This window comes from Ammospiza nelsoni, chromosome Z (assembly GCF_027579445.1).
Source record: "Ammospiza nelsoni isolate bAmmNel1 chromosome Z, bAmmNel1.pri, whole genome shotgun sequence".
In the NCBI taxonomy this organism is placed as follows: Eukaryota; Metazoa; Chordata; class Aves; order Passeriformes; family Passerellidae; genus Ammospiza; species Ammospiza nelsoni.
In genome coordinates this window covers 13,544,387-13,688,565 of record NC_080669.1, presented here as the reverse complement: position 1 = coordinate 13,688,565, position 144,179 = coordinate 13,544,387, and the positions used below count along the sequence as shown (strand labels likewise).

The following is a 144,179-nucleotide window of genomic DNA, read 5'->3' as shown; positions in this document are numbered from 1 at the left end:
AGAAAGGACTGATTTCCAGTTCTTCCTTAAAAATCCCTCACAAGCAAGATCCAGAATTTAATTACAGCCAAAAACAGTCAAGAACCACACTTAGATCAGTTTCTATCCTATACTTCTAAGCCAAGATGTCAATAAAACAACAGCAGCATATTGTAAATGGGACACAGATTTTAAAATCTCTCTGCACTCAACCAAAGAGTGAAGAAAGAGATTCTACAGTCTTCGGATGGGTCTGAAAATACTTGAAGGCCTCTTTGCAGTCTGTCTATGCATCAGGTGCCAAGCCTGTAAAATATCCACTGAGTCCTCTCCTGCAAACCTGGATTTATGTTCTGAAAGAGACCAAGCAAAGTCTCAGTGTGAGAAGCAGAGAGGCCACTTTGCAAGATCAGCAGACCCTTTGTATTAATAATAAATGAAAGAATCTATCACTGTCACATTGGTCACTATCTCCCTTTCTCCTGTCTTCTTCCTCCTTCCTTTCCCATATTGCAATCTTTCTTTGTATTTTACTTCTTTAAATTTTTGTACTCTTAGTCCTCCTAGTACTTGGCTTTGCTAATGTTTTGTTCTGTGGCAAACCTGCCAGTGCCAGCTTCCTTTTTCATCATCTTTCTTTTCCCCCCCCCCGTTTGCTTTCTCTCTCATTTCACTTTTCAGCATGCTCACCCTTTGTCTTCATTGTCCAGCTGCACTGTTAGGGCATTTTCTCTCTCCTTTCTAAGCCACTTACCTATTTCAGTCATATGTTCACAACCCCAACAGCTACACCTATTATCCATCTTTGTGATACTCTTTTAATTGCTTGTTTTATGCAGGCCCATATACAGATTTACCATTCAATACATGTGAATAACTTGTAACTGCAAGCACTGTGTTGTTCTCCTAATTTGCCTGTGTGAAAAACAATTCCAGTTCTCCTCCAGTATTTCTTCAACTTCCTCTGAATCATCATCTATATTTCTCTCAACCTCTCTAGATACCACCACAACCTTCACGTTCTCTGTGCTTTCCCATGTTTCTCATTATTTTGTACTCAGTTTTTGCTGCTGAAGAGAAGCAGAGGAGTTGACAACAAAGCATGGGAGCCATTTCCAATTGCTGTCACTTGTTAAAGTAATCTTTCCTGTTAGTGGGAAGCAGGAGCAGCAGCAACACCCCTCTTTGCAGCCTGGTCAGGAGAACAGGGCAATATGACAATTTGGCTAAGCAGGGGGAGGGGTACCTGCAAGGAGATGGGGGGGAGAGATATATGGCAAGTTTTATGAAGAGGTAAGGGCCAAGATTACTACAGGAGAAACCAGAAAGTGTGTGGGGGAAAAAAAGCATCCACAAAATGCTTCAGAAAATCAAAGAGCTGGGTGAAATGCAGGGGCGTATCCCTTTCCTGTAGGTGGGGACGCCCTATTAATCCTCTTGCTATTTACTGGATTTAACATGATTTTCTCCTCCGACATTGATCCCCACATACTGAACTCTTTTGGTACCTTCTTGAGTATTTTCTCTTTCTGTATCTCTTCAGCTGTCTGTCTGCATATCAAACTATGCAGCTCACCTCACATTCCTTAAGCTCAGAGGATTTCCTCGGCCCTTCCAAGTCCTGTGTGATGCAAGCATGCCAGACAAACATTTAGCCCTCAAATGTACTTATGTAGTCTCTTGTTTTCCCCTTGTGTGGCTCTGAAGGGTTATGAAAATAAGAGGCCAAACAAATTCATGCCAGCAGTAATTCCAGCCCCACCCTGCAGAATGGGCAGACACCACATGGCCTAAGGAACAGCCAAATTTCATGATTACATTTAAATAAATGTTGACAGTTGAAAAGACTGCTCTGTTTCCCCCAGTTTTCACTCTCCTCATGTTCTTTCACTGCAGGGGGCTATCAGCACCTTGACTAACTTGGCTGCAGCATGACATGAAGAGACTTCACTCTGTTAGGAACAAATGTTCCTTTGAAAACTTGAAAATAGCCACGTAACAAAGCAACACTGGTAAACAGGATTTCAGCAAAGACCACAATGCTTAATGATTTCGGGGGTTAAGAAGAGGCACAGATGAGGTGGGAAGAATGGACTGCTTTTCCAAATAGTTTAGGTTCAGTGTTTGCCAAGAGCTGCAGGAGGGAGACAAAAACAGAAACATTAATAACAAGAAAATAAAGGATTTAGAGCAGTATTTCACTTAATTTTGTAGGCAGTTTGGGTATTTTGTTTGTTTGCTCCGCTTTTTTTTTTTTTTGTACTTGGCTGAGGATACCTGTGGTATTATCTAGACTCACCAGACAGGAATTTACAGTTCCCTTTTATTGAATTGCTCACAAGCTGTATGGACAGTACTTTTCTTGTAGTTCGTCTCATCCTTTGTTCTACAGCAGACCTCTGTGCTCTGTTTCTGACTATACATTAACAGGACATTTGGTGTTACCAGAATTAGCAGGAGATTTCATGAGCCCTTAGAAGAGTGAAATTTTTATTACCTAAATCAGAAAAAAAAAGAAGGTATTGTATATACATGAAACCTATTTTTAAGGAAATAATTAGGAGAAAATTCAAGATTATTTTGAATCCTGTTTTCTGAAGACTGAGAATATGAGTTGTTTGCTGAGCTATTTCACTTTAATTTCACTGTGCTCTGTGATTTGAATGCTGTCAGTACAGATTAAAGAGGGCAAATGAAGTTATTTTTAATGAACATTGTGTGGCCAAATAATTTAGAAAAGTTTACTCTACAATGATTGGAAATGCAGCTGAAAATGTTGCAAATCCTGTCTCCATAGTTTTGTTTTTGTTTTTGTTTTAATGGCAAATGCTGAATTTGCTTTTTAAAACTGTGTTACAGAAGAAACTTGAAGTGTAGTTCAGACTTCACTGAGGACCTTTTTGAGGTTGCCTGTGTTACAAAGAGCAAAAATATTAACAACCACTTTGTAACAGGTATTTGCCAACTGTAAAAATGCTATGACACATTTGAATTTTCAACTTCAGTATTTTTAGAGGTCAGAATGGGGCTTATGTTGTTATTTACTTGGCATCAGTTATAATATAAGTACAATACCATGATTAAAAGTTTTGAGTCTATTAATAAAACATGAGATCTTTGCTAAAGACATTGTATACGTTTGGCAATTTTGGATATGGACTAAAGCTACATTACTTGTATCATCCTTTCATACTTGCTTTTTCCTTTTCACCTCCTCTAATTGTCTTTGCAGGTATTGCCAGTAGCTGACTCTTGCAGATTTGCCTTCAAGATACTTAAGGATGTTGTTGTAGGTAATAAGAGAGCAATAGCATTGTGTTTCATGGACAAACACAGTCAAACACAGTGTTGTTTGACTTTCATGTCCTCCTTACAGGTGGCAAGACACAAAACATCAAGAAATCAAGTGGCGCAAGCATAACATATTTCTCCATATATTTCCCACTTGTCTGTTGGTCAGTAATGGATCCGTACCACTAATTAATGGTGTCACAGAAGACAAGACAATGCTGGCTCTGCACGAACCTATCTAGTTTCCTTGGGTTATTATCTTTGGGGAAAATGCAGTTTATGCAGACTGTAGTATAGGCTTGGACTGGGTTTTATCCAGATTTGTTGTCTCTGTGCAACACACACAAAACTAGAACTGTGGAACCCTCTGAAACTGCATCCAATGGCCAGCAGATTTTATGCACTTGTGTTCATGCTGTATCAGGCATCATCCAGCTCCTACTGTGCTGCAGAGCACTCGGGATTCCTAGAAAGCTTATTAGCTCTGTTGAAATGTGGTGCACTTAGAGATCAGTTAAGGTCGGGTGTTGTGCATGAATGAGTGCACTCCTCCTCCAATTTGGAGTGTCAGGTGCGGTACAGTGAAGGGATATTCCTAGGTCTGGCTGGTCTTATGAGAACTGGTTCCATGACTGCTCCTGGTACTTGCATCATCCATGTTTTTCTGCTATGTTTGTATCTTTCCATCAGATAATGGAGAATTCGCCATAATTATTTTTGGCTGGACAACTGCTATTAAAAACTATTTCAAAATAGTGTAATGCAAAATAGGCTCTTGCCAGAGAATGGTTTCTTTGAGAGAAAATGGTGTTACTGACGGTCAGACTAAGAGGCTGGAAACCCCAGTAAAAATTAGCGTGATGCAGGAAAAGGATTGAACCTACTTGTCACATCAGTGTCTTAGCACAAGGACTTAACCTGCTGCTCTCAAAACAAATTTGACAGCTACTGGGAGAGAAGGACTCTGCAGTCTGGAGGTGAACATGCCCAGCTTCTGAGACAAGACAGCGTCAGGACAGGGGGGTTGAGAGCCCAGCCATCTCAATATTTCCTGGTTGGCTGAGCAGGTAGCGCTTCAGGATGTTAAAACCACAACTCCCACAACCCGAGGGAGGTATCAGATCTGCATCCTGCATATCACTGAGTGCTCTGGAGACTCCAATAATGATTAAAAGCACTGTCATTGGCATTCACCGTTAAAAAAACTTAACTGCAGAAAACTTTAAACTCTTAAAATTAATTCTTAAAAACATATGAACTACTTGCATGATTTGTTTTCTGGATGGAGAGTCTATATGCCTGTGGAAAGGGTGACAGAAAAAAAGAAACAAAAAAATCACTAAATGCAGTTGATCTAAAGAATGCATACATTTTTGCTTTTTTTGTTCAACAGAAGGTAAAAATACCTTTTTCACACAAGATAATGAATGTTTAATTGGTATAGTTTCCGTCACCTTGTTTCTCATGCGACTATCCCTCCCACTGTATTCTTAAGACTAAATGTAGTACCTTTTGCAATTGCTGCTCAGAGGCATATTAGGTCTCTCTAATATGCCACAGATAATGAAATTCACTTTTGCACATTTTGTGAACAAAGACCAAACCCCATCCTTTTTAAAGTTCAGTCACTGGACTCTAGCAAGGTGCTTTGGAAGAGTTCTATTTCAAAAGAATGTTACAAAAAATGTGAAAGCTTCTACACTGGCATAACATGAGAAGACCCTACAGAAATTGAAATGCCAGACTAGTGAGCTGGAATTTGCCTGCGTTGCTAGCTAGGAATGGAGCAGGGGGAAGAACAGCACACATTCCTACTCCAGAAGGAAAAACCTGGTTGTGACTCAGACGGGGGAATTTTTTCCAAGAACAGTTCATCCTAGTGAAACTAAGACACTCAGGTCATGTTGCCAAGGTCATTGACATTTTTATTTATCTGATTCTTAAAGGCAAATTACCAAGTTAAAAGTCAGGGGCTATGTCCTCCATAAGGCAAACTGTTGCACTCCACTGGAGGCACTTAATGAATGGCATGATGGGTTTCATGCTGTTTCTTAGGAGTTCCTTTCTCATGTTATTTCAGTTTTGTATTACGTCCAGCTTTCAAAATCTTTTCACAGTTGATTTCTGACTTTTCACAGTCTGGTTTCTCTATATGTAATCCTATAGCTGCATGGTCGTAAACAGAAGAGTGGAGTGAAAACTTGTTTGAAATCAAAAACAGTGTAACAAACATGCTGCCTTAGTGTCTAAAGCAACACAGGACTGTAACTCTCTGCCACTTGCTATCCCCTACCTCCCCCATTCCAAATCATCTCTCATTAACTGTCTGCTTTCTTCCTCCTTTTGTGTACCCTCTGATAAAAAGCAGCTGTCTAAGCCTCACAACTAAGCTAAATGTTGAGCCCATGATCTCCCTATAGAATAAGCTGCTCAAAACCCATCATCATTGCTTTTGCTGGAGGCAAGAATTTGAAAGTAACTTCTTGTGTTAGATAGTGCCATTTTTGTTATCTCAGTGTGATGAGTTCCATCCATAGTTTGAAATTGTGGGATTTAACTCTAGCACAGTATTAGTCTGAACTCGTCTTTCTTGTCTTCTGAGTGGACAAGCACTCCTTGCTGACCAGTAAGGGAGGTATAATAATAGTCCCAGATTCACTGTGCGTAAATTAAACCAAAGGTAAACATTTCTTTCTTGCTTTTGCTTCAACGTTTTGCAGGCATTCAGGGAGCTAACAGGCCAGATTCAGCAGAGTCCTGGGATCAGAACTTAGTTAACTTTTCAGTGAAAGCAGTGATTCTCACACACTTGGATAGGTGGGGCTTTAAGAGCAATATCTCTCTCTGACAAGAGTTCTTCACTTGTACCTTTTGTCTTTAGTCACACCCCAGCTGTGAACTTGAAAGGGCATGTCTTCTCTCTGCTATGACCAGGATGTGCAGGGACCTGTTTTTCCCTTGAAACTTGTGGATGGCAGTGATATGATGCCATTAGTAAAATATTGAATGGTTGTCAATAAGGAATAACCTATTGTGCAGTTGTCTGCCTGACCAGATCTGTGAAATCTGATGTCCATTTGATGAGGTTCCCTGGAGGTGTAATTATCCCAGGCATCATACGGGACCCTGGCATATGCAGTGACATGACAGAGAGTGTCAACAATACAAACATTTTTCCGCATTATAAAAGTATCAAAAGAGTGATTATTCTCCATGTCTTTGAGTCATTTATCCTACAGAGTGCAACATGATAGTTCCTAGCAATACTCCTCCTGGAAAAGTTTTGTGTAGGTTATCACTTCATCTTCTCATCAAGAATAGGGTCCAGATTCCCTCAACCACATAAAGCCAGTCAGTCAGAAGCCACTGTCATTTCATGTCTGACCTCAGCATTGCTTAACAAAACATTTTCCTGTTTTGGAAAACACTTGTCTATTCAAAATACAAGCTGAGTACTGTCCTTGTAGTCCCTTCAAGCAGTCTCACTGTGAAGAGTACTCAAGAGAAAAGTACTGAAGATTCAATAACAAACATATTTAGAAAACTGTAACTAATCAGATGGGAACCACATATTTCAACACATTACTCTATGCAAGATTTTTTTCTTACAGAAGAATTACTAAATCAAATTGTTGATTACTAAGAGAAAGACTACTTTTATGACTAAACATTCCCCTAAATAAAATTACATATTAATCTACATGAAATATAAACTTTATCAGACTTCTTTGTCTACAAACACCCTCTGCATATCCCGAAAAAATATTCAATAAATTCTTTTCTGAATTTATTAAAAGGCCATGTCCATTAAGCAGTCATTTTTTGTTGTTCCCCTGAGAGACTGCTTGCGGCAAATTTTACTGTATTTCCTTCCCTCCTGGTATTGACTTATAATAAAAGAAAAACATTTTTTCCCTGTTTAATGCATTTTCCAAAATTACATCAGTATCCATCCACTTCAAACAATTTCTAACAAAGGCCTGGTCCAGCTGGATAAACAAAACGATTTTACATATATTTCATTGTGCATTTTTTATCTTCTTTGTTTTGAAATATTAGAGCAAAACTTCTTGCCACTACTCAGACAAATAATGATTTGCATGTTGAAGCTGAGGTGTAGGTGTTTTAACTATCACAGTGAAAGTTAAGAAAAACATCCCAGTGTAATGAACTTGCAACTTCACATGAAAGTAGAGCATTCGTATGCAGCAAGGCTATCTCTGGAACAATAAATACTGACTGGGAAAAGAAAATAAACTTCTCATGCTGATACACCTGTCGTAAAGATGAGAAGCATACGATATCTGAGCTTGTTTTCTTCCTCAGCAGATTAAACACAGATCATTATCAAAGCTGATGGACAGATTTCCTGAGTGCAAAACTATTCCCAAACAAGTAGCAACACAAGCTGTCTACCCAGTGCCCCCTAAGATAAAACTGTTTTCATTCCCAGCTGCTGAGGGCACGCACCTGAATATGCTTAGAATGAAGCTTTAAGCATAAACTTTTGTGTTTTGTTGTCTTTTAATTAAAAACATTAAATCCAAGGAAACAAACCCAGTATGAGCCATTCTTCTTTTTCTGGTGCTTTGAGAAGGTTCTGTTAAAGCTGTGTTGAGTTCCATTTGATGTTAAGGAAAGGAAAGCCTGTTCCTGAGGACAAGCTGAGTGGCAGAATGAGCATGGGAAGAATGCCACTGTTTATGGTTAAGTTTCAGCACCTCTAGTTCTTTTTTTTTTCTTTTTTTTAAAGAACATAAAGATAGATGAAAATTAGTTGACAATACAGAGGAGTTTTGAGTTACTGCATAACCCTGAATTACTCTTCAAATCCAGCCTTCATTTCCATTATCATAATCTCAGTGGAGTCAAATTTTCTTGTGGTGTTCTGCTACTGACTATAGAAGATTTAAGAAAAGGGGTTTTTTCCAGTATTGGTTTTTAAACTGATGAGTGCTCATAGCTGCCAGAGTTATCCTGACTTCATTGTCTCACCACAGAAAGTCCACGGAGTCCACTTTTCTGAAAGCAGCAATGTACATCAGTAATTACGTGTTATATGAGGTACCAGTTAGGAGCATGCGTTTTCTTTATGTCAAGGTTTCATTTCCCCCAGTGACATGTATTTTAGAACATCAGAGAAACTGGTGACTGTGTAGCTGATTAATAAGCTTGTGGCGGGAATTCTGGGTCTTGCTCCAGGGTGGTCTTCCTGCATAATCTTTACAGTCAAGGGTCATTCCTTGTCTAATGACAACTGTGACCTTTGCATGCCACCACAACACAGTAATGCATTGTGGTGGGTTAGCTCTGGCTAGCAGCCCAACTCCCACCCAGATGCTCACCACCCCTCTCCAGGAGAATGGGAGTAAAAGTAAGTTGAGCAAGTTTATTGGTTGAGATAAAGATAGAAGATTGCTTATCAGTTGCTGCCATACGGAAAACATACTTGGGGAAAATAAATTTATTTTCAATTAAAATAGATTCAGATGGTGAGATAAAAAGACAGTCAGTGGAACAGCTCTCCTGCCCTCCATTCCGAGGCCCACACTGACTCCTTCACTCCTGACTCTATCCCCCGCAGAGTTGCACAGCAGGGGTTGCAGTAAACACACAGCAGTCTAACTCCCACCCAGCTGCTCCTTCCTCCTCACACTGTTCCCATGCTCCTGTGTGGGTACTCTTCATGGACTCCAATTCTTCAGGATAAACCTGTTCCAACATGGGTTTTCCATGGTCTTCAGAGAATTTCTGCTCTGCTGTGGAGGATCTCCTTCTCCTTGTCTGACCTTGGTTTTTCCCAGTGCTGCTTCTCACTCTTTTTGTCTCCCTTTCACATTTTGCCCTTTTTAAAATAAGTGTTCCCTGACACGCCAGCATCATGGCTGAAGGACTCACCTGTGTCCTGTGGTGGATCTAGTGGAGCTGGCTTGAGCAGCTGTGACCCATGGGGCAGCCCATATCTCCTCTTGCAGGGACTGCTCCCAAACCTTGCTTGGACACAGTGCCAATATTGTATTCCCTAATTGTACAAAGAAGTGCCTGCTATAATACTTGTTTTTGTCATATCACTCTGTGCTATGACATTATGCAAGGCAAAGTGACAAAAATTTGTGACTGGAATGTGGTATTAGTGTTGAAGGTTTGCATTCTTTTTTTCCCAGCAAATTTCATTTCTGTGCATCCTTCTCTCAGCTTCCAGAAAACATTTTGAAAACTCATAGGTTGAACCAGGTGGGAAGATTAAACAGAAAGGAAGTACTGTACTTACAGCAGTCTAATCATCTGAACAAATATTGTCTGCCATTTATCTGCTTGTGTGCCGTTGTAAAAGAAGAGAGGGATGATAAAAGGAAAATAGGGAATGAGAGTATGAAGAGAAAGAACTTGAACATTAAGAAGGGAAACTTAAAAACGTATATGCTCCAGACTTTATGAGGCATTTCAAACAGCCACAGATGCAGTTACCTATGGGAAAAAAGCCCAAAAACCCAAAAAACCCACCATGCATAGGTGCAGACTGAACTAGGCTCAAAGAATGCTCACTTGCCTGTAACTTAGCCAGTAAGTATGTATCATACAAGATCCCTCCATTTTTCTGCTAGAATACCAAAGCTGGGAGGAACATAGAGTTAAAATAAAAAGGATTAATGGAGTAATAACAGCATTTTAGGAATGGAAATTGATTTGGAAATGTGGTGTCAGATCTTAGCTGAAAAAAGCAACCTGTTGAGGACAGTGGTGGTTAAAGTGTATTTGCTACCACAAAGCTGCTACAACACATTACAGAAAAATTGGCATCTATTTAATATTACACCTCTAAGAAATACTTTAAAGAAAGGAATTCTGACGGTGACTACAGAAACTGCAGATTTTAAAACAAGTTCTGAACTTGTAGCGTCAGTAATCTTTCCTGTATCAGCCCTGTAATACTAAACAGTCTGATCTTTACCTGAATTATGACCAGTAAAATGCAGTTCATCATAAGGGTGAGAAAACAGAAAAATCTGCAATTGAGAAACTTCTGAAAGTTAAAAATGACATATTCAGTGTGAACACATTGTGGCTACACTGGATTCTCGAGTATGATGAAGTAAACAAGGAAATGCTTTCACATTTAATTGCCTTATTGAAGCACTTTTAATGTTTTCAGAAGAAGAGGTTTCCAATTCTCATGTATTTGATTCTAGGAGGTACTTATTTTTCCTAGTCTCATTTTTCTTGCCTTTCTGGAACTCAATATTTCTGAAAACAGGAGAAGAGCAAAAATACCAGCAGGAGGAAATGAGAAAAAGATATTTTTGAAAGAGAAAAAGAGGATATGTGTAGCCAGTATGGTTCAAGAATGATGCTGTCCTAAAGAAACTCGTCTGACGGTTTCCTGCTGACCCATGATTTGTATGGGGTCACTTAATGTATATATAAAATAAAGCCTCTCCCATTTTTAGTACTTATTGGCACAAAGGGGAGATGCAATGGATCAAGTGCAAACTATTTTAATTCAGTTTTATAGAGCACCTGCAGATCAGGACAGGGATAGATAGACCAAGCATTGAGAGAATGCTACTATGAATTCTTCTGGAGTAGGACAAGACAATTTATAAGGCTGTCAACCTTTTAAATTTCATAGCAATGGAGTTGTTATTTGCCTGTTTTTCCAGAATGCTTACAATCAAAATAATTTCTGTATTAAAATACAATGATGATTCTTTAGGTCAGGTTTATTGTGCCTTCACCTCTTGCTGAAAGCATAACATAGAAATAACATACATAAAAATAATTAATTTGTAACTTAAAAATTGAATTACTATCTATTGTATAGAATGATCATATAAGATTGGAAGGGGAGCTCAAGGATCATCCTGGGAAAAGCACAGTGTAGACAAGAATCCAGCACCATGTTCAGCCAAATTCCTGAGTCGTGCTGGGGAATTCATTACTTTTTCCTGGGGAGATTAACCCAAGGGCTTATTGCTCTTATTGTGAAAGACTTTCCTCTACTGTCTAAACAGACTATCCACAGGAGTCACTTGTACCGATTGCCCCTCATCTTTTCCATGAGACTCCTTGTGGAAAGGGAGTCTCAATTTTCTTTGTAGACAACCTTTAAATACTAGAACACACTGATTAGGTCTTCCCTAAATCTTTTCTTATCTGGCAGGCTTTTTTGTTCTTTGTGTCCCTTCTCTGGACTGTCTCCAGCCTTTCCATTTCTTTTGTTTTGTGTGGCAGGGGCCAAAACTGAACACATGATTCCAGTATTGTAGTTGACAAGCGCTGAGCAGAGTGAGACAATGACTCCTCTGTCTCTGCTGGTGGTGTCCTTGCTGATGCAGCCTGGCATCCCAGTGGCTTTCTCTGCCATAGCTGCACTGTCCACTGAGCTTGTTGCTCAAGGACATCCAGGTCCCTTTCCACAGAGCAGATCCTTATCCAGGTAGATCCCAGCCCTTGCTGCATTCATGGATTATGTTTTTCCAGGTGCCAAACCTTCCGCTAGTCTCTGTTGAGCTCCATAAGATTCTTGTTACCCCATTCTTCCAACCTGTACAGATCTTGAGTGCTGAGGACAGTTTGGGCACCACAATGTAAAAAAGACATTGAACTGTTAGAGAGTATGAAGACGGTGAAGGGCCCTGAGGGGAAGCCATGTGAGGAGTGGCTGAGGTCACACTGGAGAAGAGGAGACTGAGGGGAGACCTCACTGCAGGTGCAGCTTCCTCGTGAGGGGAAGAGGAGGGGCAGGCCCTGATCTCTTCTTTGTGGTGACAGTGACAGGTCCTGAGGGAATGGCCTAAAGTTGTGTTAGGGGAGGTTTAGATTCTTCACCCAAAGATCGGCTGGTTACTGGAACAGGCTCCCCAGGGAAGTGGTCACCAGCCTGACAGAGATCAAGAAGCATGTGGACAATGCTTTCAGGCACATGGTGTGACTCTTGGGGTGTCTTATGCAGGCCTAGGAATTAGACTTCTGTGATCCTGCTGGGGGCCTTCCAACCCAGTATGTTCTGCGATGCTATGGCTCCTGAGGGGTGGCTCTTTCTTCCAAAGTGTCCACATCCCCACGCAGGTTAGAGTCATCAGCAAACTTTTTCAGGTTATACCTGGTGCCATTTTATCAGTGACTTACAGAGCTATTAAATAGAGCATTAGGCCCAGTATTGATCCTTGGGGGACCCCACTTGTGCCAGGCTTCTGGTTTTAAAATGCCCGTGGTGCATTCAGGCAGTCCCTCAGCTCCCACATGAACCTCCTATCTAGGCATAACCTATCAGTCCTTCTCTAGGAGTAGGCTGGGGAAACTATGACTTATTCACTTTCTTTAGATGTAAAGTGACACCTACTTTAATAAAAACGGAGCATTTCATTTTTTCTGGTTTTCCTGTTTTTGTCTGGTTTACCTTTTTTCCCCTATTCAAGGAAATACACATACAGCATCATGTTCTGTCCTAAAATGAGGTTAAGAATGACAGCTATGTGCAAGACTGTGTGTTCCAACATTTCTTGTTTCATATTGCTTGCTGGAGAATTTCCCCATCTCATCCTTGAAGATCTATCAACTCATCCCTTACATCTAGCTGGAACAGTGTGTTTTGCTTCACAAATAATAGTTCAGCTTTACTTTCACTCTAAATTGCAATGATATTTGGAAATAATATTCTCTTCCTGTTAAATTAGGAAGTCAACTGAAGCAAATACTACTTATGTTTGTATTTTGGAAGTGGTTCATACTGACTAAAAGTATGACTCTGGAATGGCAGAGCCACCAGCTGTGTCACCCTTCATTGTCAAATTTTGGGAATCACAGTAGTACAAAAAAATGGAAGAATTACGTCCATTTAGCTGGGATGAAGTTGATAGATGCTGACAGAATGGCTTAACAGAGATACACACTTGGAGTGTGTCATTGTGAAGAGTACCCACAAGAAAAAGAAGTGATGGAAAAACATAAAATATGCAGTACATTATGCCCCCCCAAAAGATTAACAGTTCAGAGCGAATTTGTATTTTGAGGCAGGAGCATAGAATCATTGAGCCAGGAGCACAGAATCATCTTAATGTGAAATCACAGACTATCAGATTGATTGCAGCTCCAGAAAAATCTTAGTACCATTAAAGGTATAATTAAAGCTTTATATAGAGTTTTGTCTGGTTTCAACTCTATAAAAATTCTTGAATTTTGTTTGGACTGGGGATATTTCAAGATGTAACTGAGAGTTAAATTATACCATTATTCTAACTTATTCATTTGAATTAAATAATTTAGGTGACAATTGAGGCATATTTGTTTGAATTGAATAATTTAGGTGAAGACTAAGTGAAATATAAATACTACCATCACATCAGCCTTGCAAAACTCTCTTTGTCTGCTTATACATGATAAGTAATTTATTATTATATACACGTTATTCTGATGGGAAAATAAGTTACAAATAGTTTTTTGCATCAATGAGTATGATCCAAGTATAAAGGGGAATTTATGTGGGTGTAGTTACTCATTCACATTATCACTTGGCTTTTATGCCAAGGCTAACATCCTTTCTTTCTTGAACACTTCTCTACATATAATGGTTGCAAGTTATTTAAGCCCTAATTCTCCCCTCAACTCACATAACATTCTGTACCTTGAACAACACAGCACTTCCTACCTTTGTGCTGGACAGCAAGGTTTGTTAGCAATGACCGAAAAGAAGGCTGTTACCACCGTGTACTGCAGCACTTTCCAGCAGTACACTTCCATAGAGACAGAGAGGGCTGACCAGGTGTAGTCTGCCTTCTTCTGGACTACATTTAAGATATTGCTTCTCAACTATTCTCTTGTATTGTTTTAGCTAATCAACAGCTCTATTTAAAATTGCTTTGCATTTATGGTTTCTTAAATACCTTTTAAACACTTTTAAACAGAAAAGCATTTGCACTCTTCAATCTCTAGTGGGCTTCCTGATCTTTATTAAATAAACCATAACACTTAGAAATATGCCTAGAGTACAAAATTCTTTTAAAAATATATTTAAAAAATATGTTGAAAATCTGTGCCTGAATATTAATTTGGTGCTACTGTTTGAAAAATCAAATTTGTTGGTCTTACACACACATGTGTGATAGCCCTGGAGCTATCAGGAGAGTAGCAAAAATGAGTACTGAAGGATGAAGGAGTCCAGAAAGGCTGGGTGTGCTTTCAAAAAACTGTTAAATACTCAGGAGCAAACTGTCCAAATGTGTGGAAAGGCAAGTTATCAGGGGAAAAAGACTGACCTAGTTAAACAAAGAAGTTAGGCTAGAACTTAGGGGAAAAGCAGACTCTACTATGTCTGTAAGGGGAGTCAGATAGCTTGGGAGAACTATAAGGATGTCCTGAGGTCATATAAGGAGAAGATTAGAAGGGCCAAAACTCAGCTAGAATTTTATTTGGCAGCTATAGTTAAAGATAACAAAAAAGTTTCTATAAATACATTAGCAGCAAAAGGAGGCTCAAGGAGTCTCCATCATCTGTGAATAGCAGAGCACTGTAATGACACGGGATGAGGAAAAGGCAAAAGGAGTTTAATGCTTTCTTTGCCTCAGTCTTTAATATCAAAACCAGTTGTCTTCTAGATACCCCTCTCCCTGAGATGGAAATTGGTGATGGGGAGATTAGTGAAGCCTGCACAGTCTGGGAGGAGATGGTAGGTGACCTGCTGTGCCTCCTGGAAGGGGGTTGTGGTGAGGTGGGGATCAGTCTCCTGTACGGTGCCTGCAGTGAGAGGATAAGGAGAAATGGCCTTAAACTGAGACACGGGAGATTCAGATTAGATACCAGAAAAAAATCTTTCCCTGTTAAGTGGTCAGACATTGGAATAGTTGCCCAGGGAGCAACTGTTGGATTCTCCATCCCCGGAGCTGTTTAAGAAGGCTCTGGATCTGGTGCTGGGTATACTCCTGAAGATTTACTAAAGGAAAGACAAAATAAGACATACCGATTTTCATGCATTTGATCTCCTTAAGAGTCATGTAGTTTGTCATGGATTTGGATTGGTCAGAAGTAGGTAGTCACATAACAAATAATCTACATGTAACCACTGCTGGAATAGCTCTTTATTTTCAATGCCATCTTATCTTGAACCCAAAGACATGGATGTGCCTTAGATAACCACTCCCTGTATGTGGCACAGGGATTTGGCTTTAGATCTACCTAGAACAACATAGGATATGATGCCTTGTGGATAGTATGCTAATAGTCACTGTATATTCTACCTGCAGAACCACCAAAAGTTCTAACCCATGTTAGTATTACCACGTTATGTAAAAGCCAGATTATTCCAGGATGTGGACATTTCCACTAAAACCTAGCAGAATGTCTGTTAAATCTGGCAGACAGATTATTCTGGGAGCACTATGAAGTTATTTTAGACAAATTCTTTAGTCTAAACAGTCAGTTTAAAGTCTCATCCCATCAGAAGTTAAAGACTTTTCTTACTCCTGAGAGGTCTTTAAACCACCAACATACCTCCTGGACAATTTGGGATCTGAATGGAATTATCTTCAAATGTAGATTAATACATAACATAGCTAAAGGAAAAGTGAAATTTCAGGAATATCCCAATATTTTGGCTTTCACAACAACACTGCATCTGCAAGTTTGTGAGAGTATACAAATTTGTGATTTCCAAAATTTTGCTTAAATAATTGTAGATGCCCATGCAGGTTTTCTAATAGGGCAAATGACTGGGGATTTGATAAATTTAAAATGCTGATTTTGCATTATAAAACACACGGTCTTGCCATTCAAAAGGAGGAAAATCAGGGATGATTCACTACTATGTCTCAGTTACAAACCCTAGGCTTATTGCTGATGTGACCCTAATGAAGCTGCTCTTGAAGACACCTGGTTTGCTCACTGTCACACTTCCACGCCTGGGAGAGTCTTCCCTCAGGTGTGGGCCTTCCAAGTCTCTTTTACTAGTTCAGCATTCTCATGTCAGAGGAGCAGGACAGCAGGTCAGAGAACAACTTTCTAAGTTAAATGTACTGATTGTATTTACATTTTGTATATGCACACTTGTTTTCATAACATACACACACACACACACAAAAGAAATGTGTGTAGAAATAAGACAGCATTGTGCCTCTACATTAATCAGAAGTAGCAAGTTTACAAGGTAATTATATGATAGTGAAAAAAAATATTACATTTTAAGATAAACTTGGCAATGGTCATAGTTTTTAGTACTAAAAAAAATCTCTTTATTCCCCTTCTCTGCATCAGTCAAAACTTTTAGTTTGTATTGTTCCTTTGAAAACATCAGTTTTCTCATCTATGAAATGAAAAGTCCTATTATAAGGAACAACCTCATCAAATTAAAATGTAGGAAACTTTAATATTAAGAAAAAATATCTACTACAAGGGTTGTGAAACACTTGAACAGGCCCAGAAAGCAAGTGGAGATACCCTGGAGATACCCAGAACCAGCCTGGGCACTGACCTGAGCAAGCTGCTGAGGCTTTGCTTCATATGCTTCATGAAGAAACAGACACCTCTGCCCTCTGAGGAACCTCTACTATAACGTAGGGATTATGTGAGCTGTTATCTCATAACAGCTTCTTTTTGTTGCAAATATGTAAGGCAGGATGTTACCGAAAAATTTTCTGAAACAAAAGTCAAGAATTGCCTGCATGCCCCAAAGTAGGTGTTGCAGACAGGTGCTGCAGCAGCACAGGGAGCAGAGAGCTCTCAGGTGCGACTCCAGTGAAGCCTTTTAGCCTGGTATCTGCACCCTGATGAAAGGAGTTGTTTGTGTTATCTGAAAAAAGATGTTCACGAGTGATACCTTCGACTGACAAGGGCAAAAATCTGTCCAAGGAGTGCTCAGTGTTCTTAGGAAACCCATTTTGGATATATTAAACCTGAAAACTTACCAGAGGAAACCAGGAGAGGGCAATGAGCACACGGAATATTGCTGATAACTAGGAGGCCCAAGTTACTGAATGGTATGCCATTTTTTTCTTTTTTATCAAGGGATAAATATATATTTGCAGCATCACTGGCCCTGAAGAAGCTGCAGTTCTGGGGTTAAATATTACCACATTGCACACAATAAGTCTCAGGTTCTCTCAAAATAAACCAAAGGTTTCCTCATCCATCTTGCTAAAATAAAAAACAGTTCAGAATTGCTGCTGAGAATGTCCTCTTGCACTAAATGGAAGAATGTGTTTAACTGGAAAAATTCCCAGAATTAATGCCACAGAAATTTGCATTAGAAAACAACAACAAAAAAACCCCACCCCAACAACCAGCATTTAGAAGTGGAAAACCCATTGAAAAATATCTGTTCTAAGAAATTGCTTTCACAACAGTCTTCACATGAACGCAATCTTAAGTTGCTGCTTTCCCAGCACATATTCTTTTTAAGAAACCAATTTAGCTCATTTTAGTCACTTTTAGGAAGCTTAACTTTGAGTGAACTCTGAAAAATCTGTGTGTTCATTAACAAAAGGAGGACCGCATTTGTTTGGTTTCCCCAGGAAAAAAAATGCTTGCTGCTCTGTGTGTTGCTGTTAAGTCCACTGCAGACATAAACAACAATAAATTGTACTGCTGTATTGAGGCATATAATCTTCTTCATTTAAGAAGACAGGGTAACTGTTAACTTCAAAGATGCTGTAATAAAAAAAAAAATTAAAAAAAAAAAAAAGTTGCTTTAGCAGAAACAAAAATAACCTTCTCCAAAAGCAAATGAATAAGGTACATCATTATTCTCAGGTATAAACAAGTGCAGGGGTTTAAATGGGAGCCTTTTTATAGCTGAAGTGGAAATATGTTCCACCAAAAAAATATTCTTCTGAAGCTCAAGTCCTGATTTTTTATTTTTCAGCCTTAGTAATTTAGGTGGCATGTGTTGGATTCTTGTTTTGTCCTAAAGTTATTGGTTTAATATTTTATAACATAATATTTAAAGTCCTGAGGAATTCAGAATACTTTTAGTATCCACCGGAGCAAACAAACACATTTTGCCTGCATACCTAATAGTCTAGTGGTTTACTGCAGTGAGAAACTGCCCACCACTTTTTATGGTTTAACCTCAGTGCTTAGTTTTTTATGGGTTCAGATGAGTTGAGTTCATGTTTCTCCAGGATATTGTTTTCTCACACTTAACCCGCACAGTTTGCTCACTGCTTGGAACATTCTTCTGACATAATGCATTTAAAATACCTGTTTATAAAAACATGATTTCATGGGATATGAAGAACAACATGACCATTTTTTTTTGATCACAGAAAATGACTTAATGAAATCTTATGTTATTCAAGAGGATAAACTTTATTGTTTATGAGAGCATTACTTTTACAATTGGGGTGCTGCCACAGGGAGCAAAGTAAAAATGAAGGCAACTTTTTCTCAACAGTATTTTAAAACCTAGAGATAAGAGATGCTGTCCAGATGCTATACAGCCACCAACGATTCAGAACAGGAAGGAATGTTCCAGCAAACTCTATTTTGATTGGCAGCTTTTTTTGGAAAAGTACTTTTCAGTAAGAGTTTTATCACACAGAGGTGGAGGTGCAACAGACAGGTGCACAGGACTCAGTTGGACTGCACAGGCAAGACAGGACTGCCTGGGTCACGCTAATTGCAGTGGAAATCTGTACCTTGTTTCTGGCCTCTGATTGATATATTTTGACCCCAGAGAAAGAAACCGGGTCGGTTTCTTCAGGTATGTGCAGATATAATTTGTGTGACACCTGTTAAGCCCAGCCAATAGCTGCAAATCATGATGTAAGACTAAGGAGCTCTGTGTTGCCCCAGTACCAGGCTTTCTTTTGAGAAGTCCCTCCACCGACTATGCCTTTTTACTACAGTATGGATCCTAAATGTAGTTCTATAAACTACATTTATAAATGCATTCTGAATATAAATTTTGAATGGTGAAGGAATTTGAATTTTTTCAAGGGATGCATCACTGATTCTGATCGCCATGTTCAAGCTTTATGGCAAGCAGAAGCCATGTAACAAAAGAGAAGAATTAGCAATTTCTCCTAATTAATGTGTTTGATGACTCCTTGAGATAAAGACATTAGACTGTCTTTAGGTGCATGTGTATGAAAACTTTCTAAAATGCTTCTGGAGGATAAGTGGATCTCTTCCTCCCAGCTGACAGTTACTAGTGGTTTTGTCAGCCCAGTAGTACTCCATCATTTGGTAGGAAGAATGTAAAGTAAGATAAATATATTTTCAGCACACCAGAGTCTGAATCGCAAATCTCCTTTACAGCAACGTGTCTCTTTCTCAGTTAGAAACCCAGGGAAAGACAGTCACTCTGAAGCCCAGATAATGGCAGGGGTATTTCAAAACTGCTGCAGCTCATTGTCAAAAATCTGATCCTCCCTCATGAAGCAAGCAGCCAGGAGGGAAAAGTGAGGGACCTTATAAAAACGAGGCAATAAGAACAGTAAACAAAACTTTGCTTTCTTTTTCTTAATTCTCTAGTCAACATTTGCCATGCTTAAAACATTTTTATTCATGCTTGTGTTAACAGATGTTTTTTTAGTACAGGTGCTGTCCTGCATGAAAACTTCAGTGAAGGTGTTCAATTCAAATTATAAACAAGGCACATTTGTTATGTTTTGTAGGGAAGGGAAGAAAGTATTGCATCAGCTGACTTTGGGATGTGGTGTGCTCTCTATCATTTGACCTCTTTAATCCAAGACTGTCTTTCTAAAAAAGATATCTTAGCTCAGATAATTATGATCTTTATGCAGAAATTGCTGGGTGAAATTCCATTGCCTGTGTTATGCAGAAGTTTAGACTGTACAGGTCCTTCTTGGCTTTAAAATTTTGTAAATCCAAATTTTAACACATATAATCTTACTTACAGATTTTCCCAGGGATTTCTATAAAAGGATATTTAATTTTCTTTCTGTCCAACACTGCTCATTTACATTACTTCAATGGAGTTAACATTCTCTTCCTTGGTGTTGTGCAAAGATCAGTCATAGGAGAAATTTCTGTAATATACTTTTGAATCTTTCATGACATGACACAAACCAAAGTTTCTTCTTGCTGGTTTTCAGTCCTTGGCAAATACTAACCTGCAAAGAGAGTGCAGTAATGATGGAAAGACAAGTAGTAGTTTGAGAAATACAGTACCTTGCCCTTAACTCAGGACTTTTAGATTGTGCTCTGGATCCACTTCCTATACATTTAGACTTAAATTAACCAAAGTTTTACACCACAATTGTGCTATTAACCATTATAGTTTTAATGAGAAAAAAAATCCAAAGTCAGACCTATGATAAATAGTTTTATAGGAAAGACATTGAGCCATTAGGGCCCAAAGGAGGGCCACAAGGATGCTGAAGGGCCTTGAGGCCCTTGGGGTGAAGCCGTGTGAGGAGTGGCTGAGGTCCCTTGGTCTGTTCAGCCTGGAGAAGAGGAGACTGAGGGGAGACCCCACAATGGTTACAGCTCTTGGGAAGGGAAGAGGAGGGGCAGGCACTGATCTCTTCTCTGTGGTGGCAGTGACAGGACACAAGGGAATGGCCTGAAGTAGTGTCAGGAAGGGTTTAGGTTGGTGATCAGGAAAAGTTCTTTACCCAGAGGGTGTTGGGCACTGGAACAGCTCTCCAGGAAATTGGTCACAGCACCAGCCTGAGAGAGCTCAGTAAGTGTTTGGGCAATGCTCTCAGGCACACAGTGTGACTCTTGGGGTGTCCTGTGCATGGCCAGGAGCTGGACTTGATGATCTTTGTGGGTCTCTGCCAACTCACCATATTCTCTGATTTCATAATTCTGTGAAATAAGTGGAAAATACAATACCTGAAGCAATTTACATTATTTTAAAAGTTCATCACAGGACATATAAAAACATTAAATGCTCCACTCTCAGCTGCAAAGTTTCACGCTGGTGAAATTGGTAACTCAATTAATTTCCATGGGAGTTTTTCACTAGAACTCAGTATTATCCACAAAACTTTTAAAGGGAATCCAGACATACTGTATTCCTTTCTTGTCTGTGGGGGAAACATCCAGTTCTGGAACCTGACATTCATTCTCCTCAAGCAGCATCTTTGCTTCTTAAACCTGCCAGTGCTTAATCAGGTTCTGTCTTTCTACATGGTCTCTTCTGCTGATATGACTCCTACAGCAGCCCTATAGCAGCTTCTGTAGTTTCTGCTCTTCTTTCCTCAAGAGGTCCATGAGAGTGAGTAAAACAATGCCACGAAGTTAAGGGTTTCTTATTCATTATTGATTTCTCGTTACTCTTTGGAAAAACTCTTTCTGGCTTACCCAAAAACAACTTCACTGGAGCAGGCACAGAGACTTCCACTTGAAAAAGCAGAAAACCTTGGAGCAGGCACACCTCCCTAAAGCCCTTTCACACTGTTGTGCTGCAAGGTGTAGTCTGTCATACTATGACTGCTAATGTATCCCATGCTGCAGAACAGCTGCCACCCTCCTGAGTTCTCCATAATAAAGGACAGAGGGATCAGAGGTATAAAATCTCCTGAAGGTTAGGATATTATGTGGGGTTTTTGATGGTTTATGTAGATCCAAGCATTTGATTTTGTTCAAGCTATGCCAGGAAATTGTACCTAGATACAGTGTTATATATCAGATGCATAGAGAAAATTGTGTTAAACAAGAGCAAGTACAGAAATAAATTACCATGGTAAAACTAGACCAAAAGAAAAAGCATGGTGGGTTTAACTGTAGATTTATTGCGAAGGATAAGTAAGGGGTTTAATTTTTCCTGGTCTTTCCCATCTCATGTCCTCACATCATGCTTCCATGTCACCACACAGATAAGTCATACAAACCCAGCCACTTTGTGAAACCACAGCTTTCCCCCAGAGCTTTGAATGCCGCAGAGAAGTCAGTGTTGCGCCAGTCAAGGCTGCTGTGTGTGCACTCCCTCAGCCCATTGCCTGTCCTTTCACGGGGCCCAGCAGCAGCACCAGCCCAGCCCAGGGCCTGACCTGCTGCTGTCACACCACCCTGAGCCAGCACAGGGAGATGACACAAGTCAGCTGCAGAGATGGAGAAGGGGCTTCCCTTTCCCAGTTAAAGGCAGCAGCCACCTCTGTCACACAGGGCACAGCGGAATGTGCACACTTTTGAGTGAACCACCTCTTTTCACAGAAACTTCTGTTTGACTACATGACATTGAATGTTGAGTTAATCCTGAATTCTCGGAAATGATGCACATAAGAGCAGTTTAAACCAATTGCTGTGTGAGACTTCCACTTGGAATAAACAAAGTGAAATCAGCTTGGCCTACCCTACAGGTTCTGAGCTTGCCCTCAAAGAATGGTTGATCTTCCATTAGGAGCTGCTTGAGTCTGTTTGCTGTGAGGGAAAAAATTGTTAAACATCAACCTTACTTCAGCTCATTAAAGTCAAACAAGTTCTTTCTAAGTATACACTTTTCTTCTACTCTTAGTTGGTAAAGCAAATATTCCAGTCATTGCCCTGATATACCTTCAGCATATTTTTATAAACATTCCTTTCAATCTAACTGCATGATTTAATATTTTACTTCAAAAACATTCCCCAATCACTGAGAATATCTAAAGCTAAATCTGATAATTATGTGTGGATGAAAATAGGGATTAGATTAGGAATGTATTTCAAAAAGGATCTACTATAAAGCAGAATAGTAAAAGAGTTCATAATATTGGTATGTAAGACAAAATATTATGATGAAATTTAGACCAAAGGGAAAACCACCATGAGTGTTTTATTTGAATCAGAATTGCTGAGTGTCAACTCTGTTCAATAACACACACAGCTGCATGAGGGTTTTCACATGTTCTAAATGTCGCATTTGTTCAATGCAGCATTCTGTATTCAGGACTGCTCTTCATATTGTAGCAGAGGCCAAAAGTAATAATCAGACTCAGTGCCCTACTGGGAGCATCACTGAGTTGACAAATAGGAAGCCGTAGTCCCTGCCCTGGGGAAAAAGGGACATAACAATTGGAAAGAAAACAGGAGTAGCAAAGAGGAAAGATAACAGAACCAAGATCATGTTGTTCAGATTCTCATCCTATCCTACTTGATAGGATGAGAATCTGAACAACAAACAATTTCTCAATAGTTTTAGTGCTCTCTTCATCTTTTAAGGAAGATAAATAAATAAAGTCAGTTTTTCCCAAGACTTATTCAATTAGATACTACTTATTTCAATCTTCCTGAAATAGTTGAATTAGTTATGCGTAGACAAAGAAATGCTCAGAAGCCAAGAAATGCTCACCAGTCCAGACCATCACTTTAGGCAAACTGTCATATTTCTACTCTTGAATGAATGCTGATTTGTTTCAGGATTGGAAATATGTCTGTTTTCACAGACTTATATAATGGTTTGGATTGGAGGGGACCTTCAAAGATCATCGAGTTTCAACTGTCCTGATATGGCAGGGACACCTTCAGTAGACCAGGTTGCTCCAAGCCCATCCAATCTGGCCTTGAGTGCTTCCAGCAATGGAGCATCCACAGCTTCTCTGGGCAGCCTGTCTCACCACCAGCATTGTAAAAAAAATTTCTTCCTTGTATCTAACCTATGCCTACCTGCTTTCAGTTTAAAAATATTCCTCCTTTTTCTGTCAGTACAGGCCTCAGTAATAAGCCTCCCTCCATCTTCATTACAAGCCACGTCTATAGACTAAAAGGTTGCTAGATTATCTCCCTGGAGCCTTCTCAAAAGCAAGTCCTCCAGCCCTCTGATCATTTTTGTGTCCCTCCTCTGGACCTGCTCCAACAGGTCCATGTCTTTCTTGTGCCCCAGAACTGGACACAGTACTCCAGATGGGATCTGAGTACAACAGAGGAGCAGAATTGCCCAGGATCCTGTTGGCTTTCTGGGCTGGAAGTGCATGCTGTACCCCTTCTCTCCAGCAGAGAAAACTACACCACTCAAAAAACTTTTTCAGGATGCCTTCAATCCCACTGCCTTTGTCATTAATACAGATATTGAGCACTACTGGTCTAAACATGGACCCTTGAGGGACGCCCTTTGTTACCAATCACCATTTGGACACTGAGCTGTTGATGGCAGCTCTTTGGATTTTGCCCTTGGTGAAGCCATGCTGGCTGCCTCTAATAAACACCCTGTCATCCACATGCCTTGACAGGTTATCCAGGAGGATATGTTTATGTCATCTACACAAAACCCCTTTTTCAGGGTTTACACATAAAACTTTCTGAACATGGCTGTCTGATAAGCAAAATAGAAACCATAGGTATTAATAATATCAAACATTTGCTTGCCAATACCATGCTAGGCACCAAGACTGAGTTGCAAATGTGTTATTTTAGAAGTATCCTTCCCCTGATCAGGTATTTCCATTTTGAGATCATGTACAGCAAAGCACTGCTGTAGACATTCAGGAGGTATAGATGCCTAAACAATACTGTTTTTCTGTAGGAGCTTGGCTAATACAACTCACAAGTTGGAACCTGCCTCCCTTAGCAGAAGACTTTTGTCAGGTTGCTATGTCCTGCAAGAAGCAGATCTCACTGTGGAGAAGTTGGACCATTCAGCTGTTTCTATTCTACCCTCATTTATTTTTGAATGCAAACTGCAGGCTCTATTTCTACTGTCCTTGATGCCTCTAAACATTCTTTCTAATGCAAAGGCTCAGGGTCGTTGCCTGTTTTTATTGTGTACATATTCTCCAGTGAAAACAAAGTAGACAATTAAAAGCCTAGACATAAGAGTTCCTCTACCACTTCTTTATTTACCATCAATCAGTGTCCCACTTTTTATGCATTCACATCCACATTATGAAGGGCAATACTGATCAGTGTTTTAATTGAGCCTTTTAAGTATAACACCAATTTTTTTCTAATGTCAATTATGAAAATTCACCTTGGGATTTGAAACAGACATTTTCTCTGGCATTTTTTTGATCAGGCATTGAAGTTCCACAAATAAAGTCACCTGTGTCTGTGATGGCCATGCAAATTTGAGGATGGTTATGAAGACAAAGATGTTACTTAAAAAAAAAAAATCACATCCAGGTATTTAGGAGAGTTTTTGATGAGAGGCATGGTAAAATCATGTTCCAGAATTTCTACTGACATGTTCTGTTCTTACAGTATGTTGGGCAGTGTTCCTCTTTGTTAATGATTTACAGGCACTCATTCCCTGCTGAAGATGGAAGGAAAATGACAGATTTGGAAAGCTGTCCATTTCTCTCCCTTCATACATAATCTCAACCTGGTGAATGTTTCCATTCAAAACTAATTATTCTCTCAAGCATTCTTTAGGCTTACTCGACGGGTTTTCTTGCTTTTGTGCAAAATATACATAAGGAAAGACTAATTTTGGAGCATTGCCACAACAAAGATGTGTATAGAACTGTTCAGCCAGTTTGTGTTTTTCACAGTAATCTCTCCTCAGTGTCCATGAATTTCAATAAAGTTAGGCATTTGTGCCTGAAGGGTGGCAGTCCTTTAGCACCTGCTCAGCTTGTGGAGACAATACAGGACTGAACTACCCAAGCAGTAAGGCACTGTTTACCCATGCACTGTGTAATCTAATCTGAATTTTACTGACCTGGTTAAATGAAGCTAACTCTAGTTCTGATCACAGGTGTTAATGCACAGATCTTTACTTTGAGTGTCTTGGATTTCTCTTCCTTTATATATGTCATCAGACAACTTACATACCATTGCCATGAATACTGCATAAATAATAGGTAGGGAAGGTTTCATTACAGATGCTGATATATAAGAAAAGAAAAGGCTTTGGTGGATTTTCAAGTCTCTAAATAAATTTGCAGCAACTGCATATTTATCCATTTATTTCACATTTTTCAGAATCTCGCTTTTATAGAAATCTTGGAAGACAGAAAGCAAATAGGAAAATTAGAAAAATATACCAAGATGAAATGCATTATAAATTCAAGAAGTGAAAGGCTTTTTGTTAAATATTCACTATGCTCTTTAAAAATGTACATTTAAGCAAGAAACCATGTAACTTCATCCTGTGAAACCACTCATGTTCAACTTTAGCAACACTTTAATACTCTAGGCTTAATAATACTGCTAATAAAGCCTCATTGTAAAGCAGTGATTTGACAAATTCACTGATATCAGAAGGCTTTGTCTTCAACCCTCACCATGCAAGAAGAGAGCAAGACCTGTCTCAGGCCCTGTAGCTGCTTTTCCTGATCAAGCTGTCAGATTCTGAAGGGACAGAAAGATGGATTAACTTACTTCACCTGGTGCAGGTATTTGCAATTCAGCAGTTCTACCCATGGTGCATAAAACAAAGCAACCACAAACTGGTGTTGTACTGCAGATGGATAAACCCAAAATATTAGATAAGGGACAGGTGGCATTTTGGCTGTTAATTTTGAATCGAGGACCTCACCTGCTGATAAAATTATAGGAATTTTATTCTTTCAACAAATTGACAAGTTCATTGACGAACAAAAATCTGTTTCTTCCTTTATAAGTTCCGAGCAATAAAAAAAAGTCTGAAAGTTTATGTTTGCATTTTACTTATGGTAGTGGAAAGTTGCCTGATTAGAGACTTCAAAATCAGACATACAAAGGGTAGCTAAATTTAACTGGAAGACTAGCTTTTGTAAAAATAATAACTGTCTGCTCCAAAGACTACTGATGTCAGAAAAAGTCTATAACCCTTGTCTCTAATTAAGTTGGTTTGTAAAAAAAATCTTATTACAGACATGAATATGAAAGTGCTCAGTGTTCTTAGTTTCTAGTAAAATTCACATACTGTAAAACATCTTAATCCCAATTATGAAGGGGAATTCATTAAAATTAGGAACTTTTTAATCCAAGACTTACAAGTGACTTCCTAAATAAAGATACCTGGATCTTCTGCAAAACATGCTTCAGAAAAATCCAGTGTTCTGGTGTGCAACAAAATCACACAACTTTTAATATTTGAAGTAATTTTAAATTACTTTAAAAACCTTTAATATTGAAGGAATAAAAAGTATTCTACAAAATAAGATAAATTTGAATAATCTACTTGCAACTCAGTGTTTATGCAAACTGAAGAATCAGAGTAAGTTCTTTGTCTATTCAAACATAAATCAGCTTAGTACACTGAATATTTACCAGGTAGAAAAAGCTGAAACCAACCCCTACTTTTCAAGATTTTTCATTGCAGTGACTCCTCAACAAACAACACTTCGATCCTAAGGGAAAAAATAACAGTTTATAATTATACTTAACACATACTAAGTTTGTCTAGTTTCCTGTTAGAATTTTATAAAATTATTTATATTTCTTGGTTTATGCATGTGACCCTAGCTAAGCACACCAGTTTTTGACTAAACAAGAACACGAATTATCCAACCCATTCCTACAGAGCTGATATTTAAAAAATAATATTAAATGCAACAAATAATGTGATTGATGTAAACTGACATTTAAAATTGCTTCCACTTTTTTACATTATCATAATTTTTTCATACATGTATCAATATTAAAGAACATTAAAATGTGTGTCTTAGGAGATGTATTAAGACATGCCAAATTCAAATAGCTTTTGTTCTGTTTGGAGTATTTTTGTTGATTTTTGTGGTGAACAGGTTAATATTTTTCAATTTTCAAGATTTACAACTGAATTAGCAGTTTAGCAGTAGTGTACTCATTAACGTAACTCCAAATGCTACTAATGCCATTGGAGACTTTGTAATATCTGAATGAGGACTGCTAAAACCTTACAATTAAATGTAAATTTAAATATAAGTTACCACCTGATACCAGGTTCTGAGACATTGCTGCAATTGCTTACTGACATCTGCTTTAATTATTTGTCTTTTTTTAGTGAAGGAAGGTTCTATTTTTCAGTTGATATACACTGTATTTATTTCTGTAGGTGGCAGAAATCAAAATCAGTGCAAGAAATACCCAGGCATACCAGTCATTCCAGACAAAAAAGAAAGGGGTAAGCAAATGCTTAAGTAACTAAATTAACTGTGATCAGTATCAGAACTGGACTTTACAAAGCAGCTGTATCAGCCTCATGGGAAAGTTTAATATCAGAGTGCTTGACAGGTTTTGGGGCAGTCGCAATACCTGACTTGCTTATGAGCCTTTTTGAAGTATTGCAGAAATTTTCACCTCCACACCTCAGGTCACAGAGCTTTTTGATGGTCTTTTCAGACCTAAGATGTAAAAACCTGGTGCAATTGGGCAACCTGTGGGGAGAGGAAAGTAGTTAAATGGACATGGGCACTGAACGCTAAGGGAAGGACATGACTCTCTAGTGATGCTAATAATGCTTTTCAGGGATTATGAACACTAAATTAATTAATAGATGAAACTCGTGCTATGGAGAAAACGGCAAACAGTGTGAATAGTTCATTGATGGGTGAGAATACCACTCTCAAATACGCTTTCTCCAGTTTCATGAAAAATAGTAACTTAATCAGGCATAAGAAAAAATGGCTGGAATCCCACTGTGTGGAAACATTGTCTAATATCACACATTGGGCAACAACCTGCTGTTTGTAACATTAGTAAGATTTAGAGGAAGATTAAAAAGACAGAAATCTCATTCCTTCAGTGTTGCATTTTCCCTATCTTCAACCTTTCCATTTTACTCAGCTTTAGTCACCGATTGTTCCAGGCAAACCCTTAAATGGAGAATAATATTTTCAAAGCCACAATGAGGAAGATCATAGGGGATGAGCAGCCTGCAAATACGATGAATAAGAGAGCCCAAACCAAACCACCTCTGCAGCAGACTGCCCAAAGCAGCACAGCACACGTGTGGAAAGACACCAGTTCCTGTTCTGGTTGGGGGCCCAGTGCAGCAGATGCTCCCCACCGTCCTGGTGCTGGCTGGCAATGGTAGCAAGCACCCACCTGGCTACTGGATGTGTTCTCAGGTAAGAAGACTTTGCAGTCTTTGGAGCACGAGTGCCCTGCGCTCCCCAGCGTTCTGCAGACTGACCATTTGTGTGGCCAGAGCCACAGCAGCTGGTGCCAGTGACACTCAGAGCCAATGAGTCCCCGTCCGCGGGGGCACCTCTGACACACAGCTGGCACCGCTGGATCCAGGGCGGTGAAGGCACTTTAAAGATGAGCACTGCAACTAATAATTCTACGGCAGTGTAAATCAGCATTCACCATCCATCACAGCCACAACGTGGGACCACATTTTGCTGTTTTTCTGTTATTGTGTACCATTAAAAGTAATGTGCAATTAAAATAAACTACGACACAACAAATGACAGGAGAACTCTACAAAACCATCAAAATCTAGTCGCAATATCCACCTGGCCAGTAACATGTGACCTGTTAACCTGACCTGGGGAAGCCAGCAGTGGTTCTAGGGTGCCTTGAATCTACCTGAGTAAGGTGAAAACCTCCAGCGCACAGTGATCATCATTGGCAGGATTCACTTAAATATTCTCACCACAAAACTTTCGGTGAAGGAGAACTTTTGTGTATTCTCCTCAATTCCTTTGCAAGGATTCATAAGCAAACAGCCTTTGGAAAAATACACCCAAAAGAAGTTTTGGCTGAAATCCATGGACCTTAATTCATTTGCCTTACTGGGTGATTGTACTTATCAAAACACAGCCTTGATGAACTCTTGTAAAAGCAGGAAGGAAGGGAGAGGCTTTTGGGCCACAGCGTGCTCCTCTCTTCCCCAGCCCGATTTTGGGGAGACACTACCCAAACTAGGTTTATTTGTTCTGGTGATGGGGCTAAGCCTCTCCCATGTGAAATTTCACTTTTCAATGAAAACTTACTCCGGGAGGAGCATCGCCAATATATTTCTCGTGTGACTCATATGCACAAAACCCAAAAGTCAATAGTCAAGAGTTTATTTGATGAAGCTTTTCTCCTAATTAAGGGGTCATCAAGGAGATCCGACTGTTACTCAGCGCTGAGACGAAGGTCACCAGCAGCTGCTCCAGCCCGGGAGATGTACCGGCCAGCACATTTTCCAGAAACATGTTTCCTCTCTCGCCAGCGGCCCCTTCCCCCTCCCCGCCACCCCGTTTCTAGTCTCTCCAGCGCTGATGAGCTAATAGCATTTTTCCTTTGCATACTTTGGCGCTGCCCCACGGCATACTCTGGCAGCCTACGTGTGTCTGAGCGCGCCCGCCCGCCCGCCGCAGGCTCGGCACGGCTCGGCGCGGCTCGGGGCGCGGGGGGAGGCAGCGAGGCAGGGCAGGGCAGGGCAGGCAAGGGGGGAGGATGGGGAGCCCCCGCCGCCGCGCCGGCCCGAGCCGCCCCGTTCCCCTCGGGCCGCCCCGTCCCCCCCGTTCCCGTTCCCGTTCCCCCCGAGCCGCCCCGTTCCCGTTCCCCCCGTTCCCGTTCCCCCCGTTCCCCCCGAGCCGCCCCCGCGCGGGTCGGGCGGGGGGCGGCCGTGGGGGGAACTGTCAGGGCCGCACGTTTCCAGCCGCATTACGTGAACAAATGGCGGGGGTGCAGCCAGCCCAGCCAGCGGGGCTTGTGTAACTTTGCGAGCGTGCCAGCAAGTTTAAAGTCCCTGGTCTCTCCTCCTCCTTCCCTCGCTCCAGACACCAGCGCGGGCCGGAGGACGATGAGAGGCTGATTGTTTGCTCCGGCTCCCATTCGCATCCCCTCGCCTATAAATACCGGGGAGAAGAAAAGCCGCTCTCGCCGCCTCCCCCGGGCCGGGTTTCCTTTCCGACGACCCGACCTGCCCGATGGCACCTCCCGGGTGCTGCAGCGCCTGAGACCCCGCTGCCCGCCCGACCCTTCCAGAAGCGCAGCCCGCACCCCTCGGCCTCCCGCACCGCCCCCCGCTCCCGCTCCGTCCCGAGGAGCAGGAAAGGCGCCCCTCGCTCTCCTCTCGCCATCCCCCTCCCTCCCCTCTCGGTTTCGCCCGTATCTCTCTACCCGCCGGCGCCCACGAAAGAGGAGAAGATGCGTTTCGCGCCGCCGGGGCTCCTGCTCGCCCAGCTTCACGCGTGCATCTACTGGAGCTGCCTCTGGCCCGCCGGCTGCCAGCAGCAGCAGCCGCCGCGCCGGGACGCCCCGCCGCCCCCCGCCGCCTGGAGGCAGCGGATCCAGTGGGAGAACAACGGGCAGGTGTACAGCCTGCTCAGCCTGGGCTCCCAGTACCAGCCCCCGCGGCGCAGGCAGGCGGCCGAGGCGGCGGGCAGCCCCATCCTGCTGCTGCGGAACAACGGCACGGTGCTGCCGCGGAGAGCCGCCGCCCGCAGCAACACCGCCAGCGCCGCCGCGCAGCCCCAGCCGCAGCCCCAGCCCGCCGCCGGCAGCCGCGGGGGCTCCGGGGCTCGGCACTGGTTCCAGGCCGGCTACCAGGCTCCCTCCGGGGGCCGCGCCGCCGCCGCCGCGCAGCGGAGCCCAGGGGCCCGGGGCGCCTCCGCGGGGGCGCCGCGACCCAGCCCCGCCGGCGGCACCGGCACCGACGGCAACGGGAGCAGCGCCGGGGCCGGCAGCCTGCCGCCCCTGGGCAGCTTCAGGCCCGGCCGGGAAGATGTCATGGTAGGAGACGACCCCTACAACCCCTACAAGTACACGGACGATAACCCCTACTACAACTATTACGACACCTACGAGAGGCCCCGCCAGGGCAGCAGGTACAGACCCGGCTACGGCACCGGCTACTTCCAGTACGGTAAGAGCCCTCCTTCCCGCCCTGCCTGCCCTGCCCTGCCCTGCCCGCCCTGCCGGGGCAGAACCCGGGCGGTTCTGCCCAGTCCCTGCTGCCGGGACAGGGGCGGGCTGCCGACGAACCCACCGCGGGCTCCGGGCGCCGTGTTTGCCGGGGGGGGTTTGGGATAAGCCTGGGCAAAGGGGAATGCGAGGATAACGGAGAGCAGGGGTCCGTAGCAAAACGACGGCTCCTAACGACTGGGATGGTAGCCAAATATTTGCAAACGTGTCCTGGGTTGATCTTACTGTTATGTGGTTGGTTTGATGAACTGCAGGTCTCCCTGACTTAGTCCCGGATCCCTATTACATCCAGGCGTCCACATATGTCCAGAGGATGTCCATGTATAACTTGAGATGTGCTGCCGAGGAGAACTGCTTGGCAAGGTAGGCATTGTCCCAAGGCTTTGCCCGTTTTCTGCGGGTTGCTGTGCTACTGTTTCCACCTGTGAACGCGGTGAGGAAGGAGAAGAGTGAGGCTGGAGGGCTCACGGACACACAGCCCTTTGTAACCTTCCGAGTTTGTGGCAGGTGGTAGAGAGAGCAGTCCTGCCACATTAGAGAGACAAGCTGCAGATCTCATGAAGAACCTACACGCTGTGGAAAGTTGTATTACATTTTTTTTATTGTCAGGCTCACTTGAATATTTCTGAATTTTGTGAAATGGAGGCACCTAGAAAACAACTTCATTCTGTTAATCTCCCTCCTCTACTCCCACAAGATCATATGTTACTTCATTAAAAAAAAAAAAACCAAAAACTGAAGAACAAAAACCCTATTCTTAACCAGCACAATTTACCCTTAAGATTATAATAAGCTAATTGTTTCTGGGCCTATGCCTTTAAATGTCTCCTAAAACTAAAATCCCTCTGAAAAGTGTTTCAGAGTCTCTTAAGGGGTTGAAATAACAGCTTTGTTATGAAGTTAAGTCTTGTCCAGTTGGCAAAGAAGGATTTTTCCTGTTTTCTTTGGAAAGAAATCAACATGGCTGGTTTTAACCACTTTAACTTGTTTGATACCTTATCATGCAAAACAAATTTATTTATTTACCAGCATCATAAATTTCTGTTTCAGGGTCATGCCTACTCTTCACTTGCAAAAAAAAGAAAAAAAAAGATATAGCAGTTGGTTTGTTTTTTTTTTTTTTTTTTGCTAGCTTCACAGTGAAGACTCATTGAAGTGTTCTTGCTGCCATTAGTCGATTAAAATATTCCAGTATTTAAAAGAGTGTAGGTAATAACTATGTAGAATGGGAAAACACAGCCTCATTTATATTCATAGTAGTTTTTTGGGGTTTTTAACAGAATCAGACATCTGTTTTGTGATCTTGCATACACAGGGAGTTATTTTGGTTAACAGCAACTAATAAAATTATGTTTTTTGGTACCAGAGTAATTTTACAGCTCAGCAGTGATCTTCTTCATAGAGTCAGTCAGTGGTCAAACTTCCATTTATAAAATTAAAACCAGTTCTGAATTTTACTCAGGTATTGGTCTGACACCAGGCATTTCCACACCATATGGAATTCCTCTGTGAATCTCCAATGCATGAGGCTTATGGAGCCTGAAAAGATTTCTGCTATCAGTTACTTCTGAGACAATATAAAGCATTTTTTTAAGTATTTCTCGCATATACTTATGGCTTTTTCCTTTGTTTTCTTTGGTTTGCACCATTGCAGCTCAGCTTATCGAGCAGATGTTAGAGACTATGACAATCGGGTGCTCCTGAGATTCCCCCAAAGAGTGAAAAACCAAGGCACGTCGGATTTTCTGCCCAGCAGACCCCGTTACTCATGGGAGTGGCACAGCTGTCACCAGTGAGTGAAGTGCTCAGTGTGGCATCTTCTAATTATGCTTTTCACTAACAATTGTCACTTACAAGGACACATTTTCTAAAACTAAAGTGAAGTAGAGAGAAACCATAGGGAAATTTTAGCCTTTTACTATCTGATTAATTTTTATGTTGAGGTAATTACTCTTTGTAGGTAGTGATAATTACACTTTGTACAGACACATGAAATGAAGATGGATACAAAGCTTATCCATACGTGGGAAACTCTTACAATGTGTAGATTAAATACAAATACAAGTCTGAAATGAGATTTTACAGTAGCACTTTCTCCTTTTATTTTACATATAGTCCACTTACATTTAAGTGTACATTTAAGTAAATAAAAGTCACAACTACATAAAAATAAATAGAAACCCTAAAATGTACATTTACTGGCATATTCCCTATAACACCTCATTTTAAACAGTGACCCATACGTCTTGAGCTGAAGTTAATAATCTAGTTCTTCACAAGGAATAGTCCAATCAATTTGGAAAAGGAAAGCTACTGAGTTGACTGGTCCCCTTATCAATAATATTCTATTTATATATGATGATATTTTGACATAGCAGCATTGCTCTAGAAATAGTATATTTGCTGGAAACACAGCAAGGGGAATAGCAGAACAAGCTATTGTTGTAGCAGAACAAGCAGGTAATACTGCAAATCTGTACCTTTTTGGAAAACTCATATGCAGAAGTTTGCGGGTTTGTTCCAGTTTTTGCTACTTCTCAGCAGGAGCAGTAATAAAATACTGGAACTAATTACTCAGAATACTTACTTCCACCTTATTTAAAGTACAACTGTGCTGCTACAGGCACGTAAGTGATAATCTTTTTTAAAAATGGTATGCAATGTGGGGTTGGTCTGAAGGCCTCTGAGCCAATGGAATATTTCTCTCTAGGTTTAGAGGCTTTAGGTATTGAATGAAAAATCAGTATCATTAGAACAAATTCTTTCAAAAAAGACTCATATCATCAATTTATAAATCTTTCATGCATCAAAAAAGCTAAAACTAAATCAAACCGAACAAAAAAAACTCCGCAAATGTTTTAGTTAACCTCTATCCCCGAAAAAGAAATCTCCACCAATAACAAAAATCCCCCAACCCTCATGCTTACAAACTGGATAAACGGATGAAATGAGTAGAGAGCAGTTGAAGTTTTCCATTTGTAGAACAGTTTCTTACTGTGCCACAATAGCCCAGCTATCACTGTCCAGATGCAAAGTGTCTCTGATGTTGATTCAGTTCTTGGACAGAAAATACATTGCCTACAAAAGAATGCAGCTCTCGTGATCATTTCCATAACAGTGAAGCAAACTCTTTTGGAAATGAACCCAAACTGCCAGTTGCTTTGGCTAGCCATCAGACCTCAGTGTTAGTCATCATCATCTGTGGACTGGTTTTAGTGTTCTGGATGTGCTTTGAGGCTCCTGTGCTGCTTTGTTTTACCAATACATTTGAGTTTTGTTGATTAGGTCTTTCTCATATCCCTCTTGAGCTGAAATCATCCAAAAGTAATGGCAGCCAAAAGATATGGTGCAGGTAGAGAAGACAAGTTTATTTTCGCACACTTTTGGAAAGGGTGAAATTACAAGAATAAGAGGTGCTAAAACGCCACAGTAAGAGCTAGAAGTCACTTTGTGTGAAAGCAAGAAAAATGCATCACTTTGCCCAAATAAAAAGAATAAACGCTTCTGAAATAGAGACAGTACTAAGTACAGACTGTAAAAACAGCTGATAATGAATGAAATCTGCATTGCCAGTACACAGAAGCTGATTTCTTTATGCAGATTTTGTCTTCACCAATGTTACAAATATGTTACATTGTCTGAGGGTCATGGAAATGTGAAACCAAATTGTTGGGGTTTTGCTAGCAAGTAGCAAACTTCCATGGAATTTATGGTATGTAAGGTAAGCATTCCTAGTAAACCTCTGGTTAAAGGCACTTATAAGATGTTCAATTCAAATATGAACTATTTAATACTTGCTTTTGTTGTTGGAAAAGAGGTGAAACAAAATTTTGGAAAAACAGTGCTGCTATGGAATCTTTCCCATAACAAATTAAAACCCATTATTTATTTATAGGATGATATGTGGTACTTGAAAATTAGAGTAATGAAAATAATTGAGTGGTCAGTAGTAGGAAAGTGTACTAACACACAAGTTTTGGGAAGTAATTAAATTTGTCCAGATTTAATGGGATGTAGATCAAATATGTGAAAAAGTTATTGATGAGATCTGATCCATCTCTAATGATGTACCTGTGGTTTAACAGACATTACCACAGCATGGATGAATTCAGCCACTATGACTTGTTGGATGCAAGCTCACACAGAAAAGTTGCTGAGGGTCACAAAGCAAGTTTCTGCCTTGAAGACACTTCCTGTGATTATGGATATTACAGGCGGTATGCATGTACAGCACACACACAGGTAGGAGCTGCTGTGGAGACAGCCACGGGTTTGTGTTTGGATAACTTTTCTGTCATCAATCACCTGATGCCCTGAATTAGCTGATGTCCTAACTAGCTTCTGGAATTCCCCATTACACAGACCAGGATGTTAACCTGGAGACTCGCAATTCACCCATGTGCTGTGACCTGTGGGTTTCTTGTTAAAGGGCAGTGACACTCACTAGCACCACTCAGTAGCACCACTGCTCACTGAATTGTATTAAAACACACCCCAAGTGCCCGTGGCAGTAGCACTGGTCAGGCTTGCTAAGAGCACACAAGACAGCCCACAAAGAAGCTGTTCCCACTGTTCATCTCCCCAAACTGACATTGTAGGGTGGTGCTGGGGTTCACGGCCAGTATTTTCTCCCTTGTGGAGTCTGCAGCTGTAAGGAGCTGGATTTCTGCAGCACCTGCAGCTGCTGGCTGGCAGCCTGGCACAGGAACCTCGGGGTGCTGTTCTGTGCCGACAGGGCAGGAGGCTGTTTAGGAGAGTGGCACCTGTGTGGATGTTATGGGGGCACGTACCAACGTAAAGCCAGGTGCCAGGGCTTAGTAGGGGAACATGGAAAAGGGAACACACCATTATGACAGACAAATCCATGCAAGAATCCTGCCTTGAACATTGCATCACCACCTCTCAGAACTGCTAAAGAAAAGCTTAAAAAATCCTAAGTAGCCAACCCCAGCAGAACAAGGTTGATCAGCAGTGTAGTATGGCTAAGAAATTTCATAGACTATTCCATTTGGAAAACCAGATGTAAGAACAAAACTTGAATGGTTGTGGATTTAAATAGGAAATTTTTGATATTTACTGACAATAGTTGATGTTTCTGTCAATATATGAACTGAAGACCTGTCAGGCAACAGCTTTAAAACAGAGAGGAGTGCTCTTTGGACACATGAATGAAGTATTAAATTCCTAGCCATTGGATGTTGCAGAGATCAAAAATCTCCATGGGCTCAAGAAGAATTTAGACAAAGTAACAGATGCTATTAAACACAAAGATCTAATGGTACCCCGTGCCTTAAATACAGTTAAATGCCTGGTGGAAGGAATTTGCGTGACATCACACATCCCATTCCTTATGCTCTTTTCTCATTAAGCATCTGCTGCTGACCACTGCCAGAGACATGACACTGAGCTTTGCTGGATCTGTGGTTTAACTCAGTGTGGCCATACGTACACACGAACCTGTATCCCTTATTCTGCAGCTTTTAATCTAGAAGGTAGTTATTCTGTCACAGAGAAATGACAGCTATGTTTCCCTTGCTGACGTGTCCACATTTGAATTTTAACTATAATGAATGATCTGCAATACATAGAGGCTTTGAAGAGGTTTTATAAATACCTTTTCGACTTCTGTAGACTATGACATCTAACTAAGCAACATACATATTTTACAGCTGAGTATTTGTGTCACTAGACTCACGGCTGTGTCAGCATTTCCACTGGAAGCCCATATTTCAGGGGTTTGTAATTGGACTGTAAAACTTTCCTCCAGCCTCAGACTTGGCACAAACATGCAAGAGTCTGAGCTGATCACCAGCTGGGTCAAGAGGGAATTCCTGCAGGACTTGGGTTTTCTGCACTCTGTGTGTTGCCAGAACAGATCAGCTCTGCCTAGAGCAATCTGTATTAGCCACAGCTAAAGACACTAGCTTTGAAACACCAACACATTCATATGTGGTGATTCTTACTCATGTTCCTAACAAGGAAGAATTTTTCGGAAAGATGCATCTGGAATAAAGACTACATTTTCGGTTCCCTCAGATTCTTGTGTCACTATTTGTCTGAAGAGAGACCATTTCCATGCAAAGCTCAATGTGAAAAGGGCTCTTAGCCCTACTATTCAAAGATGGCACATCCATAGCAAAATGTTACATCATTCCTAAGGGTGGAGAGAGGATCCAACATGGTGATCAAGTCTGTCTGTACTCATGACCTCAGAAGATATTCACTCAACAATTACAGATAGTTACCTCCAGTCTTTGGTCAATTTTTATTGTCTTCTGATCTTATGTGAAGAACAGGAAATAATATCATCAGCGGTTTTGACGTAAAAGGAGTATCGTAACAAGTGATTATAAGAAAATACAGATACCTCACAGATGAACAACTGTGAGGTAACTATCAATATTATAGGTGTTTTTTATCCAGTAGCAATAAAGGGCATAAAAAGTGGTACATTAGACTTAGGTGTTCTAGTTTAGACACACAAATAAAATGCCAGCTAAAAATAAGATTCCTTTTCTAAGTTAATTTTCTAAGTGGACTGTGATAGCTAAGTGAACTTCAGTCTGAGTGTCCCTAATGTTTAGAATGTCACTGTTTTTAAAGACTCATGTTTTTTCACATCCATCTTATCTTCATTCTTAAGGGTCTGAGCCCTGGCTGCTATGACACTTACAATGCTGACATAGACTGCCAGTGGATTGATATTACTGATGTAAAACCTGGAAATTACATTCTGAAGGTAAGCCTGTTGGGAATGGGGAGGTTTGGGGTTTTTTGGGAGTGGGTTTGTTTTTTTTTTCCTGTTTAAAGAAAGAGGCAAATCCTTTGCATACATGCTTTGGCATGTGAGTTACCCGCTGGCGTGGCAGCAGACAGCAGCGTGCTCTCTCCCATGCAGGTGAGTGTGAACCCCAGCTACCTGGTGCCCGAGTCCGACTACTCCAACAACATCGTGCGCTGCGACATCCGCTACACGGGCCACCACGCCTACGCCTCTGGCTGCACCATCTCCCCGTGAGTGCCTCCCCGCCCTGCCCTCGCTGGCACCGCGCCCCACTGACAGCGTTTGGTTTTGTGGGAATTTTAAAATTTGCGGGAATTTTGCTCTCGCACTCACGCCGTTGGAATATGTAACGCTTCCCAAAACTGCTGCTCCTGTCTGGTCTGCCAGATGACAACCTCTGGCTCGCACACCTTCCTTTGTGCTGGCATTAGGGCCTCTCTATGGTCATTCAGTGCCCTTTTACAGCACCCACACACAACTGAGCAGGGCTCTTTAAGACGCTGTGCAAAATCACACAAGTGTGTGTTACCTCACTTGCAGAGCATCACTCTCCCTGAAACAGTTCTTTCACACATCCTTCATTTACAGTTTTGCTCTTTAAAAGTTTAAGCAATGCCAAAAAAGTGCCTTTTTTACATTTTTTTTCCTCCAAAAAGGCAAACTCATTTAATAAATGTCCTCATGGTAGATCTACTGTACCTTAGTATCTGTGAAAGACACACAGAGAAAGCAGTCTTCTGTAACACGGAGGTAAGCAGTTCTCAGAAAACTGTGTAAGTTGCTCATATGAAATATTTATCAAGAGACTTCATTTGGTTTGTATAAGGAGCATTAACATTGTGTAGAGTTCATATGAAACAAATTACAGAGCAGTGAAGGAAAAGTAAAACATATGACCCGTGCAGTCTTCTATAACAATATCAGTGAAACAGACTGAATTAATGTGACTTGCTTAGTTAGCCTGTGAAATATTCATTCCTTACTTTGCATTAGGAACTCAGTAGTTAAATGAGCCAAACTTACATTTCACGCTTTTAACATCTAATCTCCCCATCTTACCTCTGAAAATGTTACTGAGTACATAAAATAATAGAACAGTTAATGTCAGAAAGACCTTTTAGATCATGAAGTCCAGCCATCAACCTCAGATGGCTCCACGCTCACCATTAAAGCATATTCTCAAGTGCCATATTCATATGGCTTATGAACACTTCCAGGCATAGCGACCTCACTACTTCCCTGGATATTCTGCTCTAATGCTTTACAACCTTTACATGAAGAAGTTTCCCCTGATTCCCATCTAAACCTCCTCCTGAGGCCATTTCCTCTCATCCTGTCTCATTGGTGACGTGGGAGAAGAGACCAACACACACCTCACCACTGCCTCCTTCCCTCAGGGATTCATGGAGTGTGATGAGATCTCCCCTCAGCCTCCTCCAGGCTAACACCTCATATACATACATATATATATATATATATATATATATATATATACACACACATATATATACACACACATATATATATATGTGTGTATGTATATATACATATACATATATATACATATATATATATACACACATACACATATATATGTGTGTATGTATATATACATATATATACATATACATACATATATACATATATATATATATACACACACATACACACACACACACATACACACACACACACACACACACACACACACACACACATACACACACACACATGTATATATGTACACCATACATTATATCATTATATCTCTCCTCTCAGGGACATATTCAGGCCGGGCTAGGAAACCAAATGTCTGTCACTGTTGGCTGACTTGTGCTTTCCAGCTGACAAGTGGGTATTCAGCAGTTCCTCTTTCTGTGCGTGCCTGCTCACCTGCATAAAATTATTTCTCCTCTCTCAACAGATACTGAGAAATTTGCAAGAAGTGGACGAGATGGTGACAGATGTTTTGAACTGAAGTATCATTATACAAACTTCACTAGGATGCAAACACTATAGAAACAAAACTACAGAACATACACAGATATGCCCACACACCTTATGTGACTTTGAAGCACTTCTGCTGCTTCTCAAGCAAAACTTAACTGGATTTTGAGAATCTAAATTGGCATTACTTGTATTGCTATTGAAATGCGTGAAACTGGTGCTTCATGTAGAGATATTTTAAATTTTGATAATCTGACTCATTCATAAAAACATGGGACCATTTCTTAGCTCCTTCAAATCTGGAGTTTACATGACAGTAGACTGCAGTGGGAATATTACTGGTGAATGAGTTGAACATATTTAAAAACGTAGAAAAAATGTACACAAAATGAATTAAATAAAACTCAAGAGAAAGTACTAATGTCAGCTATCTCAGAAAAGACAATGATGAAAAACAGAATAAGAGTGATGATACAGTACTATTGAAAATTGTTGCTAGGACACATTGATATGAAAGAGAGAAGTATGTTCAGTTTTCAAGGAATATTAACATATAGCAGAGAAATACATATATATTATATATATCAGTTATACCCCCGCAAGAAAAGTTATGTTTACATTTTTAATACATTAGAAGTTTTTCCATTTTCTTAAGTGAAAAACAGATGGGGTTTTGAAATACAACTTTCATCTGTGAAAATTAATTAAAAAGCTTGCCCACCTTTATATGTTCAAGAAATTTTTCAAGGTGGGACTTTAAAAAAAGTTCTGCAAACTTAATGTGGATAAAAAAATACATGTCAAGAAGTGGGCTCTTGGAAATGATGAAGAGACCCTGATGTGGTCATCTGTGAAAAACATCCAACTTGAACAGGTTAACCATCAAAATAATACAGGCAATTAACTCAGGTGGCACCACAAACAGAAGTAGGTCAGAATCTCTTACAAAGTATTTTTAGTGTGAAGAAAACCTACTACCTGCTTCCCCCTTAAGTACTGTAGTTGACTTTAAAATGTATATCTCAATATTCAAAATAACAAAGTTGAAAATATACTATGTAGAGAGGAAAAGCAAAAGTCAGTGTATTTGACATCCTACTTCAGGAACCAAATGCAACATTGTTAAGGGGAAAAACTTCCAGCCCAAATTAATGTTTTTGCTGAACTGCTTAACTGGTGCTGGGTGTACTACTCCTCCTCCCATCCCCAAATTATTTTGCTTTTGCAGTGCACCCTGCTGTAAGCTACAGTAGCTGTGATTTTTGTTTTAAACTGTGAAATGACATATCACAAGGGGATCTGGCTTTTTTTTTTTTTTTTTTTTCCAGAAGATTTCTGATCATGTAAAATGAAGAATCTACTTTGGAGCAATGGGACCTAGAAATATTGATTGGTGTTCATTAATTTCATCAGCAGTTCAAAACACCTAATGAAATATTGGAAGCTCAGTAAATTTAAAAAAACAAAAAAAGGAAAAAAAGTGCTATTCAATATGGTTAAAAAATTAAAAATCTGAGGAGTATGGAGAGGTTTTATTATCACTATTGGGAATACTTCAGGTAGTATTTGGAAATATTTTGTGCTTTAGAACCCTATGGATTTAATTTGGAAGTTTGATGAGTTACCATAACATCCTTCACGGATCAGCTGTTCTTTAGTACATTTTTTTAAGTTTATTTCCACCTTAATCATGACTTGGTTACAAATTTGCACAATCAGAATTTAAAAGAAACCTGAGAATCTGCAGCCTGGTGATTCCTACCCACCAGTGGGAGAGGGTGCAGAATAATATAATTTATACCTGCAGCTCCCTTTCTGTTTGCTGTGAGATCCATTATAGCAATCTGTAACCAGTACGGGCAATGAACAGAAGCAAAATTTGTAAACTTGATTTGTGAGAAGACCATTTGTAACATATGTCTGCAAAAACGAGGGCCTGTTTAAAGTCTAGTCTTCTGAAATCTCAGCCCAAAGAGTTCTTAGGTTTAAGAGGCGTTAAGGGATGCAAGCGCATTCACCTTTCTACAGACTTAGGCCAAAATTGGGGTCAGAGTCCTGAGAGCAGCTTGGGCGATGGACACAAAAGCTGCTGAACGGAATTGCAGGCTGTGGGCACGGCTGCTCCCTGGGCAGAGGTGGGGTGCTCGTACCCCACGGTGCCTGGCACTGCAAGTGGGATACGAGAGCACCAAGGGAGATGGAGCAGGGCGGGCAGGGGATGCGCCTCACCTGCCCTCACGTCTGTGCCCAAACCACCTGCACGACTCCGCTGGAGTCAGCAAGGAGCCAGAGGGCCTTGAGCATCTGTGCGGGTGGAACAAGTGGGAATGGCCTCATTGGGAAAGGTGTTCAATGCTGTAACTTTGAATATTGGGGATACTGGAGCTACGAAAATGTAGCTTTTTTTTCCGTAGCAAAATATTGTATTTGTTTTGAAATATGTGTTAAGCGACATGACATTGATGTACAATAGCACAAAAATTGCCTAAGACATGAACAGAAAAACAAGGGATTTTAGGATTAAAAAAAATGAAGGAATGTGACTTCAACCCTGTCTTAACTATAGTAAATCACAACGCAGTAGAAGAGTTTATTATATAGCATGTGTAGAAGTAGTTCTAATTAGGGGAGTGCCAACCAATATTTTCAGTATCTTGGCTCTGCAAATTTGACACCTTATTTTTTGCATACTGGAATATGTTTTTGGGATTATTAATATCTTTAAAAACTGTTTTAGAAAAAGTTTTTATTTTTACTGCACATTATATTTGGATTCCATTTTACCAGACATCGGGCTTGTTCCCTTATCTTTGAATTGACATTGGTCTCAGTGGGAGCAAAACCAGATTTAAATTTTGTGGGATTTCTACTATGAATTTGCTGTCTTGCAGTCTCAAATTTCTTCTGAAAAGCCAGAATGTATAAATGTGTGTGAAACAATAACCTCCCACACTTCAAATCTTTACTTAAGAATTGCACATAAGGAACATAATGTATGTCAGGCTCATTAGAGGAAGGGTTTGCTATATATTTTTTTTAATCCTGAAATACATTTGGTATTTGTGTATTTCTAGACAAGTGTTACAAAAATGACAGACTGGTCACCAATGGAACCAAAACATTGTGTAGATGATGTTTTTGTGTTAGGAAAAAGTCTACTTGTTTTTTTTTCTGCTCCAGAATGAATGCACATATCAAATGTACCTTCCTATTGTCATTCATGCATTGTTTGCAGTCTGCTCATTCAAAACCAGCAGGGTGGTTTTCATAAATGAGACATTGAAAGGTGGTTTTATCCTGTGTCTCACATTTATGCCAAAAAGGCATTTTCATTTTCTCCAAATCCTAAAAGGTGCTGAAAGATTTTTAACTTGAATTAAAACCAAAGAGTATGTAATTGGGAGGTTTTTATTATGCAACTAAATGCTACAGATACAGTGAAATGCCACTTATTTTTGCAACTTTCTTGAAGACTTTTCATTATTTTCTTCACTTTTCTTCAAAGAGTCTTAATTTCAATAACTTTGCATCTTTATCTGAAGAGCTCTAATTTATAATATTCATGCACTAGCTTTGTATTCTTCACTGCACTTTCATATTCTTGTGTTACCTGCCCGTATTATGGTTGCAAGTTTATGTGAAAATGACTTGAATAAAATGTTTCAAGCGTTCTGCTTGTCGAAATATTGCACTTACTGTACAGGCCAGATCCATCCCTCAGTGAGAAGGCTTCAGTTAAGGTTGTTATGTCTACATGAAAATGAAGAAAATTCTGTCTTGCTGACATGGTCTCAGAAAAAATACGACAAGAAAGCAGAAACAAAAAAATAAAAAATTCAAGGCATGATAAACTACCCCCCACACTACAAAAAGGATTAATGTGTCAAAGTCTAACAGGAGGAGGCATATGGTTCATCCGGACACACGATTTCCTTACCGTATCTGTCTTGGTAAAAACAGGAACTTAAAAAGCACTTTCTGAATTTCTGCTCCAAAAACTAAGCTTTCACAGAAAGAACACTTGAGCAGTACATGGTGGGAAGTCTGTGTACTCTGGAAAACTGACTAACAGATTAAACATGCAGTTACTCCAAACACATTTATCCTGTTATTTACACCCTCTGAGTACAAGGCAGAGTCCTGCTGCCTCTTCAATCTGTATGCTGAACTGGTGAAACAGTCTGAGTTGTGAAGCATCTCTTGTCCCTTCACTGAGGGACAACTACAGAAGAGAATAGTTGAAAAGAAACTTGGAGTCTAAATAGTTTAATAGTTAAAAAGAGACTCTTTTTATATAGTTATTGGAGACTCTTTCCTACTGGAAGTCATCAAACACACAAATATCAACTAATTGGCACTCTTGGCATCATGTAAATGGAGACAAAACCAGTGTAATATCTTTTCAAATTCATAAAAGTAGAATTATTTCAGATAAAACCCTCTTTGTGTAATGTTTCTCTATTTAAAAAGTATTTCCTATCCTACTATAATTAGAGCTAAGAACTTCAAACTGAGAATTTCTCCAAGTGCTATTCCTAGAGTACAGAACCTGGAGTGGATCAACTTCTGTGCAAATACAAAAATGCAATAAAAATGGCATGTGATAATTGCAGAAAGCACATTCAAATCTATTGAAAATAAAGCAACTCCTAGTTCCCACATACCTTCTACCCCCATTCTGCTATCTCATTTTCACATTGCATTACAAAATGATCTACCACCAGCAGATCTACCACCATTCACAAAGCAGGTCAAGACTTTCACTCCAGAAGGTATTGCTCTAACTGAATTTTCATTCAAGCCCCTTTTTTCCTGATCTAACAATTCTAAAAAAAAACTGATTAAAGAAGTATTTAGGCCTCTTTGGACATCTACAGAATGGGCCCGTCAACAACACACCTGTTGGCTATTAAAAAACCCCAACAATCATATTTAAACTAGTGATGACTGTCTTAAAAGACACTGAAAAAATCTGAGATGGATTTGTTGGTAAGCCTGAAGTGAAAAAATTGTGCACCTGAAGCAGCCTAGTAGTATCTGACAGTACTAACCTGGCTAAAGATATTTCTTCTATGGTATGGTACTGAATGGAAAAGCATGGTTCTCAACATTTTAAAATCTAATCATCACAGAAAGAAATAACTTCCCATGTCACTATAAAAATAAATTGCTAGTACTTTGTGAGAGGCTTCTGTCTAAACAGTGCCACAGATACGATTTAAGTTAAAAATCACATATATCCTGAAAATGTTATGTTGTTATAATGAAGAGAAAACATTCTAAACTTTATCAACAACCTCCAGGCAAGTTCACTGGGTTTATCAGTTCATAAACAAATCGCCCAGTTACACGTAAAAGATATTATCAAGCCTCCACCATCACTACTCATTTGTATAATGTATTAAAGCTGTGATCCAGGTGAGTCACTAAGCATGAAAGTAGCAGTAACCCATTAGAATATGAAGTAATGCCAGTATCCTAATCTCTCTTCTCTCATTCATGTTCAGTGCATGTTATGTTTTTTCTTTTCTTTAAAGTAAGAGCTCAGAATATTTTGGAAAAAAAAAAAAGGGATGTTTTGATAAGTCAGGCTTCCTTCAGGGTGAATTCTGTGGCCACAAATTACAGCTGTAATAATGCAGTAAGAAACTTGCTCTAATGCCAAGATAAACCAATGCTCCTAGATCTTTTAAGCACATGCAAAAAAGCACTTTAGAACATTGGCTCCTTGAAGTCTTGAAGTTTTTTTCAAACTATTTGCAAGCTTTAAATTTTTGATCCTTAAATAGGGCAGTCATCTGCTAAAAGAAAGGTAAGCAGTCCATGAAAAACTCTTACCACTGATGACACCTACCAAAAGACATCTCTCTTGCCTTACACTGGAAGCAGAGAAGTCACATACCAAATCTTTGTTTCTTGTGTTATTCATCTAGGATTGATTTACTTATTGTATTTAAAGCTTTAAAGACTAACATTTGCAACTGAAATCTTGAAGTTTGTAGAAAGCAGGCAAATGCATGGCTTTTTCTGTGAAATACAATCCTACAAAATCACAGTAAACAAGTTTCTGTGCTTTACTTTGAAGCTTTTGGCCATCAATAATGTTCCATTTGGTACAGTGAAAATAACAGCAACAAAATCACTCTGAAATGAAAGGTGGTTTGAATTTCTCATTCCTCTGGGAGGTAATGCCATTAAAGACAGTATTACATATACTGACATTTATTGAGTACACAGAAAAAAAAAGCCTAAACCATGCCTAAATATTAATACAGAACAGATCAACTTGAAGGTTTACTCTTCAAGAACTTAACACAAGATGGGACATGTATAATGTAGCATTATCTGTGCTTAGTCCAGGACAAGGATCCTCATACTGCTGGCAGCATTTTCTAATGCAGCCCAGGGGCCTGATGGCTTTGGCTGAGACACAGAAAAAGACTAAGCTTTTTCAGACTGTATGTAGGAAGGCCATCTACACCTTAAGGAATGACATATTCTACAAGTTTCCAGAGATTTAAGAGCAGACAAACATGAAGACAGGAAATTGATCAAGGATTATTAAACACCATAAGCTAAAATATCACAAGATGTCACTGAGCTGTAAAACTGGAAGCTTGAAGAGATGGATGTTGCATGATGTAGCACTGTGTGCTTGCTCCCTCTGTCCTTAAAGCATACCTTTCTGACTACTTACAAAGATCCTGGGTTAGATGGGCCTTTGGGGTGATGCAGGGCTTTCCTCAGGCATCTCAAAATGCTACATGAATAGCACAGTCCAGTCATTTACCAAGTTTATTAATTAATTTGATTATGAAAGGTAACTATATTTATATAAACAACACTATTAAAGACTAATTACACATTCAGAATTTCTTTCAATTAGGTAGTAGAAGAAGCACCTGAAGAAGTATTCAATGAATTTTTTGTCATATTCTAATCAGATGAACTCCCAGTGTCAAACTGGCACTTAAAAGTCAAATGTTTCTTAGTGTACAAAGTTTTTTCATGTTTTCACGTTCTTTCAGAAAGTGCAAGACACACATGTTGAAGAATCCAGACATAACTACCAGAACAAAGTATTAAAGACACCTCTTCATTTCCTCAAATTGCCAGTATAATCAGAGGACAGAGATCACAATGTAAAAGAGCAATATTTTATTCTCTCCACAAATTTCCATATTATGCTTAAAACACATTGACTTTTCCAGCTACCCGATACACTGATGAATTTATGGAGTCTCTTCAAATTAAAGAATCTTTTACTTTGTCTTAGGTGAGATACAATATAGAACCTTTCTTTTGATAACCAAACTCTCATATAAAGTAAATTTTTTTACATACAAAAAAAAACCCTCACAAAGCCCCCTCCAAAGAATCTGTAGTATTCCTACAGGGCACAAATTATGTTCCTAAAAACCCTTCATGCACATTAGGGTATGTTTCATGAATGGTGGCACTACATAATGGGACTTATGAGCCAGCACCAAATGGTCATACATTAATCAACAGACAGCACAAACAATGGATGAAACAATCTTGATGTTCTACGATGGTAAATAATAGTTGCAAATTTGTAGACTAATAATAGTTGCAATTTTGTGGGTTGAAAAGGTTATGGACAGTATAACAAAGATGTTCAAACAGCAGTTGCAGAAAATTGTTTTTTAGAACCTCCATTTACATATAGTCTAGTCATCAAATTTAATCTTTTTCCCCTGGAATGCTGTAATTTGAGACATCTGCTCCCTGCGTCGCCTGCTTGCTTCCCATGAAGGATGAAGAGGCTGCTCCAAAGGTGCTTTCTTATTGTTGCATGTAATTTCCCCTGAAGCTTTTGCAAATGGTTTCTTCTTCTTGAGCTTTGTTTCATTTTTAAGAAAACCTGTGCAAGTACAAAATAAAACATTAACTACATCAGGAACCTTAATAAAAGTATGCAAACTACCTTGGGATTGCAGATATTTTCAAAAATTTCATAATGAGCCATGGGGAATACAGTCATATGAATATTCACAGCAAGATTTCTTAATCTTGCAGCCTGATAAATTGCCACTCGGTAGGCTGCAGACAGTTAAGATTTATTAATACCGACTACACTCTAAATTTGTGTAGACAAACATTCAGCACAATGTAAACTTTTTTCTTCACAATAAACCAATGACTGTTACACAGTGTAACTCAATATGACTGGAATTATATCCTTAGTCCAATGAACTCCAAAATAGTACCACAGAAGATAAACTGAATAAAATATTCCATATTCAGGAGCTAGTGAAGAAATTACATGTGAGATAAGGTCCTAGTTACATATAACAGTCTGTTACCTTTACCTGTGCACAAGTAATGCTAACTGCTTGACAGACAGAAAAGCACTTGCCAGTGTAAACCTTATGTTATGTATTTCAAATATGAGAAAATAGAAAATAGCAGACAATATCCACAGATTAAAATGAAAGCTGAACAGTTTGACCATTTTAACAACAAGTGTTAAAATATGTGCCACAAACTTGAAAAGAAACAAATACATCCCATCACTAATAGACTGCAGAGGCAACAAAATTTCAAAACGTTTTTTCTCTCCTAATTTTACCAGGTTAAGTAATACATACCTGTTCTTTCCTTTTTGAGAGGCTGGTCTTTAGAATTTCTAAAAAACAAAAAGAGAAATTAAGATTTTTCAATAAAATCGTAAGATTACAAACACCTGTGAATAAAGAATCATCATCATCAAAACAGTAACGGAATAACTTCAAACATAACATGCAAGCTTCTTCAATACTGCTCCAACCATGTTAATAAAGAAGTAGAAAGAGAATTATTCAGAAGTGATTGAATTTGCATTTAGATCTAGTTAGGCATCATAAATCAGTGCTACTGTGAATATAAAAAATTGTCAAGAAAGCTTAAGAAGACTAGTGAGTAGTTTCTGTGAAAATGTTCTAAGATTTAACGGGCTGAAATTCTCTTTGTTTAGCAAGTAAATTCTCTTTGTTTACTAGAAATCACAACTAGAAATCACATTTTCATTGCCATGAAGGAGGGAAGGAATGGAGAACATAACATGGGGAAGAGGTTTACCTTCTGTTCTGAGATTTCTGATTGGCGGTAGACAAAGAACTGCAGAACACTGACTCCAGCTTGCTTGCTTTTGCAAGTGGCTTTCTCTCTTCCATGATCAAATCCTGTGCTGTCCCAGACACTCTGCTCTTCTCTGTTTTCATTACATTTTTCTGAACACTACCCTTTTCTTTTGTTGAAGAAAAATTATTAACTGCTGCTACTTTTTTCTTCTTTTTTACTTTTCCAATGAAGAAATCATCATTGCTGTCACTGTCAGAATCTGATGACTCATTATAAAACCTCTCTTCAGTACTGTCATCAAAGTATTCCTTTTCATTGGGATGCTCTTGGTCACTATCATCAATTATTTCTTTTATTTCATTTAATTTGTTCATACTCATATTTTCTTTCCTTTTTTGATAGTCAAGCTTCTTTTCTATTTTGTTTTGAGTAACTGTTTGCATTTTTCCTGCCTGAAATGAAGGTTCCTCTGGAGCATTCGCTCTCTCCATTTCCAGAGTTTTCTGCTCAGATTTGCTCTCACAGAGCTCTTCAACCACTTTGTCAGTTTCTACTTTCATGCCTGGTTTTGTTTTGTGTTCACATCCTTGCTGTTTTTGAGGCTGCTTACAAGCTTGGTCATCCAAGTTGTTATTGGAATGTTGTGCTGATTTAGGCTGTTCTTCTGACTGATCCTTCTTCATAGGAGTGGCTTTGTCTGGGTTCTTTCTTGCATCCTTAAAAGCTTTTACAGCAGCTGTACAAGGGGCAGAAAATATTTTGTTGCAGCTACATATGAATTATTTTTATATAATAAAACACTTTTGCAACTTATACGTGTTGTATTGAGTATATTTTGAATGTCCTTATGAAGTATTTGCCAAACACATGGGACAAGAGATACCTTAGAATACAGTATCAACAAAAGTGAAGGAAAAACCCTGAAAATATTATCAATAAATACACCATGAATTGGGTTAAGCCATGAACTTCTCTTTCAAAAATAATCTGCAGCTGATAATCATGCTCACTTAGTGTACATTGTACACACATGTACACTTCGTGTGTAAAACTGCAAACTAATACTAATTTGTTCATATATAATTAAATGGGTATTTGATATGCTCTGTTATTAATGAAGTAACTTTGTGACATTACTACTAGGGCTTTACTATTTGTAACATTAATTTTAGGTGGAAAATTCCAGTTTCAAGAGAAATCCTAAATAACCAGGAAAGATACCCTAAGGATTCTGAGGACAGTTTTCAGGGAAAATTAAGAAAGTGATTTGTAAAACTCTTTAGAAGCCTTTGAAAATCAAGTTTAATAATCCATTTGAAAATCCAGTTGCAATAATCCATTTATGTTCCTACTTAATTTAGAAACACTCTATTACATCTATTTGATTTTTAGAATTTCCATTATAAGCTCTGTTTGTTCGACATATAATTAAATAGTTCGACATTATATTAAATAAATGTCATATTGTATACTATCACATATAAAGCCATATAAATTTCAAATGGTTTGAAGCTTGTGGCTCGGTTCACTGCAGCTAGTTAGCCCCATTACAGAAGCTTTTAGCTTTTGTGGGTTTTTTACTTTTATTCACGTCAGAAATACGCATGAACAAGGTAACACACCGTAAGCTATAGATGAAATAAAAAATTCAATAAAATGTTTCATACCTTTAAGCTCAACAAATCTGGGCTTCAAGGTGGGGTGTGTTGCAAGTCTTGCCATGGCTCGCTCAGCTGCAGTACAGTTTGGCTGCACAAGAAAAATTCAAGGGCATGAAGTCAACAGAACAGTCAGCTTACACAGGTCTGTGTCAGTATGCTACAATGCATACTACTAATGTGATCCTCACCAGGAACTGAGCAAGAGGAAAGCTTATGACACTAACAAGTATTTTATTCTTCATGTATTACCATCATTCTAAACACATTAAAATCTTCCTACCTAAACATTGACAGAAACGTAGCAGATACACAACACGTGATAGTTCTCAGGTACTGAACAGGGATAACACAATTTATGTTTTCTTTAAAGCATAACAGACACTGATTTGACACTTACTATTTCATACAAGAGCAAAGAAAATGAATGAACTCACTGAATAAAGAACATCATACTGGTAGAAAGCATTCTGCTTGAAGGAATGCAACAGCTTACAAGAATTACAGTATTGATCCCATTAAAGTTGGCAAAATGACATAGCAGATACTGAAGGAATTCACATAAACCATTGAAAGGCAAGGTCTAAATTGACCATAAAGACAAATAATTTTAAATTTGACGTGGTAGAATATTGGAACTCTGCAAAGTGATTCAAAGAAGAAATATTCTTGCTTCAATTAAAAAAAAAAAAGATAAGAAGAAATTGTTTCTAATCTGACTTCCTCTTTTTGATACTGGAAATCACAGGTGACACATTGCAAAAGCTCTCGTTTTCATATTCTTGTCATTACTCTGCTTGAAAAACAAAATGAATGGTATCTAAGACTTTTCCAAAGACAGTTCTATCTTCTTTTGGTTTTTTTCCCCTGTGTGATTGTTTGTTTGTTTCCTTTTTTCTTATTTTCTTTTTTGAAAGGAGGAAAAGTAGGTCCAACAGATTTGTAAAACACACCATTATCAGGAAGATTTCTTAAAAGCTTGCAGTGGAATTCTCTGGGAGACAGTGGAAAACAAATACAAAAGACACACCTTTCTTTTCTCCTCCCAGTGCTACTGCAACAGGTACATATTCAAATTGTTTCTGTGATTTCAGCTTTGTGCTATGGAAATATCATAGCAGAAGCCACCAGAATCAACAGAGGATGATATTCACAAAGAACCAGACAAGTGCCTGGTGACCCAACCTGAGCTGGTTTTGGTGCCATCAACTCAACAGAGCAGGCTGCCTCTCCTGTCCTAAACAATCGCCACAGCAGACGGAGCCCAAGCCACAGGTGTTATCTGTAGATAACAAGGAGCAGAAGTGGTACTGGCTCTCTCCTGGCATGGAGTTAACATGCCTCATAGTAGACAACACGGTGCTCTGCTTTGAATTTGTGACTGAAACATTTTAGAGTTGGTAACACATCAGTGTTTTAGTTACTGTTGGGCAGTGCTTGCACAGCATCAAGGCCTTCTCTGTTTCTTGGTCTGCCCCTACCACAGGCAAGGAAAACCCCTTGTACACCTGAGCCATATGGACCAAAAGGATATCAAGTCCTTTTCAAGTCATGCTTAGCAATAAAAGCTCTAGGTAACAAAAAGGTATGGGGAGATGTTTGTGGTTATGACATTTATCTTCCCAAGTAACCATTATATGAAGTGAAGCCCTATTCTCTGGGATGTGGATAAACATCTGACTGGTGATGGGAAGCGGTGAATAAATTCCTTCTTCTCCATTTCTTGCACATACAGCTTTGATTTCCTCCTTGAACTATCCTCATCTTAAGACAGAAGTTTTCCTGACTTTGCTCTTGGGATGCTCTCCCCATCCCACAGGGGTAGGTGAGTGAGCAGCTGCTGGGTGCTTAGCTGCTGGCTGGGGTCAAACCACCATGACACACACGATACCCAACACATCAGCAATTCACACCTAAAGCAGCCGATGTGATCCATGTAAGACTGCTCAGTGGTGAATGTTACTTGTTTGCACATCCATTTTCTTCCAGCAGAACCATGTGACTATAAACAGTTATATATCCAGCGCACAGAGAGAGATGGGACAATTCCCACCAACTGTTAGTGCAAGAGAGTCACTCTCAGTGCTTTGCTCTGAAGGAAACGGAGCAAAAGAAGGCATTACAAATAAACCAGAGTCAGTACCTCTAAATGCAGAAACATTTAATTGGTTTGCCAACCATAAATCTTCCTCCTCAACCAGTGGAAAGCAAATCCGATTTTGTAATTCTTTTGCCATAGTTTTAGAGCTTATAAAATATACTCTGCGGTCAGCCATATTTCAAGTTTGAAGTGTAGAGCATCTGGGAATTCTAGTACTTTCTTTTCCCTCAAGTATCTGCTACTACAACATTATTTCTTCAGGTCAAGAAAAACTGGAAAAATGTTTTTTCTGAAGACTGTCTCTAGAACTATGAATGCAGGCTAGAGTGGACATGTCAAAAGATGGGTCCATTTCCAAGGGCCACAGACTGGCTTATTTCCAGGCTAGTTTAGCTCTAAGAACTTGAACTCTGAATTTTGATCCTCATGTGACAGTGCTGCATGCTGCCACCAGATTCTTGGACAGAAAGCTCGCATTTCTGAAGATCATATGCTATTTTCTTTGGAGATTTTCCTATAGCTGGAAAATCTATTTCTGAACTTAATTAATACACTTTTTCCCTCAGCTACTTCCTGTGGGTTTTGAAAGAATATACCATGACGTTCAGAAAGCAGCAGCAGCAGCAGCTTCTGTGCAACATCTGGTGTCTTTTAATTCAAGTATTTATAGAAAGGCTTTAAGCATATATAGGCCAATCCATATGGCATAACCACATTTTTTTCCTTAGAGCAAAATACTTCACAAACACTACTCACACTGATAGCCACCAGCTAACAAACACACAATATGATATTCACATTCCCTCAAATTTCTCATTTTTCTTTGTATGGGTTTTTTGGTTTTGCTTTGGTTTGGGTTTTTTTTGGCACAGCCCACACTCAATTTATTTTCCCTCAAGTATTTTCCAGTATATAAAATGTTTTAGAAATATAGACAATACGGAAAAAAAACTTAACAAAATAAATCTGTCTTTACGATCAAGAACACTTTTACTCGTCCTTCCCTTCCCTTGGACATTTAATTAGATACTAAAAATTGTACACCTTTTTTCTGACATACTTCTGCTACTTCTTGCATTATTTTGTACTACTTATTTTTTATGCAAGAATGTGCTAGTACTTTCTACAGGAATGTTCTTCCTCCTTCAGTGTGCAACTGAGGCTCTGTAAAGTGAACAAAGCAACAGAGCAGTCTGTAGTCACACTCTGTAGTGAGAAATTTTAACTTTCTGTTAAATTAAACCCCAGCTGGTTGAGGCTGGGGTAGAGCTTATTTCCTTCACAGTGGCCCCGGTATAGGGCTGTGTTTCGGATTTGTGCTGGACACAGGGCTGATAACACAGAGATGTTTTGTTAGTGCTGAGCAGGGCTTACACAGAGCCAAGGCCCTTCCGCTGTTCGTGCTGCCACACTGGCGAGGGAGTTGGGAGTGCACGGGAGCTTGGGAGACACAGCTGGGACAGGTGACCCCAACTGACCAAAGGGATTTCCAGACCCTGTGACATCATGCTCAGAACCTGAAGTGGGGGATAACAGGAGGAACTGGGGGGACATTTGGAGTGATGGTGTTTGTTTTTCCAAGTCACTGTCACGTCCGATAGGGCCCTGCTCTCCTGGAGATGGCTGAACGCCTGCCTGGCATAAGAAGCACTGCATTCATTTCTTGTTTTGCTTTCCTATTGTGCACAGCTTTTGCTTTCTCTATTAAACTGTCTTTATCTTAGCCCATGAGTTTTCTAGCTTTTATCCTTCCAATTCTCTCCCTGATCCTGCTGGTGCAGAAGTGAGTGAGCAGCTGTCTGGAATTTGCTGTTGGCTACAGTTAAACCACCTGAGACAGCCTCCTAAAATTCTATTTTGCTAAATAATACATTATTTCTGTAAATATTACTAAAAACATCTATTATCAAACACACGTGTAAGCCCCACATAAGAGAGACAAACTTGGTAAATAGTGGCAATGACTGTGAAGAGAATGGAAGTTACAAACTTGCGAAGATAAAAGCAGATTCCCAATGCAAGTTCTGAGATGTGCTGGAACAGGTCAGAAGTTTGGAGTGGCGCTGAGAGTTGGCACCACGGGGTAAAAAGGAGTAGTGTGATGTAAACATCAGGCAGAAGCTGGGTGGGTAGAACTTGTTTCATACAATGCAGGTAATAAAGTGAGAATGAGAAAGTGAGTGTCTCAAGGCAGATGTGATTGCAGGGGCTGAATGGTATGCCTTGGTATTAAGCCTGAGACAGTAGAGCTTCAGGATGAATCAAAGGGCAGAAACCTGTGATCGATCTGAGAACATGAAATGTAGACTTTTGACCATTGTTATATTCTGAACAATCTTTCTGTTCCAGGGTACTTTTGTCTGTACCCTCTCTGCTGTAGTTATAGTCAATAACAGGAAAGAGGTCATATTCTGTTCTTCAACTGACTTTTGCACAGAAGAGAACTGCCTCATTACATATCTCATCAGAAACAAGACTGTTATTAGAAGCATATACTACTATAAGGACAACAACTAGAGTTCCACCTGGGTGAGAGTGCTACCAAACTGGTAATGCTTGGTGGCTCTGCATCTGTCATTAGTCAGTTATTTAAAACAATGACATTCAAATGGAAACAGTAAGAAACCCCACTGGGAAGCAAGCAGTACATGGAAAAACATTATATAGAAACCAACCTTGGGGAATGTCATACTAGTTTTTAAACTATCTAGAAGTGCAGTTTAATTTCAAATATTAACAACACCCTGGATTTAAGATAAAGGAAAGAAAAAAGGGCCAATACTAACTAGAGTAAGCATAAAAAAGGTAACACCCAATTCTGGGCCAAAGATGTCATTGCAACATCCTTTATTAGCAGCTTGGGAGAAGATGTCTCTATTAAAAAACAGCACAAAGCAACCACACTAGAAAACCTGTTAATCCATACATTTTTTACAGAATTCTCACTAGTTACAGCTGTCCTTCAGAACAGCAGATGTGATTAATGTGAAGTCACAGGGTGGCTGAAGGTGCCAATCATGGCTGTCACCTAAGTCTATACCACTACCTCATACTACTTTGGAACAAGACTTGAAATAAGTTACTTTCTGACTGTGACACTCAGCTAGTTCTCCCTCTTGCTTTATGTCTGTAAGGCATACAGCATGGGGTTTGTGGCCATCAGACATGGTGAAGATTTTGGCATGGGAAGCAACTGCTTAATGGTATCACTCATTGCAGCATTGCTGTCTCAGCTCCTGACAGCAAGGGGTTGGTAGTTGACTGTGTCTCACATTAATAATGAGAAATGATGACAAATTATTTACTCATCATCTGCCAAAACCTCTCATTTTTATAATAATCTACTACTTTGATTTTACTCAAGTGTTAAGTATTTTCAATGTAACAGCAAAATGATCATACAGGTGTAATAAAGTAGCAGTTATAAAAGCTTAATAGCATGACAGGTGAGAAGTTCTTAAAGAAATAAATTCTTTATGGATGTCAGAAAATTGCCTAAATTTCAGTAGAATTTTTTTAATTGGACAATATACACTTTTTAAAATAGGCTGATGAAAAATTTCCATTTGAAGATAAAAAAATGTCTTAACAGGTTTAAAACCTTTGCAAAAACTCATCAAGACAATGTTCTATGATAGAACTACTGAATTAAAACTGAACAATTTCTTACAAAACACCAAGATACACAGAAAAACTTGTTTATTATTCTTTTCAATGCTTGCCACAATTTATATTTATTTACATTGTTTTCTTTTATCATAGTAATTCAACCATGAAAGTATTTGGATATTTACTTTATTTATCTTGAAAGCCATGGTGGGTCAGCCTCGGCTGGATGCCAGGTTCCCAGTGAAGCTGTTTTTATCACTCCCCTCCTCAGCAGAACAAGGGAGAGAAAATACAGCAAAAGATTCATGGGTCAAGATACGGACAGGGAGAGATCTCTAACTAAGTACCACAATGGGCAAAACAGACTCAGCTTGTAATAATAAGGAAGTAATAATTTATTGCCAATCAAGTAAGAATAGGGTAATGACATCTAAGAACTAAACCTTAAACACCTTTCCTCCACTCCTCCCTTCTTCCCAGGCTCAATGTCACTTGCCATTTTCTCTACCTCCTCCACCCCAGTGGCACAGAGAGGGAGACAGGGAATGGGGGGCCTTGGGGCCGTTCACACATTGTCTCTGCTGTCGCCTCCTCAGCTGCACTGCCTCAAGCACCTCCTTCCCTTCTTTCTCCCACATATTCTCACTCCTCCCTTCCCTGGTTGCAATTGCTCCTGTGCGTTCCCCCCATTCCTTTTTAACTCTGTTATTCCAGAGGCGCTGCCACCATTGCTGAAGGGCTCAGCCTTGGCCAGTGGTGAGTCCATCCTGGAGCTGGATGGCATTGGCTCCATCAGACACAGGGCAAGCTTCTGGCCCCTCCTCACAGAATACACCCCTATAGCCAACCCATTTACCAAAATCTTGCCATGCAAACCCCACACAAAACATTATGAAGAACACAGGGGTACCTGACAATACAGAGTCTTTTTACCCATATGTAAAACCGCACACAGTAGAAGGCAGAAGTCTGGAAAATCTATCTGAGCTTGGGCTGCTAGCTGCAGCACTGACTCAACTCATCAGTGCCTACCACAGACTCTTGAATCCAGCACCAGGAAACAGCATGAGATTCTTCTAAATACTATCAAGGTACTTGCTATAATTTTATTTGAATGTCTGGACCAAAGCTACCCTTTCCCAATAGATTTGTCCACTTCAATTCACATTCCTTTCCACATTGTCTTGCCTTGTTCTTTGGCTTGTCTTTTATCAAAAATAAGTCTGATATATAAACATGTTTCTATCATTCCCCCTCTTCGTTTAAAATAAAAGTTCCAAATAAGTAATGAATTCAAACAAAAATAAGATTATTTGCTGTTCTTTATTACATGCATGATAAAAAGTACCTACTATCTAAGCATTTTAAGATGTTCACAACAGGCTCTTTAAAAAGCGTAGCACTCTGCAAATGTTAGATGACCATATTTAATATGAGTATAAAAAAGTCAATAGAGTTGCTTTGGACAAATCTGTCACAGTTAATTTAATCAGGAAAAGAAGTGTGAAGTAAATACTTATTTTTCAGATTCCGAAATGGTCAAAGAAAAGTGGAGTCTTTCATCCCAAACTATCAGAGTGATGTACAGCAGAGCTTGGCATAAACCTCAGACCTGCCCAATTACAAATTATGTACTTAATCTTCTACACTTCTTTCCTTTTTCTCTTTATGCAAAAAAACAATTCCTATGATTGTTTCAATAAAGTAAAGTCAGAAGCAGGCATGGATTCTTCATTATTTCCTTATGGAAAACAGGGTCAACTCTAGGTGTAAGTGGAAACTGCTTCTAACTCATCTTCATTTTTTCCAAGGCTAGTAAGACTATGTGTCTATAATCATCTCAATTTGGCATCCCACACAAACAATGTGCACATTAAAAAAACAAACAAACAAACTTCTGAATATTATGAAAGATGACATAAAGTGAGCTCTGTGACAACTCCTCTCCGAATTGTGATGGTCTAATTCAGATGAACACTGAAACCACTGCTGGCCTTTACGAAAACCTCAGAGAATGCTGAACATTATTTTATGCTATAGAAAATTGTGGACAAATTCCAAGTAGAAAACAGATGTGAAGGGAGTGCTCCCTAAGTCAAAGCCTAAAAAAATTAAATAATTTCAATTGTATATCCAGGACAATTGACCAGGATAAAATACACACAGTTCTAACTATACAAACAAAATCAAACACAAAAGTATAGCAATATGAAGTCTACATGTCTACATGTTTTTTTTTTTTTTTTTTTTTTAATATATAGCCTTGTATAAAATATATGCCTTTCATATTTTTGGACATTTGAAGTGTTTGGGCATAGTATTGCAATAAAATATATGCACTGTGCCAAACTGCATAAACAATTCTCAGGGAGAGCATAGATGGCACTAAAAAAACCCATCCAAACCCCACATAAGAAAACCAAGCAAACATTCCATCCTAAAAAGGTAAGACACAATCATATTAATATATTAAACTGCAAAGCAAAATAAGATGAAACAGAAATCCTGAAAGAAAAGATGTACTTCAGGGGGAATAGAAACAAAATCTTGTATAACAAGCAGTAGCTGTGAGAAAGTTCTTTGCCACAAAATTCACACAGTCTTAAGAGAAGAAAATGAAATTTGGAGAAAACATTATAAACATATTAGTTGGACACCAACTATATATCAGATCTGAAACAATAACTGACTTTTACAAAACAATAAAGTTGAGGTAATTTCTTTTAACTGGCCATCCTGAATGAGGGTCTGAAATATTAAAACAGGCAGTTGTCCAAATAGAGAGTTAAGCTAGGTAAGATAAAAATTAATCATGAAAGAAAATTAAAAAAAAAAAATTTATACTTATTTGTTATAGAAAAGAGAGCAAATAGACAAAGGAGACCAACAACATTCAGGCAGTGCTGTAAAACAATCAGTAAATAGAATTCTCTGACTTCACTTTAACCTGAATGCATCTGAACTCCTGTGAGTCAGCTGTGCATCACAGGCTTGTCCAAAGACTGAGTGGAGCTCATGGTAGCAACTAAATTGCTGATACAGGGATGAGCTCTGTATTATTAAAACTATTATAATGAACCAGAAAGTCCAAAATATTCTGTCTTGGATGAACCAAAGGAGCTTCAGAACTGAGAAATTCACAACCATCTCTATGACATGGATATGCTGACAACACTCTGTACCAAAATATCAGAGATGTAATCTTGCAATATCCTTACAATATTTCACTTCAAAACAGATGCTCAGATCTCAAACTATAACTATTCAGATGCAGGCTTATACTGCACTGTAAGTGTAAACACATATGAACTTAAGTTTATAGCAGAGAAAGTAGACGTAGTTGAGCTCTTCAAATTTAAAACAGATGTAATGCTTTAAAACTGGCTAACATTTCAAAAACAAGTGCCACTTTAATAATGTATATTTCAGATAATTTATAACATAAAGGAAAAAAAATATCCCCGTGGACACATCTTGCTCAGACCTTTACCTTTGCCAGCATTACTAGCAGGGAACACACCTATATATAACTAAAATATTGTCAAGCTAATGTCTTCAGATAAAACTCTCAGGAGAGATGTACTTCTGTTCAAAGTCCTTCCTGTTGAAGGAACTAAGAGAGAGTGAATTGGAAGCACAGATGATTTAAAAGACTTCACAAGCACTGCTCACACTAACCAGGGTTAGGCCATGTTATAATAAGCTACTCAAGACAGCATTTCTTGGCATACCACATTGCAATTTGTGTGCATGATTGAAAACAGATTTTTTAAAAAATATATATATGTCTTTTAGACTTTTTCTGAAAAAGAAAATGGAAATTCAAGTTCAGTTCACTGAAAAACTATTAAAACATCAGAGATAAACATGCCATTTCTCTGGCACCAAAATGTAGATTTTCCATTGTGAAGTCTATTGACTTAATGCATTTGAAACCAGCTCTAAAGATAAACACACATCAGATACACATGTTATCCCTGGTATCACTTGAGCACATCAGCAGAGAATGGATGCAAGATGGATGGCAATCCTGGGTGTTCACATTTTATAGCTGGTATTTGACCACATGGCACACAGAACGGTTATGCTTAGAGGCTCTCTGGCACCTTCTAGGCTGTTACATTATTATTACTTAACTCTGGCATGCTGTCTCCCTAGTGCAACCACCAAACCACTCCAATCATTTGGCAGTTATTCCAAATCCAAGAAAAACCAGATCATCACCAGTAGAAATTTAATGTTGTTATATTTCCATTAAGTCACTAGTTACCTCCAGTTTCCAATACTTCGTCTTACTTACCAATATTGCTAGCGAGGTGCAATGTGCGTAAACTTATGATGTCATTTTACCAAGCTGCTAAGACAATCCATTTTTCACATGGATGGTCTTAGTAGCTATGTTCATTGAAATCCCAATACATGAGATTTTTTTTTTAAACAGAATTCTAATAATTCAGGAATACCATCTACAGTTTCAGGCAACTGTGGCTCTAGCACTTCCTAGTTTTCCAGGGTTAACAGCAGATTGATGGGCTTCCTAATGAGCTGAAAGAGCCTGCTTAATTCCATAACTTTTGTTTTACTTGTTTGATTTTTCTAAGAATCAATTTCTTAGTACTTAGTTGGGCATTTTAAAAACTTACCTGAAGAGCAGAGATGGGAACAAATCAGAAAAATGTACTTTATTTTTACATTATATACATAATGAAAAACTGATAGAGTTTTATTTGTAAAAATAAAAGTAGCATAAGGCACCAGCAGCTGGTTTTCATTTTCAGAAATATCAGGAATGTCAGATTTTTTTTTTGATTTTGCAATGCAATTCTGAGTCACACAACAAAGCAAATATACAGAAAGAGTTTTTCCAGTTAATAATGCACAAGGAACTGTTAGTCTTTAACATAAGTAATCACACATGCTTATATAACATTAAAGAGATCTTAACACTTAAAATTCTCTAAGCAAGTAACCAAAATAATGTTTAAACTCATGTAAATTCTACCTTATGTGGTCTCCTTGCACTTTTCTTCTAGACAGGAGCGCATTGACTTGGCACACTATCATAGAGTCCCAACTCTATCGTGCTTCTCAAAGCAAGACCAAGACAAAATAAACTATGGCCATTTTCCCCTCCAGGGTTCACTGATTTCTCACATTCACAAAACCAGAAAAAAGCCTTCCTACTGGAAGTTAAATCTCTTAAAACAAGCTACAGGAAGCTTGGTTGAAATTGCTCAATGAGTATCTATTCCCAGAGGATTTTGAGATAGATGGCAAGACAGAGGAAGTATTTTCCTTTGTCATTTGGTTGCACAAATCCATCTCCCTGCCCCTTCATGTGGATCAACTCTACAAACCGATTACTTTCCCTATAGATGCATAAAATATACAATGTAAAGACTCTCTCTTTAGTATTCAAAAGGATTAAGCATAACTGAAAACACCCGCTCTTATTATCTGTCCTAAAGTTGTAGCTTCTCTAGTCTCATTGAACATTTTCTGTTCACCATTACCATTCTTACTGGGGCCTGTAGTACACAACTGGTATCAAAATTTTGTCACAGCTGGAACTTCCACTCAAAACACTTCTGAGTGCTTTTTTTTCTGGTAATACCTTTGAGCTGTGAAACTACAGTGTTTCACAGAAAAGTACCACTCTCATGCATGTACATCACACCTCATTATCCCTGTAAAGATGGTAAATTGCATTAAGTATCTTGAAGATGTGGTGGAAGAGGGCATCTATATTATGTGATGATGATACATGACAGGAATTTTAGTTTCTGCCATTACTGTTTTCAGTGAAAGGATTAATACTGAAGCATTCACAATTTACACTCTTTCCCTGTACCTTAGTATTGGAGGTGTCAATCAACTGTCACTGTAGTCAGTCTGATTTACCTTCATTACTCGTTGGATCAAGCTGTTCTGTCCTTGGCGTGTAAGAGACATCCCCAAAAGTAGCTACATGTTCCCGATGTGTGACATCACTTAGTTTGATGTTCCTCCATGCATATAACCTTCCCTCTGCTTTTAAATATTCCTTTATGTCCTGTAAAATTTTTAGTGCTGACAACCCAGTGCAATAATGATTATGCTGCAGGTCATCTTTCATGTCAGCTGTTACTGGCCCCAAACATCCTACAAATATCTAAGTGTCTCATTTTTATACCATACACCTGTCTAGGCACTGATATTCCACCTCACAGGCATTGTATGCAAGCCTGGGAAATATTCTGGAGAAGGCGATTGTGGCCATCAGTAACTTGGCCTTCCTTTATTTAAAAATAAAATAAGAACCCAAACCCAAAACCTACCAAAACAACAAAAACCAAACCATACCAAACAGTTGCCAAATCAACTGCAATACTCTGAGAACCTCTTTTTATGCCACTTTTCCTGTATTTTCTTCAAGGCAAGTACAGAAACAAGACAACTTCTAATATTCTCCTCTATTATTCTTGCGACAGCTCATATCCACATAGATATTGATCACACATCACTCAAATACTCATTTAAAATAGGAATGAAAGTTGTGAGTTGCTTGTCTTTTGTGAGTGCTGTGACATAAAACTTTCTGTGACTGAAGAAGTACAGCCATGCTGTGTGCAGCATCATGCATCACAACACCACTGCCACAGGCATATCTGACTCTAGCAACACTGTTCTTCCCACCCTGCTTTTCATCTATTATACCCTCAAAAGCATATTCATTTTGTTTGAATTATCTGGGGATCCAAGCTAAGTCTCACTCACAAAAATGTGAACCAACTTCCTCTGAGTTTTACAAACTGATATGCTTGCCCACATTCTGGTCTGGCACATCAAGTAAGTGAAATGAGCACATTCAAATCAAAGGCAATCACACCACTTCTGAGTCTAGGGACAAGACTACTTCAGCAAACTTGACCTGTTCAACCAGGCAACCAAATTAAGAAATACAGCCTCACAGGGATGCAAATGAGTGGTAGAAAGATTCTTGGACTAGCAATTTAAAATCTGAAAGGAGACAGCCCTTTTGTGTCAGAGATAAAAAAATATCTCTGTGAAACACTGCCAAAGTTACTAGCAACTTATTTCGACACGGAACTTCAAAGGAAGACTCCTTCCAGAATGAACAAAATCTAAGCTGCTTGCAATCAATGCTCATTGCAATTGCTACTCTGATGTTGAGGACAATGCTAACTCTGGTCTAGCCTACCTCCTTGCTCCCAAAGAGTGGCCCTACAGTGGAGTGTGTATGGCAGCCTAGTTTGGATGTGAAGGAGCAACTAGAGAAGATGGATAAGGTGGGGGTGATATGGACAGAACCCAGCACAATTCTGTACTCTCCCACTGGAAGCCTGGGGAGGGATTGATACTGGCTAGGCTAGGAGACATAAGGACAATTGCAAAGCAAAGTAGGTGGGAGGAAGACTGGAGACAGATTTGTCAAAAACTGGCAGACTTCATTTATACTGACATAAAATTTCAGTTGCAGCCACAGTAATGGATTCTAGGCTCTAAAATACAGCCTGGTATATATAAAGGCCATGCTAAACAGCTTGGAGTTCAAATGATCAAATTTGGAAGATGAGGAACTTTCAGGAAAAGAAAATAAAGAACAATCAGTTACACAGAGAAAGTATTTACACCTGAATGTGATATTCATCAATGAATGCAAAATTCTTCACTTCATCAGTGGTCTTCAGAAGATCACAAACATTCCTGTTTAAGACTAACATCTGGTGTCTGACATGGAAAATTCTCAGGAAACCGTGGCTTCATACATTTAGTGTAACTTCCAATGAAACTGAGTAAAAATACTCAGGACAAAAAGAATCAAACTCTGTAACAGTGATGCCCAGCATAAAGACAATTATCTTAGTTTGTGATGCCGGAAATTGTAACATTAAATGAATGCAACATATTTCCAAAAAATATAGCATGTTGACAGATGCATCTATTACAGACAGAAAAGTCTATCGGGTGTGTAATATGCAAATTAGTATCTCTTGTTTCATAATGAACTAAGATGGGAAGGTAACATTTTAACATGTAGGAAAAGAAATTGACTATTACTATTTTACTATTTTCAGCATAAACACTTAGTTGGAGAATAGAAACAACCATGTACTTAGTAAGGCAATACATTCCTTCTGGAGCAAAAGAAAATAAGATAACAACATTTCCAATACTTAAGACTTATAGGGAAGGTGGGATTGAGTGAGATGGAGATTATCTATGAAATCCAGGCAGGCTATTAAATTATCAGTGTGTAACAACGAAAATTTAGATAAAAAGGAGAACCAAGTTTTTCATGGGTTCCCCAAACCCATTTGCCCCCACATAGCCAAAATCAAAGCACAAAACTGCAATGTATTAATGATAAGCATATTATACAATGCTAATGGACTGTCACATCAGTATTACAAAGAAAATTGATTCATACAGTAGTCTTGTCCCTATGGTTTATGTACTGCAAACAAAATATTTCCATAAGCAATGTTAAAAAATCCACGTACAAAAGAATTTACTATTAAAGGCACTAACAACAGAAACAGAAGTTTTTCATCAATAATAACATCTAGACTAATTAGTATGTTTGTGTCATGAGTAGGACTCTTCAGGAGGGCGGGGGGGAGGAGAAGGGAGGTTGTGGAAAAATCCTCCGAACACTAAACGAAAGACAGTGACTATTCTGTGTCTGACCCAAAGCCTTTGAAGCTAGCAGGAAGTCTCCAATTAAAATGCAGAAGACCCTTTTTAGGGGCCCTTTTTATGATTTAGTACATTTCCTCAGATTAAATCTACAGTACATGCAGAGGGGTTTGTTTAGATATTTTCTACTAGGAAGTACATTTTTAAAATAAATGAAGGCAAAGATCACAAACATACATTAGGATTATCAGATGAGAGACAAACCTTTCTATTTTCCTAAATTAAGAAATACAGATATGACTGTTCCTCTGTACATGTAGATATGATTAATCAAAAATTCTACCTGATTCAGAACTTAGATCTTTCTTATCCTGCCACAAAGTTCAAAAGTACAAGGGTATTAATTTTGAAATTTCCTTAATAAATAAGTGTATTTAGTAGAACAATACCTTGTGTATTCCTTCAGCAAGAATGATGGCTTGTATCCATCTAGTGAGTTATTCTGGGACACCTGGTGCTCCAATTAATTACCCACTGTTAATTAAAGCCTCAAAGCTAGCAGCCTTTCATAAACTGCTTTTCACATACTGTTGGTGTGAAAAACATTTTCAATGTAAATCTAAAAAGAAGAACAAAAACTAGTATTGTGACTACTCCACCCTTGCTCACTCTTTGTTTACTAATGACAGAGAGGCTGTGAATTGATAGACTAATCTCAGACCATCACCTGCATAATTTAAAAAGGACGTGAATCTGACAAATGCTATTTTGATAATGTGCTTGAAACACACTTTTGAAAGAAATACAATTAATACATATTTAGCCCTATAACTTTGTCATTCTTCTTCCTGTCTGTTCTGGGCAGAAACACCTTTCTAACCCCTTTCTCATGTCCGTGTTGCCCAAGGACTTCCTTAGCCTACACCAGAGACTGAGTGGATTCAAGGAGAAGTTTGGAAGGTGAAACAAAAATGGTCTTCTCACATGTGAATAAGTCAAAGTCTTGTTTGATAAATCACAGAAAACCCTTTCATATTACTGTTAGTACTTTGGTTGGCTCCCTCATCCCAAGTTCATTTAGGCCATATAGGTAAAGTGCCGGAGATACCAAATGTACTCAACCCCAGAACTTCTAAGTGTACTATATCTTTAGGCATCTGTTAAAAATATCTGCACCAGAAGCCACACAGCACTAAGGTCAACCCTCCAAAGTCATGTTAAGCCGAGTTGTCCTCATCAGGCAGCTTAGATTTTAAATGACCAAACTCACACTGCGTACCCAGTTGCTCAGTTAAATCCTGGCATGTCTCCCTATGGCTTTTCATGAGCTGCCTGAGATCCTATTCTAAAGCCTTTGAATTCCTTTTAAATTCCAAACAAGACAAAGTTGGTTCCTGTACATGAAGCAATCCAAAACAAGCTTGCCAGAACTTAAATTAGGGGAAAAAAAAGCTACTAATGACTTACATTTCTGGCCTACAAATTTTTTTAAACATATTTAGAAACTGGGGCAAGCTTTTCAGTAATCTTGAGATGTGGCCCCAAAAAAGCTCTGAGGATAATAATACACTCAGTATTTGCTGTGCAGAACCCTCTTTGCAGACAAGCATCTGCATGATTCAAACACAACAGGACTTGTGCAATGCGTGGAAATACAAGACTTAGTAGGAAAAGGTGGCATTCTTCTCAAGGACCACAGATTTAAGATCAGCGTAAAAGAAGGGAATATTATGCTCCTACCATTATGTGAATATTGCATCTGGAGGCAAAAAATATAGGTGGCATTTATGATCTGTGAATGCTTGTTCTGCAAGTCAGAAGCGCCTGCTCAATCCAATCTCTGATCATAATGTATACTGGTACTCTATTCTACACTCAATGTAAAATACAATAGTTCATTTCTGTTTCAACACTGCTTCCCAAATCAGACTGTTGCTGTATTTTGAAAAACACAGAGTTTATTCTTTAGAAAAAATAGTAAGTATTTTGACTTAAGGCAAGATGACATACTACTGCTTGTAAGCACAGTTCCATTATGCTGGAATTCTCTCATTCTCAAGTGTTTAAAACACATTTCTTTCTTATGTGCTATACACCAAAGTATGGAAGAAAAGCTAAATGAGATGCTACAGTAAGTTAGTCAACATCTGTTACCAAAAGCAACAAAACCAACCGTGGTTATGAAGAAGGTGTTCGCAGGTGGACCAACATCCTCTTTTCTTAAGGAAACAGCCCAGATTATAAACATAATTTTGTAATAAAAACATTCATTCATATTAACTTATTTATCCTGCCTATCTTCACCTATCCGAACTACCCTAAATCCCCATTAGCAACAAGTTGAAGATAACAGTTAAGACTTTGCCAGTGCTCAGTTCAGTTTTCGGGTTGTAATGAAGAGCATTATTAGGATTAGCTTCCAATTTATAACTTCAGATTCCTGAGGCACAACACTGATGAATCAAGCTTCCTGTACACTGCAGGAATATAGCTGTGTGCAACAGTTCAAAATGCCATCACACCTGCAAATATGAGTTTAAAATATGAGCTCTATGACATGGTTTTCTAATTTTACTAATGTCTGTCAAATATATTTGTGACAGACAATGCACAACTTGGTACAAAAAGTGTACGAGGACTCGGAGAAAATCTACAAAATACAGGATCTGTTCTTCAACAGCTATAAATAGAACCAACAATATAAAGCCTAGTCAAAGTTGCATGGTAACATTTATTACAATTTTTACAGATACAAGAATTAGCAGTTCTCATTGGTTTTACCTCTCCTCAGCAGGTAAGAAGGGTTTAATTTCTATTTTTAGAGTGGCAGTCTAATGTTTTGGTTGAAACTATACTTGCATATGGGGATACCGGAGATTAGTTCGGGTTTGAGGATTAGAAGCATTATGAGAATTATATGGAGGGCTATGAGAAGGTGTTCTTGTGTGGAGGAGTTTTGGATTGACGTGATGTGGGATGGGAGAGTGCCTCGTTGTGTATTGTAAAAATCTAATTTTTGTATTATTGTATTGTAAAAATCCAATTTTTACAATAGGATTTATCACCTGTTGGTAACAATGGTGCTTGCTGCAGCAATATTGAGATTGATTAAAAATATTTCAGCAGACATACATAAAGAATTGTTTACCAGCTGCTTCTTGTAATGCTTTCAAAAAAAGTCTTGTGTCATGGGGCTGGTGACTCTTGCCAACACCCCCTGCAACTCGATAAATCTGATCTGCTTATTATCAATACAGCCATATTGAAATCTAAATCACAGGAACTCCCAGTAAATTGCCACCTGCTAAACACTTAGCACAATTTCACTGTACTTGACTGAAATATATGCAAACTCTTTTTAAACAGAAAAGTATGCTTAACTTTATTCTGAAAAAGTCTGGGAAACAGCAATGGAACATAAAAACTCGGTGAGCAGAAGCAATTAAAAAAGTATCTTGACTACATGACCACTATGTAAAACTAATATTCAGCATTCCACAGTGAATTAAAAGCAGATTGCCTTTTGTCAATGAAAACAAACCTATTCTGAAAATGAAAACAGCCACAGGATGTTTTCCTTCAAATATTTTGAAACTCAAGTTAATGAAAAGGTAAACAATGTGGTCTGTATTTCATGAGACTACAGAATATTGCTAAGGACAGAAGATCAAATTTTTTATTATATGTTTAATGACTAACTGTGGAAAAATAAGAAATAAAATACTGGAGAATTAACTTCTGTTTAAGCACAGAAGGGATGCCTTCTTTCGTTGGGGATATGTTATGGTCAACCAAAAGCATCCAGTGAAGTTTTGATATACATTGCACATATTCTTCTACTGCAAGGAGGTTGAAACCCTCTACAGATTATAAAAAGGATCAGCATCTATTCATCAGCTTGATTTGAAATATAAGTTCCATCCACTAAAAACTGTGAAACTAACAGACTTCCATTCCCTGGAAAAACTGGGCCACCAGCAGAAAGTAACAGAAAAAACAACAGATCAAAACCCCTAAACAACTCCATGCATATATATTTTCAAGAATTAAAGCTAAATTAAAGCCCATTTTAAGACTTTAGGTAAATATGAGAAACAGTCTATTAGTCATGACTGGTATATAAATAAATAAGGAATATATAAAAATATATAGAATATATAAAAATATATAGAAAATAAGATTAATTAAATTCCTTCAGCATTCTTTCAATAAAATTGCCACCTTAGAAAATAAAATTCCAACTGTGAACCTACAAACTCCTTTACTAAATAGCATCAATAATTTCATTTTGGTCCTCCTTCACTTTATGAAATCAGCATAAACCTGGTGATTTTGAATTCTTGCCAGAAGAATCTCCTACAGTTAAATGACAAAATGTCACTGAATGTAGCATCCCTCTTCAAGAATAAAATCCCTCTCCATGTGTCCTTACACACTCAAAATCTTCGTGTCTGCCCCAATTCTAATGTCACAGTAAGCAGTTTCTGACTGCCTCATCTTCACACTGGAAAATCCTGGTCAAATAAATTTAAAAGAAGAATGCTTTTTAGCTTCATGCCAGTGTATCTGTGACCTTTTCCTTACTCTCTTCTATCATTAAGAGAAGGAAAAACAGTTAGGATGCTTCTACCCAAACACTTCTCAAGAAATACCGAATTCCTGTGGTATTTTCCTATTAACTTGATTTTGCTGACATAAAACATTGAAAAATTTGCTGCACATTATGCTAATAACTGAACTACATCACACGACTGTAATATGCAACAGCAGAGTTAAATTACAAACTAATGATGACATTACAGGAGTAAATGACCCAATTCTACATTAAAACTTACCCTGTGTACAACAAACATTTCAAGTGTCAGCCTTCCCCAGTGACCACCCATAGGAATTAAGGATAAAGTGAAAAAACCCATAAGACTTCATGCACTGACACTTTTAAACTCAGAATTGCTTTCTTGCATCAAAAATGTAACATGCTCTTTGAAAGAGGACTGCTCTCGGCCTCAGCTGCTTATTTCAACGAGCATCTTGCACTTCTGTGTCTTAATTTAATCTCTTATGACATCTCTAGTTAGGCTGTTAATATTTGATACTGTACCATCAGTAGGCTTCAAGAGAAACATCACACAGAAACGAATGAGCTACAGGGGTGTTAGAATTCCACCTTTATTTCAAGTTAATGTTTGTCCTGTTTTGTTTACACATGAAAACTTCTCTCTGCATTCAGGAGTATTTAAAGGTGCCTTTTACCAACTGCTGCTGAAAGCTTACTTAGATTGTTTATATTAATTGAAAATTAATTTATACTATAACATGTATATATACTATATAAACAAAACAAATCTATTTATAAAGACTAAGAAATCACCACTACGCTTCCTGGTATTCTGTTCTAATTACTATGGACTAGCCCACCAGACTAATGACAATTCATACTAGACAGCTATTCATTTTTCTGTAGATATGTCCCAAAGGATAAACCTCCTCAGAAAAGGAAGATCTACAATGAAGATACAACACAACACACAGAACACACAGTGTCAAATCCATGTACTTGCACCCACACAGGCACCTTTTCACACTGAGAGAAGCAGGGGAAGAAAAACAAAAACCAGCAAGTCTTACCTTTTTGCAGACACTTTCAAAATTAACTTCTGTCCTAAGAGCAAGTCTGGTAACTTCATCTGGTTTTATTTCCTGTAGATGAAAGATAAGTTTATTCTTCTTATGATCAGACTATATGAAGTCTAAGGTTCACCTTCCTTATAAACATTCTAATCATGGCACCTCCCTAATCTCTTAAAGGAAGAAAACCAGTTCATTATGTGGAGAATTTTTTGGTGTGTATGCAAACACTACATTTATACTGACTGACCTTCTCAAAACACTACCTTATACCTGACTATATATATTAGTGCTGACGGCAAGAGGGATTTTTCAACAGCAATGTATGTAGGATGGGTGGTTTTATTCGCAGAAATATTGCCCATATTGTTGTACTACAAATTAACTTTGGAAGGCCTTAAATTCCCAACTTCTCTTCTGATGAAGTTACATCTTATCAATGAACATGAATATATAAGTTAAAGAAAATTAAAATTAAGCTGAGATTAAAAAAATACTATTTTTTTTCTAAAGAGACTGACTGAGCATGCAGTTTGCATTCCTGGACATAAGCATTTGCATTGACAGCTGAAATAGAGGAATGAAAACCCTGGACAAGTGGATTTTGTTAAAAGCTGAATATTTTACCAAACATGCCCCCATGACAGATTTCTTGCTATTTTAAGACACATGCTTTATGTAGGTTGTATTACAAAATGCTCTATTAACCTCATAAAATGAATTAATTGAACATTATTTTCCTCCTACAGCAGTGCAACAAAAAGACATGTTACATACCAGTTGTATCTCAGATAGCCATTTTAAAAGTAGTTTAACTATTCTTATGCCAGACTCAACATCCACACATTTTGAAAAGTTAAAATTCTCTACAAAGTAGTTTAGTTCTTCTGATAGCTTTCATGTTCAACAACTACACTGTATTTTTTAAATTCTTTCTTTCCCTGCTTAAGCATTCTTGAAACCTATTCCAATACCTTCATTTTAACTTCACTGTTAAGTTCCATATTCTATCCCTTTTCTGTTGTAAATCTGGAGCAGCCTGTACACTTCCTTACACACAATTTCAGGAAAAACCAAGTACCTTACCTTCTTATGAAAGGTCATACCTTGCATCTCAAAACCTTATGTTTTTCCTCTATCTGTATAGATAAGATACTTTACAGACACTTGCTATTTATCTATTTAATTATCATGAATTGTGTATACTTAAAACTGTAAGCAATTACCTACTAACAGGAAAAAAGCAACAGAACTCAGTTAAATTAACAACAACAACAAAACCTCTTTTTGTGAATGTCAGAAGAGTTTCCTGACAATGAGATCTAGAACTCTGCAAAATCATCTCCCAAAGGTACTAGTGGAAGCCCAGTCACTAAGAGGACAGGATCTACATTGGAAAAACAGTGGTGGATGTAGGAAACAATCTTCTACTGGCAGATGAACAGTTGGATGACCTAATAGAGATGGAAAAGACCTATGATTCAGTTTTCCATGACTTTCCAAAGTGTTTCACAGATGGTGAAAGTAGGACGCGTTGGTTAAGTGACATGCTTACTGTCACATAGGAGGTTAGGAGTTTCAAATGAAGCTCTGTAACTCAATATTATCCATTAAATTAAGCTGTTGGTTTATAAAAAAAAGAACAAAAACACACAAAAAAAGATAATTCCTATGATCTTCATCCCAAATAAAACTGCCTATTTCCTGTCTTATTAGGATTTAAATGCTGCAACAGGGTTCAGGGCAGAGGCAGACAAACGTCAGTGATCCCTCTATGAGAATGTCAGAAGTTTAATTTTGATATGACAATACTGCAGAATTCCCAAGACATTGCAGAATCATGAATAATACTGGAGAATTAATTACACTTTGGAATGTGAAGTCATTAAAGCCACACTAAAATGTCTAGGATACAAAATGAAGCCAAGAACCTTCTGTTCAGGCTTAAATCCCCAACTTTATAAATGATCTCCTTCCATTCTCCTAGTCTTAAGGCAAACTAAGCATTTTTGACTAAGCATTTAAACATTCTTTCACAGAAGAATATTGTTTGGTTTTGTAAATGTAGCCACACGAGTCAAGTTACTGTAATAAACCCGTTTATTCCGTCTTTGTTAATGGTCAGCAGCAGACAATAAAACAGAAAAAAGAAATAATGGTATTTTTCTCAGTACAGTTTTCTCAACTTGGAGATCCACCTGACTCACAAGGAAAATCTTAGAGTTGAATATCTTTTATGGAACTGTCTTTACAATTGTGCTAAGGGATGTTATAAATGGATGCCCCCTCCAGTATCTCTGAGGCCAGTCCAGGGATTCCTCCTGCCCTGATGCTGCAGCCCAGCCCAATGTGTCCAGAGATCTGGAGGTGTCTGTTCCAGGTCCACAGATGTAGCACTTGCTTTCTCATTGACAGGTTCAACTAGCAGTGAAGCTCAGCTCTGCACTATGTAGCACTCTCAGGACCACATGAACTTCAGTAGAGCCAGCCAAGACCTCTCCCTTCTTTTCTGATCAGGACTGAAGTTCACTACTGAGAGCATGCCACCTCCCACCCCCTCATAATGCCCAAACACATGAGGGCTTGTGGATCCCTCAGTATCAGCACAGCATATCCTTCTGTCCATCTAACAGCCCTTAGCCAGGGCCATAGTTCTTGTGTCCCTCTTATGGGTCTCCCATTTGCTGGCTGGTGGCAAGTCACCAGCAGGTAGATGCATACACTCACCTTACAGGCACCAGCAAGGGCCCTCTGGCCACATGACACCCCTTCCCAGATCACAGAACCATAGAAACACAGAATGGTTAGAAGGGGCCTTAAAGATCCTCTAGTTCCAACCCACAGCATGGGCACCCTTCCACTAGACAAGATTGCTCAGGGGCCCTTGAACATTCCCAGGGATGGGGCATCCACAGCTTTGGGTAACATGTGCCAGTGCCTCACCACCCTCACAGTAAGGAATTTATTACTATCCAACCCTAACCCATCTCAGTTTAGACCTATTACCCCATGTCCTATCACTACATGCCCTTGTAAAAATCCCTCTCCCACACATTACTACCCCAATTTGAGGTTTGCTAGTGAACTGCACATGCCCAAGAGACACACACGTGGGGTCAAAGCACATGAATATTAGCCAGTCAGCCTGTCCCATCAGCCGTAGCACAGGCTGTGACCAGCCGCCCAGTCCAGATGTGCCAAGAGCCTCACTCACCCCAGTCTCACTTGCAGATGCAGGTAGGACACACTGCCTGTCTTCCTTGAGGGTCTATGCTGTTACTGCCCCTGTGCCTGGAGCTGAGACCCCCACCCACTGCTGCTGAGACGACAGGCCTGGGGCACCTACACTCCTGCCCTGACTCCTGCTGCTGGCCCCATACCCTCAGCAGCTGGCACCTAGTCCTCACAGCACTTGCAGGCAGGGGACAAAGAGCTGAAATTACAAACAGGTAAGAAAAGAAAAAAAATGTCAAGATGACACTGGGAAGAGGTGGCAAAGGCGTGGCAGCAGTAGGACCAGCCTGACTCAATTTCTCCAACAGTGCTGGGACTGATGCTCCTCCAATCATTCACTGCCCAGGCACAGCTGCTCCAGTGGGGAGTGGAGCACTGTCAGGAAAACTGACCTGTCAGCCAGCTGGGATCCTGGCTGCAGGCAGATGACCAGGCCTTGGCCTGGTATTAAGATAAATAAACAGGGTGTGAAAAACTATTGGACATAAGAAAACTGCTGGATGTGACAGACAATGCAAGAAGCTGCAGAGTCGGTGTACAGACCATCACAGCAGAGTTACACAAAAACCAGACAAGCTCCATGGAAAGGTGGAATACAGGGCAGACTTCAGGGGTGGACATCTTGCAAGGTACTAAGGTAACTGAACTATTAATAGTGCATGAAGCCAACATTGCATACAAAGTTACACTGAAACACCAACAATGAAACACAAAATTTGCAGAAAAAGTAACTATGGGTGGGCAAAGGCTGGCCAGGGCTGGGAAAAGTGAGCACTGGGGCATAGGAAGGGGCAGTTGTGGGGCAGGCAGTCATCTCTGAACACAGTATGGAGGCAGCGAGCTCACCCCAGTACTTACAGAAACTCAGAATGGCAATCTTGGGAAATTTTATTTTTTAATAGACCTTAAGTGTCTTACACAGAAAGACAAGACTATGTTGAAGAGAAGTATGTCGAGTGTAAATAGTACGTGAAAATAAGACTTTATGCTTATATTGATTGTGGCTGCTCAGATGACACTTTATCCAAGTGATACTGCGTAAGATAGAGGTTCTAACCTAAAAGGCATGGAAATGTATTGAATAGTCTATTGAATAGTCTCTGGAAGACAGCAAAACAAAAAAACTTGCTGTCAAACGATGCTTCAACACATCTCAGAAATGCAAGATTTTTCACACAAAAATGTATTCCCAGCTATGTTGTCTCAGGCAGTTTTAGATAACTCAGGAAAAAACCCCAGGCTGCCAGTGGCCTGTGGAAGCAATTTAAGAGTCCTCAGACTACTAAAAAGACACAATTTCAAATTTGTTTTGAATAGTATCTTTTGTTCACCTTTATCATAAAATCCATTACTTCTCCTCATTATTTTTTCACATTTTCTTAGCTGTGCAAGTTTCAGACTCTTCCATATGAAAAGATAATTTTCACCATAAAGTGCTGAAACTTCTACAAAAAATAAGTAATATAATCAAGGTATATAGAAATAGAACACCCTTACCAAAAGCCATATTTCTGGTGAAATCTCAGCTATAGTTTGCTACCCATTTAATACACTTTCAGCTTTTAAAACATAACCATAATCTTTACTCTTAAACCTGTGTTTGAGACTACTTCCTCACAAAGTTTCTTCTATTCTTCCAGAGCATTCAGTCTGATTTTGCTACTTTCTGTCATTTTTCTAAGTTGCTTAGTGAGGAGAAAGGTATAAAAGAAGAAATTCCAGAACACTTTTTAGGCTTTTTTTTCACCTACAATTTAATCCCTATATGTCTTCTTTTCATAACTTTGCTCCCCTAAGTCTTTAGAAGTTCAGTATTTTAGTTATTCAGAAGAAAATAGCCTTAGACTTATGGGTAAGTATTACCATTGTGAAAATACACAAAAATGGGATATCTTCAAAGTAATGAAATAAATCAGCAATGTCTCATCTGAAAGCTTATCCAGCTTATCCAGCTTCCAAAAAGGAACTAAATCCATTATAAAAGCAGAATTTTTTTTAAGTTAGGAAGGCATGTTTTCCAGAAATGCAATGCTCTAACTGATTATTATCAAACTGATTATGAAGAAAAAGAATACCTTTTTCCCCCAGCAGTTTATAAATCCAAATCCCTTGTCAGAAGCTGTGACCTAAATACATACACAAGAATTTCCATTGTAAGTCGCATTAGTGTACCACCACACCAAAGTAAAAGGTACTCTGCCTATATAAAAAAAGAAAATAAATAAATCCCAAACTTCTACTTCCCAAAGCCCCCATTTTACTAGATGTACAACCAAGATGAAAAGTACCACCAGAATAAGAATTTAGATAAAATTAATAAAGAGAGTTAAAAAAAAAAAAGGTCTGGTAGGTAAAATATGACACAGTCTAGTTAAGTGTGGCATAAGCTTGTAAGCAGGTTTATTAAACAAATCAGTGCTACACTGACTTACCTGCTTTATTATAAAATCCCTATATCTCCATGTAATTTTATCACAGACAAAGCTAAGCATTTTCAAGTAGATGCTTGACTTACTGCCAGTCTTTATAAACTATTAGGAAAACACCTCTCAATATCCCTTCTGAGTAATTAGATATCCTGAACTTCATCTACAGAATAAAAGTTTCAAGATATGTAAGGTGTCTAAGCATTTGTATTTGCTCTCATTTTTTAACTACAACTTTTAAAACAGGAATAAAATGGGAGGCAGTATCTTTCTTGATAATATTGCACAGAAGAAGAGAAGGCTGATCCTAGACAAAGAGTCTGTAGCCTTAGCCCTGGAAATTTCATCTTCCATTTGGCTTTAGTTTTTTCCTCAATGGAATCCAGGCAATCCAGGTCACTCTCATCTTTATCCATCACCTGTAAATTACATAAAATCCTTCCAGAGAGGCCTGCTGATTTGTCCCAAATTTCCCTAACTGCACTCTGATGATAGGTAAACTCAGAACACTGTACTTGCTGCTTGTTTGCAACTGCACCTTCTACAGTAAAGCATTTTTCACCTAATAACTCACTTTTAATGATTTCCTGCTTTGCTGACTGTGACAGTTCCCAGTAAAAATTTATCCTTCCAGCCGAATGACAATGTGAGAATGCCCAAATGGTGCAATTGTTCAATTTATTTTACTTGGTGCAAAGAAACAGATTGGATAATCATTAAGATGCTGCATTCATTGCATTTCTAAAGCAATTCTAAAAAGACCTTCCATTGCCTCCTTTTGCAGCAGGCACATCTGTGGGTGTGAAAGCACTAAATGAGGAGTTTCCTGCTGAGAAGGACTGAGGTTTTCAATCCACAGGTGAGAATCCAGGGGGGTCCCGTAACAGTCTCATGAGAGGTAGATTGATTTGACAGAAGTCCAGGATGGTGCTGTTAGGGCCATCTACGTCACAGGTCTGAAGCTGACTGATGTCCAGAAAATGTCCAAAAAGTCACTTGTTAAGAATACTATAATCCTTCATTAATCTAGTATATACCTATGCATCTCCATGCTAAAAACTTTCCTGTTAGTTTTTTTTAACTGTCATGGGGGAAAAAACCTGCACTCACCCATCCTGAAAGCGTCAGCTGACTCGCTGGCCCATGCAGCTGAAATGAGGACTAGTTCTTGGAGTTCTTGGGTGAACTACACTTGGGGCTCAGGGAAGAGGATGTGCTGGGAAACTTCAGCACTTCAGCTCCCCTCTGCTACCACAATCCACTCATACCACATAGGCAAGGGCCTTGCTGTGCCTACTAAGACAGTTAATGCTGGATTTAAATAAAATGCCATTAAACCCATTTATTTTTAATACTTGAGAAAGACAGAATCATCTACAAAGTTCTTAGGAAAAGAAATAAAAGATGAGTTTTACCTAATTTACTCACACCCAGGTAAAAAGATCTCTACCTCATTTTGTCTGACTTGCCATTCTTCCTGGCAAGACAACACCTAGGATTTTCAATGTTTGTGCACCTTTTTGCCAGAGCCTACACCTTTCAGATAGAAAAAATAAAATAATCTATTTTTGGGATATATATTCAGGATTTCTTAGGTGACTCACCAGCATAAATTCTTGCTTTTCAAATTACAGAAGAACACAAAATCTAAATGGTGCTATCATGTAAATCTTCTTAAAAACACAGGACTCTACTGTCTGATAAGAGACCATAAAAGACAGTAACTAACCACTGTGGGGTGCATGTGTTTTGCGAAGATCTTTTTATCTAATGCAATGTAATATAGTGACAAAGTAAAGACTGTCTGTTGAGGCACATGTGCACTCAAAAACAAAACAAATCAGCATTATTACTAATGTACTCTTTATTCTAAGAAAATTAGATGCCACATTACAACAGAGGTAGGAATGTCTTTCCGACTAACAATGCTCTGCATGTTGTGGAAGCTTCTCAAAGCTTTATCAAAGACACGTATGTACTAGTGGATTTCAAATAGAAATCTAATAGTACTTGATTAAATACTATTTCAGAATTTTGCACGTATTCAGAAACAAATAACTTCAAGAAGTTAGCCTTTGCTAAAGCTTAAAGTCAACGCAGCAAGTCTGATAAATGTCCAAAAATATATGTATGTAGAAATGTAGCTTTCAGTGGAAGTCAAGTTTTACTGTACATACCTGTGTCACAAAGGACAGACAACTCAGCAAAGCAAGAGCACAGTAAGAAAAATTATTCCATTGATTTTTTTTTTATTTGTTTCACCAGTATAGCCAACAAAGCTTTTGCCAGTGACCTGACTGGATGATTTGGTTCTGTATCACCTTATACTGAAAACAGAAGTTATTATATCCAGTAGAAATGAAGACATTCTCTCTCTAATTGAAGAGACAGGTTAAGGGAATTATAATTCAAATACATTCCCTTGTATCACTTGGGTTCAAGATTATTATGATGTTCAAATGTAATTATAGCATTTTAAATTAATAACTTATCTAAGATCTGTATTACAAAGAGGAAGAAAAGCATAAGAAGAAATGGTTCTACAGTTTCTATTTTCCTGATGTATGCACCAAAGACATTTAATGTATTTTTAATGACTGTGCATGTTTTATCTACTGCCTAAAATTTTCAGAAGTTGTATTGAATTTTATGTTGCTTTAACTGATCTTTGATTTTAACATAAGATATCTCAAAATAAAAAAGTAATCTTTCTTGAAATCATTAATTTTCAGCCTTGTTGGGTTAATAACAACTTGGGAGAGAAATATCACAAAACGGATTAAGAAAAAAATGGTAAAATTTAATTCATATTTTAAAATAACAAAACCAAAGACATCACTAGAGGAAATTACCAGAATACAACTTCCCAAGAAAATCAGAAGATCAGGAATCACCTCACTTTAGATGAACGAAGGACAATTGATTTTTATGCAAATTAACTATTCCTAACCAGTCAAAAAAAAACCCCAAAAAAACAACTCCAAAATCACAGTTAATCATTGGGAATTTAAGAATGTACTTCAAGAGGAACTTGTCTAGCAATTGTTCTTTTTGTAAACTATACTGGTGTCAGGTTTTTGCTGGCACCAGTTTTAAACATTACTAAATGTCTACAGTATTGCTGTCTCAGTTTAGATCCAAGTGAAATTCAATGTCAACCTGTGAATTTTCATCTAATAAGTTTCACAATACAAAATTTTATAGTTTTCTGGGTTTGTTGTTTTCTAGAAAATTAAAGCTACAAAAATACCTATCTAACCAATCAACACCACGTTCGCATAAACACAAACAGTTTTGCACAAATGGTTACCTTCCTCAAGCTAAATGCCCTCATTCTTCTATGTGCATAACCTCTTCTAAAAGCAGAAAAAGCAGTTGAGGGAAAGAGTACTTATTCATTCTTTAATAACAAAACAAAATGAATAAAACAACTCCCCAAAAGAACACTTAACATGGCTAATTGTTTGAGCTCTTGTAAAATACCCAAACTTTATTTGGCAAGTATAAGCCACTCTTTTCTGCCACGTTTATAAACTAATTTAATATTTCAAGAGGTATGCAAGTCAACTGCCAGCAATTACATCAGTCTGCTGAGATGAACACTGTGAACTTGGCATTTTATTCTGTCAATTAGATTAAACGAATTGTTTCATTTTGGAGGTTCACATCTGATTCAGTAGTTACATTCAGAGAGCAGTCACTATTTTCACTTCAGCATACAGAAAGCAATTAGCAAGTCTGCAATCTTGTGACAATTTCAGAAGTAGAAGGTATCATGAAAGTAAACTACAATTACAAGCATATAAAAATGACAAAAAAGAGAAGCAAAACAAGCTTAGAAGCACAGCAAGCATGATGCCAAAAATCATCATTATTTGAATATTCCTTTTTCTTCAAACATCCCTTAGTTCTGAATGTCAGTGCTCCCTTGCACTGTAATGCAATCTGCATTTTCATGGTACTGACACACTTTGTTCCACAGTGCTTTCCTAACATTAAAATAACAACCACATGCGACTTGAGGGTTAACATATTTCCAAGCAGCCCTGCGCTGGCTGGAAGCATTGGGGGTTTAGAGTTACTATCCGCGGTATTCGGTGCAGCTGCCAGTAGCGGCAGCAGCTGCCAGCAGCATGGCTGTAGTGAGCACGGCAGGCAGGCAGGAAGGCAGGCAGGAAGGCGGGAAGGCAGGCAGGAAGGCGGGAAAGCAGGAAGGCGGGCAGGAAGGACGGCAGGAAGGAAGGAAGGCAGGAAGGAAGGAAGGCAGGAAGGAAGGCAGGCGGGCAGGAAGGAAGGCAGGCGGGCAGGAAGGAAGGCAGGCGGGCAGGAAGGAAGGCAGGCGGGCAGGAAGGAAGGCAGGCGGGCAGGAAGGCAGGCAGGTGGGCAGGAAGGCAGGCAGGTGGGCAGGAAGGCAGGCAGGTGGGCAGGAAGGCAGGCGGGCAGGAAGGCAGGCAGGCGGGCAAGCAGGAAGGAAGGTGGGCAGGAAGGCGGGCAGGAAGGAAGGCAGGCAGGCAGGAAGGCAGGCGGGCAAGAAGGCGGGCAAGCGGGAAGGAAGGTGGGCAGGAAGGCGGGCAGGAAGGCAGGAAGGCGGGCAAGCACGAAGGCAGGCAGGAAGGAAGGCAGGAAGGAAGGCAGGCAGGAAGGCTGCACCATCGTCCAGGAGAGGGCGCAGGGTTCCCCTGGCCAGGCGCCACCAAGGCAGACAGCAAAAGGACGCACTAGATGCTCACAGCATTCCCCAGCAACAAGATAGTGACTGACAAATGGGTGCGATCCGTGTAATAACCCCCACCCGCTACGGTCGAGTTTGAAATCCGAGACGGAAGCAGAAACAAATAGTGGGGACAGAAGAACCCGGAGAGATGCAGCGCGAAGCAGAAGTACGCGAATACACAGACCCCGTATGCACAACCCCTTTGTCTGCTTCCAGAGGGCATAAGAGTTCAAAGATTAGACACCGTGCAGGAAAAAAAGAACTTCTTGTTTTTATTCCTTTTCCCAGTATGCACTGTCTCCAGGAGAATTACTCCTCCTCCCGTCCTTTCTTCAAGCTCCACAGAGGAAAAAATAAATTAGTTTTTGTCCTTTCCTGGAGATCTTGAAACTTCCGCAACAGAAACCTGTCACCTGATTTGCCCAGGATAAGGAGTAAAGGTGGAAATAAACAAAAAAAGGTTTTGGTTTTAATACAAGCAGATTTTTAAACAGGCTGTTAAAACCACCTCAGAAAAACACTGGTACACAAGATCTATCCAGGACAAATACATGAATTGTGTAGAACTCCAGCATCAGTAGTTCACCTTATATCCTGGAGAATCCTCCTCTGATTTTTTTACACCTTATGCACATGCTGTGCCATATATGATCAATCTTAACACTCTTCTTTATACTTTTACTAATTTATTTGGTTGCTTTTCCATACACAAAGACGATTTATGCAGTATACAGTAAAACAATTTTAATAGGAACAGACTGTCTTCTGTTTGAAGACAAGGCAGAGCAATCTAGTACTTTCATAGATATATATGGTAACTCTGATAGCCACCTCCTAGTGGTGTCGCCAAAAGCCAATTTCTTTCAATCCAGTAAAAATGAAGTACTGGAAATGTAATTCTCACCACCACCACAAGTACTACTTAGCATTTACTACCATTTAATTTCTTCAGTCATTTAGCTGCCCAGCTGATCAGTTCTGCAGTGTCTTAAGTATTAGTATCTTCATTACCTCAAAATTCTGGAATCATCAAGCTCTGTCATTCATTCACTTTTTCTGAATCATTTCCAGCACTGATCTGCACAAAACTCCACTGTTAGCTTTCCAACACTACAAAAGCCAAGCATTTATTTTTCTCTTTCGCTTGCTATGTTTAACTCTATGACTAAAAGGAGAAAATTCATATTCAGGAACAACTTAAAAAAACCCCAGCAAACTAAAACCACATAAAACCACTAGAGGCTTTGGTGAAAGCAGGACAATGGCTTTTTTCCATAATATTAAACAATGTAAAGACTAAACCAACAATATGTACTATGTATTTACTCCTTCAAAGACCTCCCACTGATTTGCAAGGCATGACTTTCATCTCGTAAAGGCACCAATATTCTACCTCTTACTATTGATCTATATGTTCACTAAATCCTCACCTAAATAAAAGTGCCCACACATTTGTGCAGCACTGAAGTCATATTTAAATTACCATTACATTCCCAACAGACTTCATTTTTTTTTTAAGCAGGAAGTAGCCATGGGGGAAATAAGATTTTACACACAAAAGCATCAGTTGAAGTCATAGCAGCTGCAGCTGCCATTCTGAATTAATTAATTTCCAAGTGACTATAAAGATATTTAGAGTAATCTCCAACTTCTTTCCCCCTCCCACTACAAACCCTTCAAATGATCTCATTTCTGTGGAAAATTTCTTCAGAAGAAAGAGGACAAATAAGAACAGTCGATTAAGGATATTCAGACAATTTAGTAATTATCCACTATACTAAGAAGATTCACTGTTGATTGCAGGTATTATTCTTCGCTTCTCCAGAATAAATTAAGTATAAAGACCAGCTAGTATACAGCAAGAAGTTAATTAGAATTGTCTCAGAGATCTCACAATGACTACAATACCTTAGCACAGGATCATCAAAATACAAAGCAAAAGTATGCAGTACATACAGAAATGTTCTTTATTTAGGTTCTCATGAATTACGGAGACATTTAAGAAAAGGCCCAAACTGGTTAAGTAAAGTAAAATGCATGTTGGGATCATGAAAGAAGTCAAAAGTACAAAAAAGTACAAAAAAAAAAAAAATCTATTTTGAATACACATAAACATTTTCAAAATGAGTGCAGAAACAAGCTGACCTTTCTGTCATTATTTTGATTAATACTAAGTCTTTTTTTTGCTGTCACTCATTTTCACATAAAGGCATACAAGTTGCATTTTTTTAATATTATTGCAAAGGTTGCCTCTTTTTTAAAATAAACAATGAAAATACATAGAATTCAGAAAAGAGATGAAGTCTCATCTGCAAGTCTTATTTTTTCAAAAAATGAAAATGTCTTATTTTGCATCCTTACAAAAAATGAGAGTGTAAAACTCTTATGCAAGACTTCATTAGAAAAAGCTTCATCTGCAAGCTATATTTTTAAGTCAGTTGACAACCTGCACTTAGAACGTACTCTAATATTTTCCTTAAGATGTCTCAAATCCAACAAAAAGCCGCCTTTGTGATCTGTTTTGACTTTGTAACAAGGAATCTAATGCATAAGAACCACAATAGCTGCTTCTACTTAAGTATCTTGTCAACAATAAAGTTTTCAAAATGAAGCTGATGATGTTTTTACTGACTTTTATTTTTATGACATGCAGCCCATTTTTTTTATGTAATCCAGGACAATATCTCAATACGTTAAAAAAGCCAAAGAACTTCTACTATCATAATGCAGTAAAACAGTAAGAATGGCTGTCAGCTATTTTCTTCCTTCAAATTAAAACTGTATAGTAGAACGTCCCACACTAATTTTTCTGTCGGTCTTTCTCACAATTTTAAGTATTCTTTTATGCTTGCTATCTAGGAAAAAAGAAAAAAAAGGAAAGTATCATTCTACAGTATTCTCATGTTGAGATTGCTCATTCAACATACTTTGACCCTGCAAGAGAAGCAACTACAAGACTAGCTTAGGAAAACAGTTAAGAATATTAAGTATGGAGTTTCTCATTTTAGCATAAATATGAATGGAAGCAATGTATCAGTGAAAAGAGTATGAAATGCTATAAAGATTAATAACAGAACTCAGCCACTGATTATACTAATCTTCCTCCTCACTATTTTGAGAATCAAAAAAGGCTGTAAGTAGGAATATCCAAATGAAGTGGATACATTGAGGAGACATGTAGGCTCCTGATGAGGCATTCCTTCCTCATTCTTATTCATAAATTTAAAAAACCCCCATTATTAAATAGCTCACCTTTTCCCATAGTTCCACACTGAGCTGTAGATTCTTATCTCCCTTTAGCCTTACTTCTGCTGCAGTGTAGGTACAGAATCCATTCCTACAGAGCTTCACATTCCTCACTAATTGAAAATCCATCAGAATTTCGTATTTACTAACATCATCTCTGCACATCATCACCGCAGTGTCTTCCACATTCATCACAGGCTGTCTGTTCTTGCTTTCACCTTTGGTGGATTTTCTGTTTCATTCAGTGTTTGGGCACTGTTTATCCACACCACCTTTTTCTCCATTATGTCAAATGATCTTTAGATTGCGTTCCCTACTTGGGAGAGCTTTTACTTCAACCTTAACATAATTTTAGATAGCCACTGAACTAATATGCAGTTTTAAAACAAAAATAATACTCCCTAGTAAGGCATATGTTGTCCAGAACAGCCATGAACTGCTGCTGGCAAAGTAGAATGTGCTGTTGAGAGCACAAGCAGCAAACTTTTGTGTTTCCAACAGTGCCTGACTCCTCACACATCTATGTCTGACCAACGCACACATGGATATATCTGCCACTCAAAGCCCCACGCTTCCTGCATTACTGTCAAAGAATGCATCACCATGGATGGAAAGACACCTGCACCAAAGCAAGGATCTGGACTGCTCCACTGAAGGAGGGCTGAATAACTAAGTTCTACCCCTTCTTCCTTCCCTGAAATCGTCCTCAAGTGGCATCTGGCCCACACCATGGTGGAAGCTGAACCACCCGTGCCTCTGCCTTTTATTGAGAAGCATGAAGAACTGCTCCTAGGCTGACTACACTGAAGTTCAAGCAATTCCCATTACTCTTACAAAAACTTTTAAAGACTGAAGATTCTACAACACTAGGATGAATGTTTTCTATCTCTTTTAAAAGAAAATATGCAAGACTGTAGGAAACACATGCCAGGAGAAAAAAAAGCAAAAAAGTGCATTTTTTTCCACTCTGACTTAAAACAATTTTACAGCGAGGTGTTAACTGAAAGCCAGGTTACACAAGATGGAACCATTAACCAAGAAAGAACACAATACTGCTAGAAGAAAATGACAGTAGTTAGTACAGATACAAAGATTTACAAAAAAGACTAGTATTTTAGGATATAAAAATTCCACGCAAAAAGGCCATACAAGAAGAAAGACCTACCAAGTTCTTAAAGCTGACGTACTACAAAAATCATCAGTTACCCAGCCCTGTCCTCAACCTCACCACTATTCCACACCTATTACTTTCAGGAAATTGAATGACTGTTGTTCCAAGCACAATAAGTGTGAAAATAACCTTCAAACTGAGGTTCTACTTTTATAAAATAATTTGGCTCTCAAAACCATAGTATTTAAGTCTACTTCTGTTAACATCTTGCTGGAATATAAAACTAATAAAATAATGTAAAGCATTATTTTTTCCTGTATCTCTTGTACTGAATTCATTATTCTGTGATAAATACTGTGGTTTAAGTGTACTAAAATCGCTCATTGTATTAACTAATCTGTTTCTCCAGTGATAATTTTCAGGACAGAGAACATATCTTTCCAAGGCACTTGAATATGGAAACCAACTGCTGCTCATTCCTGACAAATAGGAAGCATTTTCCCTTTAAGCACTGCAAATTGCCTTTTGTCCATATTTTCTCAATGGGCATCGCCCAAACATGATATAGCAACATCTTGTGATATCATGATAAGATTTTTGTTGCAAGATGACAAGATAATGACAAGATTTTTGTTGCAATATAAAGGCAAAAGTACACCTAGACATCTGGTAAGGGAACAACTATTATAATAAGATCTTTCCTCAGCAAGAAATTCCAACAACTCAAAGTAAGATACACATTGCTAAGAAATCACTGGACAATCTGTTATTTTTGTGTCAAGAAACTTTCAAAAAGTAACAGCTTCTTAAACATAGAAAGCAGTACTCTACCATGGATAATTAATCCATTTTGATAGTATCCTCAAGCCTGACAAACAAGTAAAAAAGTATCCGTAAGTATACAGAATTTTACATTTCATAGAAGTCTAAAAGGATCATACCATTCTTTTCCCCCATCTTTCATGAATTCTGGAATAAATGTTTGTACAGTTTTGGAAAAATGAAAACTCAAGAACTCAAAAACCAGTGTATTATTCCAATAGCTTTGAGAACTCCTGCAATTAACCCAGTTCCTGCATCCATGTAGCTGGAACTTTAACTGCTCTCATTTCTCACAGAGTTTACATCTGATTGTTGTGCCTGAGACACTTTTAATTGTATTTTCCAGTTAAGATTTTTTTATTCTTTAGTTCTAACAATGAAAATATAGAGAATAAAATATTTAAATGCCATTCTAACAATAATACAATATATACTATTTGCAAATTCAAGTAACAAAAGGTTTTTCATCACAGCCCAGCACCAACAATTCATAGATTTTCATTATATATGCAGAATTGTGCATGCGCAACTATGTAGAGCATATTAAAAAAGACATGGACACTCTATTAAAAAAAGTGAAAGCATTTGATACCATCTCACTTCGAGGAAACAGTGTGTTTAAGGTGATATTATGTCAGCACTGTCAGCTCAGAATTTACTTGAGGACAGGAAAACAGCATCCCTGAGAGTCAGTAATACAACTGCAAGTAACAGTAAGCATTTTGTTCTTCCTGTTGTATCAGACTGTAGTTAGTACAGATACAAACTAGAAAGAGAAGTTAAAGAACGTTAAAATCCAGAAAAGATCTAGAAAGAGAATTTAAAATCTTGTAACTGAAAGTTCAAATTTGTTTTATTCAGAGAAATCCTGCTGAGCTGCAGGCTCAAAAAATTTACAGGCAGCTGAACTGAGAAACGTAATTCTTAAGAAAGCAAAGAATTGTTCCTGATTAGTATTTCAAACCATTAGAATTTTTTTTTCTGAGTAAGAGAAACTTAAGCCATTGCATTAAAAACTTCAGTAAACAGACAACTGTGTCAAGGTTGCAGACATTCAGTCTTTCTTCCCTAAGACTGAACCCAACTCCCTGTAAAATGGAATCCACCAATAATGCCTTCTGAGGTCATCAGAACATATATAGTCCTTCCAAAGACTTTGCTGCCAACAGTCTTCAGGTGGCTCTTTTTTTTTTCCTGGATATATGATAAGGAGAAAGGAGGTCAGGGTCTGTTTTTGATGATGGAAGAAAAAGGACTGATGTTTAGAAAGAGGCATCTTTGTGCATTGGTTTAACACAATGGCTTTTAGTGGGGATGGGGAAAGCCACAGAAGCATCTTCTGAGAGCAGCTCCATAAAGTTTCTACTATGCCCAGAGAAGCCAATCCCTAAAGGCTCTAATGACAGACGTATTGTTGACCCACTTAGAGAAGTTGGTAACACCTCTGCAATGACATATTTAAGAAGGCAAAAACCACACTCAGTCCTTGCTCTTCTTCCGCAGGGTGGGGAGGTGCTGGGGCCATGCCGGGGCCATGCAGCACGGCACCTCGGCCCAGCTCGCAGTGAACTCTGCTGAGCTGCTTCCAGCCAGCCACGCTGCAGGCACGAGGGCAGCGGTGGCAGCAGCGCCTTCTCCTTTTTAGCGCCCCACATGAAGAGAGGTGCCAAATGGTGCCAGCATCACGGCAGCTGGCACAGCCCATGCACTGCCAGTGGGGCGCACATGTCTGACAGCGAGGGGCATAATGAGCAATTCCTCGATACAGAGCCCAGGCGAGATCAACCTTTCAGCACTGCAAAACCCTATGAGAACTTTTCAATTGACAGAACTTGAGAACAAACCAACCTACAGACAACAATTTTCTTCCAAGCCAGAGAAAAGGAAAAGGTGAGGACACATGAGGAGAACAACATGGCAACACTAAGGTTGCAGTGAACAGAGGGAGGGAGAGGAGGTGTTCCAAATGTCGGAGCTGAGATTTTTCTCCAAGCTATGGCGAGGACTATAATACAACAAACTGTTTCCTGGTAACTCAGGAAGTGCATGGGAGATCAAGAGAACCATTTGCAGCCTGTGAGAAACAGTTCTCATGCTGGAGCAGGTGCATGCTGAAAAGCTGTAGTCTAATAGGAAACCAGACCCTTGCTTGCAGAGACTGAGGAACCTTGCTTCCAAACTAGAGCAGCTTATCCTTCAAAGACTTACATATACCCCATGAACTAATATGACCCACACCATGTAGTTTGGGAAAACTCTTTTGCCTGGGGGAGGGACTCACATTAGAGCAGGCTGGGCAGGACTGCTGCTCATCAAAATTAGCACCACGCTGGAAAAGTTCACAGACAACTGTCTCCCCTGGGAAGGACCCCATGGCATAGCAGATGAGACTCTCCCTAAGCAAACTGAAGAAAGATTTCAGATGAAAAACTGACCAAAACTCCCACACCCTGTCTCTCTGTACTGTCAGCGTGAAAGAAGGAGAGGTTGGAGGGACGAAAATGTTCTCAAGGTTTATTTCAATTCTAATTAACCTCTTTAAATTATGTTAACAAATTTTTCTTTATACCTTTTAAAGTTTTGAGCCTGTTTTGCCCTTGGAATATTTTCTCCTAATTCTTACCTCAACCCATGAGTCCCTGAGTCTTTCTTTCTGTCTCCTATGCTCAACTGTAGCAGAGGAATATGAGTGAATAGTTTTTCTCATGGGTGCCTGCTGCTTAGCCAGTGTCAAACCATGACTTTGACAACTGGGAAGAACTTGGAAAAAACCTGTGCTATTTTCTTCAACCTACAGAAAGCCTTCAGGCCTTCAACCAACAAAGAATTTCCAGAAGTTGTAAGTTACCACTTCAATAAATATTTTGTCCTGAAAATACACACACTATCAGATTCTGGTGCAACATCCATTTTCCAGTTCCAAACCACTTTGGCTGCTGTAATTATTTTGTTGGATTTTTTGTCTTTTCCACTGAACTGCTCTTTGCAGTTTGCAGCTCCTAAAGACTAATCATCCTCTAAGAGAGATGAGGCATTTTTTCTTAGATAAAACACATAACGAGAAGTTAATGGACAACTTCTTGCTGTTAAAGAACACAAAAAATTGCCATATCCACCACACAATCCATCAACTTTGAAAGGATTTTGAATTTCCCCTAGCATGTGTTTGAGATCCACACACTAAAACTGTTAAAATAATCTAGAATAACTCAAACCTTAGTTTAGAGCAACTTTATAGATAATTTTCTATTTCTATTGTGTCCAATTTTTCCTTAAAATTCTCAAATTCAAAATTTGAGTTATGTGAACGTGTTTTTTATGAATCTTATGATTAATAACTTAAGACAAAAGGTTGCTGGGAGTGAGATTTCACCAACATAAAATCCTCCAGTCATCTGAAATAACCTTACTAGTTTGTGTGAAAGCTGTCTTTTTCACTTCTTCCATGCTTAATGAGGAATATTTCAATATCAACTCTAAAAATCTCTGTTAGTACAGAAATCAACAGTGGTTGAAAAAATACATATACGACTAGTGCCTTTTAGGTAGTGATTAATAAGAAACAGGAGTTTTTCTTTCATTTAAGAAACAAATATCCTGTAAAGCTAGTAAGTGTCAACTTATGCATTTTTGAAGTCTAAAAATCTCCAAGTAAACAAACCTTCTTCCTATTAAATATTAATGTAACAGTGCATTGTTTTTAACAGTAAAGTCAACTTACAGCACTTAAAATTTCAGATAACCAAGTGCATTTACTAATTTCAACTTACAGACAGATAATCAAGTGCATCTACCCAGGAAGCAGGAGAGTTCTTCCTTCTCAACTGCTTACTTTGAGGACTCCTCCCTTTCTATAAACTATTTCAGGGCAAAACTTGCCTTCAGCTTTCTAGGCTACAAGTCTTTCCATCCCTGACAGCCACTCTTAAAGCTACCATTTACAAGCCCTGTACATGTTCATGCCAACTGAAGCAACATTTGAATGTACTTGGCCAATACAGTCCTGAGTGCAAGCAGGCTTTAAGATGTTTGCATGATCCAATCCTGGCAGGAAAAGTACAATGTGGACAAAACAAAGACTCCTGGTAAATGTGTGCAGAACAAATCTTGCAGTGAAACTCCCTCAAGAACACTCACAAAAGTCCCATAAAAAAACAGGGGCTTCTGAGCTCAGTGCTCCAGCACACCTGATGATCATTCTCTTAGAAACTGAGACACACATACTTGGCATTAAAAAACAATGTAATCAAATTATTAAAAAAAAACCAAAAACACAGAGAAAAAGAAGCAAATACAAGATCAAGTTTAAGACTGATGGCAAGTCAGTAATGCAGAGTGCCTCAATATTACTGTCATAGTGATTGAGCAGTGCTGCCCATTTTCTTTTCCCTTTTGTTGGTTTATGAAGATTCTTCCTAGAAGTATTAAGCTAAAAATCCCTCTGATTCTACTTGATCAATTTGGCACAAAGCACATCTAAATTGGTCAATGAAGCCTTTCCTGTTATTAGCCTTTTTTGAAGACTAAGATCTTTGCAAGGTTGAGAAAAAAAGACAGAAATGTTAAAAACAAACAGAAATACTGCGTGCTCCCAGAATAGCACAAAATAGTAGTGTAATGATATAATCACTACAGTTATCAACTACACTTGTCAAGGAAATAATCAAAACAGCCATATTGTGAGAAAACATTTGTCACGACCTATATATGACTTGTGCTCAAGTCCTATGATTGGAATTTGTAACTCATTTCACCACACATAATTTTATGTGGTATCAACTAAAATTGAGAGATTAGCACAAGTCATTATGAAGTTATAAAATTTCTGAAGCATTTTCTTGATGTCATAACATATTAGATACAAACACTGTATCAATTAACAGCAAGGCTGAACACTAAAAATAGATCTGGCTCAAGTCCCTTAAAGCTACAATTTGAAATTACTACAGAACCAAATACAAATGGCATGATATTCAGAGCTTGCAGGACAGACAATGAGGATACTGTACTGTCAGACACACAAAATACCTCACCATACTCCTGAGCGGCACAAGAACTTCAGATTCTGTGCTTTAATTGTTACAGTAAAAACTTCGAACACCACACACTAAGCAAATTCATGTTTGGCCTGGAACGTTTAAGACTCAAACTGTTTTACACCTGGACAAATGCAAATACTCACAATTTGCTAGCTGTGTTAATGTTCAAGCTTACTCTGAAAATACTTAAAGTTTCAGTAATGCAGTCTCAGAAAACAGACTTAAAATAGTTGTCTCTAATACTGAATTATTTAAACATTGTATTACCTTCATGGCATGGATTTCTTCTATTAATCTCTCAACTCGTTTTTGGTTCTTTAATTTCAAGTCTTCTGAACCCCTGCAAATGAAGTCTATAATTATTTTTAAAAAAAAAAAAATCTCAGTTTAGTAACTTTGTTTCCTCTCTAGCAATACTAAGTAGCAAAATAAAAAAAAATCAGGAGATGGTGCACAAACACAATCCCTTACTGGCAAGTGAACATTTTAGCAAAGAGTTGAACATAGCCTAAAGCTTTTGCTGTACTGAACAGCAGAGGAAACACTGAGGATTTAGCAGAACTATGTGAAAAACAAAAATTACTCTATCAGAAAATACAAAACCACAATTCATATTCAAGAATGGGTGACTGCTTCATATGAATTGTGGTTTTGTATTTTCTGATACAGTATTTCTGACCCACTCAAATATAATTCCGTTTTAAGATCTGTAGCATTTAAATATGGAAGTTCATTGGATTTGCTTCTTATTTTGGACAACTTGCAAAAATTGTGAGAGTATCCTCACAATTTACACTACAAACACAGTAGGAGATGTATCTCACACCATCTCTAAGATATGTGCTAAATTATTTCAGGCCAGTAATCTCTAAAAACATAATCTACAATATATTGTTTAAGCTGTTCATACAAGAATGAATTATTAGTAATTACTAATAATTAAGTATAACCTGTATATCTATGCAAATGAAGTATTTTTTGCTACACAATCCTAAAGACAACTACAGTGAGAAAATTTGGTGCAATTTAAATTCAACAGCAGAATAATCTAATCTGACACTTTGAGATGTGCTGTAAAAGGTTCTGTAACTGATTCAGATTACCTTCCAATACACTAAATCCCATTAAAAAAGTAATCCCAATTGTGCTTTATGAAACTCGTTTTGGTTTGTATTTTTAGTCTAAAATTAAGTTAAAATAAGACAAATATGTGTTTTAGTGCCTTAAGTTTTAAATGTAGTACATTTTTCAATTTTTGTGAAAACAATTAAAACAGTGCCTTATTTATAAACCACAAAAAACCACTATTATTTAAAACTGACTTTTTCGATTTTAATTTCCCGATGTGTCTGGTTAGTCTGCGAATAGTGAGGACTCTGGCCTTCTTCACATCTTTTCTCATCTTCACAACCTGTGAGAAATATGGAAGACATTAGAAACTGTTTTCCTTGATTACGTTCCATATACAATACATTCATTACATTGACTTAAATTTTAGAAATTAGTTCAACAAAGACAAATATTTTAAAAGTAAGAGTGCATTTCCCTGCTAACCAAATCTCATTTCAAATGAATTCAGAGTTCCATTAAAATCAAACTGCTTCCATAAACATCAGTGGAAGAATAACCAACAGTCTAAAAATGTGTCTGAGGTCTAAACAGAAGACAAGACATTCCTAACTAGCCATACTTTAATATTATTCTTAGAGCTAGACTGAGCTAGGGATTTGAAATGTCTCACCTTTTGCCTTCACTTAGCTTACTTTTGTCCCAGAGAAACACCAGCAGTACATTAAGTCCATTGGTGCATAATACATAAAAGCATTTCAATTATTAAACATCAAGTGTTAAGGAAAGACTCTCAAAAATTGACATTATTTATTATGGAACAGAATTTGAGATATTAAATTCCTGTTATATATTTGAATTCATTCTTGTTCAAAACAAAAGTCCAAGTGGTTTCTAACTTGCTACAGTCTGTCTCAACCTGCCATCCTACCCTCTACTCTGTTCCCAAATTTAAAGCAGGCAGTTTTACAGAAAATTTGGAAATGATATTTTGGTCTTAATTCTCAACCCAATAACAAAGAAAGAACTCTCATTATTATTATTAGATAGATAGGATGAACAAAGGAATCTTTCCAATCTTTAACAATTAAATTCCATAATGGAAAACCTTAAGCCCAGGTGCTGTCTAATGGTGAACACTACAGATACAGGGAGTCAATAGTGATCCTTTATTTTTACAACTCAACTTCCCCCTTTATTATACATATATATCTTACTATGTCTATTAAAATTATATATTTGCCAGTTAAACTTAGAATAACATGAAATACTAAAACAACAACAACAAAAAAAATCGGTCTTCCTGACAAAAGCCAAATTTATCTTAAATTTATCCAGTGGGATAAATTCCAAAATTAAGTTGGCACCTCCTTCTCAAAGAAGTTCTTTACATCAGATTTCTATTCTAATTTCTCAGCGATAACATCAAAATGACAGATTGATGATGACTCTACCACCTAGTTAGGTCAAGAATATTAGTACTATAAACCTACATTAGACTTGAACAAAAATACCCAGAAAAATCTTCAAAGCTCGGGAGCAGTACTTCACACCTGTGCACAGACCATAAAGGTGATACTTAAGCAAACAAAAGGAAGGCAGAACACATCCTTTGCATAACTGACTATGTTTGTAGCTTAGAGTACTGATTGAATCAGGTTGTTAAGCCTGAATGATATTCACCAGTAGCTTAACTGAAGGCTGAATCAGAGCAAAACAATTTCCAGAGAGGGGCATGTCTAATTGTCAGCCTTGCCTCTGCCAGGCAAGTGAAAGAACACGGGAAGCAGTACTCCTCTGAGAAGCAAGGGAGGGGAATTGTACGGGGGCAGCGCTAGTCACTTGCATCATGAGAAATAAAAAGGTAAGGGAGGTTTTTGGGATAAAAATAACTGACTTAAATGTGGTATCCTGTTCCAAAAATTGTTACAGCAAAGGTCAGTACTTACCTTAGTTACCCTAGTAAAAGTAACTGTACACACAGATCTACCTACAAAAGCTGCAGTTTACAGCAGAAACCACATGCCAAGAAGCACCAAGTGCCAAGTTTCTGCTACACAGCAGCACTGCTCGAGACTTTACATGCTAAGGAAGAAATCAATAACATCACCATTTGCCACCAAGGTGATAGATGTAGATATTTCTTTTTTATAAGACATTGAATGAAATTATCATAGGTCCCTATAGTACATCTTCTAAAGGAAAAAAGAAAAAAAATGCAGCTTCTGTCTGGACACCAATACTATACATACATATTGGTACATTCAATGGAATGTTTGGAATGTCAGAGGAAAACTGGGTATGCCTTCTTAGAACGTCTGGGGTGGGGAGGTTGTTTTGAGTTTGGGGTTTTTTATTCTCTATTTTTTTTAACATCCACTAAAAACATCCATAAGCTAGAAACGTACTGGAATTTAAGTAACTCATACTTTACATATTAGTTACTGTGTATGCAAACATGAAGTATATTTAACTTGCTCTCAAAAATGTTTTGTCAGGTATTTTTTAATAGAAATACTAATGCACACACAGCATGTTTCCAGGGCCTACAAGAGCCAAACTTCAGCCTCCTCTGCTGCCAGCCCGTGAAGGCTGTATAGACATGACAGCAGGAATGAGGGAAGGTATTCGCTCCTTGGCAGACTAGGAGTATCAATTTAAGTAATCCAGTCACTTATTTCACACGGGACAGTATGCATCAACTCTGTTCTTGGAAGTACTCATAACGTTCTCAAGAAAGCAGTCAGCTCTTTGGGAAAGAAATCAAAAAAGTTTAGCTTCAGATTTACAGTGTGCTTGAAACAATGGGGCTTAGACCACCAGGGTAGGCCCTGCTCTCTTATATTACAAAAGGAAAGCAGCAACTTCACCATCAGTAGGAAAAAAACCACCAAACTAAGCCAAAACAAACAAAATAAACAAAAAAACCCCAACACACCACCAAGAATAGTCATATTTCAAAAAATAATAACAAATATTTATTTATAATAAGGTAGTTTTTACAAATAGTTCTAGGAAAGACAGTAAGAAAAGGAGAAGTCTTTGCACTGAAACATAAAAAGGCAGCAGTCTAAGTACAGATCAGACTTTATGCTTTAAGACTAGGCAATAAGGATTTTTAATGTACTCAGCAGTGACAGTAAGCACTAAAGAATAATTATAAACAAGCAAAACACAAACCAAACAATTTCCTCTATCAATAGGATCTAGGATTCCTGGAAATTAAGGAAGTTTGCAATTGCATGTGGAAATAACCACTTCAAGGATTTCTTTGAAGAAAGAATAAGAGATGTTTTCCTTTGTTGAAGACAGTTCTTTACTATGTTGGAAATACTATTTATGAGACAATTAAACTATACCTCCTCATTAATGCCACCAAATGTCTGCGTTTACACATTATTAATAGATGACATCAAAGTAATAGCAAATATAGACTACGTATCAATTATTAAATACAAAAGAAATTACAAAAGATTTGAACTTACTTTTGAAAACAAGCCTAGGTAGTAACATATAGAATGCACATAAGCATATTTCAAAAGCTATGGTTATGAACAAAAATCATCCATTTAGCACTATGCCCTTTCACGAAACAAATGCAAAATGTAGTTATATTACTATAGACGCTAAACAAAGATGAAGTCCAAAAAATTCCATGACCAATGGTACTCCACAAAGAGAGGCAACCATCAATCCAACAGCTTTCACCTTCAGTAAGCATTGACATGTACCAGCCAGCAGCACACAAACCATTTCAAGCCATAGGCAGATGGGAGCTGCTGCTGCCCTTTCTAAAAAGGGCAAACAAAGAGCACAGCACGGGATCAGCAGACGACAAGCCAGACAAGACCTAGAAACTCTCCTGTAACTCACCTTTTCCTAGGAGTGTGCATTATTGAGGGAGACTGTAACAGGAATTGCTGGCTTCAGCACAGCCTACACTAACATGATACTTGGCACACGCTCCCAGTACTCATCTGGCAATGAAAAGAGCCCCACCTTTAATGTATGGGTACCACTCACACAGTACAAAGACACCAGAGGGCACATGTCAAACCAAGAGGGTGATTTCTATCAAATAATAAAGAACGAGTGTGTATTTAAAGACATCACAAGGACTGTATTTAGCCCAGAATGCACAGCTGAGAAAAGGAGAATCTAATAACTTCAACGACTTTGCTTTCTATTTCAGATTATACCTGGCTCCAAAGGGTTAAAAGCCATTCCCAGAGATTTGTATTTTTGTGTGGAAGTTCAATCAGACCTTCCCAATCCTCAGCATGTCCAAGCCCTTCTTGTGCCCAGAAAGAAACTGACACAGGATTACTTAATTGTACCTCTTAAGTCTTCTCTACGGTTTTTCCATGAAGTAGTTCCATTTTGACACTGGTATTTCACTTGCAGTTACAAATTACTTTTGACTAACAAAAGTCTTGGAAGGGCTGAATCAATGCCTAAATCAGTGTTAGACAGTGTTAGGAAAGGGCTTCTGATCACAGACATGATCCCTTTTAAATTAATGGGACGCTGTTATTCTACATAATACAAGACAAAACACATGTAAAATAGAAGAGGAAGTTATTTTAAGAGCCTCCCACATAATTAAGCTGTTCCAAAAATATCTGTTTGAAAATTTTCAAGTTTCTTCAAGAGAAATGTAAGGCACTTTTAGATAAAACATTAAGAAGGCTAGTTTAGGCTGAAAGTTTGTATTACCACAAAACAGTCCTCATATCAGGGATGGCAGAAAAACACCAAGGAATGTGGATAAAATGACAGTGTAGGTACAATTATACATTCAAATTCACATGACTAGTCAAAGATATTTGCCTTCACATTTTTAAGACAACAGCAGCAAAGTTCTCAAACAAGCATTACATTAGAATAAAATGTTATACTTGGCCACTTCTGAAACTTGTTTTGAGGTCTGTACAAGCAACATGACTCCAAACTAAGCTAATGTTCAGCCAATTAGAAAAACAAAAAAGTGTGACTAAAGATTTGTAGATGTATCAAGAAAGGTACGTGTCTACTCTGAACTATGGTATCAACTGTACTTGACAAAAAAAATATCCCAAAACCAAATCATTACTCAAAAAAAATCCAATGGATTGAGAGAAGCACTAATATGTTTCTACCTATGACTTGTTTGAATGTATTTTATTCGAACAACACTGAAATACTAGAACAACTGTGAAGGAAAAGCTTTTTTTAATATTACCACATACAAAAGCTAATACCGTATATGAAAATACCTGAAGGGCCTCAAATATCTCAAATTGTTCTTAACTAAACTTAATAGAAGTTAACTTACACAGTCAGCCCCAGCTATTCAAAATGCACAAAAGCCAATAAACTAATGGACATGTTCTTTTCTTCAAAGCAGTCTGAAGCATATACAACTGTTCTTCTTGGGCTTCAGTCCACGAGGTACTGAATATTTTGGTCCTGACCCAATAATGCACTTAAATTATTAAATCCTTAAACAACCAGCGCTAGACAGACCAGAATTTCTTCATCCACTTCTGCTTTATGCCAGCACACAATCTACTCCTAGTTCTGGTACAAGAAAGCAGAAAAGACAAATCATTCTGTTCTCTTCAAGGAAGACACTGCATTTAACCTCATCTAGTGAAAAAACCCCTTATTATAGGAGTTTAAAACATTGTGAAATATCCATAATGTTGAACAAATACACACGCATTAAACAGAGGCCTCCAGCCTCTCCCTCAACACAGTATAGCATCTGTGAAAACTGTCTTCAACAAGACAATTTTGCAGACACAACTGCAAAAATATTTCTTCTACAATTTAAAGACAATGTTCCTAAAGCAGTGTTCTATAATTTTACATAGACACATCCAAATTCAATATAAGGTGCAATATAAGGTCTCTTATGTCTTTTCTATCACTTGATGCCTGGAAAAAAAGATAGTAGTTCTGAGCTTGCTTTTCCACTTCAGTTTCTTCCTGTACTCTCCAGGCTAACAGGATTTATTTGACATGAGGGTCACATGTGAGAGTGAATAACAAGGAGAAAACATCAAGAACCAAGGCCATTAATTCTGTCCCAGGAAAAGTCTATTTTACATATAGCCTATCATATTGCTATTGAAAAACTACCATTTACCAGGGTATAGTGAATGAATGATAGGAAAAAGATGAAATTGCAGGTACAGGATATACTTGAGCCCTCATAAATTCCCTTCATGCCAAGAGAACGCTAGGAGGTTGAAATGAGAGCCTGATCTACTAGAATCAAAATGGCTCAAAGCAAAAGGAAAAAATTATTTATATATGCCTGTAGGTACACAATGGCTTTTAGATTTTACTGCAGTAAGAGATCTACTTTTGAACTCCCTGAAGTTTAAACAGTGCTACTAAAGTAGAAAGGGAAAAAGTCACTAAAAATATACCAAAATCATTTGTGTTTTGTACAGTGGCCTTTTCTACAAATCTTTACAAATTGCTTAAGTTACACATCAGCAAGTGTCAAAGCAAGAAATCCAGCTTTAAAAACTCCAAATCAAGCAATAAAAAGAAAGTGAAAAGTTTAAGATAAATATTCAAGGTCTCTCCAATACCTGCAAAAAAACCATGGAACTCAGTAATGTTTCAGTTCTTACTGATCTTCTTTCCCTTCCTAATATCAGGCACATCAAAAGCATTGGTTTCACTTTATAGTTACTTGGCAGTCTTCTAACAAAGACATTACCATGGCAACAGAGTATTCTCAATGTTAATTTTTGGTGCTATTTGGCAACACAGAGTTTTAAAATTCAAAACACCTGCAGTCGGATCACAAATTAGCCAGAACTAACAATAGTACATAATCTTATGAGTGAATAATCTAAGTGAAAAAATGTTTCTGGAACCTCATTACAAATATTTCTCTCTGTTATCTGGAATTCCAGCTTGAAAGATCTAATGGTTTTTAGATTCTTAGGAAAAGCTAGCAATTGCCAAGTTCTATTTTTTCCTTTTTTTTTACAAAAAGAATCCTTGTATTACAGTATATATTTTATGCATGTCAAAATATGTGGAACTAGGCAGAAATAATACAGCTTCATACATTTCATTATAAAAACACATGTAAGTAGGGTGGCAAAGGCAGCAAGAAACACATACACAAAACACAAACATAAAACATACCTGTGAGCAGTATCAGTGCTCAGTTCCAGAACAGTTTTATACAAATATATACTGCAAAAAAGAATATATTAAAAAAAAAACAAAACCAAAACAAGGTGAATTTTCAGCCAGATCAGTTTCCTGAACTGTTTTCCCATATGGACACGTAAATGTTACCTAGCTCCAGCACAAAGAGCAAAGTAAGAACTCAATACAAGACAGAGATATGGACCACAACAAATCAGATTACAAAAAATGAGCTATCTCTTCATTTAATATAAAGATCAAATGCCAACATAGAAAGTGCTTAGGAACAGAGTTTTTCAATTACTGTTTGTGCCAACATCATGTTAATCAACACCACTGTCATGTTAATCTTGCCTTTGCCATCTGCAGCTACACGAGAACAGTTTGAATCAAGTGGGTTCAATTCTATCCCAATACAACTATCAGAACATACAAAAATTCCTTAGACATGAGGTAAATTCTTCTGGATTAAATTATTTCACCCTGCTGCTCAAAGTCGACAGAAATGCCACTGTTGGCTAGAGCATCCGGAAAACAAAACACCCGCAGCTTCTCAGGCCTCTGGGTGCTCACCCTGACAGGTTTCCCAAGGGATTTGCTAAGGACGAATGAATAAAAGCACACCACCCACTTGGGCGAATTTCCACCTTCCTCACAGGAAAAGTAATGCACACACCCTTGTGAGTTACTGTCAAACCCTTCCTCCACAGTCTGCCCATGCTGCTTTCTTTGTATTTTCTCAAGTGAAGCACTGAAATATCGGTTTCTTTATTCCATATAGCACTGTATTTCCTCCTGCATGGAGAACAGTTGTCAGTTCTAGTGTAATTTCTCCAAGTGGAAACCACAGTGAGTACTCGGAAATGCTAAAAAAGATCATTTTCATCTAAAGGTTTTGAAAAGCAATTCCAAGTATCTAAGATAGTTGGGAAGGAGTAAGGCTAGCCTAGAATTACTTGATTGTTGCCAAAAACCAAAATTTAATGGATTTGCTGCTTCAAAGTCAGTGTCTCACTGGATGGAGTCAGACTCCACGCTGTACTTCAGAAAGCATTCAAGTCCAAACCAGTACCATGAGATGGCTAGACACATTTCTAGACCCTAAATACACATCAGTAGTTGTAAACGTCCAGATGAGAAATAACTGTTATAAACTAGCCTCAAAATGCTATATTAGATACATCACTTCATCCACATGGAAATAGAAACTATACATGTTTTCTAAAACAGAGGACTGCCTGAAGGTAGTTTCTAACTGTATTTAATTGATCAGCAAGTTTGAAAACCCCCAGCTATCACTCTGCTAAAAATATTTCTGTGGAATGTTGAAGGAGGATGTGATCAAGGCATTCAATACAGACAAGATCAACTCAATGGACTTTGATGTCTAGGACTTCTTAATCAGACCAGAGCTCTAGCTAGAACTCACACGTGAATTTCATGCCTCCTTAAACTTTGACTTTACAGAAAGACAGTAACAGCAGAACCTGCAGCAGTGAAGTAAGAATTACAAGGGTGAACACGCATAAATAAACAGTAAGAGTACTGAGGGCTTCTACCCTTCTTCAAATGGTGAACCTTTTAAAAGCAGCTGGAAGAGCGCTGATCACAAGGCAACATTATGAATGTCTACATTACTTGCATAATCTGAAGCACAGTTTGACTAGTGATTCACAAACAATCTATGTCATTTTTTTACATTAATTATATTGGTCACAAACATGATCCACACCTGTAGAGCTGAACTGCCATGACGAAAAGAAAATTGCATCAAAACTGGATACGAACCTTTGCCCCTAACAAATACAAAATTCAATCACAGTGATTCCAGTATTAATTTGGAGGTATGTTTGGTGGTGTGACTGCTTTGGCTTGGGATTAAGAGATGCTAGTATAATGGTGGTACGGCCTCCTCAGTCACCACAAAAAACTTCAAGTCTTGAGCACTAATATGTTGCAACTTTTCTCAGCTATTCTGAAAGAGCAGAATGTCAAAACTGTGTATTCTGTAATTATATTTGTTAGCCTGGTTTCTGAAAAAATTAGCGTTGTCAGCACATTGCTTGTCTGTCAGTATCCATCTTTGGAAACTTTTGGGCTTATTAAAATGAAATCAAGGTTGACCAATCATCACAGCTCCTACATGTTTTGTGAAAACTGATAGTCATGTAGGAATTGTGAACTAACATCAGCATGGCAGAACACAGAATTCAAGTCTTCTCTGTTTTGGCTGAGAACAGTACATGCATACTCGCTCACCAGCACATGTAGCTCTGAACCAACCACAGAACACCCTCTCCTGACTGTCTAAACAGGCAGGAAACATGGGCCATAACTGCAGTTACTGAGAACACTCCAAAAGCATAACAAACAACAAAACCCAAGGACAAGACAATGAAAACTAAAGAGACAGAGGAATAACTCATGATCTATACTACATATACTATATGAAGCTTTATGGAATACTGGACTGAAAGCTGTAACATGCTGTAACATGCCAGGCCATCACTGGTTCTCAGTTGTGAACCATCGCTGGTTCTCAACTTACACGTACAATACATTTTATTTTTATCACATTGTTTGTACTGATGATTTAATCTCATGATTGAAACTTCAAGGGAAATCAGAACACAGATGACTTGCTGAATGGGAGAGAAAAGGGGAGCTTCTGTGCGAGACTGTTCATGAAATATACTTTTATAGTTACTTCAACTGGCCTCAGCTTGCACTAGTCTCATGCACCAAGAGGCTAGGAAAAGAATGGGAAGCCAGTACAATGTTACAGCATCACAATATTTGACAAATATTTGTATCTTAATATTACCAGAAAAATGCATTATTATCATCTGTCATTCAACACCAACACTCATTTTGTAGTAAGACCCATTAATTTCAAAAATTGTATTACAATGTCACCATATAGTTGTTATTATAATGCAAGCATAAAGGAATAATTAAGGAAAAATGGTTTCAAGTTCATTAAATGAAATAAAACTGCATCAGGAGAGGAATGATGAAGTTGGAGAAATATCTACTAAATCATATTCCATTCTCCCTAAATCTGAATGATAAAAAAACTAGCTAAATACCACAATTTTTAGATTGACCATAAATATACATTTTGCCTGCATTACGAAATCTTACTATGATAAGAAAAATTACATTTCTTTTAAAATTTAAATTCATTTTTCTTCAAACTCCTCCTCTGTAAAGTCTGCCCTCTGTCAACACAAGTATGAAGAGGCCTAAGTACTAGAAAAAGGCTGGAGGGCTATTTAGGTATGTGAAAATTCCCATAAAAAAAGGGGGATGATCAACTGCCAACAACAGGAACAGCAATCAAGTCCTGCTGCTAATGCAGAAGTCCGTGTTCTGGAAAGAAGCAAACCACGCCTCAAGTTACATCTTGCAACAGTTACAGCCAATTTTCACCACCATATTGATACATTTTGGAGGGATAAGCAGCTCTCTCCATCACACTCTCCTCACTGCCCGAAGAAATTTCAGGCCCGCAAGTGTATTTTAAAACAACAACAGAAGTTTCTCCTCTCTAAGCTGCAACTTTCAAGGCTGTGCTTCCTTGTCAGATGTTCTGATATGACATGTATAACATTTAGAGAGACAAGGAAATCGCCTATAAAAGTAGCATCACAAGACCATAGCAAAAAACTTCACACAGGAAGTAATAGAGTGGTATGTCATGAAATGACACAGCACAATAAGAAAAGCATAGAATGATGTTAAATCTAAAACACCGATCACATAAAAATGAGTGAGTGGACTTCCAGGAGGGAAAAAAAAATGAAAAACAATAATAACAAAAAAATCATAACCACCTTCTTCTCATGCCTGGGAAAATAGTTATTGAGAAACAAATAAGAAAGATTTTGTATCCACATTTTTAAAGGAAAAAATCCTTTCTTAAAAAAAGAAAGGAGAACAAGAAAATAGGGAAATCAGAAAAGATGTGTTTGTGGTTTATGTCTTTAAAAGTATTTGGTACTTTTGCCTTTCTTCTTAAAAAAAGTATGTATCAAAATGCATCCAGTGAGTGCAAGTAAGTACAACCAACTCGTGTTCAGACCTAGAGTATGCCAGTGACCAGCAAAAGCCATAGCCTCAGGAAACACACTCTGCTAAAAACCTCATATAAGGGAAATCCAAATTTGCATCACAGATCTTTTTGATTTACACTTCCAAACAGGATGTATATTCAACCAAAGACTATGAACATCACCACAACATGAGGAAAACTTCCATTGGCTTCAAACATGCTGCAGTATGATTGGCCTGACAAATTCTGAAATACTATCCTACTTCTCACAGAAAAACTGCTCATCCTTCAAGAAGCTTTCTACTATTATGTCTCTATGAATTATATTTTTTGTGGGAACTTTTTCTCAGTACTTATAGACTTATGCAAAAAAAAAAAGAAATTTAAAAAAATCACTAGCATTACCATATAAGCTACTCTTCTGTCTTTTTGGAAGGATGGTAAGAATTCTTGCTAATGGGAATGGAGAAATGCCTTGTTACACCAGTTAGTGTTCCATATTCCCTCAAAACAGTTTAAAAAACAAGACAATTTCATGATGAAAGTTCTTCATAAACACAAACACATGGAAAAGTCAGGGTTTAAAAAAAAACCCCAAAAATCTAATAATCTGCATTCTTCCTAGAAGTTTCTTCATGATATCAACAGAAATTGGGGAAAAGGACAAGTATGAAAAGTAGAAGAAATAAAGCGCTTAAAATATCCCTTCCAGATGTCTGACATCTATTCATTAATTTAAATACCTTTCCACAAGTTGTTCTCTACCAGTTGCCAAAATGCCAAATCTAGAACAGATTTGCACACAACTATCCCAGTACTACTTACTAACAACTTGGAGCAATACTTAAAGGCTCTTGCAAAACCTTCTCTGTTGTGACAGAACAAGTACTCGCACCTGTCTGGCCAATAGTGCGTTCATTGTCCAGCCATTGACAACTTTTCTTCCACACCAAGTGCTGGTTCTGTTGAGAGATTTCCTTCTTCTGAAGCTTGCTACCTTCTTCTATCTCTAGGCGCTTCTTACCAAACTGATTTCCCCTTTCCTGTCCTTATAAGCTCTCCTCATTCATCTTCACCAACCTATTCTTCTTGTTTAACACACCCCATCCCCTACCCATCTTTTTTGTCTGTTCTAATATTCAAATACCTTCAAGCCCCTTCCTTCCTTCCTTCCTTCCTTCCTTCCTTCCTTCCTTCCTTCCTTCCTTCCTTCCTTCCTTCCTTCCTTCCTTCCTTCCTTCCTTCAAGCAAGCAAGCAAGCAAGCAAGCAAGCAAGCAAGCAAGCAAGCAAGCAAGCAAGCAATCACCTTAACTGCCCTTTTGTTTTATACTGTTTGGAATTCCTATCTTACCCATGTAAGGTATGCTCTCCTGTGCTATTCACAACCTCTGCAGCATTTCCTCAGTGACACCTGCCTCCAGATGAAATCCACTATTCATTCCTTTGAACCAGGTGCCTTCAGAACAGTTCTTACCAGCCTCTCGTGCAAACAGCTTTTATCTGCTCATCTCTTGCTATATTAATGTACCCCTGCATGACATGTTTTCTCATATGTGTCCTCATTAAACAGCAAAGCGGATTCACAGAATCATTTACATTGGAAAACACCTTTAAGACAATAAAGCCTAACCATAAACCAAATACTGCCAAGCCAACCACTGAACCGTGTCCCAAAGTGCCACATCTACACACCTTTAAATACTTCCAGGAATGATGACTCAGCCATTACCTTGAGCATTCTCTTACAGTGTTTGACAATCCTTTAGGTGAAAAAAATCTTCCCTAACAGCCAATCTGGCACAACTTGATGCCATTTCCGCTTGTCCTGTTAATTGGGAAAAGAGACCAATCTCCACCTCACTACAACCTCCTTTTAGGTAGTTGTAGAGAGTTGCCCACCTCAGCTTCTTTTTCTATGCACAGTTTCATTTGGTATTAAATGCCATATGAATAAACAGGTATCATTGTGACCCCTCTTTGCAAAGGAAATAACATAATGGTATTTTTTTCAGACAAAATCAGTACAAGACTTTTAAATCCCTTTAGTTTATATGACTTGAAACACATTCAAAAGAGTCACTGAATTTAGTAGTTGGCCACTTTACCTGTCCATTAATTGCCCTTTACTACTGCAGCACAAAACAAACTGAAAAAAATTTTATCATAGCATACCAATGAGGAATTGCAATGAATTCACAACTGGCTACTATTCTCTTATAGGAACATCTCCTCCCCCAAGCCCGGAAATTTGAAAGCCTATTATGAAAAAGTCTAACACCACACCTTCCCTTCTACACCTATTACAGCCTCGCTCCTTCTTCATTTAGCACCAAGTTCCAGACCCAGGCTGCTGAAAGACCTCTGCAAGGACAGCAGTAAGCAATTATGCCCATTTACTGTAACGGAACTATTTTTAAATTGTGTCTTACTCAGGCATATATAGCCATAAATTACATTTAATGAAAAAAACTACACTGTGTACTGCAAGTACCTCACAGTTCCCTTAAAGTAAAAGTTACTAAGTTTCCCATGACCGTTTGCATGTTTTTTTCATTATTGTACACTACCACACCAAGGAACCACAGATGTTTTTGCTTTATGAGAGCATCTTACTAGCCTACGTGGCCTACCACACACACTTTATATAAACCACTTGAGCTAAGAAAAAGTTTTCATTCCTGTCCTCAAGTACAGTAGTCCAATAAAGGCTGTATACAACACTGTCAGAAGTAAAAAACTGCCTTATTAGCCATGGTTAATTGCTTCAGCAATCTGCTGAAAAAAAAAAACTGTGTGAAGAGCAAGCAGATTAGAATTTGCTGCTAATATTAGTAAAACTGATGATGTGGCAACTCTAGAAACTTTAGAAACAGCTGCTGGAACAGTTCCTAGGAGGAAAAAAAAGCCACAATTCCTCAGAATTTTATCTCACAGAGTATAACTTTGGAAATTTCATAAGCTTTCAAAAGACTTTTTCCTTAGGACATTTACATGGTCTGTAAAAGAATGTCAGGAATTTAACACTTGAACTGTTTTAAACAGAAATCAAGCTCTATGTAGCACACTTTTCCTTCTTCAAGAAACTGTTGTGCCTACAATTATTTATTAGTAACAAAACTAATGCAAGAATTTTTACATGCATTTCCACAGAGCTAAAATGATTCCTGCCAAGTATTCCAGAGTTTAAAAAGAAAGCCGTGTTTGCTTTCCAACTTTGCATAGACTTATAATATACAGAAAAAACACAGTGATTTGCCAGTATACTAAGAAATGAACTGATGGAAAAGATTAGCTATTTAGTTTTGAATCGTGCAGAAATTTATCTTTTCTCAGTTCTCATAACTTGTTTATATGCCTTTTCAAGACTTTAGACTGACTTTAGTGACATTTAAGAGAATGCAGAACAAGCTTCAAGGAAGTATTTAAGACCATGTGTGAGCCAGGGATACACAGATCTTGGCAGTGCCAGTAGTCAGCCACAGCTTCAATTTGACCACAAAGCATCCTAGGCACCCATAGTTTTTCAAAAGTATCCAAGTGCTAGCCATTCTACCTTCAGAATAATTTTGAAGTGGTCACACATGAACTTCACGCCAGCTAAAGCTGACCAAGAGGCAGAGATGCTGTGACACATGTGTGAACCATACTGGCAGACAGCTCAGGAGAGAACAAGAACTGGCGTCCACCATCTGAGGAACAGCTTAGATGCTGGGGCACTTAACAGAATTGAAAAAACCTGATATAGGAGTGTAGGGTAAATGTTTCTACTTCAAGAAAATGGCTTGGCCAGCACACTGTATAGGTGCTGGATGAAATACAGCTCATAAACCACAGAGAAAATAGCAAGGGAACTTGTCTATACACCAGCAAGAAGAATTTTTCTCAGGAGTAAAGAGTTCTGAGTTCATGTTTTCCTTTCAGGGAGCTCATGTATTTTGTACTAATTGTTGGATAAGCAGCCTTTGGAGCACAGTCAAGGACTTTTCCTACGGAAATGCTCCCACTGGTGAAACACATGACCAGGCTCCCCTCACTCCATAAAATCACCCTTTGCCAGACAGTAGCCCAGCAACAGTATTTGTTAATATTTGTGATTAGTGCACTCTGCTGGTCATTGAGATTCATAGGAATAAACTCACCTCAGATTGAGGGAACGTATCCATCAGCTTTCTCAATTCCTGGAAAGTTTTATAACAACTAAGCCATTAAATTAAAATTTTTCCCCCTCAGACAGCTTCATGCCTTAAGAGATAAGACTGTATCTTGAATTATGAGCAGTTAAGATATCTCACAGCTCAGTCCAATATCAGGTAACTGGTTAGATGCCTCACCTCAAGTCTCACTTCTCCTTTATATGAGGAGACCAGACACAAATATGAAATTGCCCTAAGAGATTCCTCAATTACCTAATGGCCCAGGGGATAGCATAAAAATAGATCTTTGGGGGCAGCTACTTTATTTCAGTGAGATGCTGGATCACTGCACTGAACTGACTGCCCAGTATTCTGAACTGCCTTAAACACGGTAGTGTCTACAGCACCCTGTCAGTGTTATTTTGAAAGTTTCCATCTAGAATTCTTTTTTGTCACAGTAAGGAAGGCTTAGGAATATACTTTAAAATATCAAAACATACGTTAGGTAATAGAAGCCATTTGGATCCTTGGATCTAATACAGTAAAAATCTGAATGCCCATATCAATTTGCCCACAGTAGTAAAGAGCATTTTAAAAGAAAGATTGAAGCATCATGCTTCAAAGTCCCTGAGAGCAACAGGTTAATTTCTTAATTACTGTTGGAAATACAACTCAAATACTACACTTTCCTCTACTTACTACCAGACTGCAACTTGTTGTTTTGCAACAGATAGGAGACTGTTTTTTCCTCCCTTACTCACATTTCCCATAAAATAAATATAAACTCAGTGACATACAAGAGGCTGTATGACCAGGTTCAAGGAAGTATGAAGAACACAAATTGTCAGAGATGAACAGATCTTGGCAGTGCCAGTATGCAGCCACAGCTTCAATTCTGACCACAGAGCATCCTAGGCACCTGTATACCCTCACACCACTGAAATTTTAAGATTCTTCTTTAAAGCTGGTTTTTAACTAGTCTCTTAGGAACTCATTACGTAAAGCCATCAAGATCAGACAAATGTAAGGGCTCATTTGGCTTCCCCTTTGAACTCTGTAGTTCTCCTGCCTTCACAGCCTTGACCACTATTTCTAGTGGTCACAAAACACCTGCCAGACAACATAACTGTACATTATGCGTCACCCTATTGTAGGTTTGTCTGGTTCAATACCCTCCTTAAATTCTATGTTTACTTCACAGAAAGCCACTGCTTACAGAGAAACGCCTAAGTGAGATGAAATACAGCACAGCTCTATCAGCCAATCAAACCCACACAGCCGCTGCTCCCGCTGGCTTGTCAGAACCCGGTAAGATTGTTACGGTCAATCTGCAGCAGAAAACCACTCTAGCAACAAACTTCCGATGAGCACAGAAGTGGGAGGCAAGACGAGGTGGCTGGAATGGGTGAGCGAGAAGCCCTAGACTCAGAAGCAGCAAGTCCAGACATTTGTGAAGAAACCACAGTTAGAGAATCACACTCCATCAGGGGCACGTCTCATCTGTCTGAGCTGCAAAGCAGTTCTCCACAAAAAGCCTTATATTTAACACTGAAGGTGCTTCAACTCTCTTGGTTCCTACAGAATAAAATGTGAGTAAAAAAACAGACCTTGAATAAAGAAGATTTTAAATTATATATCTAATTTATCACCCTAAATCAATAAAAACACAGAGAGGGATATCACATTTGAGTGACAAGACAGTCATACATAATGTTGAAGAAGGCTGAAATTACGGAAGATCTTAAGTAACTGCAAATAAATACTCACTTTGTACAGAATGCTTCTTGCAAAAATCGTGACCATTCAAAGACTAAAAACCTTTAGGTTAATTTTATTACCAATTAAAAAATATTTAAGCATGCTAGATGTACTGTATAAAAACTAGAAATACATAATACACGAAGGACTAGCATGGGTAAATACTCAGATCTTTCACTTTTAGTGCACCTTACAAAAAACATGACGCAGTTCCTGGTTATAGAAATCAATTCAGCTTCAGGAAGAATTAATGACTCGCTCAATTTCCCCCTCCCTAATCTTTCCTGATATTCTGTTCAGACCACATTCTCTTTGCTGCTATACAGAAACTTTGGTGACCAAAAGTTACTTACTTGTAGAAGGATGTACTTGAACTTTCTTCAATTTGTGAACAAAGACATGCATAAATGCAATTTCAATAGCTCTTTCCTCTTTGTTTTCTGTCTTAGCTGCATCTGAACACCTAAGGACAAACACAACACCTACCCACGCTACACCAAGACAACTCAGTCTTCATATATAAGCATCTACAAATATACATTTACTTCTGTTTGCACTGTGATAAAAGATTAAATAACTACAGATATAGTTTTGTACAATTATTAAACTACAGCTAAAACTCAAGACTGCAGTTTCAGACCTCCAGAGACTGTATGTCAGTCTTTCTCCCTTAGTTAAGGTTATGCTCCGTGGCCTGCTTGTCTGATTTTTTTCATTATCAGCCACGCTACTCATACCTGACTTTGCAATACACCAATTTAAATTCTTAATTCACACCTCCAGACTGCTTTCTAAACATGCCATGACCTAAACTGCTGCCCGGCTAAATCTGAGGCCAGGATGTCTGCCCTAAATCTAAAGAGTAGAAGAGCTGAGTGTTGCCATGTAGAGTATCACAATACAAAGTGTTGGGACCCAAAACAATATAAATGGAATTTATCACCTTGAGCTTTATAACTAAGCTCCCTACATAACAATTTTAATTCTGGACTTTGCTTGGCAGGCTGAAAAATAAGTGTGCACACACATCATTCTCAAGGTATGGTTTGATCTTGATCCTACCTTTTAGGAAAGAAAAAGAACAATTCCATTGTAGGTGACAAGCATTATGCAGACAGTAGCTTTTATTATCTAAAACCTGTAGTTTTGTAAATACAGAGAAAAACTATTTTGTCTGCATAAGATTAATTACTACAAATTTAAGAGAAAAATTCACCTGATAGCAAAGTTTTGATATCCAATCAAGTTTGGAAAATTTGATTCACGTGTCCCACAGAAAAAACTTACTACTCTAAGAGTTTGCTTTTTATAATATGATGCCTTATTAATATTCAACTTTAGCCATTACAGCACTCATGGAGGTACATATAAGAACACTTATTTTTAAAACGCTCTACACAGACTTCATTTGCATTAGCTTCATGAGCTTTCTGCAGCATAGCTCCTTGAGGTAGCTGCAAACAGAATACCATAAAAAAAAAAAAAAGAGAATAGAAAGAGAACTGAATTTGTAGCATTAATTCAATATCATTAGCAGATTAGGACTGTAAAAGCAGAACAACATAATTTAAGAAACACAGGTGCTGAAAAAAACCCTAGAAATCTGTAGGACTCCCATTCAACAGCTTCTGTTTCATACTATTGTGTACTGCTGATCAGCAAGGATATTTTTTTCACATTAAACATGAGCTATCACCCTTAAAACTTGCCCTTATCCACGGTAGTTGATGATTATGTGCTGCCATCTAGCAAATGTTTCCAGAAAAGTTTAACTTTGGGAGCTATTCTGTGGCAAGGCACCTGAAATTTCTTAGAAAGCTTTTTAAAATAGGAAACATATTCAAGACAGCAACAGGTTTTTAAAATGATTCCTTCAGCATGCATGCTTGTAAGAGTAAACACAATTCGAGAATACCATTAGACTTGATACAGACAAACCCTCCAAAAGTAAGACCATATCCAGTGAATATGGAATGGCAAAACTCAAATTTTCATTATATGAGTTATGCTTTTCTTTGTTTCAGTGAACGCAATAAGTAGAAAATGGTAAGAAATACTGCATTTTCTTCTTTCCCAAAAACTCTAGTCTTCACTGCTTCACTTTGTTCCAATTTTGTGGTTTTTATTTCCTCTGCACCCACCCTCCCTCCTTCACCCACCCAATTCATCCAGTAATCAAAAAGCAGCAATCCCATACAGTAATACAATGCCTGCATTACAAAAATATTGTGTTTCTTAACCCTTTTCAATCTCAACTTTTCAGTCATGCAGTCACACTGAAACTGTACCATGCAATTTACCAGCAGCAAGATAGCTTCCTAAAATTACTGGAACTTGCTGACTGTAAGCTCTGCCAAGACCTTACTTTTTTTGTTATTATCTACGTATATATTCGATTAGAGTAAACAAAAGAAATAATTTATATACTTTTGGCACAAGTCCTGCTTGTTAACATGGAAATAGTGTGATATTTTGAAGCACTTACACTGCTATAAACAACTTTTCATGAAAAGAAACATTAATGAAATGTCTAAACTAATTATTTGTGAATATGATTGGTTTCTTATTTATTTTCTGTCTTATTTCACCTCATCACAATAACTGCAATTTCCTCTTTTCACCCTGGGTCCTTAACATTGTACAGCTACCTTAAATCCCTTATTCATCCAGTCACCTAAAGAGTACAACATTCTCATTCTTTGCTCCCCATAGATCAGAACAGCTGGGAGACTATTGCTCCATGGAGGTATTATTCTTTAAACAAATTGTAATTAAAAAAACCCAAAGCCCAACAACTTTTAAAGCCTCCATTCCTTTCCAATTTCTCTGAAATTAACCAACGAGTTCAAAAGCTCTCAGAAGGGACAAAGGCATCACAATCCACTATTTGTCCAATTTCCCCAGAGCATTTTCTAAACCATCACCGTTAAATCATGATGCAATTAAATGTCCTCTAGTTTCAAAGCACACATACACCTGATGTAGAAGACACGGCAGAACAAGTAAGCGTTCTGACACTTATAACTATTTCTCAGCACCTAATATCAAACAAAAACCAGTAAGTAATTAAAATAGAGGTCAATTAACATTAAGATACGTGCCAGTTTATCTCACTGGGAAACACTGGTTTTAAGAATATCTGTTCTTCCTGTAAACAAAAGGTGAACTGGTAAAAAAAAATTTGAAATCTGTCATCCTAGAATTCCTTAAGATTCCACCATTTAGCAGGACATGGTATTTTACGTTAATTAAAAGCAGAAGTCTTTCTTTGCTAGAATTAAAGCCTGAAATATATAATATCACAGAATTTCATAGAATGGCTTGGGTTAAAAAGGAGCTTAAAGGCCACCTGGTTCCGACCTTGCTGCAATGGGAAGAACCATCTCCCACTGGACCAGGTTGCTTGGAGTGCATCCAGCCTGGCCTTAAACACCTCCAGAGACAGGGCATCCACATATGCACAGCCCAACAACCACAGAATTCCTTTCTAATATCCAACCCAAATCTACTCTCTTTCAATTTAAAGCCATTCCTCTTGTACTATCTCTACATGCCTTTGAGAACAGTCTCTCTCCAGCTTTCTTGTAGACTCCCTTCAGATAGTGGATTCCTGTAAATCCAGCAAAGACAAACAAGTTATCAGCTGTACAAGGTTGTCTCTGCAACAAATACCATCATACCTACTGTATATGGCCCAATGGGAAAAAACCCACATGATCCCCACAGTATTGTCTGACTGTGGAAAGCTGAAGGTGCACAGAATGGAGCTGCTCCATAATTTGCTTTCCCTTAGCAAACTGGAAGAATAGACAAGAAATATTATTTAATAGACTGCATTTTCAAAAGTTGCCCATTTAAACATGGTCCTAATAAAATTCCTCCATTTCATCTTTATTAGAGGAAGATATGATTTTTACTCTTAAAATGTATTCTTACAAGGGCATCTCTGTAACAAATACACAGAGGGTATCTGTTATAGAGATATGAAATACCCAGGTATTGGTAAATATTTTATATTTTATAACTAAACACCACAGTCATTAATACAGCTCTGAAACTTACAAAAGGACATATGCATAGAAATGGAAAACACCTTTTACTCTACTCACGCTAGGTCTCGTCCTACTCTAAGCCAGACTGATCTTCTGTCCCTCTAGAAGAGATGGCATCCAGGATTTCAGTCTTTGTAATAATAGCTCTATCTGAGATGTAAGGTAGGACAGAGTGTCCACTTTTTGCAGAAACTAGTAAAAGCTACTTTCTCCAGAACTTTCAGTTTCCTCTCAGGACAAAGTTATGTTTGAAGTATTAGATGAAATGACATTCCTGAAATCTTCCAATGTTTTGTGCAGAAACTTATCACTCATTTCTGACCTTACACTTGTTAACAGCGTGAACCAAAAACTACTGAGTAAATATCTTGACTTTATGCACTATCAAACACTTTTCCTGATGAAGAGGTTACACTTCGCTAAATTCTTGACATCAACTTGCAAATTAACCCCTCTTCAAGTTATCATACATCTAAAAAAAAAGTCATTTTTGTTCTGCTGATGGCATCAAGCTGTTAGTTATGTAGGAATTCTGGATGTGCAGAGTGCTAAGTGCAGGTGTTCATATCACACATGCTCAGCAGAACTGCCAGCTATTCTTAACTGCAACACCTAAAATGAGGTTACTTTAGTTGTGTCAGGCTTACTGTGCATAATGAATTGCAAATACATAACCAAAACCCGTCACGAGTGAGACACACATAACCGAATTCATACTATAGTGAAGAAGAAGAAAAAAATATACTGAAATAAACATGAAATACCAAACTTCTTACAGAACAAGGAGAAATTAGCTGCAACCTATTCATTTTTCATTTTCAATCTGTTCACGTGCGAGAAAATAAGGCAATATCTTTGCCATCCAGGAGGCAGGCAGCTGGGGCTTTGGCGGGTCCGCTAGATCACCTGCAAGATTTCAGCGTGAACACAAACACAGTAAGGCAGGCGCGATGGAAGGGCACTGGGGTCACGACGCCGCACCGAGGCACACGTGTCGGTCGGAATCGCGTGTAACCTCCCGCAAGCAGCTTAACTTCACCCGACGGATGTTTGTTTCCATCACAGCGGAGCTCCAGCACACGGGACGCGCTCTCCCACGCCGAGGGACGGCGCCGGTCACCCGCGATCTCCCCCACGGCTCCGGGCCGCCACGCCGCCTGCGGCAGGCTCGGCCCCGAGCCGGCTCGCTCGCAGGCCGATCCGCCGCCGCCACCCCGGCCCTTCCCCGGCCCAAGGCCCCCGGCCCGCTCCCAGCGGCGCCCCGGGTGTCTCACCTCGTTGTTGAGGTTCAGCACAGGAGCCATGGCACCACAGAACCGCGCAGGCCGCTCCGAGCCCCGCACGCCGCCGCACGAACCGAAACCGCGCGCAGGCGCCCAGGGGCCGCGACCCCGCCCCGGAGCCCGCCTTCAACGCGGGTTAAAGAGCTTTGATTGGGGCCGCTCTCCTCCCGGGCCCCACCGGACACGGGGCGGATCCCGAGCCCGGCCTACCCGGGGCGTCTAGGCCGAGCCTAGGGAGGTCGCCTGGCCCCAGGTGAAACCTAAAGCTTCGCGGCGCGGGGCTGTGCTCGGCATCGCCGGCCGGCCGGCTGGTTGGCTGGCTTAATCCGGCCGGTGTAGGCTTGCAAATCGTTAAACTGAAGGGGCTCTGCCCCCATGAGCTTATAGTAGAAATATATCTAGTTTATAGTCGAAAAATTTTGGGGTTTTTGCTTTTCCTGCCTTGTTGCTGCTGAGCGGAAGGCTTTGCAGGAGTAAGCTGTGGCCGCTGCCGTAGCTCCAGACTTTGCTCCATGGCCACCGTGACAAAACAGCCTCCGTTTTCAAAACGGCCTCCGTTTTCAAAAAAGTGCCTCACAATTTTCAGATTGAGTCTTCCGTTTGCGCAGAAGGAAGATTTAGGGCTGTGTAGAAACGTCCTGAAGCTTTGGTTGTGTGAAATTTTATATACGCAATTAATTTTAAATAGCCGTGGTGAAGTGCGGCTGAGCATGTGTTTTGGACTGAGTGATGTCTCAGTCTGAAAATTTTGGCAACATTTCATCAGAACTTTCCTCATCATTGCCAGTTTCTTGTGCTAGGAGGATTTGTTGATTTAAATTGCTACAAATATTCTTCTATTGAAACTTTTGCAAAGGCCGTGCATAAATGTAAGCAAAGCTTAGTATGTTAGAGAATTAATAATTTTTTTTGGTTTTGTTGTGGTTTTTTTTACGAAACAAAAACAAAAATTCAAACTAACAAAAGAACCAAAAGCAAACAACCCAAAACAAAGAGAAAACCCCCCAAAATAGTTTCAGGAAATTTACCAGCAATTAGCTGGCCCCTGGATGGCACTGTTGTGCCTAGAATTCTGCTTTAAAGTCTGAATGTTTCTACAAATACAACTGTTGTCAACTGTCTCCGTAATACATTTTATCTGCAGGACCTAGCATTTGGATCTTGTTATATTTTAATATTTGATTTCTAACTGATGCTTAGGCAGTTCACTCTCCTGGGAGTGAACTGCAACAAAATCCCACTTGACTGTGCTTTTTATCAAGCCTTGCATGCAAGTGAGGTTAGCCCAAGCCTAGTCCTTTCAAATTGTTACTTTTGAGTTCCATTTGGGATGTTTCTGAAGGTGATGCTGGATGTTCAGCAGCAGTCTAGATGTCATCTGGATCAGTAAGGATCCAACTGAAAATACTTTGAGTTCATCCCTTCATCTTATAGTAAAGGAATTTTGTTCAGCAGGAGCTGAATTAAATTTAAAGTGTATGTTTGCTGAGAGTACTTTGAGTCTCACTGCAGATGAGGGGTGTTTACCACAGCTGGTGCTTCATAAAAGTTCAGACTTGAACAGTTAGCAAAAGTCAGCCAACCATCAGAGAATGAACTTTTCTTTGTTGTACCACCAATGTCAGGCAGCTACCTGTGACCTGTATGCACAGTGATCTGTGCGAGGAGGAGCTGAATTTGACTGTATAGATTAGTACTAGTTGTGATACACACCATACTGTCAATATATGTTTAAGAATTACTAGATATAATCTCACATCTAGGTTGTTTTTGTTTGCAGTGAGTGTAAAATTGGATGCAAAAAATCCAGGAGGAAAAATCTTCCAAGGAAAATAAAGAGCTCCTTCCTTTTGTCTTGGTATTTCATGCAAGACTAATCCCTACATATGCCACTCAGAGGTTCCATTGTGCATCTTAGCAAAGAGAAAGACAGAAGCAGGAACAGGGAGCCAGCTGGTTCTGTGAATCCAACCAGTGCCAGCCTGGCCTCACATCAATTAGAATTGTTCCATCTGTGTAGCCTATTGGGTTATAACTTCAATTTTCCTTTCCTCTGAACACTGAAATAACTTGCTTTGAAAGTTTCTTGTAGGCCCCAATGACACACTTCTGGCCCTTCTTCATCCAACAATTTTGTTTTCTTCTCACTTAGTTAATCACTGCTTAAAATAAGTGCTTTATTTCTTTCTGCCTTTTTAAACCTCAGTGGTCGTCCAGAGTTAAGAGTCTTTGTGCCTCATAGCTTCCTTGTCGGCCCTTTTGTCATATTATTTTTTGACTTCAATGCATTCTAAGTCAAGATTTTCTTGTCAGCTTGTCACAGTCAGGATGCTTTGAGGCATTGCCCCATATAACACTTTTTGTACTTTGATGCTTTGTTCTGACATTTCTTCAGTGGTGTCAGTATTTCACTCCAGTATTTTGGCACGTATTCACAGTGTTGGAATGCAATTTTCTGAACTATTTTCTCTCCTTTGTGAACAACTGTCTGTGTTTGCACATTGTAGGGCAGCATATATTTATGGGCTACAAAGACGATGAAGGGCCTAGAGGGGGAAGCCATACGGGGAGCAGCTGAGGTGACTCGGTGTGTTCAGCCTGGAGAAGGGGAGACTGAGGGGAGACCTCACTGCAGGTGCAGCTTCCTTGTGAGGGGAAGAGGAGGGGCAGGCACTGATCTCTGCTCTGTGGTGACAGTGACAGAACACAAGGGATTGGTCTGAAGTTGTGTCACGGGAGGTTTAGGTTGGATATTAGAAAAGGGGTTTTCACCAGGAAGATGGCCAAACAGGCTCCCTAGGAAAGTGGTCACAGCGCCAGCCTGAGAGAAGCTCGAGAAGTGTTTGGACAATGCTCTAAAATATGTGGGGTGATTCTTGGGGTGGCCTGCGCAAGGCCAAGAGTTGGACTTGAGTGATCCTGCTGAGTCCCTTCCAACTCAGGGTACTCTACAATTTTGTATTTCTATTTGTAGGATGTAAGATGTTGCAGAAGAACACAGGGGAGATGAAATGGAAAACTATTTAAAGAAAGAGGGGGTTATAGCTGGGTCCTATTTCTCTCCGTTTATCTTGGCACTCTCCAGGTTCATGTGATGTGGTAGCAGCTGTGTAGACCATCTTGTAGCTGCAACTGGCCTTGATCCCAGAAGTCATGCATAAAAGTTATATTTTTGGAACACTTACTGAAACACACGATTATTGCAGACACTTGCATTCGTATGCTCAGTACAGATGTAATGAAATATGTATGAAGTTTGTTTTGTGTGATGACAATAAGTAAATTTTAGAAATTTCAATTAATCTTTTATGTTTTGTGAATTGAACTTAAACTTCAAGAAGTTTCATGGAAAGAAGTGCCAGTAATGTTAACTAGGCACTGAGGACAACAAAAACAGAAGGTTTTCTGCAACTTGGTGCTTCCTATAGCTTTTGCTTTGACTTTTGCCAGAGGAGTTTATTTTTACTGATACTAAGGCCTGTGTTCTGGGCTTGCTCCCTTTCTTTTCGTCATGACAATTTAAAGATGTGGACGCTCATTAAAATGAGTTGCCTCCCCCTAATTTCAACCAATCCCTTTCCACCAATAAGGAACAGATATTAGTAGATATAAGTTTAAAAATAGCGATTACTAAGAGGCAAAACATCAAGAGCAAAAAAACTGCAAACCAACTAGTAAATAATCACTTAACACAAAATTGCTATATCTCAGGAGCCCCATGGGAACAAGGAGAATCCCAAAATGCCCCCTCCCAAGATGGCAGCCTCTGCTGCTGACTGTGTTTAGGGGAAATGATGGGAAAATGATGCCTGCCTCTTCCCCAAGAGAGGGATTCTTATTTACATAGGAAAATTATTGAAAAAATATACAGTAAAAAGTACCTTTGTCCTCTATAAACAGGTTCTATGAAATTAGTTGTTTTGACTTCTAAGATAGAATAGAAAAATTTGTTCTTAATATTGCAGGTGTTTTCCTTGTTACTTTCTTCACTTTTGAGTTTTCATACACACAGAAGACAAGTCTTCATGTGTTACTGTCCTTATGTACCCATTAGAACACACACTTTAGTGAAACTCACTATATTTACATCATAAATTATCTATTTATGATCATTTGTTATTAAGAAAGCAGACCTCTGTTACTAAGAAAGCAGAATTAACATTGAAATTCCTTCCTGCTTAGAATACACTCAACTTCAGCAACACTTTGAGAATTTAAATTTAAAAAAAAATCTGAATTTAATTATTATTTTAAAGTTTATGAAAACAGAGCTTAAAAAGAAGATTTTGTGATGAACTTCTGCCTGGGATATTATGTTTAAGTGCGTAAAGCACATCATTTTCTTCTACAATCAATCATAAATGTATTATTTAATAATTCTTATATTCTACATTTTTCTTTTCAAAGAAGCAGTTCCAGTCATTCAGCTGGCTATTTCAGTTGTTGGTTGTGTGAGGCCAAAATTTTATCTTATTACACACAGATAAAGTGTTAAGTAAAAACTAGGATCCTAATACCTGCTAGATTCCCTAAGTATTATTGCAAATTAAAAAAAAAATCCCATGAAGGTGTCATGGATAACTCAAAATGTTTAATATCCAGAAATTGTTACTGGTCGGTGGGTTTGGAGTAGAAAAAAACAACTCTATGTTTCAGTCCAGAGGTAAGTGCTGAATTTATGATAGCAGAAAAGACTGCTCAAAAGCAAGATTCAGAAAAAGAGAAAAGGAGAAAAAGACAAAAGACCAAGCTATCCCTGATCCCTTGCAGGAGGAACACTGGAAAATAAACTGCAGAAGCACTCTGAAGAGATCCCATGAGCAAAAGATGGACGGTAGGTCTTTGTTGTGGTGCTCAAACAAGAGATGTACTGGGAATGAAGTGGGTCTGACTTATTTACAGAGAGAGATTTTTTGAATTCACAGTAAAAGATGCACAGGGAGTGCACATCTGTGGTGTCTACAGTTAGAGCTGCAGGATGAGTCCTTGTACCAAGTCCCTGATAAGGAATTTGGAAGTGCGTGATGGAGCTTAGAAATGGATGGGGAAGGGGTATGTGTGATAGTACTGGAGTGACTGATGGGATTAATGGGACTGTCTGCTGCCTGTATGGCAAAGAAAAAGCTGCAGAGAATGAGTGAGCAAGAAAAGGATAAATTTTAGTATGAAACTTTTAGTAAGTAGGGTCAGAAGTAACATGGAATCATTACTGCACATGGAGAGGTATGAACAGATAAGCAAAGGAGACACTTGGCTAAAATGGATAGAATTTCACATTCATAGAATAATTTTAGTTACTTTCGTGAAAATGTAGAACAAAGCATCATTTAATTTTACTCTGACAATTCAGAAATTATTTTGTTCCAGAATTTAAATTTGGAAAGCATAAATTTTCTATATAGAAAAGTCAGAAGGCCAAAGTTTGTCAGACCCAGTGTTAGGCTTTTAAACAGAATGTTTTATCAGGCAGGAGTCAAATCAGGATTGTTCATTACTTCCATTCCCTTTAGAGTGAGACACAGGATACTTCCAGAGAACAGTTAAGGCTTATCTGAGATCTTGCTGCTGAGGGTAACAGAAGTCTAGGGTGAGTAGATTCTTGACCTAAGTGCCTGTCACAGTTTGATGCTGGCGCAATGCCAGTGCCCCCATGAAAATATATGCTCCCTGGTGTCTGCTGTGAGATGTGACCAGGAATAGAGCAAAGCAGGCTCCAACTTAGGAATGAAGAAGAAAAACTTTATTAACCTACAACTATATGTAAAAAGAAACACACAGAAAGAATGAAAACCGTCTAAAAACATTCCTCCTCCCCCCACCAAATTTCCAATACATCCATCCCTCAGACCATCAACTCTCAGTCCATCATCGCCCTTTAGATTATCAATTCTCAGTACATCAAGGAGTGAGGAGTCCCTCTTGTACCATAGGATTCCCCAGGAAACACAGTTGAGACCTTGTGTGTTTCCATGTCACATGTCATTGTGATGTCTTCCTTCCATGAGAGAACATTTGTCATCGTGACATCTTCCTTTCATGCCCAGTACTCTCATCTCTGCGCATGGACCAGAGCTGCTTCTAGGGTTCCCCTTTTAAGGATGCTTTGCCCAGTTCAAAAAAAACCCCACAGTTTTTCACTTTTGGCACATCTGTCCACCCAAACTTTCGCCCCCTGGGGCTGAGGGGTCTCGAGAACAGAGATCTTCTTCTTCTTCCCTGAAGATGGAGGGCACCACACTCTTCACCCGTCATCACTGTTCACTCACTCCTTCACATAACATCACTGCACTCTCTTGGCTCCAAGCCATTGCCTCCCCCTAAATGCAGTCTCTAAATGTGTTGCAGGAAAAATGGTTCTGTCCATGGATATACAAGAAAAGTCCAGCCAAAGGCCACTCCATCACCTCCACCCACCCAAGATTCTTCTCCACTTCCCTCGTGGACCATTTCCTCTTATCTCATCTCTATCTCTCTTCTCATTCCACTCCAGGAGGATCAGCATTTGTAAGGTTTCCATCATCCAAGAAAAGGGTTAAAAATCTCAGGCTCTGCCTGTCCAGAGCTCCCACACTGCCTTGCTGGCACAGGCACAGGCACCGTCTCTCTCTCTCTCTTTCTCTCTCTCGGGGAGGGGATGGCTGCCCGGTGCCTCTTGGTGCTCCTCCACCCTTCCATCCTCAGGCCCTGGCTGCCCGGTGCCTCTTGGTGCTCCTCCACCCTTCCATCCTCAGGCCCTGGCTGCCCGGTGCCTCTTGGTGCTCCTCCACCCTTCCATCCTCAGGCCCTGGCTGCCCGGTGCCTCTTGGTGCTCCTCCACCCTTCCATCCTCAGGCCCTGGCTGCCTGGTGCCTCTTGGTGCTCCTCCACCCTTCCATCCTCAGGCCCTGGCTGCCCGGTGCCTCTTGGTGCTCCTCCACCCTTCCATCCTCAGGCCCTGGCTGCCCGGTGCCTCTTGGTGCTCCTCCACCCTTCCATCCTCAGGCCCTGGCTGCCCGGTGCCTCTTGGTGCTCCTCCACCCTTCCATCCTCAGGCCCTGGCCCACCTCACCCGGCCGCGGGGCTTCCCCTCCCTCGCCCAGCCCGCAGCAGCCGGGCCGGGGAGCTCTGACCTGTTTCACTGCTGGAACACAAGAAAAGGTTTTCCTGAGAGTTCTCTGCTTTTAACCCCCTGTGCTCTCAGAGGCGTATCCATGTCCTCAGGGGCCACATCAGGTGCCAATATTCAAATCTGAGCACCTATTGGTTTGACCACAGCGTCCCAAAAAACTCACTTCCTCTCAAACCAGGAGAGTGCATCAATTAAAAATTAGTGAGATAGGATGAATCTTAGCGTGAGTGTCATTGTAGGTGTGATGAAAAGCTCAGAAATACAGAAGGAGAGAAACTGGTAGTTACAGTCTACCTAAGTCTGAAAGCATAAACAGATGTGATTTACTCCAGACACAACAAGGTGATTCTTGAGTGCTCCCTGTAGTAATTAAAAGCCTTTGAGTCAGTGTCATGTTTCATCAAGTTCATGGACAAAAGCAGCTGAAGAATTAAGAGTCTCAGAGCGTATTCCAGCAGGCACCTGACTGATCAAGGTTACTCTCTATTTTCTTTTCCTTTTGGAGCTGATCTATGAGTCAAGTCAGAAGCTGAGCAGAATTCAGGTAGGATTCCTCAGGAGTCCAGTCCAAGGAACTCATCAAATTCCACAAATCAGAAAGTGACCTGTGAAGCTTCCTCACTTATAAAACAAAGCTTTAGTTTGGTAAATCAAATGATTAAAGTACAAAGAGTACTACTTTGAAAATTGCATATTTACACAATACTGTTAAGTGGTGATTAATGGTAATCATGGTTCAGTGTTGATACTAATAGTTTTGATATATGAGAAAGATAAAAGACATACAAGAAGAAATTTTTACAATGTTAAGTTCTCTGAATTTCTTTCAGGGTACTAATTAACAGTTGTTTTACCATAATGTGTAAAGGATTGTGGCATTTCAACCCGAGTTTTTTTTTTAAATGCATTGTTTCCTCATATCCTATTCTTAAAGTGAACTGATTTTTTTCTAGAAAAAAATTCATGTTTTATCTCCATGACAATCAGCAAAATATAAACAAAAGTTTGGAATGCACTCTAAGTTTTCTTAAAGTAATTAGTTATACGTAGTAGTTCTTGGCACACTCAAATTTTCTGTCAGTGGTCTTCTGACTTTAAAGAAACAGCTGCTGTCACTTAGGTTATGAGCATAATCACAGAACTAATGGAAGTTCTAAGAGGTTTGGGTAGCCAAGAACATGAGCAAACGTTGCTCAAATATGAGGTACATAATGCATTTTACGGTCTCATATATGTTTCGAGCACTGCCCTTATATATCTTCTCCTGACTATCTGTTAAGTCGTTGAATTGGAAAGTACATTACTGGCCAATTTCAGGATACATTTAATAGAAGATAGATTGTAGCAACCTGATGGAAGAAGGTTCTACTTACAAACAATGAGTCCAAACAATGAGTACTGATTTGTAGTATCAAGTTCTCAAGGATAACTTCATCATTTCTTTCATCAAAATGAGCAGAAAGTTAGAACAATTTTCAGTAATTTCTCTTTAACATGTAGTTTATGAAACACTCTGATTTTTGTTTTATACAATTTATAGGAACATAAAAGCTGGGAGACTTTATGCTTTGAAGTTGGAAAATACACAAACACAACAAAGGTTTTCTTGGTTCTTTTCCTTGTGTGTGTGCTCCTGGCTTAGAACTAGTTTACAATTAGTCTTAGAAAACTAATGTTAATATCTAAACATAATTTTATGATGCACATTTGAGAGCAAGAGTCTGTGGTGAAAATTCTGACTAATGAATCTTTAGCTGTAGCACCATTAGCAGAATTGCATTTCAAGATTTTTAAAAGTGTCGTTGAGAAATACAGATGAAAAATTAATGAGTCTTTTTAATTTACAAAGTTGTTGAACCATCACAAACTGTAAAAAGTGTTTCATTTAAAAGCACTCCATGTCTTTGCAAGAGAGTACATTATGTGATATACCCAGAGTTTATGTAAAATTTGATCCTTTGGCAAAGATTAAACATACTGAGCTTTCGAGCCACAAAGTGATGGAGAAAATCTGGTGTCTTTCCAATGCCAAAGCTGTTGTTGAATGTTTGCTGTGAAATCACTGAAAACAAGATAATTTTCTGAATTCTGAAAGCTTGGGGCTGACATGGTGGAAAGCAACCTGGCAGGAAAACACCGTGATGTCCTGGTGGAAACTAGTGGACCATGAGCCAGAATGCACCCTCCTAGCAAAGAAGGCCAGAGGTCTCCTGAGTTACATTAGGAATGACATTTCCTGCTGGTGGGTTGAGAATACTGTTTCTTGCCCTCTGTCACATGTGAGACACATCTGAAACTGTCAGTCCAGCTCTAGGCTTCTCAGTGCAAGAAAGACATGGATATCCTGGATCACATTAAGTGCAAGATGGCTACAGGAGCATGCAAGAGACCCAGGACTGCTCAGCCTTGAGAAAGCTCAGGAGGATCTTATCAATGAATCTATGTGATGAATGAAGTGGTGCCTCCTTGATGTAATAAGAGGCAGCAGGTGCAAACTGATAATCATTTCAAAACCCAGTGTATAAGTTTTTGGTGTTTATTGTTCTATATTGAAACAGGTAAGTGGTGGGAAGAAGAGTAGGCCATTCCTAACTGATCAGTGTTTATATCTCAGTTCTTTGGGTTTTTTGAGCAATTTAGTCGTATCTTGAAGGAACACATCAGGGATATGATCTTGTATTTTGGTCAGAAGAGCACTGATAGAGTGATGAACAAAAGAGCATTCCTTCTTTTGGATTTTTTGGTTTTTTTTTGGTGGGGGGGAGTTTGTTTGGTTGGTTTTTTCCTGATGTAATTTTGTAGGAAGGTGGACTTTGTTTTTTATAGCAAGTGAGTAGTAAGCTTGAACATGTAAGACTCAAGGATGTTGTTACTGCATAAATATATAAGGCACCTTCACAGTCTCCTTTTCAGTCCACTGAAGACTATTCTGAATAGAGATTCCACCATACAGATTGTCAGTGACTTCCCAGTTTTTCTTCCTGTCTCTTTTTCCAAATTGCCTGCATTATATACATCTGTTCTTGTTTCCAAATTGGTCTAACTTCCATTTATGAAATAAAAGCCTGTCTTAGATGCCACAAGCTGTGAAACAGAATAGGAAAGTAATTGTGTCTGTTGGCTTGTATTATTTTTTAATTTTTCTTGCATTTCATTGACATTTCTCATAAGCATTCCAGCAATTTTATGAACCTCTGTATTTTAGTTTATTGTAACTGTAGGAAGAATATTCTAATTTCTTCTTTGCTTTTTTTCTTCATATTTTTAGCATTAGCAAATTTGTTGGGCTTGCTAATAAAACATTAGTAGGATTTTTTTCACTGCTTTAATATTTGTGTGTATGTGTGTGTGCACATGTGTGCCTTTGATACTGCATGAGAGAATAAATAGAAAACTCTTTTGCACTATTGAGAGAAATTTAGAGGAATTAATTCACAAGGCCTCCATAGGACTACTGCAGCAGCCTCTACATGGCTGAGTTAGTGCAGACACAGTTCTTCGCAGATTTTGCTTCTTTCAAAGCAATTAGAGCAGGAGAGGAGCTTAGTGAATAACCTGGATTTTCTGTTGCATCTGCTGCAGTGGAAAACTCCCAATGGCGTTGACAACAGTGTCAAGCAATGTTTCAGTCGCAATATTTTTGGTGCTTATTAGTTTTCTATAGGGATGACAAGTGTTCTTGTGAAAATGGTCACCATAAGTAAATATTCATAAATGGAAGACAGTTGGCGTGATTACCACTCTGAATGAATAGCAGTTATTTTAGGAAGAAATGCATGTACATAGAGAACTTGTCAAGTTCTCTGCCATTGAACATACAAAGTCTCTACAACCCTTAATATTATCTTGATCAATACCTGGTTGTAGTTCTTCCATTTGTAGAATCATGCCCGGAAAATAACAAATAGATTCTTGGTGTTTCAATCAGAAAGAAACCTGTTTAAAGTGCAATTTTCAGGTGAATACATGAGTAAGAAATTCTGTGAAATTATTCTTGTCATCTGACTTCTTGATGTCCAATGATGAATACCCACCTCTGGAAAAATTTCAGAGAGAAGGACTGTCGTAAAATATATGTTAAGGACATCTTTTAAGACTGCTTAGGATTGGTTTGCTCAAAATTCTTGCTCAAATTTCTATCAAGCAAGGAAATAAATTTGGTTTATGCTTTTAGCTTTGTGGCCTATCTACTGCATTAGCAACATTTTAGGCTCTGTTTCCAAGGGAATGTTATGTCAATCCTTCTGATTTCTCACTCATTTTGTCATTAGGTGAAAGACCTGACATTTGTGCAGTGCAGTAGTTTTGGAAGGCAGATAGAAAGTTGATAACTCAGCCTCCATAACACTTTTCTGCACAGCTTCTGGGGGTTAATTAATGGTAATGGATTCTGATTTTACTCCTTGCCCTGATGTGGGAGCTCCTTGGGAAAAAAGAGAGGTCACGATAGTCATTAGCCACTGAATTCTTTTCTGCAGTTGCTGGCAGTAGGCTATTAGGATACTTAAATTTATGTGAAGGTCAAAAAAGCCAATTGCAGGGGCTGCTGGATGTCTGAAACTAACAAAAATTCCTTGCTGAGCATAGCCAACTGCAAACCAGAAAATCTAGACTGAAATGATATTGGAAATCTGCAGTGCAAAAGCTCCTTTGTGCATAGACTTCACACATAAAAAGTTTGGCTTCAGCTCATGTAAATAATTAATCCAGTTAGCCTTATCATTTTTATACCAGTTAAATTCAACTACCTCATTAAAGCTCAAAAATAAAGATTACTCTAGAGGCGAGCTGAGGGGTTTGGGATGGGTACAGAGTTAGTCTTGTTATAATGATCTGACCAATGGGGATTTTTCTACTACCACAAGGAGATACTTTCAGAGATTATGAGGTCTTTTATGATCCCATTAAAATGAAAAATTGGTGAAAAAGACCAGAAGCCAATTTCCACACTGCTTTTTGAATGTTTATATAGTCATACAAGTAATACATGGGCATCCATGAACTGTGCAAGTACAACAAGAGGAATGAGGACATTTATCTTATACACACAGCCTGAAAAGCACTCTCTGAATAATTTATTTTTGTACCATATGTCAAACCAGAAACCTGAATGAAAAGTTCAAAATTACCTGGTTGTAAATGTAAAGTAATGGTTATTTACCCCAATTTTTCAATTACATTTAAACCAACTTTCCTATTGTGTAGAACCACACTAGGAAGTACATCTAGAAAAGAAATATTTTCCTGCTACACTTTTCTTTGTATAATTGTCTGACAGTTTGGGGGAAAGTTATTGATAAATTGTGACTTCTTTATTTAAAGAAGTTTCTCTACAGTCTTTGTTTAGCTGTATTGATTTTGTACCAGAGGTCTGAATGAGTAAAAATCCCCATTTCTCCATGTGTGATGCTTTGGATGATTCTCATTATTGAGAGTTGACTCATAAGATGTGTGCTCCACCTGAGAACCCTGATTCAGGTTGTGTATGGTGGATTATGCTTGTAATATAATTTCTAAGGGACGAATTCTCATTTTCTGATTTTCAAAAAATTCAGATATTTTCAGCAGGTTTCTTTCTGCATCCTGAGTATTAGAGAAGACTATGTGTTCTTTATAGACAAAAAGGTACTGCCTGTCATGCATAATTAATGTTAATTACATTAATATTACATTCATTTGAATATTTTCCTCAACTCTGTTATAGCAACTTAATTTTAAATTTGACTGTGCATTAGGAATTGTGTGTTCTCTGGGTTGGTTCTCACAGATCTTGTGTATGAACTTCTAAGGTTGCTTTACCTTCTGAATTATAGAGATTTACTGCAAGCAAAGTGAGTACAGCAAGGTCAAGAATTCAGGTTGCAGTATTCTCTGTGTTATAGATTGAAATAGCTTTGTTGGTGTCTATGGTAAAGGATAAAGTAGAAATAGACCCAGCTGTTGGGTTTTGAGTAAATGATACCATCTCTTTTCTCTTAATTTCTGAATTCCTGTTTCTGTTCTTATGGTTTACTTCTCTGAAATAAGTAAGTTTAACCCAATGGGGTTTGGGTTTTTTGATAGCTCTGAGTTGGCTACTGCTGGACTTTTTAATAAATACTTAAATAAAATTTGTTTATCCCACAGCAGATAATTTGGACCCTCTATAACTAAACCTCTTTCATTGTTATGTTTGTCAGTTCAATGGTGGGAAGTATTATGTGCATTTTGAACACATGCAGTGAATTGAGGAATTCTACTGGCAGAAGATGTCACTACTTCTCCTGATAGTATGAAAGATGAAAAAATGTAGAAATCTTGCAAAACATTATTTTATCTGGCTTGCAGTTCAGGATAATGCGTGTAAGTGAGGAAATCTTACAGTTTGTTGTTGGTTATTATAACTGGGAGGTCCAAAATCCACTAACATTAATTTGCATGGATGTTCAGATGCATTTTGTAGTATAATTTTAGGTACATGCTAACCAAATGGATTTTCTTTCTGCTTAAGTCAGGAGAGAGAAAGTTGTTTGTAGAAATTTTAATGTAATACTGACCAAATTCTGTCTGTTTTATGAATACAAGTCCACACGAATCCTTGCTAAATTATGGTGAGCAGATTTTAAGTAATTTGTGTGATGTGTGCAATTCCACATAATAGTCTGTGAATATAGTTAGGCGCATAAAACAGGTGGTTTGATGCACCACATGCATGGGAACAGGAGGTGTTTTCTTTCTCTAAGAGTGAAAATGCAATCATATTTTAACTTTATGTCATGCAACTACTAATTAAGGTGGATATGAAAGAAGTTCAGCGTTTAATATCACCAAGCAATGCCTTCAGACATCACTCAACAGTCAGATCTGATCATGTAATTTCAGCTATTTTTACAATTTTTGCTCACTAATACATAAACAGCCGGTCTTCTACCACCATAACCTAGAAGCATTTTTGGGTAGAAAGTGTTCACTGATGAAAGGAAACTTCCAGGTGTCAATAAACATGTGTGTCCTATCTTTTGTTCTATTGATCTCAATATTCTTTTATTTGTAAGAAAGAAAAATAAAACTACTGTTGGGGTTATTAAAGGACTTTTCACTGCTAAAAGGGACAGCTTTCTAAAAGTTCACAGTAATTTTTCTGAAAGTTCACACTGTTTAATGGTAATTTTTTGTCTACTTGACAGAAGATGCAATGTGAAGAGATATTCATGTTGAGAGAGACCTTTTTCACGATTACAAAACTCTTAGCACATGTGTATCATCAGCTGATTTTGTTGCCATGGAGTTTTTTCTCTTAACTCTGTTTAATATCATAATAAGTATGCTAAAAGTCTATGACTACTTTTTTGAAATTTAAGTTCATCACAATATTCTTGGTATTACTGGAAGTTATGAGAAACTGGCCAGGAGATTTTACTTCAGTTAAAAGGAAATACTCTCTAGTATTACATATTGATTACATCTATTTTCACAAAATTTAGACTCTAATTTATTTAGAATATATATTATTTGCATAATATATAATATGCAGAGGTATAAAAGGCATATATGCTTACAATGTAATGCTTAGATGCAATCTTGACTTTAAGGATGTATTTCAAAATTTTTATGAAGAGCAGGGGACTTAGTGATAAAACAGCTTTCTTACAGAATATCTTGGATCTTTTTGTCAGTAAAAATCAGTTTTGTACATACATCCTTAAATACTATGCTTTCCTTTTAATTAAGGAATGCACCAAGATTTGCTTAAAAGTTACTTTATTATTCAACTTCTTATAAGTAAAAATAAATTGCAGTTCAGAATATGATCTTTCAAAATACATAAAACAAATTCTTCTTTCTGTAGCCACTGTTACTCAATTTTAGATGCAAAGATCAGCTCATGTCTGTAATCTCTAATTCTCAACAGAATAGGAAGCGTGTGGAGCAAAGTTGTGCTAACAAAAATATGATTGTCAATCCATTCTTAATTGCTAGATACCAGCGTGATTATTGCAGGAGCTCTCTGTAGGAGAGCTGTCATTACTGATGGTTGCTTCCAGTATGATTTGTGGCAGTACCTGAAGGCAAAATTGCAGCATCAGATTTCTCCAGTGGAAGTTAGAGGGTAGTGCTCTTCAAAGACTTCTTCAGTACTGCATGAAGGGTGGCAAAACTCCAGATTACAATTTTGAAGTAGTGGGATACAGACTTCAATACAACTCAGCCAATATAAGAAATATATTAATCTGTACATGAAGCAGCCAGATATATAATAAGATACAGATCAACTAAGGTAAGAAATATGTTTATTTAGTTGTTCCTTTTCATTTCTTTACAAGGAACACCACCAAGCAGTTATGAGAGGCAGCAATCGCTTCAGGAAAGTACACTGGGCAGAATGTCCTTGAAAACACATAGATAGCATAACAACTGCCCACAGCCTTGTGGGTACAACATATTGTGATGCAAACTTCTTTCAAGAGAAGAAAATGAAGGAGCAATGATTCCTTGAGGCATGTTTTCTTCTCAAACTCATATATCACATGGAGAAGGAAGTATATAATATGGTGTAATAGAAAATTGGTCTTGCTGATACGTGTTCTGAGGCCCTCATTGGAGACTTTTCTGTGTACATCTGTACATAGAAGTGATATATGAATGTCCTTACTTAGATCAGTCTGCAATGCAAGTTTTGAAATATGATAGGATTTCAGTTTAGCCTTCATAGTCATAAATTAATTTATGTTATGGTGTTATACTTACTCTACAGGTACTAACTCCATGATAGTCACAAAAAGTCTCCCTGGAGCTGCTGGAAAGTTAGCATTTCATTGCTAATTCTCATTTCAATAATGTTTTTGCCTTTGAATTTTATTTCAGAATAATTTGTTGTCTAGTATTTTAAAAATCACATTACCAAGCTCTGTATTGTTAGGTTAGAATTTAGTTATGTAAATAATGAATAAATTAGCTAATGAATAGTTTTTAAATATTAAATGCTGTTTTCAGATATTTTTTACTTAATGAGTTTACTTTTAAAAGTGGAGGTATTATTAGTCTCCATCACTGTACTGATATAAATGTTGTTATAACATATTCTTATTACATTCCTAATTCCTATATATTCCTATATTCCTGGGGTATTCAGCATACTGAAGCAAATGGCTGTTGGGACATTGAGTTTTGTTGCAAGATTTGTTCCTAACATCTGTTTCTCATTTGAACTTTCTGTACTCCTTTATCTTCCTGCCCTGTCTGGGCCTCACTGTGAAACAGAGCTGCCAAAAGGAAAGAGAAAGAAAAAAGAAGTTTCTGGTCCCTTGAAATTCTGGTCAGGCAGCAATGTTCTGCAGTATTTTCTTTTACACCATCAGACATGAGAACATGCGCTCTCTTATTCTACATTTTTTCTTGCAGGAAAAACTCTAGCCAACTTTATGACAGAGGAAAAGAAGCAAGAAAGGCTGATACATGACTCCCGGTTCCAGAAGATATTTTGGACATTGTGGTCTGCCACAAATAGATCTACCAGTCTATTGATCTGGACTAAGTCATCCTTCAAAGGAAAATAATTTACAGGGACTCAGTGAGCAGCAGTCCTTCTGAGAGCACTTACCTTGAAGAGCCAAGATATTTCAGAGACTTGTCATGAATATGTGTTTTAGGGTTGCTTAAAGAATCATTGGCAAAGGTACTGCAAAAGCAGGGCTCGCGTAAAAGCTAAAGCACAATAAGTTCCTTGCTCAGGTTTACCCTGCTACTAAAGCAGACAGAAAAATCAAACAAAAATCTAATCTATTCAGTCTGCAACAAAAATCAACCCCAAAATTATCTGTGACAAGGCTTGGGGGGCTGAGGGAGGAGGAGGGGGAAGAAAAAATTGGTTGGAAAGGATAAGGGTCAAAAGGAAAAAGGAATAAAGAAGGTGCTCCTGTTGGCTCACAAGATTCAGAGTAGATGTCCTTGCTAAACAGAGCTTCAGAAATTTTTGGTCTAAAGGTTTAAACCTAAACTTAAGAGCAGTTAGTCTATAGCTTAATTTAAACAATTGAACAATTCATATAGAATTTATGATAGCATAATAGTAACTCACAGGCCCAACTTGCTTGCAAATCTAAAATACTTAAGAATCCAGGAGAGCAACATTCCAAGTACATTTGCTATGGCATATTCTTATTAGCCTGCGCACAGATGTCAAAGGGTGCAGGTCAGACATACACCTCTGAAAAAAGTTCCCTTCCATTTCAGTGAAGTACTTGTGTCAGAGGCCTTTCATCTTCTCAGCAGGCAAAGGCTGAGTTGGGAGGAGGGTGTGTATCACCATCACTGTTGTTCAGTGATCCTCCTCATATGGCAGACCAGAGAGATCACTGGCTCTGAGGTGCCTCGCTCAGAGGGAGGAGCTGGTCACAGCTGCTGAGGTCCAGGAGAGACCAAGTGACTCCAAGGATCTCACTTTGGACTATGGTTTACAGGGTTACAACAGAGTGAGCTTTCCTCATAATGATTTCTCATCCTGGCTGCAATTCAGGTAGGTAACTTTCTTCAAAAAGTGTTGTTTCCCTTGGGCAGTTTTTCAGGCACGAGCAATAAATTTCCAACACTGTTTGTTGAAAACCAGCAGCTCGCTGGACAGCACTAGTTACTGGGAACAGTTTTTCTGATAAGCTCAAGAAAAGCTGAGCCCAGGAGCTGTTTTTCAAGGCCGAGGCCTAATGAGCATTTCTCAGGTCATAGTTTGGCCTGAGCAGGGCAGGGGATGCACCAGTATCATTTGTCACAATATGGCACTTGGCTTGAGTTGGACCAGGTTTCCCTGGACAAAAACTTGCTCCACTACCCAAATCCCACTTCAACACATGTCTGCTGGAGACATTTCAAGAACACATTAAAGAAATTTAGTGAAATGTTTATATGAAGCAGACTTGTATTTTATTTTTTTTTTTTGAAGTAGACATGTATTTGCAGAAAATTCATTTACATATAAATGGGCTGTGAGAATAAAATTGTATGGGATATTTTTGTAAAAGATGGAAAAGTTTTCTTAGAATTCTGAGAAACCGAAATTTTTCTAGAGCACATTAGCAATGACTCATGGGATGCAACAAAAAGGGACTCTGACACAAATTTCTTTGTCACTAGGAATGCACTTAGGTGATAGCAAAGTTGGTGCATTTGCAGCATGGTTCAACACTGAAAGTGAAATCTGCTAGGAGTTAAAATGCTATGCATAAAGTATGGTAAAGGGAGATGGGCAGAGGCTGAAATTTATTTTGCTTTTTTTTTTTTTTTTGTCGGTTAGTGTATGATGGCATTTCAGTGTTCCAGTACTTGACAAGGGAAGAAAGGACTGTGTTGTATGGTCTTCTCTGCTTTCCAGTTCCTTCTATGATGAATTCAAATTTTTCAATCATGTAGCCAGGTCAAAGAGAGAGAAGTTCACGTTGGATTGTGGGATATGGTATTGGGAGAGCCTTGGCTGAAATGAATGCCTGACATATAATTTCCATAATGCAGTATAGGGCCTGGGAAAAAAAAACTTAACATTTTTTGTGTCAAAAGGATGTTTCCTTTTCGTGCTTTATAAGATATATGAATCAGAGACTCACAATGAAATGTTTGATTTTGCCTTTACATAAGGAAAACAGTTTTCCTGTGGAAAATTCACAATCAGCTTTAGTATTAGTTAAGCAACTGCTTATTCACTAAACATGTAGAACTGTGCTAGCTCTAGTAAATTCCTTTTTAATTTGTGTCCAAGAGCCTTCAGGAACACAAATAGTTCAGTAGAAACTGGTGATCTAGCACCAGTTTTGCTCTTTCTAGTTAAAATCAATAAGGAACTTGAAAATACTAGATACAATTTCTGTCATAGATATGTTTGTATTACAAAGTTGTATTACTGTGAGGATTTACACTGAATGGAAAAGAGTTTCCCATGTCAGCCATAAACGTACAAAAAGCAATGAATCACAGACTTTCCTTTTCCCTCTGCTCACAGTCCCTACATGCAGAATCCAGTTGTTCCAAATTTTGATCTTGAAGCATTTGTAGACATAATTTCATCATCAATTACATAATCTGGAAATGTTTTAACTAGAAACTTATGTTTTCAGGCAATAATTCAATTCTGAGCCATTATTCAGTTAGTTCCACAGATGACATCTCCCTAGTTTCACTCTCAAATGTGGATTGATTTATAACCTTTATATTTTGCAACTTTGTTGTCACAATTCTGTCTTGCAAGCAAAACAATACTCCCTTGTGGAGAGGTATTCCAGTTGTATATTAAAAGTTGTCTACATAGTTTGAAAACAATAGCAGACAAGGTTAAAGAATTTTAGTAGTCAATAATCCCATGTTCCTTCTGTTAAATAGAGAAAATGCTGTGGATACCACTTAGGGTATTTCTGCTCAGAAAAGCAGAGAACTTAAGTGATACTTCAAAAAATTGTTAAAAATATGAGAGGCCCAGGTATCAGACTTAAATACTTGTAGACATGAACCAGGAAGGAAAAGTGGTCATGCTGACATCATAGTTCTTATAGTCAGCTCCATGTGAAAGAATAATGTGGTGTGCTTCATTTCCTTGTGAAAAACACTTCATTGCTCTTAATAGCACTGAAGAATAAAGTACCACAAATACTTTTTGAGGCTGCTGGGTAGTTATTATCATAATTTTCAAATGCGAAAAACATCCCAAGGTTGTTAACGGCTTGAGACAGAGCTAGGGAAAGGCCTCAAAATTCTTGAATTCTTTTGACTTAACCAAATGACATTTCCAAGACCATATCTCCTATTTCTGGGTATTTTCTTAATACACAGAGGAAGAAAGAAAAGGATTTGTTTGGTATCCATTACTTCAAACTTTTCCTGTTAAGTCTAAATCTCCTGAAGGTAATGCGTGGGCTGACATGTTTATCCTGTGTTCCCGGATGAACATCATGAGAAAAACACTGGTGAAGAAATGGTGAAAGGACTTTTAATAAGAACTTGCTTCAAAAGTTCTGGTTTCAGTAGCTCTTGTGAATCAATGTAGCAATGTGATCAAAGTCTCCAAGTTACCACACCACAGATTCTAAACAAGTGGCATGTGCAATTGAGCCTCCTGTTATGGGTGCAGGAAATTCCTTGCTCAGTGCTGTAAGTGTAATGTTACAAAACTTAACATCTGGAAATTCTGAATTTTATTACTGCTTAATAAAGACTAGTAATATTTTCACAGACCCCATCACTGGTTCAGCTCAGGCTGTTGTATGACAGCTTTGCACACGGAATCGTGGAATGACTCGGGGTTAAGGAGACCTTAAAGGAGACCTTAAACACAATTCCAATCCTCCCTGCCATGGGCAGGGACACCTTCCACTAGACCAAGCTGCTTGAAGTCCCATCCAATCTGGCCTTGAACACTCCCAGGGATGTGACATGAACAACTTCTCTGGACAACCTGTTCCACTGCCTCACCACTCTCACAGTAAAAATTTTTTCCTGAAGTCTAATCTAAACCTACTCTCAGTTTAAAGCTGTATTGGAATTAATTGTCCAATTACAGCTTCAGGTTATGAAGTCCCATAGTCCTGATTTGCTCTTCTCAATTTGCTGTTGTTTATACTTTCTTGGGCTTGAAGATGCGATGGTGACCTTGGTTTTCAGGCTGGAAATGGATTGTGTTGTCCAACTAAACTGTGAAGAGAACTTGCTAACACTTTATATGTAGTTCAGAGTTATATACTAATGCAGTACAGAATCTGTAAAATATGGGAGCTAAAACTTAAGGCATCACTGGAAGGCCTCAATTAGGTCACTCCAAAATTTTCTCTTCACTAAAACCATAAAATTCTTACACAGGATCTGAAACACAAATGAAGACTTTTCCTACTTAAGCATTTTTTATGATGTGGAAAGAATGTGATTTTAAAACAAGATCTGCATTTCAAACCCAACTTTTGTGAGTCAGGGCTTTGGAAATAGGTTTAGCATAATCACCTAGAATTTCTACTAGCCTTCCTCTGGTTGAAGAGCTGCTTTACTAGCATTTGCAAGGAATTGAACTGGCAACTCTGTAGAGGCTGGGTGAAAAGATACTGCTGATGCTAGCCAAATGCAGTGTTTTTATTCAAAGAACTTGGAGTCTGTGATTTATTATCAAGACAAATGAATGTCTAAAGGAGGTTCATTCAATGAGACTATAAAGTGCCATTGAAGCAATTCGCTTTTAGTTGGGCTAGATTATTGCACCTATGCAAAATAAACTCTTAGATGTCACATACTGTAACAGCTTTCTAATGACAAATTATAATTTTTATATGTATCCAGGTTTTTAAGTGGTAATTTTCATAAAAAGCTATTGAATTATAAAAAAAAAATCTGTCACAGAACAAAGATGTATCCATGCTCCTCAGGTTCTAATTTTAAAAGCAGAATATTTTTTGTCTTACTAATTTCCTCAAATACTTGATTATACATTGCTTGTGTTGGAGAACTTCCAAATAAGCTGAAGACACTGAACTATTTCATGAACAGTAGCATATAGAATCTGTCTTTGAAGGCTTCCACAGTGTTTACATTAGTAGGGATTGAACTACTGGTGAAGAGAAAACCACTTTTCACTTTCCCCTGTGCTGGTACATAATGATCAAAGTTAGAAAATCACCTTTTTCTTTACAAACCAGTTTAAAAAAATGAAATGCAGTGTGATTTTGTAATTACTCCTAGGCTGCCTGGTTGTGCTGTTTTGCATGCCAAAATATAATTTCATCTAAGAGGTATTAGTGAGTGTAAAGTTTAGGCAGGCATCTACTGTTTCTTATGATGTGCCATTAAAAGCTCCAAGCAAGCACAGTAATAAGTCAGCTTTAATGTGATCCTAAACTCTATTTCTTGCCCTTTCTCAGAGATGTATCAAAATGCAGCAATGATAAAAAGCAAAAAGATCAAAACATCATTAATTCACAAACAAATAATAAATCAAAAGCCCCAAACTAAGAATAAGTACTTCTGAAGTGTCAAAGATTTCTGTTATTTCAAAGTAGCCAGGATATGATGCTGCAAGACTTTCATGCTTCAGCAAAAACTGCTCTATGTAGCTGTGCATTGAGATAAAAGTCATCAAGTCTGTGTGCTTAACAGATGTAAACAATATTTTATAGCGAGTCCCCTCTAATGGTGGTACAGATGGCAAAGAAACACTCATAATAATACATTAGGAGAGCTGATAGTTGCAAAACATAAAAAGAGAGGAATACCCTTGAATATCCTTTTGAGACCATGAGGCAAATTTATGCTAATATGTTGAAGTGCTAAAGTAGAGCTGTGATACAAATTCTTCCCTGTCATAATATGTCACAATGAGTGCCTTGTCAATTTTAGCTAATTACCACTGCCAGTAATCCCAGTAAGACATTACCTTAAAAATAGCTTATGATCTCATGGGTACTGGAAAATTGAACTCCCCTGCTGTTATATATGTCTTTTCCATCTCCCTACATTCAATTTATAAGAAAAGTTTAAATTCCCTTAAGTTGTCTAAAAAATAATTGTAGTATCTTAGTAATTTCATATTTTGATTCTGGCTGGTGAATTTGAATATAAATTCATTCAGTCTTCTCTGCGTTGTTAGACTGAACATGCTGAATGGGGATAAACACAAGCAGGGGATGAGCTATTGGCTTTTGCTTATTTCAAACTGCTCAATTCTGACTAATCTAAGAGATTTATTGCCACTTTTCTGAGAGATGGATTCACCATTTGCTTTACTTTTTCTTTTGTGTAGAGGATCTAATGAATGCTCTCTGCTTTTAAAGAACACCTTTCTACAAAAGGTTAATCCACAAGTTGTTCTCTGTACACTTTAACTCATTTTGTTTCTTTTTATTTTCTTATTAAATAAGGAGATTAGTGCAAAAAGCAATTCTAAGAAACAAATCACCATCAGACATTTATTTGCATTAAAATGAAGTTTTCTTGCTTTGATTTGAAAAAATAAAAGGAAAGACTGCTAAGTGGAGAAGACTCTTCAGTAGCTAATGAGCAAAGAAACTCCAGAACATCATCTATTTTTGTTTATGTTGAAACTGAGTCAAGAAAATAATTGCTAGATAAAAAGAGCCTTGAAAAATATTAAACATTTCAAAGTAAATAAAAAACCCAAAAAAGGTGAAATAGATTAAAATTAATGAACAAATATAGAAATCAAGAAATGACACTGCATTGCCAATTTACCTTTATTTAAGTGACAATGAGTAAAGGGAAGAAGATATTAGCAATTCAAGGTGAAATCTAAATTAAAATGAAGGTGATAGTAAAAAATTAAATGGTTGCAATATGACATCTAATTTTCCCAAGAGGAAATCTATGAGTAAGCCAGACTGGTTTAATGGGCAATAAAATATGGATGATACAGGATTAAAAGTGAAGGAGAATAACATAATGACAGTAAATACATGAATTTTTTTAAATTGTTGGGTTTTTTTAAAAAATGCATGAATGAAAGATTAATATTTTAGGCTTGCTTACTGTGACTTAGTAATGGGTAATGGTTTTAAATTGAAAAAGATTTGGTTTAGAATATTAGAAATTCTTTACTCTGAGGATCATGAGGCACTGGAACAGGTTGTTTAGAGCAGCCATGGATGCACCATCCCTGGAAGGTGCATCCATGTGTGAGTAGTATGGCCTCATTGAAGGGGTGCCCTGCCCATGTGGCGAGGCTGGAACTAGATGATCATTTAGATCCCTCCTTACCCAAACCACTCTATGGTCCCTAAGATTCTGTGATATAGTTTTGGATGGTAAGAGGAAGTGAATCACGGCAAGAATATCAACTAGGAACGCATAAGACTGAAAAACTTCTCCACTTGCCCAATGTTCATTCTGTATAAAAGACCGTGCCTAAGGGGCCAAATTAATTTTTTCTGAATATTTACTAGTTTATCCATTGTTGGTTCTTAGCAGTAGTTCAAAGGTTTAGATAGAAAAACTGGGTTAGAAAAACATCTAAATCTTTGGATATCTATAGCCAAGTCCTGAACAAAATGCTGATTAAAGTCGGCAAAGTGTTAATTTTGTGTTACAGCTCACTGCATGTGAAATCAGCTTCAAAATCTCACCTGAGACCTTAGCAAATAATCATGGCTAGCACATCTCTGTAGGGGCCCTATAAATGATAGTTTTGTCAACATGAGTAAAGTGTATGTTGCTTGTTTCAAGGGTTTTGCAATTTCTACAAGTTATGAGAAATAACTACATAATTCATAACGACAATGTAGAAAACAGGTATGTGCACTCAATTTATAAGGAACAGAAGAACAGACTGACTGGTCTAGGTGTTTAAAGCACAGAATTCTTGTGTGGCACACTTCTGATATGCAGAGTGATTTTCAATGGCTTGATTGAGGTAAGCAAAGTTAAGGCGCTTTGCAAAAAACCATTCATTTCACAACATCCTCAGTGCAAAATTAAATAAAAGTAGCCCTTGTTTTGCCTCCTCCTCCATCCCACGGAATGTCCCCTAAGTGTCCCCAGTGGCATTTTTTCCCTGAGCTTTTCAAATGATTGTTACTAGCAATGTTGATAATTATTTTAAGTCTGATGGAGTTCTTGATGCCTTCCAAGGGCAGGACAAACCAAAGAAGCATTTTGAATGATGTAGTTCAACAGATCTTTTTCACAGGTTAAAGGGAAAAGAGTTTGTGAGTTTGTTTTGTGAGCCATGTCGGCTTTTTCCTACAGCATTGCTAAAGGAAACCTTTCCTCCTCATTTACCCCAGTCTCCTCTGACTGAGATCTATTTGAAACAGAGACTTTCTTCTAATTACTTCATAGGTATTTCTATTTTCATCACTTTTAAGGGAATTGTGTAGGCTGTAGAGGAATATTTACTGAACACTCCTCTCAAAACCCGAACCTTCTCCAGATGGATGCTTCGCTGTCCCTTCTCACAGGCATCACACAGTAAAGGGATCTTGGACAGTTTGCACCTTTTTACGTACAGTTAAACCTCATATTCCTTATTTCTACAGGCTTGCAAGTAGAAAGGGTTCTCATGCACTAAAATATTTTCATGCACTAAAAATTATAGATCTTATAAGTACTACTGCACCCATTTGTCTGATGAGGCATTTTTCAGTAGACTGGGGCTTGTGTTGGAGGTCTGTATTGGAAAGCATGAGGTCATAATCAGGCGAAGGTGTAACACTGAAGAATTGGTAAGATCTTGAGGTACCTGGGGAAAAACAAACAGTAAAAGAAATCAGAGAATGACAGGAGAAGTAAGAAATTGTATGACAGGAACTCAGATAAACAGATTAAAAAGGGAGACGTTTGTAAGTGTGCAAGATGATTCTGATTTCTACACTGTAAAGGAACAAATGTAATGTAATAATAACCTAGACAAGGGACAGTAAAATTGCTATGGGAGAAGACCAAAGAGAATTTTAATCACTGATATTGCAAATGACCTGGATTTTGAGGACATTAAAAGCAAACAATAGCAGACTGGATACAATAGAGGAGAGACCAAAAAGATTGTGGTTAGGAATCTCTACAAAATTGAGCTTTATTAGCTATTGGGACAGCTGAAGGGCAACTGACTAGGATAAAAAATTATAAACAACAAAATAAATTAGAACATCCAGCTATTGTGAAAACAAATGTTTCCTGGGGTTAGTTGTCAAAATTGATAAAGCTGAACAGTCTCTTTATTACTTACATATCTTCTTCTAATGCTTTAATAGTTCATGGCAGGAGATAAAAATTAACTTCTTTTCCTATCAGTCACAGGAATTTTATTGGGTGACAGTGTAATAATATTTTGTGCTGCAATGGTCAGTTAAATCTCTGCAAAGTTATGATTAATAGTCATCTCATTTGCATTTTTTGACCTTTATAGTGGAGTTTTTTTCTTACAAAACTACTGCATTTAATTTCTTCTTCATCCAATATTCTAACACCTGACCTAATTGTGACACCATGATTTTGAAAGTAGTTACTTAACCACTTTGGGCAGCCAAGGTCCACAAGTGAAAGTCTGAGCAGCCAGAGAGAATATGAAGTACATGCATTAACTCTAGCTCATTATCATCTAGCACTTTGGAAAATATGGAGTTCTAGAATAGCCTAGTTGAACAAAACCATTCCTTGAATTAAAGGTTTATATAACTTTGACATAGAAAAGGTCCATGGTTTGCTTAAGAAAGGGTTTGAGTTCTTACTCAGTGCATTCATAATGACATTATAGTGGAAGCAAAAACCACACTTAAGCAAACACGCTGACCTTCTGTGAGCCCTGAGGCTCTCTTTGATTCTTATATAATGATATAATGGAGGCATGAAATTGTACACAATTTTTTCTGTTGATGACAGTCCTGTGTTTAATATTGCCATGCAGAGATCAATTTAACCACGTTACTTCTGGTATGTGATTTTGGATTTCATCCTAATGTGTCACATTGCTAAAAGTCAGGTGTACTGATTTGAGGTGTGAATTTAGTTGTATATCTCAGGGAGGAATGTGGAGTACAAGTTATTTCAACTGAAATATGGACGGGTATATTTTTGTTTGTGGCTGTCACACGTTCACACATTCCACGCTCCATTTCAAGGGACAAGAGCTGGTGGAGAGGCCTGAGGTATTTTTTTATCTTCAGAATCCATTTCAAGGGACATTTCAAGGGACAAGAGTTGGTGGAGAGGTCTGAGGTATTTTTTTATCTTCAGAATCATAATTTCCATTGGGCAATGTACAGGACCCTGCCCTGAATAAACCTTTGTGAAATAAAAAGTTGCAACTTTGTAACTGATTCAGTGAAACTCCACACATAAGAACAAATCATTATTAGCTGCATTTTGAGTAGCCTTAGTTTTTTTAATAAAGTAAGTAGAATTTTGATAAAGCAATGATTTTTTTTATTACCTGTATATGTTCCAAGCTTTGATTCTTTACTTACAGAAATAAAGAGCGAAATAGTGTTAATGTATGTTAAAAATTAATAGTGAATATTACAGAGAAATGATCTGTAAATCAGTTTGTATTTCATCTTAGGTTGTGAAGAACTTTCAGTTGCAAAATGGTTACTTTGCAGCGCATCTCTTTTGCCTTTAAATACATCTTAGGTAAGTTATATTAGTGCTGTTAATTAGAAAGAATGAAGTGGTAGTTTACATTTAGGGAAACATAATAAAATAATACATATTTTCTTTTCAGAACAGAACTGCATTTTAACTGTACCTTTACAATAATAACATTAATTCAAAATAAGAAAATGATGAGATAACTGGGACAAAATTTTCTTACATCTTGTAAGCAGCTGGTGGAACTAATGCCTTCAGTTTAAATTTCTGCTCTTTAGATTCATTAAAAATGAATCCAGCTTGTCTGCTCTCATCTTGCAGAACAGTACAGTTTGTTCCCAAATTTTAACTTACATATGAAAATAGTGGAGAACATTTTAGTCCTTGAGATAATGTAAACATTTTAAATTGATACGATTATCAGAGTCATAGACGTGCTATTTTACTCAAATAATTACAACTGTGCTCCCTAGTATGAGTGCAGTGTCCTGTCCCCTATTTCTGAGGGTATGCATTCCCTCAAAAAGCCTGTTATACCGTAAAACTGTGTTTGTATTCTGTCATTGTTCTCTTTTCCCCCTCGGATGGAACTGCTGCATCAGTACAACTTGGCTGTTGTACAAGTGGTGTTTCATGGTTACTGCTTTATGCAAACACTGAAAGTATGAGCAATAGATAAACACCCCCCATTAGCATGTTTGCTGGCAAGGAACAGGCCAAGGCAGTTCTGCTGGGTAGCCAACATCAACTCTTCAACTACATGTTTCTATTCGTGGAGAGTAATGGATTTTTTTGCATTTATCTATCCAATGTTTATGTATATAGACATTTTTGTTGTATTGGAATTTAATTAGGACCTGTATGCGTGCCAGTCTGGCAAAATCACTACATCGGCATGAAGACTGTGGCTTCAGGAATATTCAGATCTCTAGATGGCAGTTGTTAAGAAATAAAAATCCAAGGTCAAGACATAACTTTGTGCCATCTAAATAGAGAAATTTTGTTGTGCTCTGTTCAACTATTTTGTTCCTCATAAACTGGCATACCAAAACCCTTCACAAAACCAGCGTCCTCTATTTGGGGGCTCAATGATTCCAATTATCTGCTTAAGCTGAATTATACATTCTTGTAACCTCTAGAGCTCTTTAATTCTGTATTTACACTAAGAGTATCATGTCAAGCCACCTTAATCTGGTGTTTCTGATAGCTGTTGAAGAGTTTTAACAGATAATTCTGCCATAAGCCACCATGAATGAATATTGACTTAAGAATGTTGTGTACAAATTTGTTAAGCACATTTGTCGCAGACATTTCTCCACAGAAATCCTTTCTTTCAGATTTCTGTGTCTTCTGGAAGGCAGAGGCCTCAGAAGAGAAGGTAAACAATTGTTATCAGCTGCTGTGGAATGCAATAGGATTCACCTTGATTGGCTCATTTTCTATGTTTATAATTAAGGGCCAATCATCAGTGCAAGCCAGGGGACTGAGTCCCTGGACACAACTTTGTTGTGGATTCTTTTCTATCTATTCTTAGCTTAGTTAGCAGCTCTGCAAAACCTCTCTCTATATTTTA

General features: G+C 38.4%; 2 protein-coding genes across 3 annotated transcripts; one reads left to right on the top strand and one right to left on the bottom strand.

Moving 5' to 3' along the window:
* Nucleotides 1-30,791: 30,791 nt before the first annotated feature.
* On the top strand, nucleotides 30,792-44,316 carry LOX (lysyl oxidase). Of its 2 annotated transcripts, XM_059492254.1 has the most exons (7): nucleotides 30,792-31,855; nucleotides 32,169-32,277; nucleotides 33,569-33,706; nucleotides 36,000-36,156; nucleotides 38,558-38,653; nucleotides 38,813-38,928; nucleotides 40,623-44,316. In XM_059492254.1, the coding sequence occupies exons 1-7, from the start codon at nucleotides 31,138-31,140 to the stop codon at nucleotides 40,627-40,629; spliced, it is 1,341 nt and encodes a 446-aa protein (XP_059348237.1). In that variant the 5' UTR covers nucleotides 30,792-31,137; the 3' UTR covers nucleotides 40,630-44,316. The 2 variants fall into 2 exon arrangements, with proteins under 2 accessions (XP_059348237.1, XP_059348238.1); XM_059492255.1 differs by lacking the exon at nucleotides 40,623-44,316 and having other exon boundaries at nucleotides 38,813-38,932.
* A 3,466-nt stretch (nucleotides 44,317-47,782) lies between these two features.
* On the bottom strand, nucleotides 47,783-115,584 carry SRFBP1 (serum response factor binding protein 1). Its single transcript, XM_059492824.1, has 8 exons — nucleotides 115,456-115,584; nucleotides 93,280-93,368; nucleotides 92,225-92,297; nucleotides 71,366-71,437; nucleotides 51,397-51,478; nucleotides 49,727-50,465; nucleotides 49,258-49,295; nucleotides 47,783-48,530 (listed from the first exon to the last, which is right to left on the bottom strand). The coding sequence occupies exons 1-8, from the start codon at nucleotides 115,483-115,485 to the stop codon at nucleotides 48,337-48,339; spliced, it is 1,317 nt and encodes a 438-aa protein (XP_059348807.1). The 5' UTR covers nucleotides 115,486-115,584; the 3' UTR covers nucleotides 47,783-48,336.
* Nucleotides 115,585-144,179: the final 28,595 nt, after the last annotated feature.

Bases quoted from the DNA above. Each gene is read 5' to 3' on its own strand.
- SRFBP1 (XM_059492824.1), bottom strand. From the start codon at position 115,485: ATGGCTCCTGTGCTGAACCTCAACAACGAG. The intron at 92,298-93,279 runs GTCAGTTTTAAA...CTTCATTTGCAG, and splicing joins GGGAAATTAAAATCGAAAAA to GGGTTCAGAAGACTTGAAAT. The intron at 48,531-49,257 runs GTATGTATTACT...GTACTTGCACAG, and splicing joins TCTCAAAAAGGAAAGAACAG to GTTTTCTTAAAAATGAAACA.
- LOX (XM_059492254.1), top strand. From the start codon at position 31,138: ATGCGTTTCGCGCCGCCGGGGCTCCTGCTCGCCCAGCTTCACGCGTGC. The intron at 31,856-32,168 runs GTAAGAGCCCTC...GATGAACTGCAG, and splicing joins CACCGGCTACTTCCAGTACG to GTCTCCCTGACTTAGTCCCG. The intron at 38,654-38,812 runs GTAAGCCTGTTG...TCTCCCATGCAG, and splicing joins CTGGAAATTACATTCTGAAG to GTGAGTGTGAACCCCAGCTA.